The sequence below is a fragment of the Acinonyx jubatus genome, chromosome D1 (assembly GCF_027475565.1).
Source record: "Acinonyx jubatus isolate Ajub_Pintada_27869175 chromosome D1, VMU_Ajub_asm_v1.0, whole genome shotgun sequence".
NCBI classification, from domain to species: Eukaryota; Metazoa; Chordata; class Mammalia; order Carnivora; family Felidae; genus Acinonyx; species Acinonyx jubatus.
In genome coordinates, this window is record NC_069390.1 from 10890276 (window position 1) to 11026661 (window position 136386).

The window sequence follows — 136386 nt, forward strand, 5'->3', positions numbered from 1 at the left end:
GCAACTTTTATGCATCTTGTTTGACAAATTTTTCTGTGCCTCAACATAATAATATATCCTTCTACACTGCCTTATAGACTTTGTAGTGGTTTTCTTTTCTAAATTAATCCATTATTCATGCGGAATTGCCTTTTTTTAATGATGTGAGTTATGAGTCCAATTTTACCTTTTTTCCCCCTTAAGATCACTTAAGATTATTGGTCCAGCATCATGGATTTTCCCCACAATGTACTTCTGGATCACCCATTGTTTATTAACTGGAAGACAAACCAGTGTCTCCTCAAACAGGACAAGTAAGGATTGCTTAGTAAAGGGTTGTTTACATCTCGCTTTAAAATATGTAGATTCCTGGGTGCCTGGGTGGTCATTAAACATCTGACTTTGGCTCCGGTCATGATCTAATGGCTTGTGAGTTCAAGTACCACATGGGATGAGCTCGAGCCCTGCTTCAGGTGAGCCCTGCTTTTCTCTCTCTCTCTTTCTCTCTCTCTGTTCACCATGGAATTCTCTCTCTCTCTCTCTCTGCCCCTCACTCACTTGTGCCCTCTCTCTCTCTCTCTCTCTAAAAAAAAAAAAAAAAAAAGGGACATTCTCCTGAATTAGCTCTTGGGCCCAATATAATCACAGTCCTTGGCTCGAGCCCCTTCGAAGCCAGCAGTGGGGGGCCAGGCCCTTCTCACACTGCATGACTCTTTGATTGTCACATCACTCTCCATGACCACAACCAGAAAATTTATCTACTTTTAAGAACCTGTGTGATTCTATTGGGCCAGAAAGACAATCCAGGATTAGTAATCTTCTTAATTCTTTTTGCAATGTTTGACTCCCGTTTGCCATGTAACATATTTAATGGTTCTGGGAATCAGGATCTAAAGAGCTTTGAGGACTGATTTTTCTGAATACCACACTGCCCTTGTCTGAGAGTGTCATCAAGGAACATAGGAAGAAAAATATAGGTTATATTCTGTTTGACGCTAGCTAAGAATTCATTGGCAGTAGAAATGTCCTGGATCTTCATCCAGAGGGGCAGAATCTAAAAAAAACTAGGGACACATGGAGCTGTTGGAATAAGAAGTAACCAGCATGGACTTCTTTCCTCTGCTGAAAGATTCGGCACGACATGGACTGATACAAGAAAATCTGAATCAAGCAACTTATTTCCATTTACACAGATTTGGAGACCTTAAAATGACACTGTTTCCTGATTCCTTGAAAAGCTGGTAGATCGTACGGTGGGGAATCAAAAGAATAATCCTCATCAGCAAATAAAAGCAGTCTTTATTATCCTGTGTTTTGTCACAGAAAGATTCCATGTGTGTAAACTTAAGAACAGTCAGACAGATGTACTCTCAGTCTTAGTCCCATGTGGTAAACAGCCAACTGAGGGAAATTCAATAGGTCAAACTGACTGGAAATGCCACACCACAGGGATCTATTGAAATGCGACCTCGTCATACAAATGGTCAGGAGAGGGGCTGTTGTCATTATTTGGCAAGAAAACCACCACCTGTGGAAAAATCAGAACATTAGATTCTTGTAGTCGACAATAGGGAGAAAGAAGTCATCTCCTTTGCTTTAGAAACCATATGGTCACTGAGCACCTTCCTTCTGAATCCTGATACTTTGCAGGTCTAGGTCCCCATTCTTGCCTTAACCTTCCTTTCCCTACACCTCTTCAATAATGCCAGAAGTGACCTTCATTCGAGAAAAAGAGGACTCTTCAGTCTAGGGATAGTTCTTTGGCTGAGTGTGGTTGGCTATTTCCCTGTGTCTCCCCCTGTGTCACTTCCTTCAAAGATGATAAAGACTTTACACATGGAACAGCACTTTCCCTCTTCCTAATCTTCCCCACAAAAAGAATAGAGGACACACACAGAGAACGAAGCAGAGTAGAGAGAGAAGGAGAGAGAGAGACCCCATAAAGACCCAGAACACTCACCTTGTTGACGGAACAGGCCGCCCTGCACACAAATATGGAGAGAGCCAGAGCAATGCAGCCTTCCGCCAGAGACAAGAGCAGCAGTCCGGTTAGCATGCCCTGGAAAACACATGGAAAACCCCCACAGGCTATAGAAGACAGAAAAGCAGGTATTGTAAGAGAGAAAATTGTTGGCAAAATTTCACATCTGGCACTAGGAACCCCTTTCCTTAGGAGGGATTCCTGAATTTTCTCCCAATTCAAACAACTTGAAAATGGATCGTTGGAATTCTACTCTTACTCACAGGGTCTAGAATGGCAGGTAAGTCTGGGCGTGTCCATACTGATTTCTGGTGGTTTGTTTGCCTGATTGCTACCCACCTTTCATGACCAGTGTTGACTTTTGGGCCTTACACGTCTCCTTTGGTCCGTCTGCCGTTGTTCCTTATGACACACGACACCCTACAGTTAACCCTCTGAACTTCTCCCTCACTCTGGTTGCACCATGCAATTCAAATACCAACACACCCTCCCCAGTCATATCAGGTGGTTGTTCATGGAGCACCGGGAACACCAGTTTTTCTTTTTTCTCTTCGGATGGCTTTTCAAATCAAGAGAAAAGTGCCCCAGGGAAAACTGAGTTCTTCCAGAATTTTCCACTCACCGACCACACATCGGGGCCTTCAGACACGAATGGTACTAAAAAGCTAACTTTTTTTTGCTCAGTACTCCCAGCAAGACGCAAAAGGCTAGGTCCCTTAGCCTTCAGGAGAGTGTCCAGAATCTAAGTAAGCAACGGCTGCCAATTCCATGGTGAGAATTAAGAGAAAAATTCAAACAAAACCAGTTAACAGGTTTCCGTGACTGGGACCGGATATACTTACTATAAATGCAACTGCATAGGAAAACTTCCACATCACTGTGTCATACATGATTATTTCTTCAAAAATGATCACAATTATGCCAATGCCTGCTACGGTGGCACTGACTGTATTCATTCCCAGGCTGCCTTGGATCTGAAGGAGAATAAGAGAGAAGAGTTGTTGCAAACCTTTCTCGTGTTCTTCCCAGGTTAGATGTGCCAGTCGGGGACATTCAGCTCACCTGAGCTGAGTCGGGGAGTTGACTTGGAGATCTTCCCCAGTTTAAAAAGGAACTTCTGGTAAAGTCGTGGTTTTGACTCCCTCAGGCGCTCTCGTATAGCAAGCACGTGGGCACGTGGAACCTCACAGAGCACAGAGCTAAGCCCATCATTCTTGCCTAAGTGCCACGAAGGAAGCACTTCTAGGGACCCCCCTGGAACCACTTCTAGGGTCCTTCTCTAGAGAACCAGCAAGTTGTAGGTGCCTTAGCCTTGTAGCTGAACAGCTCCTTACTTCACTAGACCCATCCGAGCCTCCGCAAGGAAACACTTACCAAACCCTTGGTTACTTTCCTTCCAGCAGCAATGGACAGCGCTCCAGATATGAAGAACTGACCAGAGAGAGAAAACCCACTCAGAGCTTGTCCCATCCACCTGATTTCCCCCACTCCCCTGCCAGTGTTATCTACCCAGTCAGCCCAAGATTAGGACCTAAACAGCAGTGCATGGGTTTTTGAGAGACAAGGATGAAGGTCTTGAAGACCCTTGAAAAATTTGAAACACTGGAACAATCACTAATACTCACAGAGAAGGGTCCCCATAGGTGATAGCGTATTTCAGTGGTAATGCAAAATTGAGAATCATAGTCATATAGGGGGAAAGGACTGATTGTCACACCCAGGCACAGTATTATCAGCCCAATCAGGATCTGAGCTACCTGGAAGGTAAGAGACATCCTATGAGGGGCAGCTTCTCAGGAGGAAGATTCTCTCTCAGATCAGTGCCTGTTAACTTCTTCCCACCGCTGAGACCCCAAGCCTGAGAAGGTCCCAGGAAGGTGACAGTCTACAGAGCGAATCTTTTTCCTTGTCCAATGCAGGACACTGACGTTAGTCTGAAAGTATTTATTCCTATAATACTACCTAAGTAGAAAATTTTTTTTTTTTTTTAAATTCCAGTGGTGGACAGCTTTCCACCATTTCTTTCCACTTCCTGAATCTGTAAGGTCTCTGACGTTCAGGATGGTTCCGTTCAGCTCACGACCACCGTCGATGATCTAGAGAAGGGGGTATTGCGAGGAAACCCCAGTCTTGTGTCAGGAAGCCTGCCCCTCCCCACAGCCTGCACTCTGATCTCGGGCCCACTCACCCCTAAGACCTGGGGCTGCCCCTTCAGGAAGAGCAGCAGACTCTGCTGCTGCGAGGGCAAAACCCAGGTACCTGGCCAGTGTGGTTGGGTTATACTCTCACTCTCAGGAAGGTTTATCGTGTAGTCCCGGGCTGTCTCTGCCTCAAATGTCCCTGTGTTTCTGTTGGCACCAGGAAAGAAAACACTTCTCAGCATGGATTCACTTTTTTTAAAGGTTTATTTATTTTTGAGAGAGAGAGAGAGAGAGAGAAAGCAAGTGGGGGAGGAATGGGCGGGGGGGGGGGGGAGGACAGAGGATCCAAAGCAGGCCCCGCCCTGACAGCGGCCATCTCCACGCGGGGCTCAAACCCACCAACTGCAAGATTGATGACCTGAGCCAAAGTCAGCCGCTCAATCGACTGAGCCACCCAGGCGCCCCCTCAGCATTTCACTTTTAAATATCTCTTTGTTCCTCAGCAAAATCCAGGGACAGGGGATTTGGTGTCTCTGGCATAACCCAGAGTTTTCCTTCTATCCCGGTTCCCATACCTACCCAAGCAGTCAGCTCAGAATAATCTAGACTGCGTTCCAGCTGCCTCTCCTTGGCAATGTGCACACAGTTATTGATCCTAAAGCAAAGACTCTAAGCCTTGTAAGACTGAAAGCCAGATATTTACCTTCCGCTCATATTCCAGAAGCAAAAGCAACTGCCCGCTCACAGCAAGATTTCAAGCAAGATCTTTCCATTCACAAATTTTCTCTAGCTCAACTTACGGAATGCCCCATAGTCCGGACGCTTGTATGCCCCCACCTAGACGCCTTCTCGGAGACAAAGCATGGGGTAAAGATGAGAAAAGATTTCTTCCTACCTATGCATCTCCTCAGCACACACAAATGGGTGGTTGTGCCTTCTGCGGCGTGGTCTCGAATTCACAGCGTTCAAAGACAGTGACCTGCTCTGATGTATGATGCGTGAAGAAGACTCTGCTCAGGATCCCGGGTTGGCCATTTGTTTCCTGTGACTTATCTCAACCTTCCCAGATGAGTATCTGTGATGTGCTTCAGCTGAGATAATAATCGAGCTCCACTTCTCACACATAAAGACTGTATCAAAGGGCACACGTGTTCTCAACACCAGCTCCTCCCCACTGCTGTGCTCCTCTTCGGAACCAGGCAGAAGTCTGTGTTTGCCCAGATCCTCAACGACTGGGACCCACACCGATGGGGTGTTGGAGTGGTGGGGTTTCAGAGCTGTTGGCCGAGAAAGAATTGTTGAGATATCTTTGGTGCAAAAAAGGTGATTTTATCAAAGCACGGGGACAGGACCCGCGGGCAGAAAGAGCTGCCCCAGGATCGAACCATGAGAAGAGACTGGAGTTGGGGGAGGTAAAGTCAAGAGGAAGTTTCCAAAGTGATTTTCATATGCTAAAGACACAGGATCCTGGAGGCCCAGCTACTGTCCAGCTCAGGTTGTTTTTCCCCCTAGCAAAGCATCAACATTAAGACGGTGGGGAGTTCCTGGAGGAATGTTATGCTCTGCCTGCTTCAAGTATTTGTCAACGGGCTGCAGGTTATAAGGAAATTGAATTTTATCTGCCATTTCTTTCTGCCTCTGTTTCCCACATCACACACTATCCTGGCTTGATGTAGTAGAAGCTGGATGCAAATGATGAGTTTTCATAAATAAAGGCTTTGCTGAAGCCTCTGATGAGGGAGCTTGGGGCCAGCCGAGGGCCAAATACAGGCTGGCCTACCCTCCCCACCCCCCCGCCCCCAGCCCCGACCAGGTGGAATATGTCTGATATTCCTCGGACACTCCTGGCTACCCAAGAACAAAGGAAAGGGGTTTAAATGCTTGCCGTGGTGATGTGGGAAACTAAGGTAAATGATAAAATAAATTCCCTACTGCCTAAAGCCCATTGCCAAGTCCTGGAGACGACAGAGTGACCTCCCTCCAGGAGCTCAGCTGCCTCAAGGATGACGCTTTGCTGGGGGCAAAAGAGAACCTTGGCTTACCATTGTCCCAACCTCGAGGATCCTGTAAATCTACTTCCTTTATCTCAACTGCCCCAGGATATACGCTGGCAATCATGCTCCAAACTTATGCCTGACACCCCCCCCCCCCCGGCCCCCCCCCCCCCCCCCCCCCCGCCCTGAGATGCATCTGAGGGGTCTCATGACTGAGATTTTATTAAACAGTGATAAGTGGTGTTTTCTTAGCAACAGCTAACCCCTCAGTGTCCTGGAAGCCTCACTTCCAAAATTCTTTGGAGACTTACTCTATCCCTGCCCCCCTCCCAACCTGAGGATATATAATGAGTTACCCATCAGGACCCCAGTGCAGGTCTTCCTGCCCATGGGTCCTGTCCCCTTGCTTTAACAAAATCACCTTGTGGCACCAAAGACTTCTTCAAGAATTCTTTCTTGGCCGTTGGCTCCAGACCACTCACCATCACCCTAAAGCTTCATCAGCCTCTGTTTTAATTAATTCTATTTTATGTTATTTTATATGAGCAATAAAGTTGATTTTATTACATAACATTTTCAACTCCACAAGACACTTTCCATATTAAACTTTGGGTTGCATGGGAAATTTTTATCACAAGTTGATTTTTTCTGGACTTGTAGTCCATGGTAACCTCTTGTAACCCACTTCACAAAATGAAAACGGTGTTGTTCTTCTGCCCGATTCTAGCCGGATGCACCACGAGGAAGAAGTATCTCCGAGTTATCCGTGACATGTGTGCCTGTGAGAAACAGTGAGCATTTATGCGGATGGTATCTCTCTCCCAAATTCCTTCTTTCTCCTGTTAGCCTGTCCTCCTACAGGCTGACACACTGATTCTCGAAGGCATCACCTTCCATAACCAATATCCAACAGTATTTCCTGAATAATAGCAAAAGCCCCGTGATGGTGATGCTTATGCATTAGAATAACTCTCGAATTCCCCTACAGCTCCGAGGTCCTTGTAGGCTGACTTCCAGCCATAACCACTCCCCTGAGAAAGTGCTCCCTCTACTGTCCGTATTTAGGCTAGCAAGTCCTTTTCAAAATGATAAGGTGCCTTTAGGCCACAGTTTTGGTTTTAGGCTATAACCTACGCAGCAGTCCCACAAGAATCCTACTCTCTTGGAAAAGGTGTTTTGTTCTGGGCCTCATACTGACAAATCCCTCCTACATGGTGTGAATCTTGTTATCGCCACGAAGTTCCAGGGGTTTGTATGGTCTCAGCCCATCTAATAGTATTGCAATTGGCTAGAAATGTCTGGAGACACTCAGCTGGGCCCCTGTGAGCTTCCCACAGATGTCTCCCCTTTCCAAACCGATGTTAGGGATGGACCAACTTTTGCGGTTATTATGATTGCAAGACACCCTTCGGAAGCCATCTTCAGGAAATCTGAAAAAATAAAGATTTGTTACAAGACCAGGAAATTACACAGCACACCGTGGTCACATTGTGAAGTCAAGGGTGGGGGGAAAAGAGAAAGCAGGGGCCTGGGGTTCTGCTCTTATTGGGGACAGGGTGGGGGCCTAGGGTCTGGGGGACTCACTCTTTGCCGGTGAATTTAAAACACAAGAGTAGGAATTTCAAGCATGGGAAGGGAAAAAACAAGCGGCCCAAGGTATCAGGGAAATCGCCAAAGATCTCTAACATAAAGGGGTCAGTGCCAGAGGTGTTATGGCTCTTTACCAGATGGCTGGCAGTGTGTTTATTCTAGATGGTTATCTGGGAAGTGGATCCCTGTTTGAAAGAACGCCTCTCTCCAAATCAAAGCTTAAGTTGGCAGGCGCGTGCATTACCCAAAACAAAAACAAAAACGAAAACGTCAGGGCTTACACTATACCTGATGAGGTTTTTGGGTGATGAGGGGTTCATGGGGTTTGGAGCTGAAAGCCAAGAAAGCACTCTTAAAGACGTCTTTGGTGCAAAAAGGTGATTTTATTCAAGCACAGGGACAGGACCCGTGGGCAGAAAGAGCTGCACTGGGCTTGTGAAGAGTGGCTCATTATATACTCTGGGGCCAGAAGTGGTAAAGTCAAAAGGGAAGTTTCCAAAGAGAGTTTCATATGCTAAAGACTTACTGGAGGCCTATCTATTGTCAAGCTAAGGTTGTTTTTCCCTCTAGCAAAGCATTAACATTAAGACAGCAGGGGGTTCCTGGGCTTTCAGCTATGGATGGGATTGCCTTTTTCTTGTAAACTGTTGGAGACTTTTATCAGTTAACCACTTGGTTTTTTGTCCTTTCCTGTTTTGGGGTAGTCGGGACTGTCCAAGAGATATCACACATATCCCACCTGGGGCGGTGGGGTGCGCTAGCTTGTACTTTGCCCTCTGCCTGCCTTATGCTCCCTCATCAACACTGATGCATAAGAACTCTCCTCTGAGGGCAACTCTGTTGGATCCAGGCCTTTACCCACTGTGACAGGTTAAGTCACAATATCTGGAGCTCAAAATGTGCTTCCACTTAGGGATCAATCATGCACCCCCAAACGTTCCTTTCTACTCAGTCTATCTAGAATTAGTAATCTGTCTCCTTATTGTGATGTTAATAATCCGTGTCAGTAATGATCTGCCCTTCTGCTGATCTTTCTAGAAAGTGTCCTAATTCTTACACACTACTCTCTGGGGATTTCCTATCCCTTTGGCCCTAGTTTCTGGTACACGTACAGTTTTTGAGTGGAAGTGATTTTAACTGAGCAATTTCTGAGTAAATAAAACTCTTCTCAGGAGGTCATGGAGGCAGAAGGCTACAGATAGTAAACCTATCACCTCCTATTCTTTCAGACATCAGGCTTTAAGCAGGGGCACTAACAATAAGCAGGTAATGGGATCTTCAACTAATTTCGTACACCTAGTGCTCCCTATCAATGTGCCTTGGTCTGTTTTTCCCGAAGCCCACAAAGATGGGTGGGGAGCTGTCCTGATGAGGAGAACCGAGTCCAGAGAAATGGAGATAAAATGAAATTTCCTTACAACGGCAACCTACTAATACCCGAGACATGCACAATGTAACATTCCTCAAGGAACTCACAGCTTCCTTAATGTTAATACTTTGCTAGAGACTAAAAGCAACCTTATCTTGACAACAGCCAGAACCCCAGGATCCTGGAAGTCTTCTTTAACATAAGGAAATCCCTTTAGAGACTTCCATCATCTCTACCCACCCCTACTTAAAAATATATCATCAGTCGCACCTCACAATCATAATGCAGCTCTTTCTGCCCAAGGGTCCTGTCCCAGGGCATACTAAAACACCTTTTGCACCGGAGACATATCCAGAGTTCTTTCGTGACCACTGTTCTCAGTGAGCTCACATCAATCCCAACAGCCAATTCTTACCCTGTCCATTCACCCCTTCCTCCTTCTTGCCTTTTAATCCTAAAATTGCACCACCTCTTCTGAAAACTGACTAGCGGTTTCCAATAAAGCTGAATGTGTGTGTCCTGAGACAAATGTCTGGATAAAGAGAGCAGGTTTGATAGCGAAAGGAAATTTTAAATCCTGCCAACTCAGAATCCTCTCCACAAAATGTGGGAAATGATGTGGTTTGATGTGGGGTGCATGAGGGAACGGTCAAGAAAGAATTCCTAAGATGTTTTTTTGGTGCGAAAAAGGCGGTTTTATTAAAGCACAGGGATAGCTCCCCTGGGCAGAAAGAGCTTCACTGGGGTTGGGAGGAGTGATTGATTACACACTTTTAATTTGGGAGGAGTAGAGACAAAAGAAGTTTCCAAAAGGATTTTCGTATGTTAAAGAAGACTTCCAGGATTGTTGTCAAGTTAAGGTTGTTTTTGCCTCTAGCAAGGTATTACCATTAAGACAGCAGGGAGTTCCTGGAGGAATGTCAAACTCCCCTGTCTCAAGTATTTGTCAATGAGCTGCAAGTTATAAGGAAATTTAGCTTTATCTATATTTCCTTTTGCCTTTGTTCTCCACAGCAGAAAATACAGGAAACAACTTTACTTTTTTTTAAGTTTATTTATTTATTCTTAGAGAGAGAGAGGGAGAGAGAGCCGGAAAGAGAGAGAATCCCAAGCAGGCTCTGCAGTGTCAGCACAGAGCCCGACGTGGGACTCGAACTCAAGAATCATGAGATCATGCACTGAACCGAAGGCAAGAGTCAGATGTTTAACTGACTGAGCCACCCAGGCGCCCAGGTTTTACTTTTCTTTTTAATGCCACTGAATTTATTTATAGTTGTATTGCCAAGTCTACAATATCCACAAATTTTGCCCATAAAAAAAAAAAATGATGTCAAATTGACACACAATGTTACCATACCTTAGGTGTATAATATACTGATAAGACATGTCTGCACATTGCAGTGGGGGAGAGGAATCTTCCTCTGCCTTTCAAGTTCTTCCAGCTGGACTAAGAATTCAATTTACATGAGACAGATTAACAAGAGGAGGAAAAAAAACAGTTTTATTATGTGTGCACAGGGGTCCGATGATGAAATTGAGGCCCGAAGAAATGACCAAGGCAGGCAGTTTTTAGATATTTAAACAAAGGGGCGATCCATTTGGGAGGAATTTACAAGAGAAGGAAAATAGATACATAGGAGCTTTCATGAGTAAGGAATTCTAAGTGGAATTTGGGCTGAGGTAGAAGGTTAGGAAAAAAAGTAACGTGGTTTATTTCTACACCTTTCTCAATGTGAAAGTCCCTTTCTCGGATGAGAGAGTGTCTTTTTTCTTTTCTTTTTTTTCCAACCCTCTTTTACTTTAAAAGAAAATTTTAAATGTATTGTTGAGAGAGGGAGGGTGCAAGTGAGTGAAGGGCAGAGAGAGAGAGACAGAGGGAGAGAGAGAGAGAATCCCACGTACTGTCAGCATAGAGCCCAAAGTGGGGCTCAAGCTCAGAAACCGTGAGATCATGACCTGAGCCGAAGTTGGACACTTAACCAACTGAGCCACCCAGGAGGCCTAGGGTGTCTTTTTTTCTTCTTAGTACGGGAAGGCTACCTTTCCATACAGGAGCTTTGTTTCCTGCTTTCAGAGGGACAGAGGAGGGTCTGAGTGTCCTGGCAGTGACTGTTTCCCAAGTAGCTTTCATTCAATACAATCAATATGCCATTGCGGTACATTTGGGGGTGGTCTGCCCTTGGCCCCTACCATGTTAGGCTGTGCTCACCACAAGTGTAGCTAACACCTGTCACCACAGGTGATTACAGCACCACGGACTGTGTTCTCTGTGCTGGGCCTTTCACTCCCGTGACTTATTCAGGCCAGAACTGGAAGCCTGGACCTCCCACCCCCTTCACCATTTTCCAGTTTGACTTTGAACAAGCGTATATGCCAGTGTACCTAGTGCATCTGTAAGAGCAAATACAAGTTAGAAATAAAAGGATTAATTTGCCTTGGCGACAATAAGGGAAAAGTCTCCCCCCCTCCCCCTTGGGATATTTACCTTAGAAAACTAGTAAGTTCCTCCTCTGTCTTATGGAAATGTCTGTACATCTTTTTGAGACAGGAGAACAGAAAGACTCTATAAAAATCTCTTCGCTCCTTTTCCTGCTTCTATTCTCGCTAGGACCTGCACCCTTACCTCACTCTACACATGCCTCAGAACGCGAAGAAGTACGTCCTCCTCGAAAGGGACAAGGAGTTAGTGATTTCTCTAGAATAAATTACATCTAAGGAAGGACAGGTGAGAGAATGACGGGACACAAAGCCATCATATGTGTATTCCAGACCACTGACGTCAGACATCTCGATGCCAAGGCCCCCTAGCTCCAAGAAATGACACCTGGGCCCTCATCTGTGTTCTAACAGGTTCCTGGATACCTGAGAGGACACATACACCAGACCTCCATCCTCCATAAATCCCCCAGACCTTGATCAAAGACGAGGCTCATGCTCCTTTCCTTTGAGTCTCCTGGATGGTCCATCTGTATCTCTTCTGTCTAAATCTTCACTAAACTCTGTCACCTCCTCCTGGCTCACACTTGATTTCCATCCTTCTTGAAGCCAAGAACCCTCTTGGCTGGTCCTGCGGGACCCCCTCTAGGTCTCCAGATCCGGCCTGCCAGCATCGTCTTGAAAAGGCAAATACGTCTCTTGACAGTTTTAAGACCCAGGAATGTCTTTCTTAAGCACCTGGGAACCATCTCTTTGAAAAATCGTCATCAAGACAGTGCCCTTCACTCCTGGTTTCTGTGGAGGGTAGGACTCCATCTCCAAGAGGCAGCTCTCACTAGGTTGCAAAGCTGCTTCCCGATAGACTGCACAATGGTCATACGTGGATGTCTTTGTGTCATACATCTGAGAAACATTACTGGGGAAAATGTAAAAATTGTTGAAGGGTCTACATTGTCAGGTAAATGTGACGTGACTGATATAATCGACAAGAACTCAGTAGAACCTTGTTCGTCACATCACATTCTGGCTTGATGTTTATTCACTAGTGAAATGGGTTTTTTTCTCTTTCTCCTCTGTGGAAAGATTTTCTGGGTTGGGAGCAGACTTTATTTTTCATCATACTTCCCCAGCAAGTCATAGTTAATCCACCGAAGGGATTTTTATATAGCTAAGCAGATACAATCCTTTAGAGACATGTTCCCAGGAATAAAGACCATTGAACTCCTGGAAGAGGACTTGGTAGCACATACATTCTTTTCTATTTCATACTAAATTTATCTAGCCATCGGAATAGCCATCTGTACTAGCTAACTGTCTTTGTGTGAAGGAATAACAAGAATCCGGTATCTCTATGACAGGCAGATGGTTACAGTTTGGAGCAAGGCACTAAGCCAAACACTCATAGTGGCAAGGAAATGGTGATACTATCTTTCTTATTGTTTACATTTCAAAGAGATGGCTCTAAAGCCCGTAAGAAAAATATTCCTGCGTTGTAATTTGGGCAAGAGGTCTATTTAGCCTTTAAAAAAACATTTACATACATACCAAAGGGACAGAAGAAGGATTCACAAATACTAGGTTTCTCAAAGAAACGGTTTAAAAAGGAGATGGGAGCGGGGAAGAGAGAGGTCTATTTCCATTTGGCAACAGGGAAAGTTCTAAATGTTTTTATTCACCATTACAGTATTGCCGAAGCCCCAAAGTGGTGGCTTAGGAAGGAAAGTCTATTCCTTTAGGCAGAGAGGTAGCATCAGGAGTGGAATCCTAAAGGACTGAACGCCTCAATTCTGGTCAGGGAATAGTGGAGGCTACTTCAGAGAAGAAATGCGGGACCTAAGGATGACCATATCTTACCACCATCCGAACAATCCCATGTTGTTTCTTGGAAGTTGGTTGAGAAAAAGTAGATGCCCCATTAATGGTCTGTTGATATCTGATTGTCTTAGAGATGCTACACCCAAAATAAGTCTAATATTAGAAAAGTTGTATAGTGGAATCAGGGTAAGATTTTAAGGCAATTTTTTGAGGGCGATAGAGTCTTTTAGTGACAGTTTTCTAGAGGATAAGCAAAGGATTCAATCATCCATATATTGGGAAAGAGTAGGATTTACTTCAAATGATGGTTCAAGTCTTTTTTTTTTTCCCAAGATTGTATTTAAATTCAAGTTAGTTAATATATATAGTGTAGTGCTGGTTTCAAGAGTAGAATTTAGTGATTCATATCTTACATATAACACCCAGTGCTTATCCCAACAAGTGCCCTCCTTAATGCTCATCACCCATTTAGCCCATCCCCTCACCCACCTCCCCTCCACCAGCCCTCAGTTTGTTCTATTTAAGAGTCTCTTATGGTTTGCCTCGCTCTCTGTTTTTATCTTATTTTATTTTTCCTTCCCTTCCCCTATGTTCAACTGTTTTGTTTCTTTATTTTTTTAATTTTTTTTAATGTTTATTTATTTTGGACAGAGAGAGAGAGCATGAGCAGGGGAGGGGCAGAGAGAGAGCGAGGGAGACACAGAATCTGAAGCAGGCTCCAGGCTCTGAGCTGTCAGCACAGAGCCTGACACGGGGCTGGAACTCACAGAGTGCGAGATCATGACCTGAGCTGAAGTCGGACGCTCAACCGACTGAGCCACCCAGGCGCCCCCATCTGTTTTGTTTCTTAAGTTCCAAGTATAAGTGAAATCATGGTATTTGTCTTTCTCTGACTTATTTCACTTAGCATAATCCACTCTAGGTCTACCCACGTTGTTGCAAATGGCAAGATTTCATTCTTTTTGATCGCTGAGTAAGTATATATAAGATAAGTAAGTATATATAAAAATATAGAAGTATTATATATAAATATTATAAGTATATAAGTATTATATATAATATAATAAGTATTATATGCTTTATATTATAATATTATATTATATATACTATATTATATTATATATAATATTAATATATTATTATATACTTTATATATAATATAATACTTATATAAGTATAATTATATATATTATATATTATATATTATATATTATCTAACATCTTCTTATCCATTCATCTTGATTTACAACCTGAGAGCCATGTGCGGGTAACACAACCTGAGGTATGGCTGTGTAAGTGGATTGTTGCTTTTCCTAAGTGACAGCAAACTTTTCACATCCAGGAATTATGATGGAAGTAGAATGGAGCTCTACTACCATGAAATGAACAGAATCTGAAGTAGTGGAAGAAAAGAACAATTTTCTGATTGGAAATCATTTGTTAAAATGCAAGAGATCATCTTATTCACAGCTCTGAGATCCTGAACAAGCATAGCTTATTCCACGAAGTGTCTTTGCTAGTGGACCCCTGTCCACTATTAAACAGGCTTCTCTAAGATATGTTCAACCTTCTTTGTTTTTGCTCCTGCACAATTCATTCTAAACCAGTTGTGGCTTCTTGTTTGGGGTTACTGAAGGAATCGCATTTTGTGGTTGGTTGGTCGGTTTTTAGGATCCGTGGTAACTTTTAAGGGTTCAATAGTCCGCATCAGTGTTTCTTCTAATTCATAATATAATAAGGACATTTCTAGTAGATCAGACAAAATTGCAATAAGCAATCTAGAATCTAGAGCTGGGAGATCCAATACAGAAATATACCCCTTGTTCTGATACACATCCTGGGATATCTGCAGATAATCCACCTGAGCCATAGAAAATGGTATAACCCATTTACAGAGAGCATCTTGGCCTAATAAGACCTAACAGGGTTAGAGTTATTCAGACTATTCAGGGGCTTAAAGGACAGAAGTAGTTTGGAAAGTGGAAAGATCTATAGGTTTTAGAGGAACTTAAACAAACAGACTTTGCTAAATTTCTCTCTACCACCCCTTGCTCATCTTACACTGTAGTTATCTATGGTGATAACTCTCTTCCTGGAGAAGGTCCTCTGTCTGAATTCTTTTAGGCAGTTAAGGGGAAGGTCAAAGTTTCTTCCTGAGTGGTTTGGACCTTGTTTGTTTTCAGCTTGAAATAGTCTGCATGCCAGAGTGGATATCTTGAGGTGATTAGTTAGTTCTGAACCCTACAGTTCCCATTAATCTGGCTGATAGATAAAGATCGTTAAGTTCTTAAGGCTGTCGCTTTCCAGCTAAGGCAAAAACAATTGTTCTACTAATGTCCTTTTTCCTTATCAACATGATAAGCGTCTTTATCTACTGTGTATCACCTCATCACTGACTTTATCTACTGTGTACCACCTCATAGCAGATATAGAGGCTAAATAGACTGCCACTTTCACATATCATTTTAATTTTTTTATGTTTTTATTTTATTTTTGAGAGAGACAGACAGAGTGCAAGCAGGGGAGCAGCATAGAGAGAGGGAGACACAGAATCTGAAGCGGGCTCCAGGCTCTGAGCTGTTGGCACAGAGCCTGACACAGGGCTCGAACCCCCGCACTGTGAGATTATGACCTGAGCTGAAGTCGGACGCTTCACCAACTGAGCACCCAGGTGCCCGGACATACTATTTTATTTTATTTTATTTTATTTTATTTTATTTTATTTTTTCCAACATACTATTTTAAATAAAAGTTACTTACGAGACAGCCTGCACAAGAAGGACACTCAGCCTCTCCTCTGTCTCCCCTGAAATCAGGAAAGAAATCTCCCGTGTGAAAGATACCCTTTCACAGCAGGAGGGACAGAGATATCCTTTTCACCAGAGATAGAAAATTTAGATCCAAGAAGGCTGTATAAACGACACTTGTTACTTTTTACTAATTTACTGCCCCAGCTCAAATTCTGTTTAGAGTTCCTTACTAATTGAAGCTCCCAAAGTTAAGTTGTCTTTGTCCTGTCAATTCTTCACTGATTTATTGTCTGTCTAAAAGTATAAAAATTTCCTGCCTTGAACATTTCTTTAGGTCTCAATTTTATTCTCGGGCCTCCATAGGCATGTAGTAAAACTTTGGAGCTTTTTTCCTCCTACGAATATGTCTCATGTAGATTGCATTCTAAGTCCACCGGAAGAACTTGAAGGGTAGAGAAAGAATTTTTTCCTTTCCTACACTGATAAAACTGCAAGCCTATACATTTGGTTTGAAAGTAATCCTCTTGGTTACCTACAGTTTTCTCTGAACGTTCAGCAGGTTGTAATGGCAGTCAGGAGCAGTTATATACCGATAGTCTGTCTTTGCTCCTGTCCTTGGTACTGAGCTGCTACACATCCAATTGTATACTCAGCTTTTGAGTTCTTGCTTCGTTTTTGTATTCTTGAACAAAACATCTTGAAGACATTGTACTTACCTGTGTTAGATCATCACCATTCTCTCGTGAAACACCCCAATTCACAGCCTTCCAGTTGCCTTGATCTTAGTATTTAGAGCTCCTCACTTACAGTTCAATGATGAGACAACAGACATGATGTCACTGTTCCCTTTTATAGAACCTGAGCAGAGATTTCTGAGTGTAAAGTTTGTATTCTTTTTGTTCTTTGCACTAATTCCACAATTGCTAAACACAATTATTAGGACAATCTTCTTCTATAACAAGGATAGTGAAAATACAGAGAAACTAATTCTTGAACTCAGCCTCCCTCTTAGATGAAATGTCTTAAATCAGTACAAGAATTCTAAACTAATTATCTTTCTACAAATATTGAAGGAGACTGTAAAAGGGAAAATCACACATTAGCTAACCAATGTGAGCACTCCTAGGATTCATACTTGTCTCAAGATGATTCCCTGGGATGCTTATATTGGTTCCCTAAATAGCTACGAGGCAAATATCTTGGCCAGTTTTCTGTTATATTGATGGATAAGGTCTAATGCTAATTGGAAATAATTAAGTAACTGAGATCTTTTAAAAACATGGTCTAGAAGAATTCTTTGTAGTTTGGAACTTGCAACGTTAAATCTGTGGCAAGGTAATAATATTAGTGTTCTCTCCAAAATGAGAAATGTTTCAGAAAGGGGTCTGGCCTTCTCAGTGAATTACTCTCAGCACAGTAAACTTTCTTTAAAGGAATAATCTGTTCCTAAGATGTATCCCCTATTGGACAAAATTTCAAAACTGAAGCTCAAAAAAGAGAATTTGGATAAGCCCCAGAAATTGGCCTGGGGCCAAACTTATTTTCTATCAAATGGAGAGGATTTGCCATATGTGTAGTGACTTGGCCCATGAACATCATTCTGTTCCACCAGGGCCATAGGATGATACCTCTGTAAGGCATCGGTGTAGCACAGAGCTTTCCCTAGGAAGCAGTATACTGGGCTCTTTGGGGGGGTACAATGTGGTGAAGTAGCTGGGCATTTCTCTCATTTATGCTAGGTTTTCTCTTCAACAAAACTGAATTCCCCTGTTGTGTAAGAAAATAATTATGTAACACAGGCACCCTCTAGCCTCTACGTCCTCCAGAGAAGGTACTAAGATGGGTTAAGATGTGGAGTTTCGGGGCGCCTGGGTGGCTCAGTCGGTTGAGCGTCCGACTTCAGCTCAGGTCACGATCTCACGGACCATGAGTTCGAGCCCCGCGTCGGGCTCTGGGCTGATGGCTCAGAGGCTGGAGACTGCTTCCGATTCTGTGTTTCCCTCTCTCTCTGCCCCTCTCCCGTTCATGCTCTGTCTCTCTCTGTCTCAAAAATAAATAAACGTTAAAAAAAAAAAAATTAAAAAAAAAAAAAAAGATGTGGAGTCTCTCCGAGATAGCCTTTTAGCTTTTATTTTGAAACATTCAGACCTTTATCACAACCTACAAATGTTGATTCCCAGAGCCTGACACACATTTTCCTCTTCGGTCTACCAGTTGTCCAAGAAGTCAGTAGTGGGTTATGTGAGGGAATTATCAGTATTGGAACACTTGACATTTTGAGAATCAGAAACCACTTTGTCCACAGAACAATCATGACATGAGAAGAAGATAGGGAATATTCCCTGTGGAAGTTACATTGTCTTAGGAATCCTGTTTTTTAGAACTCAATTTTGACCTCATAAATAATGACATAAGGGTGCCTGGGTGGCTCAGTTGTTTAAGGGCCCAACTCTTGATTTTGGCTCAGGTTATGATCTCACATTTCATGGGATCAATCCCTGCCTTTAGCTCTGTGCTGACAGTGCAGAACCTGCTTCGGATTCTCTCTCACCCTCTCTCTCTGCCCCTCCCCCACTCATGCATGCATGCACCCTCTCTGTCTCAAAATAAAAAAATAAATTAAAAATAACAACAACAACTAGGGGCGCCTGGGTGACTCAGTCAGCTAAGCAACCGACTTCAGCTCAGGTTATGATCTCATGGTTCATGGGTTCAAGCCTCACATCGGGCTCTGTGTTGACAACCCAGAGCCTAGAACCTGCTTCAGATTCTGTGTGTCTCTCTCTGTCCCTCCCCCACTCACACTCTCTCCTTCAAAAATAAATGGATTAACATTAAAAAATATATTTAAAAAAAAACCCAAAAACATACTTCCTTGCAATCTTCTCAAAACCCCCAATTATTCTTCTGGAGAAGAATCTACAGATAAGGAACACCAATGCACCTGAGAGAGAAAACATGGCTGGCAATGACTTGTCATTTGTCTCTGTCTCTGTTCTTATCTTTCTTGCTGTTACCAGGAGGGCATGATATCAGGAGGGTTACTCCTGTTGGGGAAATATAATTGAAAACAAGATCTTCTCCCAACCATGAAAACCTGTCCACAAAAGTAGAAGAGAAAGAAAACATTTTGCATAACAGATGTTTCAACTGTTCATTCAAATTTCACAGGACAACACTGCTCTGAGGGTAATGAGCACAGTTGGTCAGCGTAACATTGAACCATGTTGCCAATCATTTTTCGTAGGTAGCATTAAAATATGTACCTGGCCAGCATCAATATACCCACAGGATCCAAAGTGACCAAGAATTCGTTGTTCCCACTCATGGTTCTACTTTTTCAGGTTGTTTCTTTTACAGGACAGGGAAGTCAAGACTAGAATAAGTGTCAGTCCTAGTTAATACCCATTCTTCGCTCTCAGAGACTACTAGGAGGGGTCTTCTAACTCCGTGCACTTGCCTTTCCATGACACTAAAGGGAATGTATTACCTCTCTGACTGTTGGCCCATGGCTGAGCACCCATATGCCTTTTCATTTCCTGAATCGAAGCATCAGCTAAGACGTCAACCCCCATATTCTCATTTCCTGAGCCAGCAGGTGCTTTTATTGTTGTTCTGTTCTCTTTTCTTTGGGAGGCACCAAGAGGAGCCACATTAATTCTTCCTCTAAATTTCTATGTAGATTTTGATAACAGAGTACCTCACATGGCGATGATCCTTCTTGTTTGGTTATCTAGGGCCAATACTCCTGATCATCTAGAAAGCCTGTTGCCTAACATCACCTCCACAACACGCATGTATGTGTTAATCTTACCCTCCTGTGAGGCCTGAGTCAGACTCTTCTTCCACAGCTAAATACGTTGCTATCAACTCTGAGTTACTCTGTCTCACTCCATCTAGATTTTTATTGCCTTCCAGGTAGCAATGTAGTCATTAACCCAGGAATTCCCATCAGTAAACTCTGGGACCTTTTTCACCTTCAGCAGGAGAGAATATTAGGATTCAGATCCCAGCAGTGGGACAGGGAGGTTCTCAGAGGGCTCCTCCCTTCCCTATTTTATGAAGCAACCAGATCGCACTGTGCCCTTGAAGATACCACCACACACGATGAATGAGTCTTTCTGTGCCACTTCCTCCGGGAAGGTCTGTCCGAAATCACCAAATATTTCTACCCTTTCCTTGCAGAAGCTGCTGTAATCAACTCAGTGGCAAACCAGCTGCCTCTCAAATGGATTCCAAAAAGAAATTGCCTCGGGCAGATTTTTTAAATTAAAAAAAATTTACTGTTTACTTCTTTTTGAGAGAGAAGGAGAGAGTGCACGAGTGTGGTAGGGGCAGAGAGAGGGGGGAGAGAGAATCCCAAGCAGATTCTGCACTGTCAGCACAAAGCCCGATGTGGGGCTTGAACCCACGAACCGTGAGATCATGACCCGAGCCAAAACCAAGAGTCAGACCCTTCACCGACTAAGTCACCCAGGTGACCTTGCCTCAGGCAGTTTTTGAGACCCAAACTCAGAACGCCTTCTCTGGGTAGACCTGTTTGATTCTTTCTCAAGGTCCCACTCTGTGTTCGGGTTGCAGATATATCTCCTTATATATATATCTATATATATCTCCCACTCCTTATCCTCCCAGCGGTTGGATCATAAGGAAACGGGAGGAATGTCTACACAATTGCTCTCTATAAATATTTTAATGGCTCTTCTGACCAAGAACCCACTCAAATTCAGATTTCTTGCTGGTGACTATGTGCATAGAGCCCCAAAAGATTTTTAGATGTGGGAAATTGCTATTGCTCCAGAAGGTATATTCCATTTGGCATGAACATTTGCTGTTTTTAGGTAGGCCTGCCAAACCGACCTGTTTTCCCCATCTGAATCTCTGCAGAAGATTAGCTGTCATAACATTTGAAAGCACCCACTTGTAAAAGGTTGCATACTACCTTTTGAAGTAGGGGCGCCTGGGTGGCTCAGTTGGTTAAGTGTCCAACTCTTCATCTTGACTCAGGTCATGATCTCACAGTTGTGGGATCGAGTCCTATGTAGGGCACTGTGCTTGGGGTAGAGTTTGCTTGAGATTCTTTCTCCCTCTACCCCGTTCCCCCGCTCACATGTTCTAAATGAATAAATAAATAAATGAGTAAAATTTACTGTCCCATGGTAATATCATCAAGGTATGTATTGAAGTAATCATTAAGGGAAATATCAGAGCATCATCAGTAAAGTGACGAATCAAAATCACGCACCACCCAAAAGATGGAATAGGAAAACCCCACCACCCTTCTGTAATATCCCCGCCCCAAATGCATACACTCATTCTATCATGGTGAAGCACCGGACAAGCACACTAAGAAACATTCTATAAAACAGCTAGCTTGGAATCTCCAAAACCATTCAAAATCATAGCAAAGAAAATACAAAACTCTTCTAGACTAAGGGGACCAAAGAGATAGGGAACTAAATGGGTATATGATTCCTTACCAGTTCATTTCGCTATAAAGGAAAGTATTTTTGGAGTAGTTCTGGAAATTAGATGGTAGTGAATTGCCTGGATTAGATACAAAGTTCTTCATCAAAGATATCATGAAGTTATGTAAAAAGCTATCTACTGTATGACAGAAGGTATCTGCCACAAGTATAATCAATAAAAGGCTTATTTCCACATGCATCAGCACCTCCTACAAATCAGTAAGTCAAGGAGACAAAACAATGGGAAAAACAGATGACACTTCAATAGACACTACCAAAAGTTTAAGTGTCCAATAAACACATGAAAAATAGATACTCTACCTCACTGGAAAATAAGAAGTAAAGCCAACATGAAACCAGCCTTGGTAAAGACCTGAACTGCTCTCCTCATAGAAAAAAATAGAAAAATGGGTGCAATCTATGAAAGGATTATTTCCAGAAACTGTAACGGAGGGAGCACAGGGATTTCATTTCTGAGGGGATGAAAAAAACCCGATGAGCCCTACATTCAGGATCTCTGCCCGGAGGAATAGTCCAACTCCCAGAGAAGAAAGCAAGATCAAATGAGGGCATAGTTGTTTTATTGATTTGAAAAGACAGAGACCTTAGTTCAGGGAGGCTTGTGTGATTTAGAAATTGCAGGGGGAGTTCGGAAGAGGAGGCTAGGTGGAAAACGCACTCTGCAAATCTGCTTAGGAGTCCCTGAGTCTGCTTTACAGTAAATCACGAGGTACAGGGCAAAACTCCACACACCTGGACAAAGGAGAAGTTGAGCCCAGTAAGCCCAGTGATTCCCAGAGTTTGCCTAATGGGGAAGGATGCTTGGGCTGGCGTGGAGAGTCCTTGGTAATCACTCAGCACATTCAGCAGAGACCACAAAAAGATCATGCCTGAGTAAAAGGGATAAAGTTTGCCAGGATAAGGCTACTTAGAAGCCATACTGACAAAGTATAAAAAGAAACCGTGAAAACATCAAACCGATCTGTACTTAAGAGAAGTGCCCAAGGCAATGAAGACCAGCATTACGTAAAAGAAGAAACAAAATACAGCCACTCCAAGTAGCATGCACAATATGCACTATCCACACAAAAATTCAAATTTTCCAGACCTAACACTAAGATGGAACTTGTGACCTACAGCCAGGAAAGCAATGAACTGGAATAGACCCATAAATGAAAGAGTTAATGCAATTACGTGACAAAGTTTTCAAATAGCTATTATAAATAGTATAAATATCCTCAAAGATTAACATAAGCATGACTATAAGGTATATTGAAATGAAATATATATTTTTTAAGAAATGAAACCTTGAGAGATAAAACATACACTCTCTGAAATGCGAATTTCACTGGATGGGGTTAAGAGCAGATTACATATAGCAGAGGAAAAGGTCAGTGAACGTGATGGCATAAAACCAGACAATATACAAACTGAAGCATAGAGAGACAATGCTTAAAATAAATAATCAGCACTACAGTAATTTGTAGGAGAACACCAAGAAATTTAACACATGTATAAATGGAGTCACATAAGAAGAAGAATGAGGCCCGTTGGCTATCTGGATGTCTTCTTTAGAGAAGTGTCTATTCATGTTTTCTGCCCATTTCTTCACTGGATTGTTTCCCAGGTGTGGAGTTTGGTGAGTCCTTTATAGATTTTGGATACTAGCCCTTTGTCCGATATGTCATTTGCAAATATCTTTTCCCATTCCATCGGTTGCCTTTTAGTTTTATTGATTGTTTCCTTTGCAGTGCAGAAGCTTTTTATCTTCATGAGGTCCCAATAGTTCATTTTTGCTTTTAATTCCCTTGCCTTTGGAGATGTGTCAAGTAAGAAATTGCTGTGGCTGAGTCAGAGAGGTTTTTTCCTGTTTTCTCCTCTAAGGTTTTGATGGTTTCCTGTCTCACATTCAGGTCCTTTATCCATTTTGAGTTTATTTTTGTGAATGGTGTAAGAAAGTGGTCTAGTTTCATCCTTCTGCATGTTGCTGTCCAGTTCTCCCAGCACCATTTGTTAAAGAGACTGCCTTTTTTCCATTGGATATTCTTTCCTGCTTTGTCAAAGATAGGTTGGCCATACTTTTGTGGATCTAATTCTGGAGTCTCTATTCTATTCCATTGGTCTATGTGTCTGTCCTCATCAGGGAAATACAAATCAAAACCACACTGAGATACCACCTCATGCCGGTCAGAGTGGCTAAAATGAACAAATCAGGAGACTATAGATGCTGGTGAGGATGTGGAGAAACGGGAACCCCCGTGCACTGTTGGTGGGAATGCAAACTGGTGCAGCCACTCTGGAAAACAGTGTGGAGTTTCCTCAAAAAATTAAAAATAGATCTACCCTATGACCCAGAAATAGCACTGCTAGGAATTTTCCCAAGGGATACAGGAGTGCTGATGCATAGGGGCACTTGTACCCCAATGTTTATAGCAGCACTTTCAACAATAACCAAATTATGGAAAGAGCCTAAATGTCCATCAACTGATGAATGGATAAAGAAATTGTGGTTTATATGCACAGTGAAATACTACATGGCAATGAGAAAGAATGAAATATGGCCTTTTGTAGCAATGTGGATGGAACTGGAGGGTATTATGCTAAGTGAAATAAGTCATACAGAGAAAGACAGATACCATATGTTTTCACTCTGTGGATCCTGAGAAACTTAACAGAAGACCAAGGGGGAGGGGAAGGAAAAAAAAAAAAAAAGGTTAGAGAGGGAGGGAGCCAAACCATAAGAGACTCTTAAAAACTGAGAACAAACTGAGGGTTGATGGAGGGTGGGAGGGAGGGGAGGGTGGGTGATGGGCATTGAAGAGGGTACCTGTTGGGATGAGCACTGGGTGTTGTATGGAAACCAATCTGACAATAAATTTCATATTAAATAAATAAACAAATAAACATTAAAAAATATTTTTTAAAAAAGAAGAAGACAGAATGAGGGCAAAGAACAGAAAAACACTGAAAAAACTATGGCAGAAAACTTTGTAAATTTGGTGGAAATCGGGGGCCCAATGACTCAATGCAAGATATCCTAAGGAAGATAAATGAAAAGATGACCCTGTTAAGGCATATGCTAATTAATTTTTTGAAAACCAAAAATCAGAATATCTCTAGAGTTGCCAGAGGGGGGGAAATGTGTACAAACAAACAAAGAGATGGATGGTAACAAATTTCATGTTAGAAAATACACACTAGGCAAGGAAAAAAAAATGGGAATTTATGAAGTGCTGAGGGGACTATACCTGATGAGTATTCCTTCAAAAATAGACATGTTATCAGAAGATCTAAGGCAATATTGAAAGGGTGCCTATCATTGAAAGGCAGAACTGCTTCTGGTAAGGATTGTTATATTGAGGATTCTTCTATTGGGTGAATTTTTCAAGCTTCATGCACCTTTAGCTGAATTTATACTCCCTTTCCAAGTGGTTGGTTGACCACTGGAGTATGGAGAAAAGACCCTTATGGTAGCCAAGGGGAAATGGAGAGAATAAATATAAGCATCTGCATATTACAGAAAGGACGGTGTCCAACATTTGAATCCTTATCATTGTGTTGTTATCTACCACCAGAAGCCAGCAGTCTTGAGAACAGCACAGAATACAGAATACAGAAAACTATGATGTCCAGTTTTAAACTAAAAATTCCTATGCATGCAAAAAATGAGAGGGGGTGGAGAAAAGAAGGAGGAGGAGAGAATGATGGGTGGAAGGAAGGAGAGAAAGAAGGAAGGAAGGAGAGAAAGAAGGAAGGAAGGAAGAGAAGATGTAACTCATGGTTAGTTTTAAAAAATAAAAAAAGATCATAGAAACTGATTGAGTTGAGCCCAAAGACCAATCATTAGTAACTCTGTGCTCTGAAAAGGGAAACCACTTTTCTCTTGCCAGCACTCTCAAGAATAAGGAAAATAATACAGTTGACCCTTGGACCACACAGAAGTTAGGGGCATCGACCCCCCACACAGTAAAAAATCCAAGTATAACTTTTGATTCCCCCCAAATTTAACTACTAATAGCCTACAGTTGACCAGAAGCCCTACTGATAACATAAACAATTACCACATATTTTGTATCTTATTTGTATTATATCTGGTATTCTTACAGTAAAGTCAGCTCAAGAGAAGAAAATGTTCAGAAAGTCATAAAGAACAGAAAATGAATTTTTAGTACTGTACTATATTTGTAAAAGAACAAATCTGTGTGCTGGCGAGGATGTGGAGAAACGGGAACCCCTGTGCACTGTTGGTGGGAATGCAAACTGGTGCAGCCACTCTGGAAAACAGTGTGGAGTTTCCTCAAAAAATTAAAAATAGATCTACCCTATGACCCAGCAATAGCACTACTAGGAATTTAGCCAAGGGATACAGGAGGGCTGATCCATAGGGCCACATGTACCCCAATGTTTATAAGAGTACTTTCAACAATAGCCAAATTGTGGAAAGAACCTAAATGTCCATCAACTGACAAATGGATAAAGAAGATGTGGCTTATATATATGATGGAATACTACTTGGCAATGAGAAAGAATGAAATCCTGCCATTTGCAACAACGTGGATGGAACTGGAAGGTATTATGCCAAGTGAAATAAGTCAGAGAAGGACAGATATCATATGTTTTCACTCATATGTGGATCTTGAGGAACTTAACGGAAGACTGTGGGGGAAGAGAAGGAGAAAAAAATAGTTACAAACAGAGAGGGAGAGAGGCAAACCATCAGAGACTCTTAAATACAGACACCAAACTGAGGGTTGATGGTGGGAGGCGGGGTGGAGGAGAGAGGAAAATGGGAGATGGGCATTGAGGAGGGCACTTGTTGGGATGAGCACTGGGTGTTGTACGCAAGCCAATCTGACAATAAATTATATTTTTAAAAATAATTAAAAAAATAAAAATAAAATCTGTGTACAACTGGACCCCCACGGTTCAAACCTGTTGAAGAGTCAACTGCCCTTCAGTGTCTTCCTGGAGGGATTTGAGGAGATGATGTTCCTAAAGTTCTCAGCACAAAACTTATGTCACCAAGTTTCTAAAATCCCATCTGCCCACATTTATTTCTGTCAGTTCCTTCTGAACAAGAGAAAGGAGACGTGGTACCAGCCTGACAACTACTGGCAATGCTCCTTCAAAGGTGTGTCTGAGGAGATGTTCCAGATGAGGCATGGACTTGAGGCTGAGGCTGCCGATGAAGGACTCATTTTAACTTATTGATGATGGGGCAATGAATAGAGTTTTTAGTCAGCAGACTGGAAGAACGTGGAATCTGAGGGGTGGCAAGTAAAGGAACAGGCTAGAAGGCTCCTAATTCTGAGCAGTGAACTTTGAGAAGTATCAGCACATCACAGCCACTTATCTGGAGAGTACTGGATGTGGGAGCACAGCCAACGAGGAGCCTCACAGAGATCAGAGTGGAGATCTGAGCCCCCACGTGATGACTCAGTCTGTGCCAGACACGGAAGAGAAGCCAACACCTCAGGAGACGCCAGGCCCCCACCTCTGTGTTTTGGAACACACCAGGTATGCACCGCTCTTCACTCTTCTTCACGATTCTGAAGGGCACCTGAGGGGCTTCTTGGGTAAATTCCGGGATGTGGAGACAGGACCCTGACTCTGAAGACAAACAGAGCCCGGGCAGGGGTGGGGCTCTGGTGCAAGGCGCCTGCTTCCCTGGGAAAATGGCAGCTCTGAGAGGGGCTACGTGGTTATTTCGTCTCCCTACTGCCCTGCCTCCCTTCCCTGTATCCTCACTTATGCTTTCCTGAGGGAACTGCCTTTGTGGTAAATAAGCTTTCCTCTGGTGGTGTTTCCCAGGGGACCCGTGCAGGAGTGTTGTTTGTAATAAAGGTGATTAGGGGAAAGTTTTTCTTTCATCGAGTAGGAAATAGGCTTTGCACAATTGTGTACAGAAGACGGTGGGATGCCTCCAGTAACATATTTTTGGACCTCAAATCGAGGAGAATTCGTGTTTGGATCATGTGAGCATCCTTTCCCACGCAGGGGGAAAGAGGGGGCAAAACTAGCCTCTGAATCCTTTAATATTAGTTTAATTACTGTGGGGTACAGAATGGACAAGATAGGGACCCTGGGTGGTGCGTTGGTAGTGTTTCACAAACATTGCCACGGTATAAACACAAGACCAATAAAACACATAAACGAGGTAAAATCGTACTTAAAAAGTGGTTTAGGGGTTCTCCTTCCAGCAGGAAGTGTGAGGAGGTTTACAGAGCTCTCCTCAGGCAAACTGGTAAGAATTCTTAAGAAGCATTTAATGTGTCTACAAATGGTCAGAGAGCAAGTGAATACTATTTACTGAAGACAAATCAACGAAAACACAGGGACAGAAAGCAAGAATCTGTGGTATTTGAATCTAGACTCGCTCCCTCTGTGACCCCTCCCAGCTCCCACTCAGACGGCCATCTTCCTGACCGGGGGCAGGACCTCGACATTTGGCAGCCTGCCCCCCACTACCTGTTGTGAGGCTAAGCTCCAGGTGAGTGTGCCTGAGACGTGAGGCTCCTTCTTTTCTTCTCGACCCCCTGCTTGAGGATGAAGGCTCTTCCTTGGGCACAGCATGGCTGAGAATACTGGGTCCTGACTGCCCCACTCCAACGCATGAGTTGGGTTCCATACTGTGAGAGGCAAGCTGAGGGGACCTGGGTCTTTTACCCTACCCCACTGAGTACGTGGCTCCTAAAGTAGTGGTGTCATTCATAGAGAAGTATGTCATTATTCCTATACCCCAGCACTAGAGCTATGATTTACTTTTGTTTGTTTTTGCCTGGGGGTAGGGAGTAGTAGACCATGGAACAGAGGTCTCCAAATCACTCCCCAAAGGAAGCAAAGTCGTTTTTTTTTCTATTTTCATTTTTCTTTTTTTAATTAATTTATTGTTTAACTTACATCCAACTTAGCATGTGGTGCAATGATGATTTCAGAAGTAGATTCCTTAGTGCCCCTCCCCCACTTAGCCCTTCCCCCCTCCCACCACCCCTCCAGTAATCCTCTGTTCTCTATATTTAAGAGTCTCTTGTGTTTTGTCCCCCTCCCTGTTTTCATATTCTTTTTGCTTCCCTTCCCTCATGTTCATCTGTTTTGTCTCTTAAATTCCTCATATGAGTGAAGTCATATGATCTTTGTCTTTCTCTGACTAATTTCTGTTAGCATCATACCCTCTAGTTCCATCCACGTAGTTGCAAATGGCAAGATTTCATTCTTTTTGATTGCCGAGGAATACTCCATTGTATAGATATCCCACATCTTCTTTATCCATTCATCCGTCGATGGACATGTGGGCTCTTTCCATACTTTGGCTATTGTCGATAGTGCTGCTATAAACATGGGGTGCATGTGCCCCTTCGAAACAGCACCCCTGTATGCCTTGGGTAAATACCTAGTAGAGGAAGCAACTTCATTTGAAATAGAGTGTGAAGGTGAAGCCTGAAGGTTCTCTCAAAAACAGTGTAGATGGTAATGAAAGGCAATTGAAAACACATCAGTAGATTAACTGGAGATATATGCTAAATCATACACTGGCAAGCTTCACAGGGGAAAATGGAATAAGGCCTGCCTGGGGCCGGAACAAGTTTCAAATACTGACTTGGAACTCTTTTCTTTCTTTTTTTATTTTTAATTTAGTTAACCCATAGTGTAATAATGGTTTCAGGAGTAGAATTTAGTGATTCATCACTTACCTATAACACCCAATGTCCATCCGGACAAGTACCTTCCTTAATGCCCATCACCCATTTAGCCCATCCCCTCACCCACCTCCCCTCCAGCAACCCTCAGTTTGTTCTCTGTCTTTAAGAGCCTCTTAAGGTTTGCCTCCCTCTCTGTTTTTGTTTTTCCTTCCCTTTTCCTATGTTCATCTGTTTCATTTCTTAAATTCCACATATAAGTGAAATCATATGGTATTTATCTCTATCTGACTGATTTGGCTTAGCATAATACACTCGTTCCATCCACGTTGTTGCAAATGGCAAGATTTCATTGTCTTTGATCAATGAGTAATAGTCCCTTGTATATATATATATATATATATATATATATATATATACCACATCTTCTTTACCCATTTGTCAGTCAATAGACATTTGGGTTCTTTCCATGACATAACACTTCCATAATATTGTTGATAGTGCTGCTTATAAACATTGGGGTGCATATGCCCCCCTCAAATCAGCATTTTTGTATCCTTTGGGTCATAGGGTAGTTCTATTTTCATTTTTCTGAGAAACCTCCATACTGTTTTCCAGAGTGGCTGCACCAGTTTGCATTCCCACCAACAGTGCGAAAACATTCCCCTCTCTCCGCATCCTGGCCAATACCTGTAGTTTCCTGAGCTGTTAATTGAGGCATTCTGACAGGTGTGAGGTGGTATCTCATTGTGGTTTTGATTTGTATTTCCCTGATGATGAGTGATGTAGAGCATCTAGAACTACCTCTTTAAAGAGCTTGATGTGTGTGTGTGGTGGGGGTCGGGGGGTGGTCACCTGGGTGGCTCAGTCAGTTAAACATCCAACTTTGACTCAGGTCATGATCTCACAGTTTGTGAGTTCGAGTCCCGCATCGGGTTCTGTGCTGACAGCTCAGAGCCTGGAGCCTGCTTTGGATTCTGTGTCTGCCTCTCTCTCTGCCTCTCCCCCACTCATGCTCTCTCTCTCTCTCTCTCTCTCTCTCTGTCAAAAATAAATAAACATTAAAAAGATTTTAAGGGAGCTTGATTTTGATTGCATACCTTTGTGGAGTCATTCAAAATGCACTGAAAGGGCACTGTTGAAAAGAGTAGAGCAGTCAGCCTACAATTAGTGGAGATTAATCACTGCTTGAGGGCAGGGAAAGAAACATTCAAAGCAAGCTCTGAGAAAACCAAGGTCATCCCAGGGTGACTGCGGGCACACCCACGGCTCTGTTCCCTGGAGAGAAACATCAGAGGCTTCATACTGCTGTGGGGAGAAATAAGCTTACTAAAATAGTCCTGCCAGGGAATATAAACGTAAACAAAGAAATAAAAATAGCAAGCCGAGGAGGGGTACAATTCCCAGAAATGCTACAGTATATTACCTAAAATGTCCATTCTCTAGCAAAAAATTACAAGACATGCAAAGAAGCAGAAACACATTAGCATAGACAAAGAGAGGCTTTTTATAAGGCTAAAGGGGTCAGTTTCACCAGGAAGACACAATTACAAACATATATGCAGCTAACAACGGAACACCAAGTTATGGTGTTACCGGTAGCAAAACCAGACGTTGAGGGAGAAAGAGATAACTCAATAATCACTGTTAGAGACTCAATGCCTCAATCCAATAATGGATCAAACAGTTAGGCAAAAGGTCAACACTGATATAGGAGGCTTGAACAAGCTATACACCAACCAGACCTGATAGACTTATGGAGAACATTCCATCCAACAACAGAAAGGCTTTCTTCTCTAGTGAACATAGATTAGTCTCCATAATAGACTATCAACTAGGCCATAAAGCAAACCTCAATATATTTACAAGGATAGAAATAATACAGAGTATGTTTTCTGACCACACAGGAATGAAGTTAATGGTTAGTAATAGAAAGGAATTCGAGAAACTCACACACACACACACACACACACACACACACACACTAAGTAGCACACTCCTAAAAAGCAGGGGGTCAGGGAGAAAGCAAAAGGGAGATTAGGAAATGCACTCATGATAAATACATATACTTACAAAATGCAGCTAAAGCAGTGTTCAGAGGGAAATTGGTACCTGAAAATACTTATTTAAAAAAGAGGAACAATCTTGGGGTGCCTGGGTGGCTCCGTGGCTTCAGCGTGTGACTTGGGCTCAGGTCGTCATCTCGGGGTTTGTGAGTTCAAGCCTTATATCGGGCTCTGTGCTGACAGCTCAGAGCCTGGAGCCTGCTTTGGATTCTGTGTCTCTCTCTCTCTCTCTCTGCCCCTCCCCTGCTCATTCTCTCTCTCTCTCTCTCTCTCTCTCTCTCTCTCTCCCTCTCAAGAATACATAAACATTAAAAAAAAAATTTTTTTTAAAGAGGAACTATCTCAAAATCAATAACCTAATACCTCACCTTAAGACACTGGAGATTAAAAAATAATAATAATACTACACTTAAAGCAAGCAGGGGACACCCAGGTGGCTCAGTCAGTTAAGTGTCTGACTTCAGCTCAGGTCATCATCTCATGGTTTGTGGGTTCAAGCCCCGTGTCAGGCTCTGTGCTGACAGCTCAGAGCCTGGAGCCTGCTTTGGATTCTGTGTGTCCCTCTCTCTCTGCCCCTCCCCTGCTCATGCTCTTTCTCTCAAAAATAAAATAAACATTAAAAAAATTTGTTTTGAAGCAAGCAGAAATATCAGAGCAGAAATTAATGAAATACAGAACAAAAATAAATACAAAAAAAGCAATGAAACTAAAAGCTGGCTCTTTGAAAAGACCAGCAAAATTGACATATCTTTAGCCACATTGAACGAGAAAAACAGATAGAAGTCTTAAAAATTAGAAAGGAAAGAGGGAACATTGCTACCGATCCTACAGAAATAAGGATTATAACCGTATACTATAAGCAATTATATGTAAATGAATTAGATTTCTTAGCTTAAATGGACGGATTTCTAAAAGACACAAACTACTGAAAAGACTCCAGAAAAAGCAATCTGAGTGCCCCTAAAGAGTAAAGACACTGATTGGCTTCTTAATAAAAGTAATTGCCCACAGAGAAAAATCCCAGGCCCAGATGGCCTCATGGGTGAATTCTACCAAGCATTTAAAGAAAAGTTACTACCAAATTTTCATAAACTCTTCCAAAAAAGTAGAAGAGGAGGGAACACCTACAAATTCATTCTATATGCCCCGTCTTCCCCTGATAGCCAGACAAGAAACTATATTACCATAAAGGAAAGCTACAGACTAATATCTCTTAGGTATCTAGATGCAAAAATCCTCAACAAATCACTAGCAAACTGAATCCTGAAATATATAAAAGAATGATAAGGTCGCCTGGGTGGTTCAGTCAGTTGAGCATTTGACTTCGGCTCAGGTCATGATTTCATGACTTCAGCCCCATGTGGGGGGCTCTGTGCTGACGGCTGGGAGCCTGGAGCCTGCTTCAGATTCTGTGTCTCCCTCTCTCTCTGCCCCCTTCCCTGCTTGCACTCTCTCTGTCTCTCAGAAATAAATAAACGTTAAAAAAATTTTTTTTGTAAAAGAATGATATACCATGACTACATGGGATGTATCCCAGGAATGTGAGGCAGATTTAAAGTCTGAAAATCAATTAATGTACTGCACCGTCACCTAGAAAAGTGTGCCATCAAAAAGAAAAACTTCACATGATTATCTCAACAGATGCAGAAAAAGCATTTGACAAGATCTCATACCCTTTCGTTATAAAAACACTCAACAACTAGGAATAAAAGGGAGCTTTCTTAACCCTTTACTGGGTTAAGAATCCCGCAGCTAACACAATACTTAACAGCGAAAGATTGGAAGCTTTCTTGCCAAGAGTAGGGATAAGATGAGGTTTCCTGTTGCCACCACTCCTGTTGTCAACATTATGCTGGACGTACTAGCTAGGCAATTAGAAAATGAAGTAAAATAAGAAGCATTCAAATGAGAAAGGAAGAAGCAAAACTGTCTCTATTGGCACATAACATCGTTGTGTAGGTAGGAAGTCCGAAGGACTCCACTCAAAATCTATTAGAACTAATAAACTAGTTCAGGAAGGTACAGGATACAAAATCAATATACAAACATCCCTGTAATTCTATACACTTGCAATGAACAAGCTGAAAATGAAATTAGTAAGACAACACTATTTACAAACATCCAAAAGAATAAAATACTTAGGAATGCGTTTCGTACAAGAAGCATAAAATTCAACGCTACAGAAACATTATTCAAATTAATAAGGTGTAGCTAAATGAAAAGAAATCCAGTGTTCATGGATTAGAATATTTAATGCTCTTACAAAGGCAATAGGCACCAAGTGACCTCTAGAGATTCAGTATTCTCTCTCTTACAATCCCAGCCGGCTACTTTGTAAAAACTTGATACACTGATTCTAAAATTCATATGGAATTGCAAGGGACCCAGAATAGCAAGATGTTTTTGTAAAAGAACAAAGTGGATGACTCACACTTTCAGTTTCAGAGCAACAATACAAAGCAATAATAATCAGGACAGGGTGGTACCAGCATAAGGATAGATCTACAGATCAATAGAATAAAATTGAGAGTCAGGAAATAAGTTCATCTGTCTGTTTATACTCAACTGATCTGTGACAAGAGTTCCCAAACCATTCAATATGGGAAGAAGGTCTTTCCAACAAATAATGTTGTTGGATATCCATGTACGAAATGATGAAGTCGTACCCTTAGCTTATACCGTAAACACAAATTAACCCAAAATGGATTAAAATCTAAATTTAGAAGCTAAAATTAGACTCTTAGAAAAGACTCTTAGAAAAAAATCTAAGAGATTTTTTTCTCTAGAAGGTCTCGATCTTCATGACCTTGGGTTTAACAATGGATTCTTAGAGATGAGACTGAAAATATATGAGACACAGAAGAGAAACAGATCAAGTGGACTTCATCACAAGTAATGCTGGTCTTCAGAGGAGACCATCAAGAGAGTGAAAAGTCACCCACAGAATGAGAAAAAAGTATTTGCAAATCATATGTGAGATAAGGGACTTGTATGGAAAAAAAGTAAGGAACTCTTTTAACGCAATACTAAGACAAATGACACAATTTTTAAATGTACAAAGGATTGGAATAGACATTTCTCCAAAGAAGATATGCAAATGCCATTAACACACGAAAAGATGCTCAAAATCATTAGTTATAGGGAAATGCAAATCAAAGCCACAATGTGGTCCCAGTTCATATTCACTAGAATGGTTATAACCAAAAGGTCAGTCAATAACCAGTGTCGGCAAGGATGTGGAGAAACTGGGACTGTCACACACTACTGGTAGGAATGGGAAATGGTGGATCCACCCCGGAAAACAGTTTGACAGTTCCTCAAATGGTGAAACACAGAATTATCCGATGACACAGCCATTCTACGCCACGTCTACACCCGAGGGAATTAAAAACATAAGTACACACAAAACTTTCACATCGTTGTTTACAGCAGGATTTTTCATAATAGCCCAAAAGTGGAAGCAACCAAAATGCCCATCAACTGATGGACAGATAGACAAAATGTGATATATTCTTACAGTGGGATCCTCCATGGTCTTAAAAAAAAAAAAAAGAGGGAAGCAATGCCCATGCTACAACACGGAGCAGTTCTTCCTGGGCCATCTTGCCCCCTAATCCACATAGAACTCGTGTTGAAACCCAGACACAGAGTGACATATTTCTATAACCTAGAAAATTTCCCAGACACCTGTTAAGTGACTTTTGTAAGCCTCCATCATTTTGTTTTTCCTTTCTTTTTCCTACTTTTGCTACGAAGGGCCTGCTGTGGGCACGGTATTGGGATCTACAATCGTAGACAAACATGACTTGGCCTAAGAGTCCTTTAAGAGCTGTAAAGTCTACAGAAACAGAAACACGAGTGTCTACTTCCCTACTAATACTTCTCACAGAAGAGCACAGAGCACTGTGCCTAGTGAGCAGTGAATAGTGAATCTGATGCTGTTAACGGCTGGTTTCTTCACAGAATGAGAGAAATTGTGGCTTCCAGTGGGATAGCTGTGGATGTTTCCTCAAATCAAAACCACGGTGTCCGGTTAGGGAAGGCTGTAACACCTGACACCTCAGGACACACACCAAACAAGCTGCAGAGATTCCTGAAGGAACATCTCAAACTCCTGGGGGTAGGTGAACCTCAGCCAGGTGCAAGTTTTAGTGAAGAGAAACTAGAAGGTTTTTGTTTAATCTTGGGGTGGGGGGGTGGGTGGGAGGGGCTGGGTAGCTTGGGAGATAGTAGAGTGCTGGGAATCCCATGGAGGAGGCCTTGAAGGACACCAGGGTGTATGCCTGTAGGGGTGACTCCAGGCAAGAGACAGGCAAGCTGTCACAGTGATGTGATTTTAGCTGTTGCCAGTACAGGGAGCAGATACCACGGTACCCAGCTCTACTTAGGAGCTCTTCTTAGTGACGTCTGACGGTCCAATCCACGGGTGGCCTCTGTGTTTGAACACAGAAATCTTCTCTCTTGGAATGTTCACCGACATCTGTATTTTATTCTAGTCTGTCTTTTATCCAGGTGGCTCAGATTATGATTAGTGTGAAATTCATCGTCTACGGGATAATTGGAATTTCATTTCTCCATTACGCAACACCCAACACCAGTTTCTTCTCATTTCAGACAGGCTTCCCGATATGGGCAGCTTTACCTGTGAGTACATCTGACTTATACCTAAAATAACTGATAGTCAATTAACTCTTCATTCAGTCATCCATCAAATTGTGCGCTGGCCACCTGCAAAGGTTGCAGAGTTTTCAAACTTGCCGATCTAAGGTTCGATATTTAATCTCAGCCATTGTAGACTTTCTATTGTCATAGGAGCCTTAAGGTCTATGTGTTGGTGATTATTTATTAAATTCTAGGCAGCATACAGCCATACAGTAAAATCCTACTCGTTTCCTTTAGGAGACTGTATTGGGTTGGGTTATTAGATAATTCCTGGTTCACCCACAGAGTTCTCTTCAAATATGCATAGAATATTGAAGTGTTGAAGATGATGGTCATGTAGTGAACAACTATTCCTTTGAACTTGCCTTTTTTCCTGGCCAAAGCTACTGAGATGAGAATCATGGGATATGAGGGCACTTAGTCCCTTCTCTGAAACTCAAGATAAATTTAGCTCTCTTTTTAAATTTTTCTCTACCTTCCATGGAAACATTCACTGGATTCCTTTGATTTCATCCCCTCTGCTTTAGACAAGGATTTTCACCTTTAGATAAGGATTGCCGATTATTTTCATAAGGAGGCGAAGGCAGCCATGAAAATGTAGTCACGCACTGTATGCAGTTCAATAACCTGCCCTACTCAAAGTTTTGAAGGGATTTTCATAGGAAAAGAAAATACACACTAAGGGTAATTGACCCTTTAGACATGGCCAGTTAATGTGCAGGAAGAAGTGCTAATAAGCTCGTTTCTCTCTCATGAGCAGTTTATCGTTTCTGGATCTATGACAGTTGTGTCTGCAAAGAAGCAAACCAAAGCTCTGGTAATGTATCAGTTAATTCATATTTCATTTATAGATAGTGTGTGGCCTTGCAACACTCTGATATCCTATAGAAGGCCCAATAAGCCAGAAGTTCCTTGTTTTTCAGTACATTTGAGGACAAGTACAAATGTCTTTTCTTTCCACGAATTCATCTGATCACTCTGGGTCTGGATACAATCAGAAGCCTCCTCAGGTTTAGATAAGATCTATTCCCTTGGGTTTTCAGAACACAAATCTCCATGAGTAAAATTTGACATAGACTTTATGGCCATGAGTAATGTTGATATAGAGAAATGAATCCCTTGAGGCTTGAACAGGGTAGGCATTTATTTGGGCTCATCCATATCAGGGAAGGGAAAGAATAAAGGCTCACAACTGATGCTTTTTCCTGTGGCATATTTTATTCCGCTGTCAGCTGCCTCCAGCTTTCCTTTGCTCAATTGTGGGTTTCCATTTAATTTAACTGTGACACAGTTAATTAGTACCCAGAAGAGGCATTAAGGATTATTTGTGAATATCTCTCCTGGGAAAGGTTTATGGAGGCCTGTAAGAAATCAGAAGTTAAGGGTCCTGAATATTTTCGGTGAATGGACTTTTTCTGTATTGCAGCTGAGAGGAAATCTGAGAGCTAACACTCTCAGCACAGTTGTTTCGAGTATCGGAATTCTTATTCTTTCACACAACTTAGTAAAAATCACCTTCATGAACTGTGACATGGAAGATTTATGTCTTGGTGTCACATCAGTTGTAACTGTAAGTATTTTTCTTCTGAATGCTGAAAAGCCTGCCTACGTATGAGGCCCAGGATCAGGAGATAAGAGATTATAGGCACAAGTCTAAAAAAGGTTCCGTCATTTGAATTGATCCATAATTTCTAGGTAAGTCCGATGTCGTTTTAACAAGAGACAAAATATTTGCATTCAATACGAACAAGGGCAGGGAACCCAAAATTCCTTTCTACCAATTTGATACCTTCACGAAAAATTGCAAACAAATGTACCAACGTTATTTACTTCTTGGTCCGTGATTGGGGTGATTTCTATTGTCTGCTTTATATTTTAATGTTCCTACAAATTTTCTACAGTAAATATGCATTCTGTATACAATTAGAACCCAGGTAAAACCAGGAAAACTCTCTGATTTGAGGAGAGCAGGGAGCTGAGAGTCAGGAGAAACCAAGGCATCTCGAGTTTGTGGGAGAGCACACTTGAGAAGAGAGATCTGCAAACAGATAATTCCAGATCTATACCTAGGTCCCTTTAAATATTAATCACAGTACTTATCAGTGCATGTGCATGAAAAAATACCTGAGGGCAGAGGAAGGATCACCCCAAATGATTAGAGGGAACAGTAGAGTCTGTTTCCATCTGCCAGCCTGTAAAAATATCTTGTAACTGACAAGATAACATTACAATGTCTCACACATAATAAAAAACGACCAGACATACAAAGAAGCAAAATAATATGTTCCATAACAAGGTGAATCAATTGAAACAGTCTCAGAAAAGACACAGATGTTAGAAGTAGCAGACAATGACCTTAAGAGTTACTTTATTCTGCGTTCCATCCTTTCAAGTTACGTGCAGACATGGAAGATATACGTTTTAAAGTCCCACATCAAACTTCTAGAGAAGAAAACTACCATGTTTGAGAAGAAAAACTGGCCGATAGGATTAATGACAGAATTAAACTTTCAGGAAAATAAAATACTAACGAACTTGAGGAAATAATACTAAAAACCATCCACAGTAAAAAACAGAGGCACAAAGTACACGTGAAAATATTAAAAGAGCATCAGTGACCAACAAAATAACTTCAAGTTATTGAAGAGACATGTAACTGGAGTCCCCACAGAAAGCAAATGTAGGACAGAAAAAAAATATTTGAATCAATTGGGTGAATCTTTCCCAAAATTTGGTAATACTTGTATACTCACAGAATCTAAGAAGATGAATAAAGCATAAGAAAACAAAAAACAGGGCGCCTGGGTGGCGCAGTCGGTTAAGCACCCGACTTCAGCCAGGTCACGATCTCGCGGTCCGTTAGTTCGAGCCCCGCGTCGGGCTGTGTGCTGACGGCTCAGAGCCCGGAGCCTGTTTCAGATTCTGTGTCTCCCTCTCTCTGCCCCTCCCCCGTTCATGCTCTGTCTCTCTCTGTCCCAAAAATAAATAAAAAACGTTGAAAAAAAAATTTAAAAAAAAGAAAACAAAAAACAACTGTTATCAGGGCACATCATAGTGAAATTTCTCAAAACCAATGATTGAAAGAAAGTCTTTTTCTTTTTAGTTTTTTAATGCTCATTTCTTTTTGAGAGAGAGAGAGACAGAGTGCAAGTCGGGTTTGGGGGGTGGGGGGGAGGTGGCAGAGAGAGAGGGAGACACAGGATCGAAGCAGGCTCCAGGCTCTAAGCTGTCAGCACAGAGCCCGATGTGGGGCTCAAACTCACGAACTGTGAGATCACGACCTGAGCCGAAGTCGGACGCTTAACCGACTGAGCCACCCAGGCCCCCCTTTAGGTAAATATAAATTAAGAGCATTACAAGGTATGACGACCTACCTAACACAATATGCATAATTTAAAAAATAGTGGCAATACAGAATGCTGTCAAGGATGCAGAGAAACGGGATGTGTTCTGCAATCCTGGTGAGAATGTAAAATGGTACTCTGGAAAATATCCCTCAGGAAAGTAGTTTGTCAATTTCCTAAAACACTAAAGATACACTTAACATGCAACCCAGCAATCTCACTCCTGAGCATTAGTCTCAGAGAAATAAAAACTGAATTCCACACAAAACCTGTGCTTGGTTGTTCACAGAAGCTTTTTATGTCACACACAAAAACTGGTAACAACCGAGGGTCCTACCGCAGATAAATGATGACTCAGCTATGATACATACACACAACAGAATACTACTCAGCAAATAGAAGGAGTGAATGATTCACAAAACAGCTTCTCTGGATCTAAAGAGCATCATGCTGAGTGAAAAACCGAATCTCAAAATATCACCAAGTGTATGATTCCACCTACACAGTATTCTCAGAATGACGATATTATAGAGGCAGAGAACAGATCAGTGGTTAACAGGGGTTAGCGATGCTGGAAGGAAAGGAAGTATGTGTGGCTATGGGAGAGCAGCATGAGGGATATCTCTGTGGAGATGGAATAATACTGTCTTAACTGTGGTGGTGGTTACACAAATCTACGCACATCATGAAATCTCACGGAATCACGCACACATTATTCCGACATTAATGTCCTGGTTCGATATTGCACCATAGACACATTTGATATAACCATAGGGAGACAGTGGATAAGGGTAAATGGGACCACCTTGTGCTCTCTTAGCAACTGCCTGTAACTTCCCATCATTATTTCCATATAAAAGTTGAAAAAAATGGGGAAAAGGTAGAGTAGGCACTTCAAAAAAAGATACACAGACGGCAAATAAGCACCTGGAAAGATGCCACTAGTCATTAAGAAAACACAGGTTAAGATCACAATTACTGGGCACCTGGGCACCTGGGCAACTTCAGCCCAGGTCATGATCTCATAGTTTGTGGGTTCAAGCCCCGCATCGGGCTGTGTGCTGACAGCTCAGAGCCTGGAGTCTGCTTCGGATTCTGTGTCTCCCTCTGTCTGCCCCTCCCCTGCTTGCTCTCTGTCTCTCTCTCTTTCTGAAATAAATAAACATTAAAAAAATTTTTTTAAACATCACAATTACCTATTACCACACATCTGCTAAAAGGGACTGACGTCATTTATGAGAACCAGTACCAACTTGGCCTTGTAGACAATTTCAACCATCTTTCAGATGAATTACTATAAAAGAAACTTTAACCTCTAGGAGACTTCTGGTTTGGGTTAGGAGACCAGGTTCAGGAGGGGGATTGGATCCGTTTCTCCTTGAATCCCCAAATCCATTGAAAAGACTTGCTCCTATAGACACTGCATCTTTTCTGCTAGCTGAGAATGAACAATATTATAATATTAACAACATAAAGTGATCACTGTGGAAAGGAAAGTAACCAAGGCTATTTTTTTAATGCCGTCACTGTTGTGTTAAAATTCATAGGAACAGTGACTTTTTTTCTTCTGAAATCCAGTTTGTCAAAAGCACCACATATATTTTTTAATTCTGATTCAACCAGGTATCACCATTTTATATAATGCTAAGGTGCTCCCCACCATAGGCCTGAGGTGAAGCTCTGGGATATGGGTTTTCATAGGGCCATGGGAAGAAAATCCAATGCAACGGAATTTTATTCTCTTTAACAGGGTCTTGTGGTTATACTGATGATCCTGAACTGTCTGCAATTTTTAATTACACTTGCTCTGTCCATGCTTACCTACAATGTGGATGGCAAGAGAATTGACTGGGTAAGTAACAGTTCTTGAGAGAACGAGGGTGCAACTGATTGTTTTATTTAGTGATGTGGGCTATGATTATTTGCATAATTTTTGAGAGAAACAAAGACAAAACGGGTGGTGTAGAATTTCTGAGAACCACTCGTTTTTTGTTTTTTGTTTTTTGTTTTTAATGTTTAATTATCTTTGAGAAAGAGAGAGAGAAAGACAGATTGTGAGCGGTTGGGGGTGGGGGGCAGAGAGAGGCAGAGGCTCAGAATCGGAAGTAGACCTCCAAGCTCTGAGCTGTCAGCACAGAGCCTGACGCAGGGCTCAAACTCACCAGCCATGAGATCATGACCTGAGCCAAAGTCGGTCGCTTAACCAACTGAGCCACTGAGGTACCCCTTTTAATTTTTTAAAAGAGTTTACTTATTTATTTCGAGAGAGAGAGAGCGGGGTAGGGAGAGAGAGAATCTCAAGCAGGCTCCACACTGTCAGTGCAGAGCTCAACTTGGGGCTCGGAACCCATGAACCGTGAGAACCCATGAACCCATGAACCTAAGCCACGATCAAAAGCTGGACACTTAACCGACCGAGACACCCAGGAGCCCCATGAGAACCACTCTTTATATGCTAACCATACTTTCCAGCACACTGATTAATGCCTAGGACAATCAGAAACTTTCAACCATGTTGACTCTGAGTAATTCCATTTTTTTGTTAGCTTATTGGTTCATTGATTCATGTATGTATCATACACAGAACATCTACTGGTGGGCTGCACCATGTGGCATGGAAAAGATACAAAAATAAGTCCTCCGCTTGAATAATTCAAAGCATAATTAGGAACATCACCCCACGAAGGGGTAACTTATACTGTCGTGGTATTGTGCTGTAGAAACTCAGACTACCTCCAAAGTACCTGAAAGTTGTAATTTTATTCTCCTTTCCTGTAACAGCTCAGAAGTCAGCGGACCACATCTGGAGGTATAGCTTTAGCTTCTTCGTTGTGTGGCTTCTCTTTCCCTGTAGAAGTTGCTGCTCTGATGCCTTCCTTCGTCAGCTGGATCTTTGCCATATGGCCACACCGAATTGCAAAAGCTGTTGCATAATTTAGCCACAGGCTGGGCAGTTGTTTGTGTAGTTTAAACCTGCGAGTTGTGCTATTTGAGGATGCAGATAATACTGAAAACTGGTAGACAAACAATTTCGTATCAAGCTCTGTTCGCTGACCACCCGAACACCCTATTCAGCTTCCCTCCCCCAAAGTGAATGCACCACCCATCCACTTTGGAAAATCATCAAGGTGGAAAATCCAAAGTCTCACGCATTTGTTATAATTGGCTCAAAGTACAGGATTTCTGAGTGATTTGCCATTTTCTCCTATAATTCTGGAACTGCTTACTGGTTACTTAAGAAGCTACTGAATTCAAGTCTTGTTGTCTGCCCTCGCTTCCACTCAGAGCCAAAAATAATAGCTGATTAGGAGGATTAAAAATCACACAATCCCCACTTTGAAAAACAAGTCATTGATAACCTTAATGTTACCCATCTATAAGAATTATGATTCGCTTAGGCAGGAGTTGAGAAGCCCAAACAAGGATATGGCTTTCTCTTCTTCTCTTTATTAAATAGCCCTTTATTATTATTAGTTTGCCCTCTTTGGGGGTTGCTTGATTTTTGCACCCCACATTCTGATGGTGCAGGGAATCTGGGGATTGTTTCAGATGCCAAATAGTTCCAAGTTTTTACAAGGTAGGCCTTTGAGCTTGTGAAAAGAAAATATCTTTAAACCATCAGGAATGGTAGAACAGCCTTGTTCTCTCTCTTTTTTTTTTTTTAATGTTTACTTATTTTTGAGAGAAAGACAGAGTGTGAGTGGGGAGGGGCAGAGAGAGAGGGAGACACAGAATCCGAAGCAGGCTCCAGGCTCTGAGCTGTCAACACAGAGCCGGACGTGGGGCTGGAACACTCGGACGGTGAGATCATGACCTAAGCTGAAGTCGGACGCCCAACCGACTGAGCCACCCAGGCGCCCCCAGCCTTGTTCTCTTTAGTGGTGAATTTCAGCTCTGTGTCCATGAGCGCTCTCTCAGTTCCATCCCTTGTACGTGCATTCTAGCCAGCAGGAAAAGAAAAAAAGAAGCACACACACATGTATTTTAAGTGTGCCAGTCAAGAGTGGTTCACAGTAATTTTTCTTACATCCACTTGGCCAGGTCTTAGAATCTGGCCATACTGAGATGAAAACAGCCTTAAAGTTAAAGTCACAAATCAGTAGCCGTTTGCTCAGATAAATGCAAATGATTTTTTTTAAGGACATAAGAGAAAATGTAGCTTTAACCTCATACAAGTGTCTTTAAAAAAGTCCCCAATATATTTTTGGAAAACACAATGATCATCCCTCATACATGTAGAAAATCTTATATATATTCTCTCATGAAATCTTTACACATGTATATATAGACAGACATAAAAATCATACACACACACACACACACATATATATAAAACAGGCGCAGATTAATTTTCTAGGCCTTCGTCAATATTTAGGGTTCCCAGAAATATCCAGGCTGCTTTTTCCACATTAGAGACAGAAAAGGAAGGCAACAATCTCCTATCTCTCCCTAGTTTGTGTCATCCCTGGATATCAGTCGATTTTCTTTTTCCGTTACCTCCTACAAATCTTACGGATGTAGGGAAATAAGCTGAAAAACGTTCACACACATGCTGACACTGGGTAACTTGGCAGTGTCGGTGGTGACTGACCTTGACCTCTACTGTGCCCTCCCTTGGGAATGTGTATTAAATCACAGCAGCTCAGAGTGACATGGGGTAGCCTTTGGAGTCCAGGTTATACCTTAAGGAAGAGGACTGGAATAAAACTCGGAGGATTTAGGTGAAACTATTCTGAATGATGTTTTGGCTTATTCACAGGTTTCTGCATTATCTTTCCTGAAATCGGCTTCCGAAAGTCCTTATCAAGGCTTGTTGCATCAGCCTTCCTTCTACCAAAATCTTGAGAGGAAGGACACATTGTTATACTATAACACCTGAGACAAGTGCCGATGTGAGAGTATGCTTCTGCTACCTGCAGTCATGGAGATGGAAACTGGAAGAATAAAACGAGATAAGGCCAAAACCTTCTTTGGATCCTCCTTTGTTGACTACTATTGTATTAGTCAGCATAGACCATGATGCTGTAATAAGATTTCATCCCTGAAACACCTGTGCTTATCATAACTTAACCGTATTAGCTGCATGTTCCATGTGACCAGTAGGTCACAGCCACCCCTGCCAATTACAGTCATATTAAACCAACACAGACTGAAGGGTTTAGCTACAATTCAGTAGAGGCTTGAGTACAGGTGAGAGACAGGTTTACATCACGGGCCATTGTTGGTATCATCTCTAACCAATCGAGCTTCTAATCAATAAAGGATTTCTCATTCTCTTTTCATGGAGATAAGTCTGGCTAAACATTACAGCCATTACCAATATCATAGGCAGCTTCTTAAATGTAAAAGACTAGTAACGTATTGTTTTGATCAAACATTTATGGTGATTATTTTTCTTGGGATAAAGAGACCAGAGCACAAGCCTCTCTTACAAAAGCCTCCTCAATACGATTTTTAAAATTCCTTTTTCTCTTTTTAAAATTTTTTTAATGTTTATTTATTTTTGAAGGAGAGAGAGAGACAAAGCGTGAGTGGGGGAGAGGCAGAGAGAGAGGGAGACACAGAATTCGAAGCAGGATCCAGGCTCTGAGTTGTCAGCACAGAGCCCGAAGTGGGGCTCGAACTCATAAACCATGAGATCATGACCTGAGCTGAAGTTGGACACTTAACCCACTGAGCCACCCAGGCACCCCAAAGTTCCTTTTCTTCTCAGTCTTCCCCCCCAACCTGGCTTTGTTGAGGTATAATTGACAAAATTGTAGTATTTTTAAAGTGTACATATGATGATTTGATATACGTATATATGGTGAAATGATTTTCACAATCAAGTTAACTATACATCTATCACTCCACATAGTTGCTGTGTGTGTGTGTGTGAATGCTTAAGATCTACTCTGTTACCAAATTTCAAGTATATAATTCACTATTATTAATTATAGTCGCCATGGTTTATATCAGACCCTCAGAACCTTTTCACCTTTTCACTCTTTCTTTTTAAGATTTTATTTAAATTCCAGTTAGTTAACACACAGTGTAATGTTAGTTTCAGGTGTAGAATTTAGTGACTCAATGCTTCCATACGACACATCCTACAACTCTTTTTTGCAATAGTCTTCACTGAACTCTCAGCACTACAGTGAGGGTTCGATTCCCTATGGCACACTTCAAGGGAAGGACAATATATGTATCTGCCCAATTATATATCTAAATTGGAGGGAAAATCTAGCATTTTCCTTTTTGAAGTCATACACTTTTTACCTTTATAGAAATAAAAAACAAGAGCTCAGATGCTTACCACCACTCTACTAATGTGTAATTGACCTATAAAAAAACTGTATGTTTAAACTACAGATCTGGGGCACCTGGGTGGCTCAGTCAGTTAAGAGTCCAACTTCAGCTCAGGTCATGATCTCACAGCTTGTGAGTTTGAGCCCCACATCAGGCTCTGTGCTGACAGCTCAGAGCCTAGAGCCTGCTTCAGATTGTGTCTCCCTCTCTCTGCCCCTCCCCTGCTCACATTCTGTCTCTCTCTCTCTCTCTCTCTCAAATAAACATTAAAAATTAAAAAATAAATAAATAAATAAATAAACTACAAACCAATTGTGTGGAGTGCCAGGGTGGATCAGTCGGTTAAGTATCCAACTCTTGGTTTCGGCTCAGGTCGTGATCCCAGGGTTATGGGTTCAAGCCCCAAGTCGAGCTCCATGCCTGCTTGGGAGTCTCTCTCCTTCTCTTTCTACCCCTCCCCCTTCAAAATAAATAAATAAACATTAAAAAAAATAAAGTACCTGGGAGGGATCAGCTCATACATTTGCTTGCTGTGTTCAGGGAACCTCCTGGGAAAGGTTTAGAAATAGATTCTCATAACATGATGTTCCCTAGTCTTGCACTAACATCTAGTTAAGATTGAATGATGTTTGGGGACACAGGTATGTGTTTCTCCTATTTTCTTACATATGGTGGCTTTTCTCTTAGATTCTTAGATGGCTTGCTCAGGCTGTGCTGGTGCCTAAGGCTCATGTAAGTTTTCCTTGAGTTGTCCCATGCAAGGAAAATGTAGGCGAATATTAATCTTATAAAAGCTACTTGTTAGGTAATGGCACTAATTATTGGAGAAGGTCATCATTGTCTAAGGGCATTTCTTTTTCCATAAAAAAAATTACCCAACTCTCTGGCTGCAAATTTAATGTTGCAATTTCATAAGCCCTTAGAGCACTTCCAAGCTGTGCTGTGAAATGATCTCAATAGTGGGGATCATTTGCGAAGGTCAGGAAATAATTCTCCTAAAACCCATATTCTGTCCAGAATGTGCAACACGGAGTATTTTGATCCCCAAGACTGGCTAGCTAGTTTCCTTGGTGCTGTTTTATCCAATTTTACATAACAAATAATAAGGATTTTTTTGTTTATCAGGGTAAGTACTGTGATCCATGAAGAAGGTGTACTTGGTATAGAATTATATTCTCTAGGTGTTCATTATTCTTTTTTTTTTTAATGTTTATTTATTTTTGAGAGAGAGAGAGAGACAGAGAGACAGAGAATGCATGGGGGAGGGGCAGAGAGAGGGAGACACAATCTGAAGCAGGCTCCAGACTCTGAGCTGTCAGCACAGAGCCCGAGGCGGGGCTTGAGCCCACGAGCAGTGAGATCATGACCTGAGCCAAAGTCAGATGCTCAACTGACTGAGCCATCCAGGTGCCCCATAAGTGTTCCTTATTCTTGTTGAGAAATAGGATATTGCGCAAAAAGGCTCTCGCTTCCAAAGGGTGTGTTTTGTCAATCAGGAGTCAACAAAAGAAAAATGGTAAAATACCATTTTGTCATCGTGAAGAATGAGTCACAATTTGTCCAGAGAGACATGAGAGAGGAGTGACAAAACTTTTGAGCTAATTATAGTATTATGAAGATATAAGAAAAATACACTTTTTCCTAACAACACACAGAATAAACACAAATGCATTTTTTGTCTTTTTTTCACTTTTTAAAAAATTTTAGCGAGGGATGGTGGGAAAAGGGCAGAGAGAGAGAGAGAGAGAGAGAGAGAAAGAAAATCCCAAGCAGGCTCCACAGTCAATGCAGAGCCCCACGAGTGGTTCAGTCTCATGGATCATGACCTGAGCTGAAATCAAGAGTTGGACGCTCAACTGACACCCAGGTGCCCCACAAAATACATTTTGAGTATGGGAAGACAGAGTGCAGGAACTGTCATTGCTAAGAATTGGAATAAAGCCAGAAAATCATGGGATAATTCTTATCAGATTATTAGCCTGCATTAAACACAATGCCACCTGGGTCCTTTTACAAATTCAGTATCTAGGGACACCTGGGTGGCTCAGTTGGTTAAGCAGCTGACTTCAGCTCAGGTCATGGTCTCCCAGTCCGTGGGTTCAAGCCCTGCATCAGGCTCTGTGCTGACAGCTCAGAGCCTGGAGCCTGCTTCGAATTCTGTGTCTCCCTGTCTCTCAGCACCTCCTTTGCTCACGCTCTGTCTCTCCCTCTCAAAAATTAATAAACATAAAAAAGTAAAAAAAAAAAAAAACCCACAACAAATTCAGCATCTAAATACTAACTTCTATGTGTTTATGCCTTGTCTTTCCTACTTATTCTTCTCATTGAAAATAACAACAGTGATTTTTTTTCCCCTTGGATATTCTCCTGGGGAAAAAAAAAGGCATTAAATTTCTATAAAAGGATGAATAGGTTTTACAGGATGTAATTGAGTCAGAAAAAATATTTCTGTTTTCCTTTATTGTTTCTACGTATTTTCTTCATATAGCATGCTTCACAAAATTCTTATAGTGCACTCTAGAACTGGAGTTGGAGCTCCAGTAAAAACATCTTTGTGGGGCAGGAACACCAAAACTAATGGTTAACGTTTCATTTCAGCCTCATTGATGGGGTTCAACATATTTTAAGACAAAGTATCCAAATGGAGCAAGCTTGCAGGCTAGGACCTTCTGTTTCCTCTCAGAGTGATTTGACCTTACTTATTATGTTACTTACTAGCCTTTCTAACTCTCCTTAATAAGACAGAGGTCACAACATTCTTCAGTAGCCAAGACACAATGTTAAACGCGTACTAATATCATGTCTTTCCTGCTCAAGATTTAAAACAGTTCCATTGTCTAATGTCTTTCATTTGGCATAGTGCCCATGTTTTACTTTGAAGCTTTATGGGTGGGAATTGTGTATGGAATCATAAAGATTCGTCCTTCTCTCTGATCTTCCTGGCCAACACACCCTCTGTCAGCAAGGGAAGTGCCAGGTTGTAAAGAACAATAGTATCAGGGGACACAACTATGGATGTTCAAGGAGGAAATCCAGACACCTACCAGGACCAGTCGGGGCCAATGCCTTTGCCTCAGGAGGCACAGACCAATCTGCAGAATTTCCTACGGGGGAGCCAGTCGTTCTGGGGTGGTTCGTGTTCCCCTAAATTAGCTGTAGGTCAAAGTTACAGGAAGACCTAAGACAAGAGTGTGGAGTGATCACAATCATTCCCGTATCCAGAGGACAATGGGGGCGTCATCAATAAGAGGCTGCATCTACCCTTTAGTCCAGTCTCCAAAATGTCCTGGATTTGAGAGCTCTGAATTTAAAATTTAGACGCTTACACAAAAATTTCTCCAAATTATAGGAGCTCCTTCAAACAGGAGGCAATTAATTTGCAAAGAGTAAAGTTTATTTCTCCTAACTCAGAGGCACTTTCTCATTTGCTGGTTGAGCCAAATCATGATTGGCTTGATGATCATTTGCATGTGCATTATGGCCAAAGCCTCCTTTTCTGTGTTCTGTCTCTATGCCTGCAATTGAAAATTCCTCCATTTTCCTTGGGGAACCAATCTTTGTAATCACTTCGATTTTTCTAGCAGTTAGACTATGTACATATTCTTAATATCTGTTTCATGTGTTGTTGTTTTTGAGCACAGAATTTGGGGAAGCCTATTGAGAATTAAGAACCATTCAATGCTAGGAGAGAAGACTACAGATGATATATTCATAGACTGACTCACTTCACTCTATTCTTATATGAAGTTAATTATATCTAGAATTCTGTCTATTATGTCGGGAAAGAAAATTACAAAAAGGAAAAAGAAAAAAAAGATGACTAGTTCCTCTATGGTTTTGGAAAATTAAGAGTCACAGAATAGGTCAATCTATGTTTCCAAAAAGACCAAGCTGTCTCAGCTTCTCAGGTGTCTCTTTGCACTGAGTTGAGGTTCCAGAATGATTTTTTCCCCCCAAACTCCCTAGAATTCTTTTCTTCCTTATACAGGAAAAATTCCATAGTGGAGGATAGCAAATTCTTCCATAACTTTTCATAATTTCAACTCACGGTGCTTAGTTCTATTTTAAATGTAGGGCACACATGTGTAATCATTTGTCAGTTTAAAGAATGTGAAATAAGAACGTGCTTTCAGAATCTCTTTCAGATATATGTCAGCCTAGGATGAACACTGTGAATGCCATATTAACAGGAGTATGGCTCATAGTCTTTGCTGCCAGTTTGGGCAGATTCATTTATGACATGCAAAACATATTAGATGATTTGCTCATTGTTATAAGGATTTCCTGGTCCAGTGAAATAATTTCCTGGTATTTTTCCACATACACAAAATGACTTCCAGAATGTATTCTCAATGCAGGTGGCAGAAATGCACAGATTATCACTGAAAGGCCACTTGAAGTAAGAAAATCAGGGCCTTGACCCTGAATGAATAAATTTCTCTGTGCTCTAAGTTATTGGTCATGCGAAGGCATGCGTACCAGGTAAGGCTAACTAAAACCTTTTTTTAGGCGAGAGCAGAATGAATGTCAATGAATTCATTCAGTGAATTTGATGCCTGTCCCTGGAAGGTAAACAATGAAAAGTCTAGATGTTTTGTTCCTTTCAGAACGATGATAGACAAAGCCCACGATTCTCTCTACAGACATCACATGGAGCCTATGCTGCCCTGATACACTGAGGACATAGTCAAGATTACTATGAAGTTCAAAAGGGTTGTTAAGATACTCCAAATTACATAAGCTTCAATAAAGCAATCTTTGCAAATCAACAGGCTTTCTTTCATGTTAGTGATGTCAGGAAAAACACAGATAACAGAAGCTTATGTCACTGTGTGAATGTAACTACAAATTTGAGTGTCTGTATGATATAGTGGTTAATTATGCTGCATAGTCACTTATGTTTGCTCTGTAGAGGAGTCAGGGTGGGACATTTTATCACTGATGAGAGTAGGTCAATCATTTATGAATGAGAGCAAGCACGGTCAATGGCAAAACTCATTTTGCTCAATCCTGTAAACTTTTTCTTCTTTTTAATGTTTTTTTTTTTTAATTTGTTTATTTTGAAAGACAGAGCACGAGCAGGGGAGGGGTGGGGAGAGAGGGAGAGAGAGAGAATCCCAAGCAGGCTCCATGCCGTCAGCACAGAGCCCAATGTGGGGCTCACACTCGTGAACCATGAGATCATGACCTGAGCCGAAATCAAGAATTGGACACTCAGCCGACTGAGCAACCCAGGTGCCCCCCATAACCTTTTTCTATACAGGATTTTAATTGGCAGGGGATTATTATTCTAAGGCTCATCCCCTTTGTGCTTGAACTTGCCATCTGGGGGCCTCTGCATCTAGTTACCAGGGCTGTCGCTATGATGTGATCTCAGTGAAGGTCTGTGGTCCAGAGACTTGGAATCTTTTCTGGGACATTCTCTGCCATTTTTATATTTACCTCGTTGTTAGCCATATAAAGCATATTAAAGTCCTGAGCCCCCGTGTCGTGTTACACATCTGTGTGAGAAGCCCCTCGTGTTCAGTTTTGCCCCTAGGATCCACGTGCATAAGATTAGACTGGGTACACATTGAGGAGGTGTCTAGGTAGGTGTAGGTGTTTGTATCAGAACAAGACAAAAGTAACCCGAAGAAGGATCCACAGGACATTGGGAGACCTAAGGCCACGGGCAAAAGACATACCATATGCTCCTCTGTTGTATGTCTTGATTTCTCCACAGATGGCAGTTGACTTGTCCTCCAGCGAGCATGGACCCTCTATAACATCTCCATATCATGATTATGATGATGTGGCTTCCCAACCCACTTAAGTTGTTTCATTTATCTCTTCAATGAGCAAGTCTTGGATTTGTTCTAGTTTGTGTTCTTGAAAATATATCCACGTCTCCATAGCAAAGAGGGCCTAAAGTGTCCTCAGAAATATGGGGGTCACAGGTTTGTTAAAGCTGACTTTGTTACAGTCGCCTGCTCTTTCCATCAGTGGATGACCATTGAACATAAAAAATTAAGTATACAATGCTTATGCCATCAGGACTGTCATCATGTCAGAGCCTTCTTAACAAGAAGAAAGAGACTGTTGGAAATCTGTTGGAGATTTAAGACACTGGTCTGCTCCTGCAGAGCATGTCTCAGGACCACTGATCCGTACAATTTCTGGAAAGTCATTCACTTCAGACCACACTGTGAATGCTATTTGGAATTATGCAATAGGCCATCTGTGCCAGAGTGTGATTTTTCTGATGCTTTCTCCACAGAATATAAATAGCAATGAACTATAAATAATTAAAAATAAACCCCGTCCTTAACATCTTACCTTGTAGTAGGCTCCCCAGTTTCCTGGGTCTTTGGACTTGGACCCAAATTATACATTGGCTCTCTGGGCTCCAATTGGCCGATTGTGGAACTTCTCAGCTTCCATAATCACCCATGCCAAGTCTTTATAATAAATGTCATTGCCATATCAGTGCATCCTATTGGTTCTGCTTCTCTAGAGAACCTCGATTAATACAAATAGATCTGTATCATGAAAAGAAACTGAATTCGTAATTGAAAGGCTTGTCACACAGAGAAGACTGGGGGGAGATGGCTTTGCTCCTGAATTCTATCAAACGTTCAATGAAGAAATAATACCAATATTACACAAATCCTTTCTGAAAACAGAAGAGGAAGAAAACCTATAGAGCTTTTTAAAAAATGTTTATTTTTCAGAGGGAGAGAGAGCACACAAGTGGGGGAGTGGCAGGGAGGGGTGAGGGGATAGAGTATCTGAAACAGATTCTGTGCTGACAGCCCGATGTAGGGCTTGAACCCACAGACCATGAGATCGTGACCTTAGCCGAAGGCAGGCACTTTAGAGGTTATTTTTGAGGCAAGCAGTAACCAGCTCTCCCACCCCCCCCCCCAAAAGGATTTAAAATATCATAGGAAAATAAAATATGGATATATTTACATGAGCTTAGACCCATATATCCCTACCAATATTAATAAATTAATCCCAGAAATATGTATAAAAAAAGATACTTCATAACCAAACTGGTTTATGCCAGGTGCATAAGATAGTTTTACACCTTTGAATACAGCATAAAGGAGAGAAACCATTTGGTCATTACAATAGGTGGAAAAAAAGCTGTTGAAAGAGGTCAAACTCCTTTCATAATAGAGCTTTTCAGCAAATTAAGAATATATTGAAAAATCTTCAGGTTAAGAAAAGGCAGAGCAGGGCTCACTTCAGCAGCACAGGTACTAAAATTGAAACCATTTACAGAAGATTAGCATGACCACTGCACAAGAATGGCATGCAAATTCACGAAGAAAAGGCAGAGCATTCCTTTTGATGGATTCAAAACAAAAGCTAACAAGAACAGTGACACTTAACTCTTTTATCAGCTGTTGCCAGACCCAAGGATAGGAAAAGAGCATCTTTTCTTCCCCTTAGAAGCTTTACCTCAAATGCTTATGCCTTGCAGGAATCCGGGTGGTGGTGAGGAACAGTGAGATTCTCCATCATTCATGATGGGAACCCATGGGCAAGTCCCTTGTAAGAACCCAGAGAAACCATAGAGTCAAAAGGATGCCATATTTCTTCTTTCTTTCTAAGTTAAATTTAGCCAAGGATAAATTAAGGATAATTTAGCCAAGGCTATAGAATATGCAAAGTCTCCCTTATATTTTTGGATAATATAATTCCAGAGATATGGGCAAATAGCACATTACTCCCATCTTTGGGTTTCCTGGCTTAGGCTCTATAAATATTGTGTGCTATTTTCCTATAATGATTGTCAGGCAGTAGAAATGGGAGTAAGAAAGCTAAAGTCACTATAGAAGAACTATCATTGTTAACCAAACATACAAAGTATAATCTGGAAGCAAAGAGGGTAAAAATCCCATATTTATGGAAAAATCTCACATTTTTTATCCAAGGTGAGGACTTCTATGGACAAATTAAGATTTAATTGTAAATCAAAATATCGTCCCAGAGAGCACATGCTTCTTTCGAAAGGTCTTTGGGAGGGGGTGGGTAAATACGGATTAAGATTTGCCCTCACAATGAGAAAAGAGTGTGCAAAGCTTTGGCACTCAAAACTGTGGCTATCTGAACAGCAGAGATAAAGGATTATCTCTGTCAACATGATGCAATTTACCCCATCAGAGAAACCCATCTGCAAGAAATACAGCACAGAAAGACGCCTTTTAGGGTGAGGCTTCATTATCTCTTCATACAACAGGGAGTTATGTCTTGTTGAGGAAAACCTATGTATACCAAATTCCCACAGCCTATAGTGCCTGATAGGAACACAGATCATATACTGCTTGATGCTCTGGGGAACTTCCTTGGAAAGACTCTGAGACTGACTCTTTGGACTGATGTTTCCAGGTCCTGTAAGGATATCTAGTTAAGACGCAATGCAGTTTGGGGACAGAGGTATGTATTTTTCTTTTATTCTTATTTTAGTGGCTATTCCATCGGCCTGTGAGGGGGCACTAGTTATCTGAGAAGGACATAAATGTCTAAGGGGATTTTTTTCCCATAAAAAAAAAAATGCTTGACTTTCTAGTAGCAAACTTAATGGTACAATTTTATTTTTAATTTTTTTAATGTTTATTTTTGAGAGAGAGAGCACAAGGGCATGTGAGGGGGACGGGCAGAGAGAGAGGGGACAGAGGATCCAAAGCAGGTTCTGTGCTGAGAGCACAGAGCCTGATGTGGGAATCGAACTCACAAACCATGAGATCGTGACCTTGAGCTGAAGTCAGACACTTAACCGACTGAGGCACCTGGGGGTTCCTTAATGTTACAATTTTAAAGACCCATAGAACCTTTTCAGATTGTGCTTTGAAGTTATCTCAGCCATGTAATCATTTTCAAAAGAGAGAAAACAAGTGGTCTAAAAATCATATTCTATCTAGAATTTGCAACACAGACTACTTTTCCAGTGTTCCCCAAGTCTAGCTAGCTAGTTCTTTTCATGCTGCATTATCCAATTTTTTTGAAACAAATGATTACTTTTGATATTTTTTGTGAATAAAAGAACTTTGATCCAAAAAGGAGATATTCTTGATCTGGAATGATCTTATAATCTTTACTCTTGCTGAGAAGAAGTATATGGCATTGAGTGGGCACTCAGTTCTAAAGACTGCTTTGTAAATCAGGAATCATTGAAAAAATATTTTAAAAAATGTTGACTTCACCATCATGAACAGTGAGTCACAGTCTGTTCAGAGAAACATGATATTTTTGCTTCAGATATGATTAATAATAAGGAACAAGATTAAAGCTTTTGTAAAAAGCAAATTAGTGAAGACAGTATCATACTATTTATAATGTTACAAGATGTAAGAAAAAATACACATTTATTTCCATACCTAACATAGATACTCTGTTGGTAATAACAACAGAGATGATCAGTGTGAGAAGACGGTGTTCATTGAACACCCATTGAAACAAGGGTAGGAATAAAGTCAGAATATCATGGAACAATTCTATATAAAAGATTATTGGTCTGCATTAAACACAAATACTTCTATTTCCACTTGGATCCTTAGGCAGATCTAATGCCTAAATACTAGTTTTCTTTGTGCATGGCTTTTCCCCATCCATTTTCCATTTGAAAGGAATTATTCAGGATGCCCCCCCCAATAGTAGAAAATCTCCCCAAACTCGACTGTTTAAAGCCTAGTGTTGAATGGAAGCCTTACCAATAACATAAAGTCAATTAACAAATATATTTTATGTTACATGTACTATGTACTACATTCTTACAGTAAAGTAAACTAAGGGAAATGTTACTAAGAAAATCATAAGGAATAGAAAATACACTTACAGTACTGTACTGTAAAAATCCATATTTAAGTGGACCTGTGTGGCTCAAAACTGTGCCATTCAAGAGTCAACTTTATAGTGTTTTTTTTTTCCCTTGGTCAATCTCCTAAGAATAAAAGGCATTAATTTCTGTAAAAGAGCCATCAGATTTTATAGAACTTAATAAAGATAGGTAGAAGAAATATCGGTTTTATCACTACTGCTTTAATATATTTTCCTGGTAAGTTTGAACATACCTGTACACCATGCAGCTAAAACTTTTTATAGTGAATTCTAGAGGTGACGTGAAATTGAGGCTGCATGGACCATATACCAAGATTCCCATGATCTCATTTCAAAAAGATCTGTACACAAGACAGAGTATCCATTGCCATCATGATGAAGATAGCAAAGATGATACTATTTTTTGTTTATACTCAGGATGGTCCCTGTGTTCAAATAAAGAAAGATTTCTTGGTGTCAGAGAAGGAAAGCCTTCCGAACGTGAGCATTTTTGCTTAGCATTTCTGTAAGCAGATCACGAGTGGAAAAGCGAGGATTTGGGCTTAGGCAGACACGGCTCCAAGCCACCTAGCTGGCTATGCCAGTGCGGAGCCATATGGTCCCTTCCGGACTTTCTGTGAGTTGTGCCTAGTTTGTATGGTGACTTAGAGGTAGGAAGAGGAAGCAAACTCGGAGTCTAAGAACACGCATGCTGCATTGTGGCTTCTTGAGTCAAATGCCGTTTGTTCTCAAACTTCAGAAAGAACTTCCTGAACCCAGAGACCAAGCAATAATAGCTCTGTCAGATACTACCTAGGAACAGAGGTGTAAATGAAAGAATTCTGCACAGCAAAATAAGGAATCAAAGTAACAAATATTGTCTCTCCATGGGGCGGGAATACCAGGACTAGTGGGTGATATGTATTTTCAGCTTCAGGGCTGAGATGGCCAACATTGTTTCAAGACAGAGGACCTATAAGACACATGCACCCAAGCTAAGATTCTCAGCTTCCTATAATGTAAGCGTACGTTACTTACACAGCCTTCCTGAAACTCAATATAATAGAGAGTATGTCAATCTGAACCGCCTGAGGTACATCGTTAAATACTTAATAAGTGTCAGATTTCCCACCCTTCAGAACTGAAAAAATTACAAGTGTCCTAATTTCTTACATTTAGCACCGTACCTGTCTTTTACTTTAAAATATTTATGTGCATTAACTATCGAATGGAATCAAAGAGACTAATCCTTTTACCTGATCTTTCTGGCCAACACATGCTTCACTTGTGTTGTGACTCAACACCCCCAGCGGGGTGAGCAACAGGGTTGTGAAGAACAACGGTACCAAGGGACACAACTATGGATCTTCAACGAAGAGATCCAGCCATCTACCTGGGCCAGTCGGGGCCAATGCCTCTCCCTCAGGAGGCACAGAGCAATCTGCAGAATTTCCTAAAGGGGGAGCCAGTTATTCTTGGGGTAAGTACAATGAAGGTCATCTAAGGATTCTGAGGTGGCTCACATTCTCCTAAATTCGCTCTGGGCCAAAGCCACATGATTACCTAAAAGTGTGGAGTGGTCACAGTGATTCCTATATCGAGAGGACTATGGGACTTTTAAATAAGGGACCACATATACCATTTAGCCAAATCACCAAAGTGTTTTATATTTGGGAACACTGAATGTAAATTTAGGTACTGATCATGGAATCCCCAAATGAAAGTAGTCCTGAGTCATTTACAACCTCCAAATGCGGGGCAGGTAATTCAAAGAGTAAAGCAAATTCCTCCTAACTCGAAGGTACTTTCTCACTTTCTAGGTGAGCCAGATCATGATTGGCCTAATGAATATTTGCCTGTGGATCATGGTAAAGGTCTTTCTTTCATTCCACAAACTACATCTATTCCTAGAGAACACGGTATATACCTTCATTTTCCTTTTGGGACCAATCTTTGTAAGTAAATTGGAATCACTTTGATTTCTGTATTACTTAGAACTTACGTAAAATCCTTAATAGTTATCTATCAGCACAAAATTTAGGAGAAAGTATTGAGAAATATTTGGTGTTAGGAAAAAATACTATAGAATGAGAATACATTCACAGACTAACTCATTGAACTTTATCTTTGTACAGTTAATTATATCTGGAACTATGTCTATTGCGTCTGGAAAGAAAACAACAAAAAAAATGGTGCGTTTACCTACAATTTTAGAAAATTAAAAGAGGCATAGCATAAATCAGCCTTCATTTCCTGGGGTGCCTAGGTAGGCCAGTTGGTTAAGCATCCAACTTCAGCTCAGGTCATGATCTCAGGTTTGTGATTTTGAGCCCTGCATTGGGCTCTGTGCTGACAGCTCAGACAGAGCTTGGAGCCTGCTGCAGGGAGATTCTGTGTCTCCCTCTCTCTCTGCTCCTCCCACTCTCTCTGCCCCTCCCTTTCTCTGCTTATGCTCTCTTTCTCTCATTAATAAATAAACATTAAAAAAATGTTAAATCAACCTTTGTTTCCAGAATGATCAAGCTGTCTCAGATTCCCAGGTTTTTCTTTGCCTTGAGTTAAGATTCCAGAATGATTCCTTCCCTATTCCCCCATAGGTCATGCTGTCTCTGTCTGGCTCAGATGAGAAATTATCCAATAGTGGGTAACAACCCTGGGCATAATTTTGATGAATTCCAATTTTACTTACATTTTAAATATAATGCATACATATGTACAATCATTTGCCAGAGTCAAGAGGGTAAGAACAGGGACTCCGTTTCTGATTCTCTTTCAGATCTGTAGCAGCCTTGGAATGAACACGCTGGCTGCCATATTGGCTGGAGTGTCGCTAATAATCCTTGCAATCAGAACGGAAGTCTCCAGTCACTTCTTATCAGAAACAGTTTTAGCTCGTTATTTCTTAATTGTAAGTATTGAAAGACCTAGTGGAAAAAATATCTCCTGATATCTATCCACATATATAAAATTCCTTGCAGATGTCATTTTCATCCCAAGGGAGCAAGGGGGGTAGGGGCGTGTGGCACCTGGATGGCTCAGTCAGTTAAGTGTCTGACTTTGGCTCAGGTCATGATCCTATGGGTCGTGGGTTCCTGTCCCACGTTGGGCTCCTCACTGACAGTGTGTAGCCTGCTTGGAATTCTCTCTCTCTCTCCCTCTGTCTCTGGCCCTCCCCAACTCATGCTCTTTCTCTCAAAATAAATAATAAAATAAGCTTAAGAAAATTTTGAAAACAAAAACAAAAAACACAAGTGGGTAATAGGGCATAGATTAAAACTGACAAATCACCTGAAGAAGATGGTCAGGGCCTTGACCCTGAGTGAATAAATATCTCTGTACTACACATTATTGGTGATGTTAGGATCTAAGTACATCAGGTGAAGCTAAGTAAAACCCTTACTTTAGATAAAACCAGAATGGGTGCCAATGAATTCAGTCAATGATTGTGATTGCTGTCTTCATCAAGGTAAAGAGGAATCTAGTTGTTGAGTCCATTCAGCACAATGACAGACAAAGTCCAGGATCCTTTCAAGAAAGTACGTTCAACAAAACTGACACTGATCTACTGATCATATGATGAAAATCACTATGAGCTACAAAGGGATCTTAAAACATTCCAATTTGTACACACCTCAAGAAAGTATGGTTTGCAAATGAGCAGGCTTTTTATCAGTGGGTTATATCAAGGAAGAAAGTGGATAACGGGATCTCACTTCATCTTTGTGAAAATTATAAAGGAATGAAATTGCAAATTTGGGAGTCTGTAAATTAGAGTCATTATGGGTATCTCTGCCCAGATTTTATCTGAAGGTGGGGCCAGACTGGGATATTTTCCTACCCTGGGTTATGAAGGAGAGTGTGCAGGGTCCACGGCAGGCCCTCTCTTTCTCAGGGCTTTAATCTTGTCTCTCTGCATGATTTTAATTTGCAGGGGATTATGATTATGAAACTGATCCTCATAATCCTGGGACTCATCGTCTCAGTGTTGCTGTCTGCATTTGGATGCAGTGCTGTCTGCTGTGATGTGACCTCAGTGAGTTTCTGTTATCCCGAGGACTCAGAATGTGTTTTAGGGTATTCTCCGCCATTTGTACATTTACCTCTTTAAGTTTTACTGAACAGTTCAAACCGTAAAAAACTCTTAAGCCCCTCTTTCATGTTCGGAGCCCTTCGCACTCTGTTTTGCCACTAAGAGCCACCAGCATTAAGATTGACCTGACACCGATACTGACAGGGCAGACCTTGCCTGGGATTTTCATTCTCTCTCTCTCTCTCCCTCTCTCTCTCTCTCAAGATAAATGAATAAACTTAAAAAAAAAAAAAAAGAAGAAAAAGATTGGACCGGGCATTAGTGGAAGGTTGCTTGGCTGGACGTAGATGTTCATGTCAGAAAGAGTGGCCCCAAAGAAGGTCTGCACGTTAGGAGAACTAGGACCAGGGGCAAGTGAAATGTCATATCATATCATGAAATGCCATCTACTGTGTTGTTTTTTTTTCCTCCACAGGTGGTTGTCGACTTATCCTCCAATGACTGTGGAGTTGCCGTAGCCTCTCTTTATCATTATTATGATGACGTGGCTTTCCAACATGCTTAGTTGTTGGAGATACCAACTTTTGAACCATTCCTGGACTTCCTCTAATTGTATCGTTAAAAGTAAATCAGTAATCAGGTAGTAAATAGAGTCTTAAGTGTCTGGGGCGGGAGGGATCCAAGGTCATAGATTTGCTGATGTTGACTCTGCTGGGGCCCCCTACTCTATCCTCAATTATGACTCCATTTGGACATGATCAATGAAGTATGTGATCCCTCTGCATCAGCACTGGCATCGTCTCATACCGTTGGCGGTAGGAAGAAAAGGAACACACCAGAAAGGTTGTAGGTATTTGGGGATTCTGGTCTGGCCTTGGAGGATGTGTGCCAGAACAGCTGATCCCCACAATTTCTGAGAAGCCCTTCACTTTGGACTATAATGCTAATGCTATACTGGGAGCTGTGCAATAGGCCAGCTAGGTAGATCATGTGGTTCCTGACACTTTCCCTAAAATGCACAATTTTCTATGACATAAATGAATTAAAATAAACCCTGCTTTTATCCTTTAACCTTGAAGTAGCCATAATTTTCCTTTATTTTCCATTTTGGTGTTCTCTGTCCCATTCCGATTATACATCATGAAGTCAGTGATGGCCTTTTCAATTCAGGGTCCTGTAAAAGCAACCCAATGAGTAAAGTGTGACTGATGTCTGAAAATAGGGAAATACACACACTTTCTGCACACAGGTTCTGCTTTTTCAGTGATTGAGCCCCTGCAGGTCCTTATTCTCCTTTGCGTCGTGGATCCTGACTCAGCCTGAAGTAACCCACACACTGTGTGGCAAGGGAATAGCGATCATCACACTTCGACTTTTTGGAAAGGCCTGGAACACTATCAGTTTGTAATCTATAGTCAAAAGACACATGTGGCCTCTCTTAATATATGGCTAATCACAATTTAAGGAAGTGCTAGCAGATGGCTTAATGCAATTCTGCCTGTACCGCCTATAATAAGATCGGAAACTGGCAACTCACTGTGTGATTCTGGCTTAGCTGTTGCCACAGTCTGATAGCATTTCGTCAACTACAATATATTACTGGCACTTAACACTGTCTTAAACACTAGACTAAGTCTATGGAAACAAACAAAAAAATGTAGAAAAAACATCCAAAGCAAACCTTATCTCTTCTTTTAATGCTTTTTCACAGAAAGGAAAGTCTGCTGTACTCATTTACTAGTTCTAGATTTTTTAAAAGATTCTGTAGGATTTTCTACATAAACAACGATACCTTCAATAGGGACATTTATATTTCTTACTTTCCGAACTTTAGGTCCTTCTTTTCTTGCCATATGACCCTGGCTATGACTTCCAGTAGATGTTGAACAGGAGTGGTGAGCACATATATGCTAGTATTGGGGAATAAGTAGTCAGTATCTCACTGCTGGGTATGTTGTAACTGTAGGTTTTTGTATATGACTTTTTCCAGATAATGGGAATCCACATCTTTTCCTAGTTTTTTGAGAGTTTTTTCTTTATCATGAATAAATAAATTTCATCAGACACGTTTCCCGTATATTGAGAAGATCATGTGGGTTTTTGTATTTATTCTGTCAATATGATGAGTTGTACGCATTGATTTTTTTGTTAAACCACTGTTGCCTTCCTGAAATAAACTCTGTTGGCTGTGGTGTGGTATCTTTTGATATACTTTTGGATTTGATGTGATAACATTTTGCTGTGGATTTCTGGACCTGTGTTGAGAGTTATTGCCACATAGTTCTTATATCTTTGTCTTGTTATGGTATTGGAGCAATGTTGACCTCATAACATAGAAGGGATTACGTCCAACTTTTTTTCCCTTAAATATTTGGTAGAATTAGCGATATATGATGGAGTTGGTTTTGTTATTGTTGTTGTTGCAATGGTTTTTGTCTATACACTCAATTGTTTAATAGATATTAAACTAAGGAGATCATCTATTACTGAGTCAATGTTCATAATTTGTGTCTTTCAAGTAATTATTCCATTTCCTTCAAGATGTCAAATTTACTTCCTAAATTTATTCACAGTATTTCTTTATTATCCTTTGAATATCTCTGGATTCTGCAGTGATGTCCCTTCTTTTATTCCTTACATTGATAATTTTTGTCTTCTCTCTTTTTCCCTTGGTCAAGCTGAAGAAAGTTTAATAATTTTTATTGATTTTTACTGTAATGTTACTGTAATACAGTTGTATATTAATACTTTGCTTGGTATACTTGAGCCTGGCCATTGAAATAGACGATAGATAGGTAGATAGATAGATAGATAGATAGATATAGCTAGCTAGATATAAATTTAAGTGTCATTGGAAATATAATTATTTTTTGTTTTTGCTCATGTTTATGTTTATTTTATTTTAGTGAAGTTAGAGTTAATAAGGTGCTAACACAAAGACCAAGAAAAGTTTGTTGAAAATATGAATTTCCTAGAAATTGCTCCAAAGGAAAGAATTTTATTTAGTAAGTTAAAAGAACAAATATAGTCTTTGTCAGATTAATGGAAAGAAATGCGAAGAAAGTGAGCGCAAAAAAAACCTATAAATTGGTATTGAGGATGACGGTGCTAATGCTTGTAAAAAAATTTATTTATTTTTGAGAGAGAGACAGAACACGAGGAGGGGAGGGAAGGAGAGAGAGGGAGACACAAAATCTGAAGCAGGCTCCAGGCTCTGAGCTGTCAGCACAGAGCCCAACATGGGGCTCAAACACATGAACTGTGAGATCATGACCAGAGCCAAAGTCAGACACTTAATTGACTGGGCCACCAGGCACCCCACGGTGATAATGCTTCTAATTTTGAGCAACAAAACATGATTTATATCGATTTTATTGATGTACATCAAAACTGCTTATCTAGAGTTCTAGGTGTGGAAATATAGCAAATGAGGAAACACAGAGATCTGAGCATAGATTTCTCTCCCCTACATGTTGGCACAGTCTTTGATAGACATACAGGACACATAAGCTTAAGAAGACGACAGGCTCCCACATTTGTGTGGTGGAACAACACTAGGTAGGTAGAACTTTTTTTCCCCCATTATCCAGAGCACCAGAAAGTACTTTTGTCTATGTTCTGAGAGGGAAAGCCGTGGAACCTGACAGAGACTGAACAGAATGTGGGCTCAAGGCAGAGACAGTTTTTCCTTTCTTTCCACTGGTAGATATTCAACGTCATATATTTTAGGAAATTTTTAAAGATAATGCAGAAAGTTTCAGTGACGTAGACACATCTGATCTTGTCTACATTCCTGCTTTCTGACTTTCTGATTATGCAAACAACTTTACCCATCAGCGGGTAGATAGTAAGGCTTAGTTTACCAAGGAAGTTTGTCTCCAGCCCTATTTTCTAGAAGACCCAGTGTAAGATACAGGGGAATAGTTTGGTTAGAATTGTGATGCAGAAACTTTTCTGTCTACGATCTGCAAATGAAATTCAGAACATCAAGAATGGACATGGGTGAGTCAGCTAAGTTCATAATAATATTCTTAGAATCATGAGAGTTTTATAACTAATCTGGTAGAGACACGACGAGGAGGATTAGGTAGGTCTGAAGCTATATTAACTCATAAAGGGTCATTGGGCTTTGAAGTCAATTAAGGTGAGGACATTGTGGTAAACAAGGCTAATTTTTGTATTGTCGAGTAACCAAGAAATACTGCAACGTCATTCTCTAAGTAGGCAACAGAGGTGGAGAGCAGCATTCGTTAGAAAGAGGATGGCTGTAAATGTGAAAGTCCTACTCAAAATACTGACCGTTTGGATGGTAGCTTCTAGGAGCACTAACAGGTTCAACTACAGGCTTACAATTTGATAGAATATTACAGCTGATAATCACATAGCTGCAATAAAATATCATTAAAGGCATTAGTGAATAAAAATGTGCCCGGTATTATGGTCAGCATTTTTAATCTAAAAATACATACTTGTTGAGTGAATGGATGAATACATAGTGACATTTGCAGTGAGGAGTGATAGGGGATACTTTGGGGGGTCAATAGTGTGTTTCCCCCCCAAAAAAAGTTACGTTGGGAGCAATGGCTCCCTCAAACACTCAAACCTGTTACATGTGGGCTTTGGGAGGCTAAAAAAAGGATGTGTTAGTTTGAGGCAGGCTTCGCCTAAAGAGCAGATTTTTACTTATCAGACCCATAGCTCTTTGTCCCACATCTATAAATATGTCTGTGAATTTGGGCAAGTTATTCACCATCTTTAGGTATAAGGGTCACATTTTAAAAACATAGAATAACTGATTGATGAGATCCTCTCTATTTATGAAATATTAATGAACGAGATTCATCCACCAAAGAAATAGAAAAAAAAAATCTCTCTCATTTGCACTTCCAGTGTGATCATACAAAATAAATTCCCTGTTTCAGCTCTTTAATGAAAAGCAACTACTGGGAATAGAAACATCGAATACTTATGATTAATCTTAAGTGTCCCATAGGAGTTCCATGTCATGATATCTTAATCGTTTCATGGAGACTGCAAAGAAATTTACACACTCAAAGAGTGTTGGAACTGATATACAATAACTCTTTTTTTTTTTTAAAGACATTGAGCATGGATCTCAAGAGCCAGAAACTATGTTTCCACTTTGATTCAGGAAATCTAAACATAAATAGCTATATAAAGGGTCTAATTCCATATCATTAGCATAATAGGAGGAGAAAACATAAGAAGGAATTGTACAAATTGTAAGCAAAGCTAAACTGAAACCTAATAGGGAGAGTGATAGCATCACAAATACCAACGTAATAAGGAACAAAGTCTGCCCCTATTTCCCCAACTTAATTTAATGGTACAAATAGTCCTAAAATTGATAGAGTAAATGATGATATAGAAATAAAAAGCGAATATTTGGTAAAAAAAAAAAAAGTTCAAAATGAGTTAGTTTATGAAGGAAACCCCTCTTGGGTTTGTTCTACAATGGGAATCCATCATTGTTTTTGACGAGTACCAAAGCACACCCTAACTTCTTGAGAAGATAATACTAGAATTTATGCAACGTTACATCTCTGATGATACTAAGAAAATTGGATACATCATTTCCAGTGTCACACCTATGAAGCATAAGCATGATTATATTTTATGTTGACAAACCTAGGGTTTCAACTAAATACACCTCTCATTGCCACACAGTGATCAAAGTTAAGGTGGCTTTTACAAAGTGTATCCCCAGGTCTCTCCTATAATTATGGATACCACTCCTATTCTCTTTCATTCCTAAGATTATCTTGGATTGGATGATAAGTTACATGATATATTTAATTCAATTAAAGGGAAATGTCTTTCATTCAAAACTCTTTGCGTTTAAATCTCAGGTGATTTTTACTCCACCAGGGATAAGGCTAAATAGATATATCGCCATTCCCATTGGGGGTTCTTTTATACAAGTCTGTGGCCACATGCAATGTTAAAAAGAAAAAAAAAATCTTGGAGGCTATCTTACAGTTACATAGGATTTGGTATTTCTCAACCTCTGTCATGTCTCTCCATGCTGACCACATCAGTGATATCAGAGTCAGCAGCATGGACACATAAGCATCACTTGGCCAATGCCTTCCCTTCATACGATAAAGACTTCAGATAAAAGAAGCCCAGTATCTACTTCCATTATAATAAGATTAACAGTATGGGGCATATGACAGTGCATATCTGATGCCATCTATTACAGAATGAGCAAAACTTCGGATTCTGATGGGAAGACTGTGGACATTCCTCCAAACCCAAATCGAAGTACCCCATTAGGAAAGACTGAAAAGCCTGGTACCCTGAAACATTTACTCGACAAGCTGCAGAAATTCCTGAAGGGGAATCTAAAAGCTCTGGGGGTAAGTAAACACTATAAAGAATTTTGAACCAGAAGCTGGGGCATATCCTGAGGGTAGAGGGTTATTCTGGCTAATTATCCTGACATAGAGGCATCAGGTTATTATCCCTGTCAACCATTCTGTGGTGTGGAAGAAAGACACTTCAATTAAAAGCAAAGGACCATATTTGTAGGAGGATGGGAGGGATGCATTAAGAGGAGACCGTAGAAGTCCTAATCTCTTAGATGAGCCTAATAGTGACTATATCTTATTGGAGCAAGGTTGACCCCCATGGGCAGACCTCTGGGAAAAAAGAAAAAGCAGACTCTCCAGGAACTGACTCTTAGTAGATCTTTTCATAATATTCAAGGGATTCAAACCTTGAAAATGGGTGACCATGATGTTTGGACCGAGTGCTTCTCTCTCTCCTGAGAAATGCTCACCATTGTCTTTAAGACATTGTTTTTGTTTTGTTAATTTGAATGGTTGGTAATTTGGTTTGTTTTGTCTCTTACCCAGGTGGCTCAGATTATGATTGGTGTGAAATGCATCTTTTATGGGATAATTGGATTTTTTGCTTTTGATTCTGAAATGTACCCAACTGTTTTCTTCTCAATTTACACAGGCTTCCCTTTATGGGGGGCATTGTCTGTGAGTATCTCACTTATATCTCAAATTATTATTATTTAATCCGTTATTCATTCATTCATCAACTCAACACACAATTTTTGTGACAGCTTTCCAATTCTAGAGTACTTGCAATGACACTTAGTTAAGATTTAACTTTCAACCTGAACTTTATTTTACATTTTTTTATTTTTGAGAGAGAGAGAGAGAGAGAGAGAGAGAGAGAGAAAGTGTGTGAGCAGGGGAGGGGCAGAGAGAGAAGGAGACACAGAATCTGAAGCAGGCTGCAGGCTCTGAGCTGTCAGCACAGAGCCTGATGGGGAGGGGGGGGGGGCTCCAACTTGAACACCTGACTGTGAGATCATGACCAGAGCTGAAGCCTGATGCTTAACTGACTGAGCCACCCAGGCGCCCCTCCGAACCTGAACTTTAATATATATTCTAATATAATAATACCCTTAAGTTCTATTCATTGCTGTATAGCCTGAAGCTATTCAGTAACGATCTTGCCATTTGGCTGAGAAGAAAATCCTGGGTTTGACACATGGGAGAAGTATCTCTGAAATGTAATAATATTTGGATTAGAGAATTTGCTGGGTGGGAAGGGTAAGCAGGTGTTACTCTTAAGTCATCACCCTTCTTGGCCAAATACATTGAGAAAAGTGCCATGTAATTTGAGTTCACATGTTCCCTTTTCTGCACCCCAAAGTGTGTCTTTGACTTATATTTATTTATTTTGCTCTCTCCACATTGAATAAGTCGTTTCGCCCTGTGGTTTTTATGTCCACTTCTCTGATTTAGCTAAGGGAATTTTACTGGTCAGAAGAATAAATTATAACTATGGTACTTTAATTGTGTGGTGCACACACTTTAATCATCTGCTTTCCTCTGAGTTCTGAAGGGATGGCCCTGGCAGGTGGGAGGTGGGGGGGGGGGTACTAGATATGAAGAAAGATATGCATCTGGCAACAGGGTGGAAAGGTGACTTGGAAGAAGCCACTGCTCTGTGGATACCTTTCTTATCTTCTAAACAGTTTATCATGTCTGGATCTCTGACTGTTGTGTCTGCCAAGAAGCAAACAAAATCACTGGTAAGCTAACAACCTTCCCCTTCGTCATTCAGGGAGAAAATGAGCACTTATAACACTCTGAGTTTCCCACGTGAAGCCCAGTCACCCCGGGGATTCATTGTTTTGTAGTACGTTTCATCGTGTAACTGTCCCTTTGGCCCAATGAATCACGTGGCCATCCTATGTCTAGACACAGACAGGCTGGATCTCCCTGGATTTTAGAATTCTGATCCCCATATCTCGTCACCATAAGAAGAGTGAGTAAAGATTTATGTGGCTATTCAAGCCTCGTTATGGTAATGGGGTGGGGTGACGTTAAATAAAGAGAAAAACATGGCTTAGGCTTGAGCATAAGCCTAAGGAGGAGGGAGGAGCTAATAGGAGGAGAAAACAAGAGACGCTGACAAAAATGTACATAATATTTTTATCCTATCCATGGTATGTGTTCATGAAAGATCAATCTTCTCTAACTCTTCTTCTCGCAATTGTGATTTATCATTGAACCAAATTGGCACTATAAGGATGATGAATGCCTGTAGATCTCATGGATAAGTCAATGAAATCAGAATTCTCTCCCCAGCATGTAGGGTCTAGAAACCCCTGGTCCTTAACTTATAAGCTAGTTACGTTTTTTTTTTTTTTTCCAGCTGAGGAAGAATATAGGTGCTAACACTCTTAGCACATTGGTCTCGATTGTTGGGATCTGTATTCTGTCATATAATTTAACAAAAAATTTCCGCTATGATTGCAAGAAGGAAACTCTCTGCTTGGCCATCAAATCAATTGCAATTGTAAGTATTATCCCCCTGATTTCGGAGAAGACTGAATGCTTATCTGAGCATGATGAAGATGAGACCTGATCATTGGTATATTTCAAGAACATGACAAAAATTCTTGCTTCCAGAGTCCTTCCAAATGCCTCTCTACAGGTGCAACAATTAGAAAGAGAAAAGAACTATTTCTTTTCAATTGCAGAGAGCCCCAATTTTGTGGTCTAAATTTTATTTTTTCTGGAAAAACTAGAATGATATTAAAATCTGAGTCAAAGATTGGGGAAATTTTTACTTTATCCTTTATTTTTTAAAATTATTTCCGGGGCGCCTGGGTGGCGCAGTCGGTTAAGCGTCCGACTTCAGGCAGGTCACGATCTCGCGGTCCGTGAGTTCGAGCCCCGCGTCAGGCTCTGGGCTGATGGCTCAGAGCCTGGAGCCTGTTTCCAATTCTGTGTCTCCCTCTCTCTCTGCCCCTCCCCCGTTCATGCTCTGTCTCTCTCTGTCCCAAAAATAAATTAAAAAAAAAAATAATAAATAAAATAAAATTATTTCCTATTATAATATTCTTCACTGCTAATGATTGTAAAAATAAGTTATTACCCAAAGCTACCTGAAGAATGAATGTTTATTCTGACTTGCCACTATTAGAGCGTAATCCTTTTTTTTTTTTTTTTTTTTTTTTGCAATAAAGCCATGTGAAAGAAATGCAGACAAATTGTCTGAAATAGAGGAGAGAAAGAAAGGAAGAAACCAGTAAAAGAAACCAGGAACATTGGAGTGTGGGAAGACACATTTTACTTATGAGGACAATGACAAAAATTTTCACAACTGTTATTTAATTTTTACTCTAAAGCGTGTTCCAAATTTAGGAGACATTCTGGGTTTTTTTTAAAATTTTTTTTAATGTTTATTTCTTATTGAGAGACAGAGAGACACAAAGCATGAGCAGGGGAGGGGTAGAGAGAGGGGGAGACACAGAATCCGAAGTAGGCTCCAGGCTCTGAGCTGTCAGGACGGAGCCCAACGCAGGGCTCGAACTCACACACTGTGAGATCATGACCTGAGCCAAAGTCAGTCACCTAACCAACTGAACCACCCAGGCACCCCGGAGACATTCTGGTTTTAATTAGAATTGAGTCCAGTGGAAAACTGGGAAATTTTAGTATTTCACTGGGGAGATCTGAACCCTTACCATTTCTGCCCTGTTTATTGAGAAAAGTCAGCTTTGCAAGCCTTGGCAACATTTCTGATCTCCATGACTGAGTAACAATAACTTCAATAGTAGTATTACTAATAACCCACCCTACCACCAATAATAATAATAATAATAATTTTAATAAAAATCAAAAGTGGAGTAGTTATTGTGAATTCTGTAATGTCATCAAGTTTTACTTCCCATCTTGTATTAGTATGTTCAAGAATGTTTAATATCATCTCTAACTCTTGCTTTTCTGTAACAGCACATAGATTTCTGGGTTCAGACCCAACTTCATTGCACCATTTTGTATAATGTGATGTGTCCCCTTTTGACGGCCTGATGTGGGGCTCTGACATAAAACTTTCTAAACTATCATCAAAGTGGAAGGTAATGCATGACATTTTATTTTCTTTTAACAGGGACTTGTGATTGTCCTGATGATCCTAACTTGTCTGCAAATTTTAATTTCACTCCCTCTCTCCATGCTCGTCTATAATGTGGATGACAGGAATATTCACTGGGTATGTACAATTCTTAGAAGAAAGAGGATGATTTCAACTATTTCGTTAAACAATGTGGTCGATGACTCTTTTCACCGTTGGTAAAATGAACAAAAGCATAAACTAGAAGTGATTCTGTGGACAACCTGGAAGCTACTAGCTGTGTGTTGAGCACACTTGGAATACACAGTGTGCAACTCTCTATTCCATACGGAAACTCTCACCCATGGGTATCTATTCATGACTTCAAACATCTGTCCATCCATCCATCCATCCATCCATCTATTAATTTACTATATGAAGTACACTCTTTAGTGTGATGAATGTGCAACGTATATATCATCCAAAAATAATAAAATCAAGGTATAACTAATTTAAAAGCCCGAAAGAGATGAAATATATTATTGCAGGTATATAAAGTTGACAATACAGCTGACTGGAAACACAGATATAGTTAGAATTTTATGTTTTATTATTACAGGTAACAGACGTAGGTAACAGAGCTAGTAGCATACTTTTCTCAACCTCATTACCTGTTTCTTTTTTGTGTGTTGAAATTATTGCCACAACTGTGTGTCAATTAGGGTTAATTCAGACAGAAAATGGAAAGGTTTCTGGTATTGAAATCCCCCTCATTTCAAGCGTATAACATTATCACAAGCAATTGGATTACATGAGTCTAAGGGCTGGTAAGCAAGTCTGAATTCCTCAGGGCAGGCAGTCAGGAAAGGAAGGCCATGGATGGGATGGACCCACGGGCACGGCAAAGGTAGATCAGAAGTCCCAGTGGACCTGAGTGGATTCTTTACTCAGAAGCCAGTCATCTCATAAGGCTGAAGTCCATGTACTGGATGCCTGGACTCCTGGAAAGTCTGGGGATGGTCTGATAGTTCTCTGCTGTTGTTGGCAGAATCCAGTGGCCTGTGTTATGGAACTGGGATTGTTGGCCAGGAGTCATTCATGCTCAGCTCCTAGAAGCTGCTCTTGGATCTGTTCAAGAGGTTCCCTCCATTTCAGTAACAGAGAGCTTCCTCTTTGTCAAACAGTTCTCATGCTTTGAATCACTCTGACTTCCTTTTCTACCATCCAGAGAACACTCTGCCTTGGAAAGACTTCTATACTTAGATTAGGCTCATCTTGATAACGTTTTGTTTTGTTTTGTTTTTCTGCCATAGGATATAACATAATCACGGAAATGACACCATAATATTCTTCCCACCATAGAATACTTGTGCAGCACCCAATGAGAAAAGACACAGAGAAGGGGAAGACATATTTATTCTTGTAAAGCCATGGATCTGAAGGAAAATGTGGCTCTTCTCTCACATTACACTGGACAACATGTGTTGCATGACCACACTGAGCTGTAATGGAGGCCACAGAGTTCCCTTAGGCTCAAATCTAGCTCAAATATACAGAATTTCTATTCTTAAAGGAAGATGAGGAACATTCGCAATCACATTCTTCTCTATAGGCACCAAATAGACACATCTACCTTCTTCCCCACACCTAAAATACAACTCACCAGCTCACGCAGGACAATAATCCAAACCATTTGTTGCTCTGGAGTTACTGTATCTTTGTAGTTCTCTACGACAAAAACAGAAGTAGTTCGTTGCAGTGAGGGCTGAAAGACAAATTATTTGCCCTATTTCTACTTACATTATATAAATGTGGACTTGACCAAAAATAATGATAAAACTTCAACCTGGAGATAAAAAGAGAAATGTGAAATCACTGATCCATGGCAATTACAATATGTCCTAAGGCAGGAATTATGGAGACGCCCTGCCCCCCAAAAGCCATAAAATACTTAAGTTATGTCATAGTTCCCTTCTCGGGGAGGTATTAACTTACCCATTTTCCTCTCTGGCTCTTTGTATGCTAATTTTCATGGCCCTCGCTAGAGTAGACATTGGAGAGTATGCTCTTTTTAGGTACTTTTAGATATTTCTCAGTATTTGCATCTACTCTCTACTAGTATACATGGCTTTTATATGTCAAATATTCTCTGGCTACTGTAAGTCAGGTTTTTGCCTTCTATGACAACATAGTTGCACCAAAAACAGGGATGGAAAGGTGGATTCTTTATTGTCAAAATGTGGCTTTCACCTCTGCATCCACGAAGGCCCTCCTGCTATGACATCCACATCCCAATCAGCAGAAAGGAAATGGGAAATGAGAATACATACCCTTCTTCTTAAGCGTGTAACTCCAAAGTGAGACTTAACTACTTATTCTCACATTTTGTCGGCTAGTACGTAAATATTTTCCCATACTTAGCCGCAAGAGAGCCTAGGAAATATAGTCCCAATTTTATCTCCATTTTCCAGTTTAGAAACAGGTTATATTGTTAAGAGAAGAAGGGAAATGTCAGCAACAGCTCTATGGGTTAAGCATTATTTAAAAATTATGAAAACACAATAACCATCCTTTATTTATAAAACCTTATATTATTTTCTCTCATCAAATAATCATTCATGATAAGAGACAGACATCAAATCACAAATACAAAATACAAAAATACTTAAAATTTTCTGTGCGTAATCACACAAAACATGTTCAGACACTCAAAAACTTATGTTCTATTAACAACTCATTATTTTCCAGCCCATCAGCAATGCATCACATGTAATGTCCCAATATTAGCTGGGCTGGCATTCTTCATACCAAAATGATTAAAGAAGGCCCTACTATCTCTCCCTATTTCTGTTGTTCAAGAATGATTTTAATGGATATGTTTATAGTTTCCTTTATCTTCCTCAAAGCTAAATACTAGTAACCCAAGTAGATTGATACTCACCTGGCTTAATATCTGGAAAAAATTAACCATTGGGTAGGTTTTTTTTCAAGTTTCATTTAAATTATAGTTCATTAACATACAGTGTAATATCAGCTTCAGGTTAAAATATACAGTGATTCATTGCTAACATACAACACTCAGTGATCATCATGACAAGTACATTCCTTAATCCCCATCAACTATTCCACCCATCCTCCTTCGACCTTCCCTCTAGTAACCCTCAGTTTGTTCTCTATAGTTAAGAGTCTGTTCCTTGGTTTGCCTCTCTCTCTTTTTCCCTTGCTCATTTGTTTTGTTTCTTAAATTCCACATGTGAGTGAAATCATATGGTATTTGTCTTTCTCAGACTAACTTATTTCACTTAGCAAAATACTCTCCAGTTCCATCCACGTTTTTGCAAATGGCAAGATTCCATTCTTTTTTATGGCTAATATTCCATTGCGTATATATACCATACCTCCTTTATCCATTCATCAGTGGGTGGACACTTGAGCTGTTTCCACAATTTAGCTATTGCAGATAGTGCTGTTATAAACATTGGAATGCATGTGTCCCTTTGAATTCGTATTTTTGTATCCTGTGAGTAAATACCTACTAGTGCAACTGCTGGATTGTAAGGTAGTTCTATTTTTAACTTTTTGAGGAAACTCCATACTGTTTTGCACAGTTACTGCACCAGTTTGCATTTCCACCAACAGTGCAGGAGAGTTCCTCTTTCTCCCCATCCTCATCAACACCTGTTGTTTCTTGCGTTGTTGATTTTAGTCATTCTGACTGGGGTAAGGTGATATCTCATTGTAGTTTTGATTTGCATTTCCCTGATGATCAGTGATGTTGAGCATCTTTTCATGTGCCTGTTGGCCATCTGGATATCTTCTTTGGAAAAATGCCTATTCAAGACTTCTTCCCATTTTTTAATTGGATTATTTATTTTTCTAGTGTTGAGTTTGAGAAATTCTTTATAGATTTTGGATACTAACCCTTTATCAGATATGTCGTTTGCAAATATCTTCTCCCATTCCATAGATTGCTTTTTAGTTTTGTTGATTGTTTCCTTCACTCAGAAGCTTTTTATTTTAGTAAAGTCCCAATAGTTTCTTTTTGCTTTTGTTTCTCTCCCCTCAGGAGAAATATTTAGAAACAAATTGCTACAGACGATGTCAAAGAGGTTACTGCCTGTGTTCTCCTCCAGGATTTTTATGGTTTCATGCCTCATATTTAGGTCTTTTATCCATTTTGAATTTATTTTTGTGTGTGGTGTACGAAAGTGGTCCAGGTTCATTCTTCTGCATGTTGATGTCCAGTTTTCCCAACACCATTTGTTGAATCATTGGGTAGTTTTAGTCATGATTGAAACTGAACTCACCCTCTACCTTTTTTGGAGAGCAGCCATTAAGTTCCTCTGGCCCCAAATCCACACAATTAATCTTTAGAGTAAGAGAGCATATATTTGGAGACAAGTCATTGAGGACTTAGATTATATTATTCTTTATGGCTTATTTTACAGACTTCACAGAGTATTTTATGGATTATTCTTTGACTTCTTTACAGATTTCTGTATTTTTTTGCTGGAAATCACCTTCTGAAAGTCCTTATCAAGACTTGTTGCCTCAAACTTCAATCTATCAAGAACTTGAATGTAAAGAAGAAACACCTTCATGTTATCCCACAGATACTAGTAAACAAATATGAAGCTATACTTCTGTATTTTGGATCCACAGTGATAGCAAGAAGATCATACTGTGACCACTGAGGCATAAATATACACGTGTGAGAATACAACTGTGTGGTTCAAAGTCATAAAGACAGCAACTAGCATCTATAGCATCAAGAATTTGGTTGTCACTATTCTTTTGGTTGGATGTTATCACAGGCTAGGTGTATGCTCTGTAACAAAACTTTACTTTGAAATATTGGTGGCTTAACACATCAGAAGTTCATTTACTGCATACTTTACATGTTCATTGTTAGTTGGCTGTTTAGACCCACACTGATATGGGTTCTGCAAAATAGAATAATATCTCAAAAAGTTTTTTTTATTTTGCCGAGGTAGGGAAAAAAAAGTTAGAAGTTGGACCTCTGGCAATGAGATACTTTGGTTGAGAAGCATGTGTCATTCTGGCCACAGCTCATTAAATGGTGACCTTCCCAGTGCTGTGTGGGAGACAGGAAATGTAGAGGGACAGAAAATATCAGTGAATAATATTATCTCCACCCCAGTGTTCTTCATCAGCCAGGATCTATTTTCTGAGATCACAATTCATTTTCCTTATTCATTCATTACTACATGTTAGAAAAAAAATCTCAATTCCTCCAACTCTCAAATGTATGAACATAAAGCTCCATTCCTTTCTTAAAGCTCTGAAGTTTAACCTTTCTTTGATGAAGCACAGTGAAGTCAATGGAGACTTTTCTGGACCAGTCGTGAACACTTTGCATGAAGTCTTTGGTCCGTCATTTTTACACTCTGACTTTGGAAGTGTTTCTTTCCTGACTAAACATCAGTTTCCTTATCTTTCAAATGGCCTCACTTGTGCTTACTCAGTTCCGATTGGGATATACATCAAGGAAAAGAGTAAATATACACAAAAAATACTTTTAATCATACAAAATACTGTAGATTATAGTATTTCATTGGTCTAGTGTTAGGTTAATTAATTATATTGCATCATTCAGAGTACGTTAGGCTTTTGTGATGATATTTTACATATGTAAGCTTATATGTAAAAGCTTGTGTTGCTTCGTTGGCTCACTGACAATCAAAGTGTTACCCATTCCCCTAGAATATACAACCAGAATGTTTCAAAGTCTAGTAAAATTAATAGTGTGTCCATGAGATCCAACAATTCCATTCCTGTTCTATACAGTATCATAGCTACTACACACATATGGCAATTAAAATTTAAGTTCTTTAAAATGAAAAAAAGATTCAAAGCCCATTTTCTTAGTGTCACTATCCATGTTACAAGCGTTCAATGGCCACTTGTAGCTAGTCCAAAATATATGAGGGAAAGGGCTGATAAAACTAAAAGGAGAAATCGACAAATATCCTATTATATTTGGAGACCTCAACCCCTCTTTGACAGCTGATATATCACCCAGGTAGAGAAGCAGAAAGGATATAGATGACCTGAGCAGCAGTATCAATCAAGTTGACCTAATTGACACTTATAGACCTCTCCATCCAACAACAACAGAACATACATTTTTCTCCAATGTGCGTGGAATATTTGCCAATATTGGTCACTTCACGTGTTAGGCAACACAGCTCAACAAATTTAAAACAATATAAATCATACAGTTGTCACACAATAGCAGAATTGTGATAGGTGGAAAATTCAAAATTTTTGGAAATCAAACAACATATTTCAAAACAGTCCGTGAGCCACAGGAAAGTTTTTAAAACAGGTAGAAATATGGGGTTTCTTTTGCTTTTGGGGGGCACTTCTTGTGATTTTTTTTTTCAAAGCCAGATGTGATACATCATATAATAGATGGCTAAAGATAGAAATACTTACAGATACGTGTATAAACATGGTGCAGTGGACTGTCTGTGTCTCCCCTTCCCAAATTCGTATGTTGAAACTCTAGCCCTCAATATGATGGTATTTGGAGATGGGGCCTTTGGGAGGGAATGAAGTAGCGAGGGTGGATCTGTCGTGATGGAATTAGTACCTTATAAGAAACGACATGAGGGAACTTACTTCCTCTCTTTGCTCTCTACTATGTGAGGATACAATGAGAAAATGGCTATCTGGAAGCCAGGGGGGAAAACCGAGCATGCTCGCATCTGGATCTCAGATATCCAGCCTCCAGAATTGGGAGAAATAAATATTTTCTGTTTAAGTTACCCACTATATAGTGTCTTGTTAGAATAGCTCAACTAGGGCACATGAATTAGTAGACAGATGTATGTTTTCCTCTGTTAGCTAAGAGAACCTAAAAGAAATGACATCCCAATAGTAACAAGCACGCCTAGAGCCCAGATCTTTATTTCTAGTATGGTTCTCCAATAAGAAGAAATGGGCTGCGTGATGAAATGGCTGATTCTAAGACGTGGGCAAGAAGTATGTAAGATGAGGGGCACCTGGGTGGCTCAGTCGGTCGAGCATCTGACTTCGGCTCACGTCATGGTCTCACAGTTTGTGAGTTCGAGCCCCGCGTTGGGCTCTGTGCTGACAGCTCAGAGCCTGGAGCCTGCTTCAGATTCTGTGTCTCCCTCTCTCTGCCCCTTTCCAGCTCATGCTCTGTCTCTCTCTCTGTCTCTCAAAAATGAATAAACGTTAAAAAAAAATTTTTAAAAAAAGATGTAAGATGAACCTGAGAACATGGTCATGTCATAAAAAGAAGCAAGTGCCCCAAATGAGACACAATGATAGGGTCCATCAAAGGGACACAGGAGCCACTGAACGATCTCCCAATGATCAAAACAGAAACAATTTGAGCAATAAGATAAATTGGTATTAGATTAAAACCCCAAGAATGTATAAATATTCATAAATTCATACAAATACTTGAATGCATAAATAAGTGAGAGAAAATTGACAAAACCCCAGGGCAGAATATCAAATAACTTATGAGGTTACTCTACCCTCAAAGCAGTAGATCTTAACTCCCTGACTCCTTGAGTCCAGGCTGCACACGGTGGCTAGACAGTGACATCCTTCTGAAGAGTACAGTATAAAAAGTCGGGGAAAAGCTAACTTTAGTGTGGAAAAAACTGAAAAACTGTACTCAGTGAGGAGATTAAAGCCAACGTCAACAGCATAAGTCATGTTGATAATATGTACCCTTGATTGGATGTGATAAGGATCATATTGTACTCCTGACATCTTCCTCCCCAAACCTCAAAACACTAGTCTGATCATGAGAAAAATATCAGATAAGCTCCAGGTGAGGGACATTCTGCAAAATACTTGATCAGTATTCCACAAAACTGATGATCAAGTTTTGATGATCAAGGTCATCAAAAACAAAGGAAGTCTCAGAAATAGTCACAGCCAACAGGAGGCTAAGAAAACATGGAAGCTAAGTCTAATGTCGTGTCTTGGGTGGGGATCTTGAAAGAGGAAAAGGGCACTAACTAAAAACTAAAGACATCTGAATAATAATAACGCTGTAATGATAACGTATCAATATTGGTTCATTCTATACTAAGGTAAGATGCCAACTGATTTGGGGTATATGGGAACTCTTTTAATATTTTCTCAATTTTTAAAAATAAATCTAAAGCTGTCGTAAAAAGAAATCGTATTCAAATTATTGCAATGTGATACAAAGACATCAAAATGGTTAGAATGAAAATCACATGATATCAGGGTACAGATGTACAATACCTGGAATTCAGGCATTGCTAGAAGGCAGGTGCATATGCCATATGCACTTTGGACATGGCCTAGCAGTTCCACTGCTATACGTAGACCCGATGGAATTTTACACACGCACGTACCAAAATATACGGATACATTTTGCATGCACGGCATGATTCGTCCCAAATCGAAGCATCTCAGATATTCATCAATATTTACATTTATAATAGATTGTCCTGCAAGTCTTACAATAGAATATCTTGCAGCGCTATGAACAGAGTATTACCACTGGCAATGGCGGGAATGAAGTTCCCAAACATCTAGAAGAAAGGAGCCATAGTCAGTGCATATGTTTCGCAAGACTCCATTTTATGAAATTCAAAGATGCAACTCATATTGGTGGTAAAAGTCAAGACAGCAGTTAAGCTGGGGATCTTAGTGAGTGAAAAGGGGAATTCAGCATTGTCTGAAACTGGTAGTGTTTACTCATGGATTTGGATGCTGCTTACACGAGGATATTCACCTTCTATATAACTAAAAATTGGGGACACCCGGCTGGCCCAGTCAGTAGAACATGTGACTCTTGATTCCTGGGTTGTAAATGTGAGCCCCATGTTGGGGGTAGAGATCACTCAAAAATTAATATCTTAAAAAATATTAGGTAGCTGTTACAACCATGGTCTATTCAGTTTTTTGTATGTGTGGTATAGGCCTTTACAAGTTATGAGAAATGACACTGTGCATCCTAGTCATTTGAGTGGCAATAGGATGAAGTGGGAGATTGGGACTCAAAACCACAATCAGCAGCAATAGAGGAGAAAATGCACTTTATTTGGTTGTGTAATAACTATGCTCCTGTGCACAGATGAGAACACTTCCTGGCAGGCAAAGAGATACACGATGAATAATATTTTCAAAAGCAAGAATTATTCTATTCGAACTCCAGCTCCTCATAAATATGTTCATGGGGGGCTATTGCTGAAGACACCTTGTCATTGGTTGACTGGATAATCACCACCTGTGGATATGAGAATAATATATACCATTATTCACATCGTCTTTCAGCTAGAGGGATTCGCATTTATCCTGGTGATGCCTACCTTTTTTGTATATTCTAGGACCTGAAAATTAAATGTCCCTTCCTTCAAGGCCTTACATCCCTCACTCGATAAAAATTGATATCCCGCAAGACCTATGAGGTTCCTGGAAACATACACCATAGCTCTATCCGTGTATTCCTCTGTCTCCTTCAGTTTCAAGAATGACTCATGTACATAACTATCTTTCCATCACTCTGCTTCCTTATCCTTCTCATTGGTCCAGAGAGGAGGAGAGAGACAGTGAGAGAAACAAAAACGTGACAAATTTGAACCCTCCATCAGGTCCTCAACACTCACCTGAGTGACAAAGCAGGTCACCTTGCACCCAAATACAGAGAGAGAGATAGCGATGCTGACTTCCAGCAGGGAGAGGACTAATATCACAATCTCAAACGTCCTCTAGAAAGGAGGACCAGATTCCATGAGGAGAGAGAAGAGGGAAAGGAAAGGAATATTAATAACAGATGGATACTTCCCCTGGCCCTGGATCCTCTGATTCCAATCTGACTCCTTCTCCCCTACGGAAGCAGGTAAATTCCCTCTCATAACAAACCAAAAAAGAAAAATTGAAAAGCAAATCCTAAAATAGCAGAGGGGAGTTCTATTCTGGAACTTCATTAAGTGCAAGGAAATTCAGATGAAATCACATGTGTCTGCATAGTTTTCTGGGCTTAGAGATTCTCTGTGTTGTCCACTTCAGGTTATTTTCATCCCTGTATGAATTTATACCTTTTTCTCATCTAAAGAGCAGAGAACCTCCGGGTCTGTGAAAGCGATATCATTGCCCTTTCCTTGTACATACACACACCCCCAGAGGCTCTGAGCATCTTGGCCTGGTGTCCTGACTCTCCTCAACCCACCCACAAATGACACAAAGCCTGCTGAGCCAGCCCAGCGGTCCACCCCCATCGTAACTTGACCCTGGAGACTAAAGAAAGAGCCTAATGATCAATTCTCTAACATAACTGCATTCAGAGAAGAATGAGAGAAAAAAAAGGTAACTGTCCTGGTAGGTCCTAGCAGCAAGGGGCTGAAAATTCTCCCCGTGAGCTCAAAGTCCCAGATCTTACTTATGGTGATAAGCCAGGATTAACTGGGAGACAGTCATCTCACACTAGTATGCATTTAGATAATATAAATATAATTGCAGAAAATAAAAGCAGCTCAGAAACACTTACAAGAATAAGACACTTTTTCTCCGGTGCAAATAGAACAGTCAGTTCTATTATTAACACGATTATCCCTATCACTCCTGCAACAGCACTGAGCAAGTTCACTCCCAGGCTGCCTTTGATCTGGAAGAGAATGATCAGTGTCCCCTACAACCCTCTGTTTCTTCTCCTTCCTCCCTTCGGAGAACACAAAAACTTTCATTCATTTGGAAGGGGTTGAAGACACATTCTCAAATAATTTTCCTAAGTCTGAGAAAGAAAAGAGAATACCGCTGAAGCATTGGATTCTATATTCACAGATTAATCCCAAGGATGGAGTTTCAGACAATAGGGGCAAAAAACAAAAACAAAAACAAAAGGTAAGTCAAACCTCAGTTTCCTTATGGAAGAATTTGCCATGACCCCCATAGAGCCCAGATGATTCAGAGAATCAGAGATCATTTCTTTTGCCTTGAGATACAGCACTTCTGATTTTACTTGTTGCTTCTGGGCCCAGGAACATACTTACCAGGTTCAATGTCATTTTTCTTCCAGCTGCAATAGACAGAGCTCCAGATAAGAAGAACTGAAAATGGAAGAAACCACTCAGCCTGGTGAGCCTACACCTGTCCTTCCACGTACCCTAGAGGTCATCAGAACCCCAGTCTTTAGGCCACATACTTTGCTCTAAGAAGTAAAATCCCAGGTCACATCATTGGTTTGTAAGAGGGAAGGCTGGAAGGAATGTTTGTGAACTCTACCGCTGAGGAAGTTGAGATATTCCAACATACTCACAAATAAGGATCCCCATACAGGATATCCTGAGACCATGGTAAGAGGATAACACCAGTAGGGAAAGTCAGAAGAATAAAAACACAGACCTATAACAAACAGGCACACTTTCATCAGACCAATCAGGATCTGAGTCACCTGGGGAGTGAAAAAGAAGATACGCTCAGAGTATGAAGCATGCAGGCTTCTAGGAAGATGATTTTGTGGTCTCTACACAGAACTCCCATCCCCTGGTTTTGAAAGGGTTCCCAGAATGAAATCCTTAGGAATCCATGGCGTTTTCTCAAGTTCAAGACTGTTTAGACAGGTTTTATGGTGCGGTGCCTGGGTGGCTCAGTCAGTTAAGCATACAACTTCAGCTCAGGTCATGATCTCACTGTGAGTGAGTTCTGACAGCTCAGAGCCTGGAGCCTGCTTCGGGTTCTGTGTCTCCCTCTCTCTCTGCCACTCACAGTCTGTCTGTCTGTCTGTCTCGCTCTCAAAAATAAATAAACATAATAATAATTTAAAAAAAACTAAAGGTCTTATGGTAATCTTCTTCCCCAGCCCCGTCACTAGGGAAACACATTTTCCTTTCAGATTCCGGATCTCTGGTTTTGAAAAAATCTATTTCCTGCCACTAGGAAGGTCAGTTTATGACACAGCTAATCACACCTCAGGAGCCAAAAGGGAGAACGGTTCTCCACTCTGGAAATGGCTATTTCCCCAAATACGACGCTTGGAGGTCAAGCTCACTCACCCCCAGTATTTGGGGCTCCCCCTTCAAGAAGATCTTCAGGTTGTCTGTCTGGTCTACTTGGATGATGTTGTCTTTCTGGAGAGGATTTGGGCCAAACCATCCAGTTGTTCCTTTGGGTGTATCAACATAGTCTTTAATGCTGTAAAATGTAAATATTTTACAGAGAACAGATCCACTCTCCAACCCCTTTATTCTAGATACGAAGAACAGCCTTTGGAAAAAGGTATCATAAGGCAAGTTTGGTGTGACGGTAAGTTAAATTAAGTTATAATTTCACTCACACACTGTGTAAACTTGGGCAAGTCTTTTTTTACCATCTCCGTGCCCTAGGCTTTGAAACTATAAAAACGGTGTGCTTGGGGTACCCACCTCCTGTTGCTTGCCATACATCCATATGATTTCAAAAGATTTGTACATATAAAATTAGAATTGGTATATTCTAATATTTATTTATTTTTGAGAAACAGAGAGAGACAGAGTGCGAGCAGGGGAGGGGCACAGAGAGGAAGACACAGAATCCAAAGCAGGCTCCAGGCCCTGAGCTGTCAGCACAGAGCCCGTTGCAAGACTTGAACTCATGAACCTCGAGATCATGACATGAGCTGAAGTCGACGCTTAACCAGCTGAGCCACCCAGGTGCCCCAGAACTGGTATATTCTAAATAATTAGCAGCGTCATTATTTTTCATGTATTATTATTAAATTTTAATGTAAACATTAATGCAGGATGCTTAAATTTATATCTTCGAGAAAAAAAAAATGACTGATGGAAAGTGAATCAATTGTTATAGAGAGTCCTGAAAGGGATATATGTTATGCTTTTTGTTCACAAGCATACTATCCACTCATTCAGTCAGCAAATTTTGACGAAATGTCTATCAATGAAATGTGCCAGACCCTGTTACAGGTTTTGTTGCTTAGGACTATAGTGATGAATAAAACACACACAATTCCTGTCCGTTGGAAGCCTACGATACAGTAAAAGAAAATAAGTGTTTATATCTTGAATTTATAAGTGCGTGTGAATAGAAACTACGTAAAATGAGAACCTTCACTTTCCATGTAAGAAAACTTAGTTTTAAAGGGATTATATCACTTCTTCAATGTCAGTCAGCATTTCTGTGTTTGAAGCAAATGAGAATTACATTTCCCTAGCACACTGGCCTTTGCTAATGTTCCCCTATACCACAAGCATAGTGCTGATCAACAAAAAGCTCTGATGAGCCAGAGCTGAGTCAACATGGTTTTCGGAGGTCCTTTTTTTTTTTTAATGTTTTTGTAATGTTTTTATTGATTTTTGAGACAGAGACAGAACATGAGCAGGGGAGGGGCAGAGAGAGAGGGAGACACAGAATCCAAAGCAGGCTCCAGGCTCTGAGCTGTCCGTACAGAGCCCGACGCGGGGCTCAAACTCACAGACTGTGAGATCATGACCTGAGCCGAAGTCGGACGTTCAACCGACTGAGCCACCCAGGCGCCCTTCAGAGGTCCTTTTGTCTCATACTCCCCTTGCAAATAGATTTGTTGCAGCGATAGCCCTTATTCTTTACCCTTCCCTGCATTCCTACAAGTGCCACATGACTTTACTGTCATATAAATATAGCTACTATCAAATAAATGTATTTCCTTCTCCCCTTAATTCTGATTTCAGCCATGTGACTCACTTTGGCCAGTGAGATATCAGCAAATGTTTTAAAAACACAGGCTCTTGAGCTCATGCCATGGCTAAGAAAACAGCTGAGTCACCTTGCTTGAGGATACAAGACACTGAAAATGCGAGATGTCATAACATTCATGTTGGCTGAAGTCATCCTCAATCAGATGGCAATTATTGATCTTCATTCTTATGAGTGATCCCAGGGGATTTCAGAAGAACCATGCACACCCATGTGCAGACTTTTCAGCAATATACATGTTTATTGCTTTAAGCCATTAAGTTTCAGGGGGGTGTTTGTTATGCACCATTACTGTGGCAATAAATCACTGGTGCACCCTTGTTTGTGCTGTCTGATATGCTCTGCCCTAGTTCTAATGTGACCTATAATTAGTGTGGTTTCTTTATATTTCCCAGTTTCTTTCTCATTCTTTAGCCTTAAAGAAAAAAAGATTGGTCATTCCTGAATAGTCTCCCACAGGAACAGAGATAATTATAAATAGACTTGAGCAGTAACTTCACTACCTCTGTTGAGAAAAAAGATCATTGACAGAGCTTTGACAGCTCTCTGTTCAGGGATCAGGATCCAGGTCTAAGCAAAACATCCTGAAGACAAAACTTAAACTTGTGACCTTAGATGACATCAGCTCCCAGACCGTTTTTGTGTGTGTTTAAGGCTCATAAATACGGGGCAATGTCACAACATGCTAGTATATGATCTTATGTGTCTCAAAAAAGAATAATAGCTTTTTAATTTTTTTTAAGTTATGTATTTATTTTGAGAGAGAGGGAGAGCACAAGCGGAGGAGGGACAGAGAGAAAGAGAGACAGAATCCCAAGCAGGCTAAACACCATCAATGCAGAGCCCAATGTGGGGCTTGAACTCACGAACTGTGAGATCATGACCTCAGAAAGAGTAATCTTTCTATCACAAGACAGAGAATAAAGAATGGGCCACAAAAGTTTCCTTAGATGATCAACTTTCATAGTTTCCCTCTCAAATCAGGTCGGGGAGAAGCCAGGGTGTGTTGAACTACCTCCTGCACATGAATATACACAACAGAGCCATTTACTAGGAAAGGAGGGCTCTGTCTGATACCTTCAGTCAGCCACTTCTTCCCTTTCCCTTCCTTCAATTTCTCTGGCTCAGATTCCATTTATTCTGGAAGTTAGTTGATGTTTTCCCTTTGAAGAAGATGTTGAAGGAGGCAAAATTCTGCAGCCTGAACATTCACTCCCACATAGATGAGAGCCTAGCCTTCTAAAGCCAGGTCAAGAGCAGGCTAACTTGTCCCAAAGTTCATTCACACCTCAGCCTGTACTAGACACTTTTGACCCACATTCCTACATATCACCTGCCAACAGCTCAACCCAGAACTCTTCCTAGAAGCTGAGAACAGAAGATGGGCTCTTCCTACCTTTGCATCCCTCTAGAGCTGCACGAAGTGGGAGGTGCGAGCTCCTCCGGGCCATCGTTCTTTAACACCATTTCCACTGAGGAGTCTGATCTGATCTGAAGAGTAACTGGGCAATCATCTTCGACTCTGTGTAGTCACCATTATTTCCTGTGGGTCATCCTACCCAGCCCACCACAGTGAATAAACTGTGCTTGCATGAGATAGTGAAGCAACGGACAAACTAACAACAGAACTTGCTTTTAGATCTTGATGGCACTCCCAGGCTGTTTTCTTAAGTACCGTATTTAAGGCTTTTCATAGCAAAACCTCAGTCACAGGAGAACACGTGATTCTGACTTTTATCCAAGGGCCAAATAGCAGCTAAGAATAAACTTGAATTTGTGCAAATTAACATTTTGCTAACAAACATCAGGACAAAAATCACTAACCACTACAATTGAGTATACTAATCATAGGTACCAACCAACCCTTTTGATAGCCCTTTTCTCTTGGCTACACTGGAAAACTCTTCCCCCTCTACCTTTATTGATTATGATTATGATTATGATTATGATTATGATTATGATTTTGCTTGAGATATAACATATGATGTTCTACCTTGGTCTTCCAAGATAGGTTTTCAAAAATTTACCCACAGCCCCTAGGTCCCATCAGTTTGTCTACAAAATCAGGAAAGATATTCCATTTATTTTATGGCTTGCTAATTACTTGATTTTTTTTTTAAATCAGAGAACCAATTGCTGCAGAAGATCAAGAGGTAGAAATCAGACCCCCAAAATATGGTTTTTTACTGATACTATTTTTTTCTACAATATATAACATAAATAAAAGTTATATTCTTCCCACATTGATTTTCCATGCTCTGTTCTTTGCATGTTTCACTGGATCTGAAAGTCTGCGAAAGGGAGGGCATTCTGTTAGGATATGGGCAGACAAAAGTAGAGTTGTGCTGACAGTTCAGAACCTGGAGCCTGGTTCGAATTCTATATCGCCCTCTCTCTCTACCCCTCCTCTGCTTGTGCTCTGTCTCTCAAAAATAAAAGGGGGAAAAAAAAGAGGTTAGAGTGGAAGAGAGCCAAAGCATAAGAGATTCTTAAAAATTGAGAACAAACTGAGGGTTGATGAGGGGTGGGAGGGAGGGGAGGGTGGGTGATGGGTATTGAGGAGGGCATCTTTTGGGATGAACACTGGGTGTTGTATGGAAACCAATTTGACAATGAACTTCATATGTTGAAAAAAAAGTAAAAGAAATAATAATTTAAATAAATAAATAAATACATACATACATGTAAAAAAATTAAAAAACAAACAAACAAGAAACATAGTGATAGATTCTCTCTCTGCCTCTCTCCCTCTGCATCTCCCCCATGCATGTGCACATGTTCTCTCTCTCTCTCTCTCTCTCTCAAAATAAATAAAAATTAAAAAAAAATTTAAACCAGTATTCAGTACCTAGAAAAGAATCATGCAGATGAAAAATAAAGGCCACCTACTTGGAGGTAATATTTGCAAGATATATAAATTGCACAAGATTAACACACACTAAAGGCTAAATGTTTGTGTACCCTCCCAAAAAGATGGCTAAACGTTTCAGCCTCCTGTGCTTTCAGCTGATGGTTCAGGGAGGTGTTTTACACACTTTTTCAAAGGTATTTGGGTAATCGAATCCCACTTGTGCAAAATGGTGGACCTAACCATCGTGTTTTGGCTTTCCTTCTCCCTTCCTGTCTACTTTCCCCACCCCTTCTCACAACTTTCTGAACTGACCATCCAATAAACCCTCTGCACTCAAATCCTGCTTTTAGGGCAAGTGAGTAGAATAGAACCGGAAGTGGCTCTAGGAAGAAAATCTATTAGATTTTGGAAGTAAGTGTCTACACAATCAGATAATCATAAAGATTCCATATTAGGGGGAATTATAACGATGATCTCTAGCATGCTGTAACATCACTACTGAGACTCCAGACTGCAGTAGGTAGGAGTGAGGTCAGTGTAGAAGAGAAAGCTTTGAGTTAAGCAGTTTTAGTGCTTTGAACAATATGGGATAAGGATTGTGGCCGTGGCTGGTGATATTAACTGCATTAGAAATCTAGAGGAAAAGGAATAAAATTCTTAGGTCAGTTAAATATCAATGCAATACACACTATGGAAGTCATGAGGCTTCCCTTAAAACATTTATATATATATATATATGTATATATATATATTCTGCAGCCATAGAGAAGACTGTGTAAAAAACCAAGCACAAATTTAAAATTTTAAAGATAATACAACTGCAAAGGGCACCAGACACCTGTCTTTAATAAGGCTTTTATTGTATTGTCAGGGACCTTAGTTTTAGGGGAGCTGTGTGGCCACTGGTGGGGTTTTCTGCGACTTCCTACCATGGACTGCAGCAACCACATCTTAGTTTCCTGGAAACAGCTGTTATTTTCCAACTACGTCCCTTTCGTGCCCTTTGATACTCTTATCTGTCTCTTTTCTGATCTCCTCCATACCCCCACTCATGAAGCCTCAAAATTCAGGGTGCTACAGGAGAGAAGCAGTATCTTCCAAAATGATTGAATCGTTTTATGTTCCAGTTTCCCCACAATGATGCCAGCACTTGGTATGGCCAGTCTTTTTCATTCTACCACGCTAATAGATGTGAAGTAATCTCATTGTGATTTTAACTTGTGTTTTGAGCTCTTTTCACAGCATCCTTTGTTTATTTGGTCAAGTGGCTATTCAAATCTTTTGCCTCCTCTTAAACTGAATTGCTTTTTTGCTGGTTATTGAGTGAAATCTTTGTATATTCTGCATGCAAGACCTTTATCTGAAATATGATTTAAAACTCTTTACTCCCCGCCTTTTCTCATCTTTTCAGTCTACAGCAACATCTTTCAAAGAACAGATGTTTTTAATTTGAATTCCAATTTGCATTTTTTTAAAGTGGATCATGCTTGCACTTCTCCAAGTTCATCAGCAAGAGCAAGAGAGATTTTTCTCTCTAGCAAGAAAGCCTCTGCCAGTTTACAGGGTAAAGGAAAACCTGGAAATTCAAATTTTTGAGTTTTCATGACCGTATCCCCATTCCAAAATCTCATCACCCCATTGTTTTTCACTGGGGTCCCTGACAATACAACTTGGCAGTTTCTTAAGTGTAAAACATCTTTCGTAGGACTGAGCCTTTCCACTTCTAGGTGTTCACCTAAGGGAAATTAAAGCTTGCGTCCATGTGAAGTCTTGAACATGAATGTTCGCAGTAGCTTAATTTGTCATAGACCAACCTGGACACAGCCCAAATGCTCATCGATAGGCAAATTGATAAACAAACTGTGGTAAATCCATACGATGGAATGCTACTGTGTACACGCAAAAGCATGGATGACCACCAGTAGAAGGTTGCTGAGTAAAAGAAGCCCAACATAAAAGAGCACATGGTTGTCAAAAGAGATTACATATCTTATCACATCACGACTGGGAAAGGAAGAGAGGCAAGAAAGATAACGTTGTTTTTCAAAGAGGTTCCTCTTTCTGGAATAATCTACAAGGTCACCTTTTCCCACACAGGAAATGGAATTATCTTCAACACCATCACTGGGCACATTCATGTCACAATAACCACAAGGAAAGATTTTATATTTAGTGAGTGAATCTACCCTCCAAGATGCAAAGGTTGGGCCACACATTATGCACCGCAATCCAGACCCATAACCATGGTTGAACATTTTCACAGAGACATGGGAGAAAGACTATCTTGAACCTATAGCTTACAGTCCTCACTTCCACACACACCAAAAACCCTCAGAGTTAGTGATGGCGAGGCATCTCTGGCAACAGACACCTGTGTCCATCCTGGCATCCCGTTCCATCCTAAATTTCTCTCTTCCTGGTAGAAAATATAAATTAACCCATACAGGAAAGGGAATATGCAAATAGGTCAACATCCAGCATTTGGTAAGATTATCTTGAATACGTATGTTGGATTTTTATAATGGAAACCGGTGGTGGCGGTGGGGGGCGCTTCTCATCCCATATCCTACTTTGTGTAAAAGGGGCTGGAAGACTGGGGTCAATACTTCCCAGATACCTTAGCTAGTGTTCTAGAGGCAATTTATACTCTGCCCATGATACATGCTAGAAGAAGATCTGGTAGGAGAAAGAGAGAAGTTATGTACTTTTTTCTAAAATGGCAGGAAAAGGGGTGGATGCATGTTTCAGCAAGCACGAGGTTTACCAGCAACGTTGGTTTTCCTATCCGTCACTTGCCTCAGTGTTTTAGGGTAGCTGTCTGGCCACTGGTGGGGCTTCCTGCAACTTCCTTCCTATCATGGAACTTCCTATCATCCTATCATCTTAATATACTGGAAACAGCTGTAATTTTTTAAAAGGATAGGCCATGGCAGTGTCTTCCTGAATCTGGCTCCCCAATCATTTCCAACGTTTTTTAAAATTTTTAATTATGGTAAATAAAAATACAACAAAAAATTGGCTATTTTAACCCTTTTTAAGTACAGTTTCAGCACTGTTAAATATATTCAGATACATGTGCAACAGCACTTAGAACTATCTCTTGTTGGGGCGCCTGGGTGGCTCAGTCAGTTGAGCGTCTGACTTCGGCTCAAGTCATGATCTCACAGTTCGTGGGTTCGAGCCCCGCATCGGGCTCTGTGCTGACAGCTCGGAGCCTGGAGTCTGCTTCGGATTCTGCATCTCCCTCTCCCTCTGTTCCTCCTCTGCTCTCACTCTGTCTCTCTCTCAAAAATAAATAAAGATAAAAAAATTAAAAAAGAACTATGTCTTGTTGCAAAACTGAAACTATACCCACTGAACAACTCATTTCCTACCCCAAATCCTGGCAGCCACAAGTCTACTTTCTGTGTCTAAGAATCTGACTTTCTTAGATCCTCATAACAGCGGAATCAGAATCATACACCATTTGTTTTTTGTGATTGGCTTACATTACTTAGCATAATGTCCTCAAGGCTCAGCCATGGTGTACATTTGACAGGATTTCCTTCTCTTTTGAGGCTTAAAAACATTCCATTGTGTGTGTAGACCACGTTTTCTTTATTCATTGGTCTGTTGATGAACATGTGGGTTGTTTCCACCTCTTCTGTTACTGTGAATAATGCTGCAGTGGGTGTGGGTGTGCAAATATTTCTTCCAGATCCTGCTCTCCATGTATCCCCCGAAGTGGAATTCCCAGATCAAATGGTAGTTCTATTTTTTCACTTTTTGACGAACCCCGTACTGGTTTCCGTAATGGCCGTACCCATTTACATTCCCCCCAACAGAGTGAAGGGGGGCTCTTTTCCTCACATCGTTCCCAATCCTTATTATTTATTGTTTTTGTTTGTTTTGAAAATGGCCATCCTAATCTACTACAGGTTTTTTGCTCTTTAGTTACAATGAGGCTTAGATGAAACATAGACAAAACAGGTCATTTTAAGCTGATGGCAACTTAACTTTAATGGCATACCAAAGCTCCCCCCATTAACTGCCTTTACACTTTTGATGTCACAATTTACCTTCTTGACATGCTGTATTCATTAATAAGTTATTGTGGCTATTGTGATTTTTAACACTATTTTTCTTAACATTTATACTATAGTTATTAGGTGGCTAACATGCCAACCCGTTACAGAATCAGTCTTCTAACCCCGAAGGCACATTGACCTTTACCAGTGTGTTGTGTACTTCCATGTCCTTAACTAACATCTTTTTATTCCAGCCCGAAGGTCTGCTTTCAGAGATTCTTGCCGGGCAGGTCTAATGGTGATCAACTCCTTCAGCTTTTGTTTGTCTGGAAAGATCTGTATTTCAGCTTCATGTCTGAAATAACTTTGCTGTATACAGTGTTCTTGGTGGGCAATTTTTTTCTTTCAGCACTTTGAATATGTCATTCCACTATCTCTTGGACTGTAGGGTTTCTGCGGAGAAATCTATTAGCCTGATGGTTGTGTAGGGTTTCTTTGTAGGGTGGGCTTCCTGCTGGGGTCCTAAAAGCAGTCAGCAGGAACTACATCCCTTTCATGTTCTCTGGTACTCTTATCTGGCTCTTTCTGGATCTCCTCCATACTCCCAGTCATGGAGCCACAAAACTCAGGGTGCTACCAGAGAGAGCCAGGTTTCTCCAGCAGTGAGCTGCACAGCTGTGGCAGCTGGGAATTCACGCGTTGCTCTCACTTGTCCCTGAGAGAGGTCACCGCCAACCACTTCAGCCCCCATGCTGTGGCTCCTCAAGGAAAGGGCACCACCGAAAGTTCCTCTAACACTCTCCAATGTGTCCAAACTTGGCATTTGTTTTGGTTTTGCTTTGTTCAGAGTGCTAGAGTCTTTCCTTGGCAAGATTGGACTTCTACAAAGTCTCTCTTGCCTATGAGTGTCTGCCCAGGTGAGCCCTCTCCTGGTTTTCCCCTACTGGAGGCCAACGGGTCTGGGACCAGGTAGCAAGCTCCCACGGGTTCTGCAGCCCTCCTGACATCTGTCTGCCTGACTCCAGATGCACAAGTCAGCAAAACTCTTCCTAGGTCCCTTGGTGTTTGGCACTGAACCCCACAGCTCTTGTAGAGGTGCTTTTGTTCACAGATGGAAGAGTCAATGTTTAGTAAGGGGAACAAAGAAGAGAGATATCTTATGCTTCGTGATGTTGGTGTCATTTCAATGCTCCAAGTTTTCCACATCAGGAACAAATGAACAATCACTTAGAAGATGGCAGAACTCATCTATTCTACACGTCTCATTACCAAGAGAGGTGGCAGAACCAAGTGGAAACAACATGGCTATTAAATCAAGCTGGCTTGGGTTTAAATCCCAACTCTGGAAATCTACTGGCTAAATGGCCTTCGGTGAATTATTTTTATACTTGTTGTGTAAAGAACCTTACAGATTTTAAAGAGAGATATTATTTACCTCTCAGTGTGTTTTAGGGATTAAAGTGAACTAAAACAAGGCTTCCAGCAGAAGGCTAGAGACCTAGTGGAAATTCAATTAACTTTCGCTTTATTCTCGTGGGAGTTAGAATTCCAGTTCAGCTTTTTGAAATTTAGTTGATTTCCTATGGTAACTTCCCTGCTAAGGATATTGTTCCTCTTTGTTCTAATAGTGTCTCTATTCACCCAAATGAATCTTTCTTTTTCTCTCTCCCTATTTGAATATAAACTTCTGAAGGACAGGATTTGTAGCATATTTCTTACCTTCTGTGACAGAGTGAAGTATCTGGAATTCAACATGAGATCAGCCATCATTCTGTTCTATTGTCATATCCATAGAATCCCATTAGATAAAATATCTATGTTATTTACAAGTGGCAAAAATGTGGCCAGAGGCTGGAAGTGATAGTTGTCTATCCTACGATACTTGTTTCTTGAAACAAAAAAATATTGAAAACTACTACACCATGTAAAAGATGTTCCTAACTTTCTTACATAGACTAATTGCCAACACTCCTTCTGACTGGCCTAAATCTTTCCTTGTGACCAAGTCCTTACAGAAGCATGGGCCAGAATCCAACCCAAAATGTTACCTGAGGCCACCAAAGAACAAGAACAGGAAATGAGCTGTTCTATCCGGGCACCTTTTTGCCACAGCTGAATGTTAGAGCCTAGAATCTCCCTTGATTATCCATCCCTCTCTTCCCTGTGTTTGTTTCAGATTGAGGCTTTTGCACTGTTTTCCTAGGAGTTCGTTCCCAATAGGTTAATAGTATGTGTTAAGATATTTCTCATCACCCAAGAGAAATGTTTTTATAAGTTGCCCTCCCAAGGCTCATCTGAAAGCATTTTTTTCTCTATAGCGTCTCCCCACCTACTTCTCTGATGGTTTAGGGCTAAGACAATATCATCCTGTAATGTACATTTCATGCATTTCAATTTAGTTAGAAATATTCTGTGTGAAGACTGCTAATAATTACCTTCCCTGGTCTCTTCCAGGATCCCATACCTATTTTCTCCCACTAGAAATGACAAGGTACAGGTGAATTTTGTGAAAGGCTTCTGAGAAGTTGGGATGGTGTGTCTCTTTTCGGGTTCAAGATTAGGCATCAATATTTATGAATGCAGTATATCCTATTCACCATTCCAGGCACTTGGCTACATGATCTTTGGGCACGCATAATGAATTTGAAATAGTTATATTTCATATACCCATTTAAGAAATAAGAAAAATAACCTAAGATAAAATTGCCCAAGGTCAGAGAGTTGGTATCTAATGCAGCTACTGCAATTTGCTTCTGATTGTATTATATTCCCAAGTTCACATTCTAAACAATTCCTGTTCCTCGATATCATTCACCAAAACCCTAGGCAGGGCATCCCAGAGAGAAGCTGTTTGAGAGACATAAATTGAGCCCACTTGACTGTTTGTGGAGTGAGTAGAGGTCTTCCGGGGGGGGGGGGGGAGGGAATACTCATGAAACATAGCAACTATCAATGGACTTTCACACTCTTGCATATATAAATTCACCTCAACACTCTACATAAATCTGAAATTATGGATACAGTACCTTATTTTATCAGTGTTTTTTGTAGGTAAACCCAACCCTCATAGAATTGAATAATTTGGGAAATTTTATTTCTAAGACAATTTTCAGAAAGAAACCTTAGGTGAGCTTTTTGTCAGAAGAGTTGAGAACAAATATTATTGTTGCAGACACCTTGCTAGGACACACGTTAAATAGCATCAGATAGCACTGATTGCTTCTTCCATCCCAACTACAAACTTAATAATTGTGATTTACCAAAAGCACATAAATATCAGTTAGAAATCTTTTGTCACCTTTTCAACAATTTTCTGTTCATTTTAGATGGAGAGCCCGAAGTCCACAAAGGGAAAAGACTGTTCCCAGTTCACATTGCATAGCAAATAAATAAGAGTCAGGACCAACTTGTAACATGAGATTCATTTTTTTTTTAATGCTCATCTTTCAGAGAGAGAGAGACAGAGTGTGAGCGGGCAGGGGCAGAGAGAGAAGGAGACACAGAATTTGAAGCAGGCTCCAAGCTCTGAGCTGTCAGCACAGAGCCCGATGCAGGGATCGATCTTATGAACTGCCAGATCATGACCTGAACCAAAGTTGGATGCCTAACCGACTGAGCCACCGAGGCGCCCCAAAATGAGGTTCATGATAACAATTTCTTTAGCCCTTTATCCCACCATTTATTGACAAGACATGGCTGACAATTGTTCTTACAACTGTTTTCTGTCCATAGGGTTATTTATAGATTGTTCCATTTGATAAAACATTGATTAAAAAAAGAGGACTCCACATCCTATTCTTGGTCCCAGGCAACTGAATTGGTGCTTTGATTCTCTGTCATCCTTGGTCAGACCCTCACCCTCAAACACAAACACAAACACAGATAAGAAATCAACTGAAATTATTTCAATTTATTGCACAAATACTAGTAATTGAGGATACATCAGGAAGATCACAAGTACACTAACAATTATTGATCACATACCACATCACAGGGTGAAGTGGTTATGAAGCAAAAAATGAAGGCTGGATGAACAGGTGTGCATTAGGCAGTCTTCATGGAGTAGATGACCTTCAAGTTGAAATTCTTAGAAAGATAATTTGAAGCAATGAATGTGTGAAGAAGGCCAGTTGTGTGCTCAGGGTATGCCTGAAGTGGGCATATGATAAAAGGCAGGCAGGGGGCAGGACAACTATCAGAATGGTCTTGAGACAAAAATTGTGTCATATACACAGGAAAGATAGAGTCAATAACAGGGTTAAAATATGAATTGAGTTAGAGAAAGAATGATAATGTACAATTGTAAAGGATCCATTTCTCTTTTTTTGCGTTTTTTTTTTTTTGCATTTTTAAAGTTTATTTTCATTTATTTTGAGAAATAGAGAGCAAACAGGGGCAGGGCAGAGAGAGAGAGAGAGAGAGAGAGAGAGAATCACAAGCAGGCTCCACACTGTCAGCACAGAGCCTGACACAGAGCTTGAACTCATGAACCATGAGATCATGACCTGAGTCAAAATCAAGAGTCAGATGCTTAACCGAGTGAGCCACTCAGGCGCCCCGGACTGAATCCATTTCTAGGGTCCTGGTAGACCAGGCTTTGGAGTTTGGATGGGAATATATATGCCATGGAAGTGATGTGATCAAGAATGGTGATACAATGTAACAAGCAACACAGTGAAAGGGTATATTTTCATGTTGCTATCAAATTTTGAGGAACACAATTTTATTTCAGAAAAATGAAAGTAGAAAACCTGAGGTTCTAAGGCTAGATTAAGCATACCAAGTGTGTGGTTATGTGATCACTTTTATGGCCTGGGGAAATTAATCTCTCCCTGTCACTTTTTAATTTTGGCAAAGTATATAAAACATAATTATTTTATTAATGACTTGTGAATAATACCCCAAGATGACTCTTCAGACCCTCCACAGGACTCGTCTGCTTAAGCTAAAGATGTGAATTATTTTTTCCTCCTCTTACTAACAAAAACATCCACAGCAATGTAATCATTTTGCTTATTTTTCTTTGTGATTTTTGATTCGCAATCTATTCTCTTACTTCTCATATCACATATACCTGCATTGTCTCTTTCTAAATGCTTCTGCAGATGTTCTATTCACTTACCACCAGCCCCTGGTTCAAATTTCTCTGCACCTCTGGCATTCATTCGCCATTGCTACTTGCTCTCCCCATCTCTGTGCCTCACCTGGAGGCAGACTTCTCTCTTGCCTACCACACCCAGGACAAGACCTCTCTTGTAGACTTCTCTCTCACCCTGCCAGCAGATGCTGTCTGAGCTGGTGAGTTATTCTCTCTTTATCTGACCTCTCTCTACTTTGAACTATCTGCTGTCTACTGTTCCACAATGCACTTTTCTAATTCTTGTATCTTCTACCCTAGAATTTTGTCCTTCCCATCACCCCTGTGATTATAGGCATGTGAAAGTTAACTTGGCTTCCCTTTTATCTCACAATAATTCCCCCAGAGTATTAATCTGCTTCATTAATGATCTCTCCAATAATGACACCAAATTTCATTTTGACCAAAACTCTGTATTAGATGCCATCAGGCTCTCTCTACTGCATTTCTTTTTTGTCTCCTAAAAATAAAATCTTAAGACTGAGCTTAATTTAGGTCTATAGGTGCTCCTCCCTCATCAATGCATACTTTTTTTTTTTGTGAGAGGGAGAGAGAGAGAGAAAGCATAAGTGGGGGAGGGGCAGAGGGCAAGGGAGAGAGAATTCTAAGCAGGCTTCACCAGTGAGGAGCCCAACTCGTGGCTCAATCTCACAACCATGAGATCATGACTTGAGCCAAAATCAAAAGTCAAACACTTAACTGACTAAGCCACCCAGGCACCCCTCATCAGTTCATATTTCTGACTTCCTACATCAGATTCATCAATTCATATTTCTGACAATCCATGTTTCACACACACTTACCAGGTATTCTCCTTTGACCTTAGACCCAGTGACGGAATGTGTTTATCAACCAATCGCTTATCAAATCTTGTCTTTTAATTCAACTTGTTAACAACGTCTACCAATTTCTCTTTCACTCCATGTTTTAGGTATGACCATTTCTCTCCATCCCCACTGATTCCACTTAATCTCAAGTCCTATTCATTTATTCTTCTTCCATTTCAAATTCCTCATTAAATGATCTTCCCATTTATGGTTTTCCTGTTTTTTTACCCATCCATATCACCAGATACTGAGTAACCTAGTAAAACTCCCCACTGCTCACTCATCATTCTGCAAACATTATTGAACAAAATTGTGTCAGTGAATGTGAAATATGAATGATTCAGAAAATATACAGATTTTTGTGAGACTTTGTGTCTTTGAAAAAAATGTATGATCATTAAGGGGATGTAAAGTATTTGCATATGGAGGGGCACCTGGGTGGTGGCTCAGTCGGTTAAGCATCTGACTCTTGATTTCTGCTCAGGTTCATGAGTTTGAGCCCCATGTTGGGCTCTGTGCTGACAATGCAGAGCCTGCCTGGGATTCTCTCTCTCCCTCTCTCTATACTCCTTCCACTCTCTCTCTCTCTCACTCCCTCTCTCCCCAAAATAAATAACCATTAAAAATATTTGCATGTGGAAGTTATATATAGTGTAAGGTGTGTGTGTGTGTGAGTATTTGGTTTGAAAAAAAATTATCATTTAGAGAAAAGAACAATTTTGACTGGAAAAACTTAAAGAATGAGGAGGGACTTAAAGTAGGGATTGAAGAAAGAAGAAATTCAAGCAAGCACAGAAGAGATGACAGAACATTTCAAGTTGGGGTGCTGATGCGAGATGGTCAAACACAGTGTATTTAAGAGAGAAAATTGAAGTGGAATTAGAGAGTGGGGCCATTTGAGTTAGTTTTAAGTGTGTGTGTGTGTGTGTGTGTGTGTGTGCCCACAATAGACCTTTGATCCTGGCAGGTAAGTTATTCCTAATGTCTTAATTTTACATATGAGAAAAACCAGATTAAGTAAAAAAAAAAATTAAATAACTTCCCACAGCCCACTCAACTAATAAGCAATAGGCCTGGGATTCCAATGCGTTTTCTAAGATCTGTGATCCTTCTAACATTCCATGTTGGACTCTCCACATAAGATCAAACATAAGCAGGAAGCATCCATTGCTAAGCTGATGTGATAAACATCCACCGAAATGATTAATAGAATAGAATTCTTTTCAAATTTCCATCTGACTATACTCCTATTGCTAATTATCTGCCAATTGGCCTCCTTCTCACCTCCAAATTCACCTTAAAGTAATTTCTTTCTTCTTCGCAACTCAACCTGGCACCTGACCCAGTGGTATATCTTCTCAGAATGTTCCCCCATCCACTCCATAAATACACTTTGAGCTCCCATGATATAGGAAACTGGGAAACATGAAGTGAAAGAGACAAGTGTGGAAAACTTAGAACACTTATTTGGTCCTCAGTATACATTTGCTGAATGGGCTTTGTCCTTTAGGTGCTTACAGTCCAGTAGGGGGACATATATCACGCACATCTGTAGCCCTTACGAACTCTGAAAAGGGCTAAGAACCAAACATGACCGAACTGTCAAAGTTTAACTCATCTCTCAACCAGACTTCCTCTTGTTTCCTCTATTTGCACCATTATAGGCACAGAGTAAATGCTAACTGATTATTTGTTGACTTCCCACAAAAGTAGGTACGAGACAGCAATAGAAAACAAGAAAAATAGGAGTCAATCATATCTAAAAATGGGTGAGGCAGGGGGAGTCTAGGTGAGCAGAAACAACAGATAGAGTATTACCATCTGGAGAATAAATCTTAATGTAAAACTGGCAGACCATAGAGAGAATTGAAATTTTGTCGGTAGCCCCTTAAACAAAGATCTTGGTTTTTTCTAGACCTTTTGCTGTGAGTCAGAATGTTCTGAACACATAATTCTTATGAATCAGCAGGAGAAGATGTCTCCCCTTTGTCTTCCAACTCACTGTAAATTGGCGAATATATGTTTAATTCTTCATAAAGACGATCTTCTGGAATCTGATGAGGGAAAAATGATTTAATATTAATCACCAGGAATTTTCCACCACTAGACGACTTGTTTGAGAGATCTATCTCATCTCTTTTGACTTTCTGAGTGTCACTCTCTTTCTCATTACACTGTAATTATTACTTCCATCTCCAATAAACCAAGCCAGACTGGCTGGCCAAGTGGGCCCAGGAGAAATTACATCAGTCAATAACAAGCTGGTGAGACTACTGTGTCTGAACTTTGGTATATCTGCTGTCTTATTTATCTTTGGAGGCAAGTGATCAAAACAAAAAAAGGCCACCAGACTTGAATGCTTTGGCAAATGGACAGATGAAGGGAGTGTGTATCATCTGGAAGATTTGAGTCAGTGCTTGTGCAAGTACTGGTGAGTCCTTTTCGTACATCAAAGGTATAATGGCTGGGTAAGGCAAGCAGAAATGTAGTTGGTAATCATGAATTAGGAAGGAAAGAAAATTGAGCCTTCAGAGCAAGTAAGAAGGTGAAAGCCAAGAAAAAAGAGAGAGTAGGAACACATATGAGGGACCTATTCTGGAAGAGAAAATAAGCCCAGATACCTGGGAGGTTCCATCACATGCTACTTTCACATTTGTCTCTCATGCTCAACCCACAGCCTTTTCTAGAATTATGAAAACTCTACTTTCCTCATGCTCAGTCATGAGGATATACCCAGAGATTGGGGCTTTTACAAGTGGAAAAATGTGATTTAAAATACGAGATTTGGGAACCAAAATACTGAAACATGAAGAAATAATTTTCTAGAAGAAATGTTCCCAGAGATCCAGGCCGTACTTTTAAGATGAAGCTCAAATTCTTCAGTTTGTCATTCAGGATTATCAGGCCTCTACCTACCTTCTTTTCCTGGAATACTTCTCCAAGGCCATAGATCATGAGTGACACAGCACTACAAAACCCCAGGACGGTGAGAAACAGGATCATTGCCACGATCTCCTGTTGAACAATAACCAACAAGACAAGTGGAGTCACAAGGTAGATGCCCTGAAAATGTGCTCCATTATAGCAGCCCCTGATTTCATCACCCCCTCAACATGATCAGTCCCAATGAAGTGACATACGCATGGGGACACCACACGATGGTCATCCAGGCAGGTGACTCCAACCTCACAGAATTCAGCTGGGAAGGGGTCGGCAGCCAGCATCTCCATACATGCACCCCCAGAACACTACCCCAGAGGTTACAGCAGAGGATGGGGTTCACGGAAAAGGGAAAGAGAGCTCTTACTTGGACTGGGAGTCAGAATCTTAGCACTTCCACAAGAAATACATACGGTGGAAAACCAAGCCACAAAGCAGACATCTCCACCAGCTTCCTGGCAGTTGTAGATATGAGGCCAGCAACTCGTCAAGTTGATGGTCAGGATGAAGATTCCTATTCCTGCAACGATGCTGCTGACGGTGTTTGCTCCCAGGCTTCCCCACACCTGATGGTGAAGGACAACACTCAGACCTGGGCCTCCATCTGCCAGCGCATTCAGTAGACCTCCATGCATTCTGACGGCTGGTTGCATCCAGTAAATTCTGCCTTGGTTCCAAATGTAAATTGAAAAAGGAAATCTTGGCAGTGTACTCATTGTTTACTAAGCATCTATAACCTTCTTGCTAGGACTGTAGTCAGGAAGGCCCTTGTGGACACACATCATCTCTCCTCAAGCAGTCTCCTTAATCAGAAACAAATCAGGGGCGCCTGGGTGGCTCAGTCAGTTAAGCCCCCGACTTCGGCTCAGGTCACGATCTTGCAGTTCGTGAGTTCGAGCCCTGCGTCGAGCCCTGCGTCGGGCTCTGTGCTGACGGCTCAGAGTCAGGAGCCTGCTTCCGATTCTGTGTCTCCCTCCCTCTCGGCCCCTCCCCTGTTCACTCTCTGTCTCTTAATAACAAATAAACATTAAAAAAAAAAAAGGAAATAAAAAAAGAAACAAATCATCCATTTGATCATATGACTGTACTCACAAGGACAAGGCCCAGTGTGCAGATATTTCTTAAAACAAGTGTCAAGGTACTGATGCTTTACTGTCTTTTTAAGAAGACGATTGATATTGTAATGGTTATATTTTTAACCAAGAAATGGTTAAATGGTCTTTTTAACCCAGAAATGGACCTGAATATATTTTGCCAACCAACACAAAGTAGATTGGATAAAAAAAAAAAACCACATCCACATTCACTCATTATAGGGGAGATGATGGCACATCTCCCTCAAGACTCCTAAAATTCCATTTTTCTTATTTTCTCATGGATGGATAAAGACAGAATTGCAACTCACCAGATATATGGCATATTTCTTTTCAGACAGAATTGGAAAAAATCCGGAAATAGCAAACTGTTCAAAAGGAAGGAAGGGAGAAATAAAGTGAGTCTCTGTCTGTCTTTACTTCCCCTTTCTCCCCTATCCTCCAAATGTAAGGTTAAGTTGTGGGTACTCTATAAAGCTATGTATTAATATTTCCCATAAGCTCATCATTTTTGTCCTATAGGGTGCTTCTCAAAATTAAGTGTGCATATGAATCATGTGACAGTCTTGTTAAAATACAGATTATTATTTTTTAATGTTTATTTATTTCTGAGAGAGAGAAAGAGCAGGGAAAGGGCAAAGAGAGGGGGACAGAGGATCTGAAGTGGGTTCTGTGCTAACAATGGGACTCTAACCCATGGACCACGAGATTATGACCTGAGGCGAAGTTGGACACTTAACTGACTGAGCCACCCAGGCATTCCCAGATTACTTTTTTTAATTGAAGTATATGTGACACACACACAATGATACATTAGTTTCAGGCATACAACATAGTGATTCGACAAGTCAATCCATTACGCTCTGGTCACCACAGGGATAGCTACCATCTGTCCCCGTACAACGCTATTACAATACCACTGACTATACTCCCTATGCTGTGCCTTTTATTCCACGACTGATTCCTTCCATAACTGGAAGTCTTTATTGCCCACTCCCTTTCACTCATTTTGACCATCCTCCAACACCCCTCCCCTCTGGCAACCTCCAGTTTGTTGTCCGTATTTATGGGTCTGTTGCAAAATGCAGACTTTTATCCAGTAGGTCCTGGAGGGGGCGTGAGATTCTTCATTTCTACCAGGCTCCCGAGTGATGCTGATCCCGACAATCCATGAGTTACTGTTGGAGTAGCAAGGTCCAGCAGACCTGGTACATGACTGTTGTAAAATGGCTCTCATTTTGTTGTAATTATTTGTTTGTATGAGCATCTTGTGTGTTAGAGTGTCAGCCCCTTTGGGCAAGAAGCGTGTGTTTGTGGCATGCATATCTTGGGTCTCACATAGGTCATGTAGACATAAAGTAATTATGAAGATGTACATGGGTAAAGATTTCTTGAAAATATAAGTCAATAGCACAAATTCAAAACAATTTCAAAGGTTCAGAGTGTATGATGGGTAGAGAGACACCTAATAAGCAAAGTGTATGGAATGAAGGACAGTAGAGAGACGTGTCAAATAAACTATGGCAAAGTTTCAAAAAGAGTCATGAACGGGTACCTGGGTGGCTCAGTCAGTTGAGCTGACTCTTGATGTTGGCTCAGGTCATGCATGATCCCAGGGTCATGAGCATGGAGCCTGCTTCAGATTCTCTCTCTTACTCTCTCTGTCCCTCTCCCCCACTTGTGCTCTCTATCTCTAAATAAATAAATAAATAAATAAATATTTTTTTAAAAGGAGATACAATGAGAAAGCACCTAAAAGAGTTTCCAGGACATAGTATGAGTTTATCAGATGCCCTTGGCCTTGTTTGACCTTGTCCTCCTCACCTCCTCAGTCTCTTCCTCCTGCCATCATGAAGATAACTTGACTGACAAATAGTGTGAGGGATATTTTTCTGGAATTAGATTCTGAACGTTTATTTATTTATTTATTTATTTATTTTGATGTTGATCTCTATTTTTGGGAGAGAGAGGAGACAAGAGGGAAAGGTGCAGAGAGAGATTGGGAGACACAATCTGAATCAGGCTCCAGGCTCAGAGGTGTCTATGCAGAGCCCGATGCAGGGCTCAAACCCAGGAACCATGAGATCACGAGCTGAGCTGAAATCGTACGCTTAACCAACTGAGCCACCCAGGCGCCCCTGGATTCTGAAAGTTTCGATTTATTTTTTATTAGCTAAATGTCCCTTGGGCAATTCATTTCACTTTTATTAATCTCAGGTTTCTCATCTGATAAAAGAGTACTAATGTGCTTACCCCAAGTGCTTTGTAAACTGCAATATATATATATATATATATATATATATATACTCTAAATACTAGAATAAATAGTTGGTTAGATCCGATGTGGGCAAGAGAAAAGCTACATGCAGTGTTATCTCAGAGGCAATTGTAGATGTTTACTCACAAACATTGCTCCCCAGAATGGGTAGCCTGCTTTAAATGATGAAAAAAAATCTTCCTTAAATTCGGAAGCATTGATCGCAGAGCAGACGATTATTCCAAAACAAAGACATATCAAAGCAATCAGAATTTGTGTTACCTGTAGAAAAAGATGCATATGTTTTGTAAAATAAGAAGGTATTTTTTCAAGACTGCATCAAAGTCCTTATGATGAAGGCCAAACATGAGAAATTGCTTGGGTGTCTTAAGCCATCCTGAGACAGAATTCAAATGCAATATTTTCTAGAATCATCAGGCCCCTCTAAGAATGGATACAGGCATGATCTGATGCAGGGATGGCCAATGCATTTCTCATGTGCCTTTATTTACATAGTCATGGTAGACATCAATAATTGTTCTTTCCATCGAGGTGCAGACAACAATTTTTAATTTGATATTCGTGATATTAACCCACCAGCAACTGACCAGTGTTGGCAGATCCTCTTTGCCATTCTTCTCCTAGTCTTCATGAGGAAATGCTTCTCTCTACTCAACCGGGCCCCATGTTGCCTCCTCATCTACTAGATTTTTCATGCCTCATGAATCCAAGTGGGGAAACTGTTCATACACCCAAATACTCTGGCTCAGAGTAGAGCCAGTTCTACTCTGGTTGATGTGGGAAGATGCTCACTCACCCCCAGGAATTCCAGCTCCCTCCTCAAAAACCTCAGCCAGGTACGGCTTGGTGGGGCTGAGGCAGCCTCCTCCCGTAAGGCGTTATCATGGAGAGATACTTCCGAAAGTTCGATCTGGGGCACGCTGTATAGTTTAAGCAGAAATTCAGCCGTGAGAAAATTCTCTCTCTGTGAAGTTCTCAACTGACAGGAATGGGGGGGAGGCGGGGATTGACTATTTTCTCAAAAACAATCTTTCAGTGAAAGTCTTCATTATAATGTATAAGAAACTGAGTCAAAGTTAGTGGCCAAGATCACTGTCTGGCTAGTGATTAGATGAACAAAATGGAACAAAAAATGAGCCAAGTCTTCTTATTCTTGGTGTGGGGTCACTACCAAGTTCTTTCTCAGTGATCTACGCTGATAAATAAACATAAAAGCAAACAGACACGTTTACCTGTGTCTCTCAGTCTTTTTAACCCAGAAATGGACCTGAATATATTTTGCCAATGACACACTCACGTTCATGTGCACAAAGGAATGGCTTTTAAGGGTTGATTAAATCTCTATTCTTGTTTTCAGCCTCAGAGGAGGCTAACCAGAGCTACTGTCCTTTCTAAAACTTTGGAATATACTTAACATTTTGCAATAATATTCAGTCCAATATTGATTCCCAAAGCTCTGTCATCAGCCTCTCCTAAAATCTTTAAAAGGAAAGTCTTAATAACATGCCCATCTTCAGTATTCAAAGGAAAACTGAATTATGCACCTTCCCCGCCACCCCCTGTTTTCTCTCTAAACAGTGGGACAGGATTCCGTGGAAGGAGATTCACAAAGATTAAACCACGGATGAGCCCAGGGTTGTTTTGAAAACCTTCTCTCCCTGAACACACCTCAGATGCAGAGGCAAGAAATCTCAATCTTCGTTAGTACGAAACTCCCCTACCTCAACCCCACAATATAAGGTCCTTCTGTGAGGAAGTTCACGTTATTCCCAGTTCCCAAGCTGAGCGAAAACCTTCCTCCCCATCACCCAGAGAGAACGAACTACTGGCAAAGTATAGCAGATAGCTTCTTTATACTCGATGTATTCATTAAACCAGATGGGTCTGTGCCTAAATCCATGAATTGGTGTCTCCCCGGCACTGTCACTATCACTGGCCCACTGGGAACAGAAAGAAAACAGTAGCCTGTACCTACCTGGAGGGGCTTTGTGACATTGGGAAAGCAAGACCTGCCCTGCTACTACTTTCTGTGTCCATTTTTTCACGAGCTGAGCGAGCGACCCGTGAAGAATGCTGTTACGATGAGCCTTGGTGGGCTTCCTCTCGCCGTGTGCTCCAGATGGTCAGTGAGGATGGGTTGTCTCATGACCTTGATGACTATCTTCATACTCAAGGCATGTGTCCCACAGATAAGCTTCCCAGCTGATAAAGAGCAGTAGGTTTGTTTGTGGTTTTGTTATATCGAAGAACAAAACTGAGGGACTGAACAGGGACAAGTATGGAATGAGGAAATTTGAGACTCCTGGAGAATAGACCCGCCTGCGACCCGGACCATTTACAGAACCAGAAAGAACAAAAAAACAAAAACAGTTGAGTGGAGACTGAGGAGGTGAGAGAGAACCGCAGGACAGAAAGAGATGTTCTTCTCTTCTGGAGCTTTCTCTACTTGGCCGTTTCTGTGCCAGAAGTTTTCCAAAGGTACCCTTGAGAAGCCTGTGTTCCCTGTTTATTTTTTTTAATTTTTTAAATGTTTATTTTTGAGAGAGACAGAGAGGGGAGGGGCAGAGAGAGGAGACACAGAATCCGAAGCAGGCCCCAGGCTCTGAGCTGTCAGCACAGAGCCCGACGCGGGGCTTGAACCCACAAGCTGGGAGATCGCGACCTGAGCCAAAGTCAGGCGCTTAACCCACTGAGCCACCCAGGCATCCCGTCTTCCCTGTTTAAAGTGTACTTGCCTTCACGCACAATCAAAGGCTGAAACACTGTCTGCAAGTGTGTCTTAGCCTCTGGATCTCTGAATTGGACTCTGACGTCAATATTTATTGTCTTTCTCTCTCTTTCTGACTTTTGGACACTATATGTATGAGTCTGCAGCAGACAGGCTCCAAGACTGGACAGGAAGAATGCCGTGGGCCTTTCCTGATAGAGTGTGGCAGCTAAGTGTTCACACGAAAGACTCCACGAGCTGCTAAATGTTACACTGACTCTGCTGCTTTGATTTCTGTGATGGTGAGGATGCGGCCATGGAGAAATAAGGGGCGTGAACTTGGTAATAAATCTTATAGGCCGATCGAAGCAGCATCGGACCGAGCAAGGTATCTAAATTAGGGTCCCAGCTTAATGAAGGTGCTCATTTTAATAGCATAACTAGCTAGAAAAATGAATACACAGGTTAAGATTCACAGATCTGGGATTGTTTTATTTGAGTTTAACTACAGACATAACCCAGAGTGGCTCTTCCTTAAACTATGAGATACTACAAATTGCACCTTTAGTCACCTGCAATGTGTCTCTGAGATGTGATAAAATTCCCCCTCATTCTCCAGGAAACTGAGATATGTGTGTGAACAGAGGACATTACATGATATATAAGCATACCTTTCATGACAGAAATTTACTAACCCATGTGCCATCTTCCCACTGTGCCTCTGGCAACTTGTGGACCTAACCAATGTCTTATTGGAATTAAGAAATAACACTCCTTACATGTACCCCAATGTTTATAGCAGCACTCTCAACAATAGCCAAATTATGGAAAGAGCCTAAATGTCCATCAACTGAAGAATGGATAAAGAAGATGTGGTTTATATATACAATGGAATACTACTTGGCAATGAGAAAGAATGAAATCCTGCCATTTGCAGCAACATGGATGGAACTGGAGGGTATTATGCTGAGTGAAATAAGTCAATCGGAGAAGGACAGATACCATGTTTTCACTCATATGTGGATCTTGAGAAACTCAACAGAAGACCATGGGGGAAGGGAAGGGGAAAAAAACAGTTACAAGCAGAGAGGGAGGGAGGCAAACCACAAGAGACTCTTAAATACAGAGAACAAACTGAGGGGGGATGGGGGAAGAGAAGGGAAAGTGAGTGATGGGCATTGAGGAGGGCACCTGTTGGGATGAGCACTGGGTGTTGTATGTAAGCCAATTTGACAATAAATTATATTCATAATAAAATAAAATAAAATAAAAATTAAATTAAAATAAAATAATAAATGTTTTGCAAATGGAAAGAAAGAGAAAGAAAGAGAAAGAAAGAAGAAAGAAAGAAAGAAAGAAAGAAAGAAAGAAAGAAAGAAAAGAAAGAACACTCGTTTACTTACATATTTATCCAGAAAGGACATCAGGCTCTGGGTCAGGCACTGCTCTGTCACCGAGCATGCAGGGGTTGATACCATGGTCCCAGCACTGGCCCCACTCACCCTCACAAGCTAGCAGAGTAGGACGTAGATAAATGAGATCAGGTCTCCAATATGTCAGATGCCGCTGGAAACACAGGAGATTGTAACAACTCTACCTGATAAGGGCTACGCAACGTTCAAGGAAGAGATTCCCTGAGCCAAGTATCATTTGAGCCAGGATTTAAAATTGCTTGCCTCTCCCTCAGTGAAATGAGACCACATCTGCTGGCAAATTGCCTGAAGAAATGCCTGTTGATGGTGTTTCCTGGGAGCCCGGAATAGTGCATGATGCATGCAGCAAAAAATTAGAGACTAGGCTTGAGATTTAGACGGGAAATAAATGGAGGATGGTCTTTGGTGTTCGGACAGGATACTCGTTTGCAAGAATTTTCAATAGCATAATGCAGATCAGAAACGGAAGACATATCTTCGGGCTTCCAGACTGTTTCACACGTGGGTTTCACCAGCCCCCTCTTCCCACCGCTCCTGAGAGGGCTACCCTCTCCTGGACCCACATGTGGGTCCTTTCAGCACGCACTGTTGTCTTTCACAATCGTGAACACTGAAACCTAGGCCAACATGACTTTCCTGTTTTGGTGGAGGCAAAATCGTCCAGATGAGTTTTAATCATGCCTCTGCCTGAAAGGAAGAGATAATAGTTAAAGGTTTCCCGCAGGCCGTGCATTTCCTCCTCTGGGCAGTGTATTTGCAGGCACTTTCCATCCATGCAACATCTTTTCCACGAGCGAAGCTTCTTCTCCAGGTACACTACATAATGGATTTGTCTTTCCAAACTCAGAAGAAATTTGCTTTCAGATCCCATCTGAACAACTGTTTTCTCAAACTGAATGCTCAGTTTCCTTGAGATAAGTAGGCACCAGTTTGCATGTTACAAATGGAAAGTTGCTATCTCTTAGCGGGTATTTTCTGATACTCCCAAAGGAATTATTACAGCCTTATTCTCTCTGTCTCCCCCTACCCACCCTCTGGTTTCTACAACCCAGAGTATGGGTTCAATAAATACAACAGAGGGATGCCTGGGTGGCTCAGTCGGTTAAGCGTCCAGCTTTGGGTCAGGTCATGATCTTGTGGTTCGTGGGTTCGAGCCCAGCGTCGGACTCTGTGCTGCTGGCTCAGAGCCTGGAGCCTGCTTCGGATTCTATGTCTCCCTCTCTCTCTGCCCCTCCCCCACTCACGCTCGGTCTCTCTCTCTCTCTCTCTCAAAAATAAACATTAAAAAAAAATTTTTTTTTAATAAATAAATAAATAAATAAATAAGGGTGAGAGGCCCAGAGAGGCCACAACTGACACCAAACTCCAGGATTCCCTGGGAAACTGGGAAGGAAAGGAAGGAAGGAAATAAGAAAATATTGTTCTTTTTAAATAAGAAAAACAGGCCTGGTGGCTCTAAAAAAAAAAAAGAAAACCTTTGTCTCTTCATTTACATGACTCCAGAAATGGGAAGAGAAAGATTGACACAGACTGCCTCAGGTGCTTAAAATCTCCTTGAACCCTTCTTTGAAATTGGAGCCTATCTGCCAGTCTGGGCCACTGAACTGCACATGTTCATTCTTTATCTGCTCACACTCCTTCCAGCTCCCCAAATGGCACTTTCACAGGGAAAATCATACGCATGTAATATATTTGTTCTCTTGTGACCAAAAACATCTGCTTAGTGGGGAGAATATGAGACACCTAGAAACATGGGCAAGGGGCAGACATCAACTCGTATTCCTCGAATGGATGATGAGCTTGTGAGATTTCCTGAATCCTCTGCCTTTCCCGCTGCCCTCCTAAAATAACTATATTGGGATATTTGCTCATATTCATTTTTTACTGTTTTCAGTATTATTCCATACTTTCCACAATTTCCTATTCTTTATCGGCTTATTGGTGAAAATGTAATTTTTTTAATGTTTGTTTATTTTGAGGACAGGAGGGGCAGAGAGAGAGGGAGAGAGAGAGAATCCCAAAGCAGTTTCCATGCTGTCAGTGCAGACCCCCACCTGGGGTTCAAGCTCATGAACCGGGAGATCATGACCTGAGTGAGCCAAAATCAAGAGTCGGATGCTTACCTGATGGAGCCACCCAGGTGCCCAGCAAATGTAATTTTATCTCCCAGTACCTTCCAAGTGTGGTATAAATTGCCTGTCAATCCTCTTTTTCCCATTGCTAACCCTGGAGAATAAGGTAGCACAGATTATTTCCCGGATCACCTGTCTGCCCTTGTTCCAGTCTGGACTGGTTGCCTCTAAGCATGTCACACTGCAGTCATCGGAGTACTTTCCACTGCCCTGTCTGACACTGGGTTCCCTATTTCCTTGATCCCGTGTGTTTCTCTTGCTTAGTGTACCATTGCAGGTTGGTAGTGTTAACCTTAAAGAACAAAAACACCGAAAACAAAGACAAAACAACAGCCAGTTGTTTTAACAGCAAAATGAGTTTGCTCAGGAATAGCAAAGGAATTTGCAATTTGAGATAAGCAAAGTATGGCAACCTGCAGGCGAGTCCAAAAAGACAAGGGAAGCTCAGCTTTTATTAGATTTCAGAAGGAAAATAAGGAGGATTACTCTGTACAAGAGTTCATTGGTGAAAAACAAGAATTTGAGGTTGTGGTGGCTTTTCACTGGCTGCAGGTGGAGGTGAGTGCGTCGTTGCACGGACAAGGAGAAATCTTTCTTCTTTTTCTTAAAAGTAGAAAATAGTTTTTTTTATGTTTATTTTTGAGAGAGAGAGAGAGACACAGAGTGCGAGTGGGGGAGGGGCAGAGAGAGAGGGAGACACAGAATCCGAAGCAGGCTCCAGGCTCTGAGCTGTCAGCACAGAGCCTGACGTGGGGCTCAAACCCACGAACTGTGAGATTGTGACCTGAGCCGAAGTAGGATACTTGACCGACTGAGCCATCCAGGCGCCCCAGAAGATAAAATTCTATGTGAAAATATCCTCTCTTGCTAAAATAATTTTTATCTTCCTTCCTCCTGCTGGTAAGGCAGGCTGGGGTGGGGGGGGGGGGGGAGTGGTATGTGTGCGAGAGCGCCCCCTGCAGGGCTCCCTAGCTCCGTTTTCAATTTACTCATGGTCAGGGTAGAACACACTCTCCAGTTACAAGCTGGGAAAGGGTACCTGGGAGATAGGGTTTTTGGGATTTTGCTAGCCTGAACATTTCCTGTTTTACACCCTTGTACTTGATTGAATTCTAAAGAGGCATAGAGTTTGAACGGGAAAATATTCTTTTGCTCAGAATCATTCACTCTATTTTCTTCATCTATAGTTCATTTTAGCAATTCCAATGTAACTTTTAATTACAAATATTTGTATGTGCCATGTATTTTCTCTCTAGAGATTTGTATAATATCTCTTCACCCATAGAGGTGAAAATACATGATGTTTGGATTTAATGTAAATCTTACACATTAATTTTACTGGATAGTCAGGGGCCATTTTTGAACTGGAGACCCACCCGTGTACTTTGTTATAAAAAAAAAAATTATCCATGTATTCTTTTTTGATAACTTCCTCATTTAAAAAGTCTGTTTCTTTCATCTTTGTGGGCCACTTATTAGGGAGATGGCAGACATCCAGAATTTGTCTCTATTTTCATGTCCTTCTCACATGTAGAATACACTCATTCCAGCCCAATGGCTTAACTCATTCCAGCATCAACTCAAAAATCTTAATGATGTGGAAAACCAAGGCAGAAGGAAAAAATTAATTTTCCTCACAACTTACAGCCATTGACAAGTCCTTAAGAGAGGCAGAGTGACCTTTGTCTGGGAGCTCAGCTGTCTTAATGATGACACTTTGCTAAGGGCAAAAGGGAATCTCAGCTTAACATTATCCTGACCCCCCAGGATCCCAAGTCTACTTTAACATATAAAAATGCCTTTGAAAACTTCTTTATCTCTACCCCCTCCCAAGACATATTTTGGCAATCATACTCCAAGCTTATGGTCCCCTGATAAACATCTGAAGTGTCTCATGACTGAGTTTTTACTAAACAGTAATAAATTATCTTTTCCTAACAATAGCTAGCCCCCTCAAGGTCCTGGAAACCTTGTTTCCAAAATTCCTTAGAGACTTAGGCTGTCCCTAACCCCTTCCCAACCTGAATGTATATAATCAGTCACCCGTCACAAACCCAGTACAGCTCTTCCTGCTCAAGGTCTTGTCCCCATGCTTTAATACAAACACCTTTTTGCACCAAAGACGTCTCAAGAATTCTTTCTTGGCCATCGACGCCGAATCCCAACACTTCAAGCCACATCATTAAGTCCCGAGTCTCAGCTAAGCAACATCTACATCAGATATGGTGAGACAATTCATCTAGAGGCAAACACTTTTATGGACTACTCCGGTTCATTTTTAATCAGTATCAAATTGTGACAATTTATCTAACCCTTTCTTGGGTTGTGGCTTTATTTTAAATGTTTGACTTCATGAATTATTGTTCAATGGAAATAGGGACAAAATGACCCTACAACTTATAATTTTATCTCTTAAGGTTTTTAAAAATTTATTTATTTACTTTGAGAGTGAGCAAGTCAGGGAGGGGCAGAGAGAGAGGGAGAGAGAGAGAGAGACTGAGGATCTATACTGATCTTTAAAAAGGAAAGGAAATTTCCCCCACTTGTAGATGCACATATAGTGAAAAATGAGCAAGATCTTGAAAGGAAAAACCATACAATTAAGGAGAATAACTGAAAACTATAAAACATTAATGAAAGAAATTGAAGAAGACAAAATTAATAGAAATATATTCCATGCTCATGGACTTAAAGAATTATACCGTCAAATGTCTGTACTACCCCAAAATAATTATACCGTGCAGCTAAAACAATGTGGTATTTTCACAACAACAACAAAGTTCCTCAAAGAGGAAGTTCTGGATAGATGCTTGAATGTTTGTGTGCTACAATATAGTACATAAATTTCTAGAATTATTAGCTTTCTAAAAAGATGATGATGATGATGATGATGTCATTCTCTATAAAGTAAATTACAGATGTATTAAATAATCATGTCTCCATGGACTTGAGGTAAGGAAGGGTTTCTTGCACAAAACACGAAAGGCATAAATCATGATGAAACGTTGAGTAAATACAGCTACAACAAAAACGTGGGGTGGAAACGTAACAAGAGCTAACAAAAACATCAAAATAAAACAAGACAAAATCAGAATGGGAGAAGATATTTGCAACAAATGCTGTTGAACAATACAAACAATGTATGTGTTCCTGAGACTTTCAGTTCCAGAAATAGGCTAAATTTCAGAGGTGGTTAGGTGAGAGTTCAATTTCTATTTTCTGAAATTCTCTTACATTGCCTTCAGTTTAATACTGAGGTTAGTTTTTGCCACGACCACTAGTAGCTACTAGTTCCAGCTGCATCTTAATTCACAAATACATTGCTCATATTTTACATTTGTCAACAAAGACTCCAACTTGATGATGGTTCCACAACTGAATCAAGCCTTGGTCCAGGAACATTTTATGGGCTGATAGAGTCACAAATGGAAGTGTTCTGATGGATCTGGATCTATCATGGTGGAGCCCAGGGTGAGGTCACCTCCCCCAAAATCTCAAGGTTGCCATCAATCTGAGGATAGCTAGAATGAATGCTGGCTAGTTAATCACAATATCCACTACAGGATGTCAAAATCCTGTAGCGATCCTGTTTTGATCAAAATTTGTTAGCCGTTATCTTTGGCAAAATGCAGAGAAATGATTGATTTATTTATAACATATTAGAGGAGAAAAATAGAATTAAGTAATGAAAATGTTGATACAAATGTTACTACAAATACCTCTCCTTCAACTGAAGTTTTTTGCCTTGTGTACTGTATCAGATTCCTAATCAACCTTTCCTCCACTAACTCCTTCCAAAGGAGATCTCTAAATTTCAAGTAAGTGCATGGCTTGTCCATATTTATCCAGTGGTGTGCTGGTGGATATTCAACAACTGGCTTTCCAAAGCTAGAGGGTGGGGTGGGAATGTGACTTGTGGCTTCTACCAATCTCTGAGGTGTAAATACTACCACCATAGCCAATTGTCAGCTACCAAAAATATGTTAACTTGCGGTCCCTGCAAATTTAAAAGCAGCTCTCACAAGTCGATATAAGCCAGCTCAACACCACTGCAGAAATTTTCAACTGCTTCTGAAGACTCCTAGAGTTGCTCTGTCTTGTGGTCTCCTGTGAAGCGTGTGCTTTTTCTCTCTCCAAAGTTTTACCTTGCCATCTTTCCCACACACATCCAAGTTAGATACACTAAACTCTCCTGTTAGTTCCCTGGATATCCCCAATTCTCTTCAGCTGAAAGACTTTTGCATGAATCCCCCTTCATCGTGCAAATTCTAGTAATTGTTAAGACCTCATTTTAGAAGAAAAGTCTTCTAAAAAAATGATATCCCCTCTAACCCAGGTTAGAAATTCTCCCTATGTCTTCCCAAGATTCCTATATTTTTCCTACCACAGCCCTTATTACTGCATGTTGTAATTACACATTTCCATTGGGTCTAAATCCCCCACTATGAGCAACCTGAGAGCAGAGACTATATGTCATTCTCTAATGCACATCGAACTTTTCACACAGCGCATGCACATAGTAGACATTCCCTAAATATTGCTGAATGGATTAAAAAAACATAAAAATATATAATATATATATATTATATATATGTATATATAATATATATATATAATATATATAATATTGGTCCAGGGACCAATATTATATATACAATGAGTGTGTGTGTGTGTGTGTGTGTGTGTGTGTGTGTGTGTTCTGAAGAAGAGAGGCAACAATTAGTAGAGAAGAGTATGAAAGAATTTTTGCCCATGTGGTAAACATGATGCTAAGAATAGCCCATGGGTATGAACTTACAGACATTATGAATGACGCAGCTCAGTATCAAGAGAGGGGAATTAACTTCTAAATCTGAAACATAAGCACTTCAGCAGAAGATAAATCGGGAACCAGATATATCAGGAGGAGACTTAACATCAAACTGTCACCTTAAAAAGACAGCCATTGATGTCACCAGGGGGATGGGAGGAGCCACCATGGAAGTGAGGGTTTCTGCCATCCTCCCTGCACATCTGACCACCGTCCCACCCCAGCCTTAACAGCAGTGGCGGCACCAACAACGGCCACTTAGTACTTGCGGTTCTACGTACCACTTACAAGGGCTGAAGCCTTATAACAACCGATGAGGTAGTCCATTGACATTACACCAATTTTATGGATGAGGAAAAACAGGTCAGGGAGCTTAAGTAACTTGCTCAACTTCACACAGGTAACAAGTGACGGTATCACAATTTAAACCCAGATCTGTAAGGATCTAAAGCCCTTATTCCTTACTTCTCCGTTTTACAGTTTCTCGCCATCCTTTGAAGAACAAATGTTGATTGATATTGCTCTCAATGTCCCCGATCGACACCATCGTTTACGTATCAGGGCTTGTGGGAATCTCAGAAGCTGACCGAAATAAAACCTCTGAGACATGACCCTACCCCCCTCAAATGTGAGAAAAAATGATCTTAACGATGATAACGATGATTTTTTATTTGAGGTTTTACAATGCTGACGTCAGCTAAAGTCAAGAACCATTTTTCTGCAATGCAAAAAACATATGACTCGTTTTCCTTCTCAATGGGTGGTTGGGAGTTGGATTTAGAGAGAATTCATAAAACGGGAATTATTCTGCCTGCTTCCTTTAAACCTTGTAAGGCAATGGAGTAGGTGGGTAAGAAGAAAGAGCACCGATTATGGGAACAACTTTGGAGTGGTGAGCACAGAATTTACAAAAACAAAAAAGTTGAGTCAGATATTCAAGTTTCTCATGCTTCGTGCCGTAAAGAGAGGAGGCTCCTGTCTTCCTGAGGTCTTTGATGAGGCTCTGACTCATTGGAGAGTTGGGGTTGAACTTCCTTGCTCTCAGATTTAGTTTCATCAGGAGGCATTTCTGCTTGCACAGAATTACCAGGTGAGGAAATCACCTGGAAAATAAAACATCAGTTTCCAAGAAAAGGATCATCATCTCCCTCTCCTCCCATCCCTTCCTTAATCATCATGATTATCGTCAATAATATGTGTTCACTGATTACTACTATGCTAAAGTTTTATATACATAGTCCTCCCAACCAATGTCAGAAGACAATGAAAATGTTTTCATCTTATAGGTGAGTTACCTAAAATCTAGAAAGAATTCATGGTTTTTCCTGGGTATACAGTTAGAAACTGACAAGTTACATGGAAATTATTGAACTTAATTATATCTGTATAAAAATATGTTAAATATTATTATTATATTATTATATTGTAGTAACTGTATTATTATTGATATTGTCATTTATTATCACACTAATTATATTACTATAAGATCATACTGTGATGTTATAAATGTATTGAATATTATTTTAAATATATTGGTTCCGGTTAGATTTTCACATCAGAATCCTCTTCCAGCCTTCATTCCATCCCTCACTTTCATACAATCTCTAACTCCAGGGACCCCACAAATCCTTACTACATAAAAGTATATCTTTTCAACTCTGGAAGTCGGAGAGAACCTTAAACCTTAGCAGACCATGTGAATTATTAGTCATGGAAACAAACTCACCTCTCTGGAATTACATGCGTTTTCTGCACACCACATGGCTGAAACAGAGATGCTGACGCATAATTCCAGCAAGGTAAGGATGAGCATTAGAGACATGATGCCCTAGGAGATATGATGCCTCATATGACACATAGTACAAACATTCAGAGGGAAAACATGTTATCAAGAAACCAAATATAACATCTCCCTCCTTTAAAACAGAACAAAGTGAACCATAGATTAGGTTTAAGACACAGGCACACACCAACATTCTTTAAGAGACACCTCATCAACCTAAAAACATAGAAACTGGGGCCTGGGGGGCTCAGTTGGTTAAGTGTCTGACTCTTGATTTTGGCTCAGGTCATGATCTCACGGTTCGTGGGATCAAGCCCCATGTTGGACTCTCTGCTGACAGCATTGCCCTGGTTGGGATTCTCTCTCTCCCTCTCTCTCTCTGCCTCTCCCCTGCGTACCCTCTCTCTTTCTCTCAAAATAAATAAATAAACTTTAAAAATAAGTAAATAATGGGGCACCTGGGTGGCTCAGTCGGTTGAGCGTCTGACTTCGGCCCAGGTCATGATCTCGTGGTCTGTGGGTTCGAGCCCCACATCGGGCTCTGTGCTGACAGCTCGGGGCCCAGAGCCTGTTTCAGATTCTGTGTCTCCCTCTCTCTCTGACCCTCCCCTGTTCATGCTCTGTCTCTCTCTGTCTCAAAAATCAATAAACATTAAAAAAAAATTTTAAAAATAAGTAAATAATAAATAGATAAATGGAAAAAATTTACCTGGAGAGAGAGATACATTGCATTTTTTATCAACCACGTGAAGTGGTCACAGCTGAAGAGGCTGTAAAGGCAAAATTCTGATATTCTTGCTAACGTCTAGGAATCTGAGTCATAGCCAACTAAAGAAATGAGTAGGTAGTTCAGAACAATGGACAAAAAAGACCCCCCACCATTTCATTAATGGGATTTTATTAGAAGGTTTATGTGTCTATGCCATCCCTAGAAACTAAACACTAAACTGAAATATTAAACACAAAATTACTAGACTAGCGATCCTGCTATTATCACTGAGGCACCTCGAAGGAGAAGCAAACACAAGATTGCTCCAGAAGGAAAATACTACAAAACCCACCTGAAAACGACAACAACAACAACAACAACAAAAAACCCAGACCCATAGAAATATAAACTTAGATAATTAACAATACATTTCAGAAAGAAAAAAAACGAGGCACAAACTTCTTTGCCAGCAAACAGGAGGACTGGGAGTCAGGCAGTAAAAATAGGTCATCAAATAGGTCATCACGGAGAAAAAAGGCAAATTGAAAGGAAAACCTTAATTCTAAATTGACCTCAGAAGAGGGAGAATATCTAACGAAACAACAACATCATTTGAAAAGTTTCTTAGGGAGCTTCCCTTTAAAAATAATATACCCCCAAAATTCCAACGTGAAGTACCACATTCCAAACTTCGGTGACTCATGATTCAAAAATCCCAGGTCACAGAGAACACTGTAAATCTCCCAAGTCAGTTTTATTAAGTAAGATATGAAATTTAAAAAATTTCATTTAATTTCTCTGGGGAGTGTAATAGTAGCAGCAGCAATAAATACTAATATTATAACACAATGTGCACTGGGTTTTTTTTTTAATTTTTTTTAATGTTTACTTATTTTTGAGAGAGAGAGAGACAGAGTGTGAGCAGGGGAGGGGCAGAGAGAGAAGGAGACACAGAATCCGAAGCAGGCTCCAGGCTCCGAGCTGTCAGCACAGAGCCCGATGTGGGGCTCGAACTCATGGACCGCGAGATCATGACCTGAGCCAAAGTCGGACACTCAACCAACTGAGCCACCCAGGCGCCCCAATGTGCACTGTTTTAATTGCTCATCAAATATGAACTTGTTTAACCCTTACATCAACCCTGTGAGATTGATACTATTACCATCCTCATATCAAAGATGAGCAAATTGGGGCGCCTGGGTGGCTCGGTCTGTTAGGCATCCGACTTCAGCTCGGGTCATGATCTCCCAGTTTGTGGGTTCAAGCTCCGCATCCGGCTCTGTGCTGACAGCTCAGAGCCTGGACCCTGCTTCAGATTCTGTGTCTCCCTCTCTCTCTGCTCCTCCCCTACTCATACTCTGTCTCTCTCTCTCTCTCTCAAAAACTAATAATAAAAAAAAAAGATGAGCACATTGAAACACTATCTAATTTGCCCTTCATTGTAGAACTAATAAGTGGCAAAGCCCGGATTCAAATCAAGGTAGCATGATACCCGATATGATATTCTTCTGTACATTTGAGATCATTTGGAATATTTTATAATTAAACATAATTTTTGAAAACATACGTTTGATAAGACGTCCATGCAAATGCATAAGTCCAGTGACTGTGAAGACGGACATCCCTTGAGAGAATACTTATTAACTGCTAAATTGATCGAGACCAAAACAAACCCAACTAGAGCAACGGTAGTGCTGGCAATATTCATTCCAAAATTGTGTTCCACCTAAAAAAGAACAGGAATTTTCAATTAATATAGGAAGCACATGCTTCCTTCCTTTGGTAGCAATTCATTTAAACCCCCATCTAAGACCTGCGGGTCTTAAGAAGAACTTTGGTTCTTACTCTGAGGAAAATATAGAGTCCCTGGAGGATTTTGAGCAAAGGGGCAATGCAGTTAGATTAATGGGAGCACTGAGGTCTCAAGCAGGACTAGTGTAGATAGGGCCAGCGGTAGAAGCAAGGAACCCGGTTATGAAAGATGGTGTCTGACTGGATGAGAAACAGTCAAAGTCAGATTTAGCTTGAACATAGGGCCAACAGGATGTGTGAATCAATTGGATTCAAGATTGTCAAAGAAAGAGAAGTCAGGGATAATCCTCAGGGTTTGGGCCTGGGAATCTGGAAGGAGGGAGTGCCCATCAGCTGATATGGGGAGGAAATGGAGGGAGAAGGTTGGAGGAGGAAGATTAGGATAGAGTTTGGGAGATTTTAGAACTCATAAGTGGAAGCAATGAGATCCACCGGCATGTTGCCCAGAGGGAGATCTAGGCTGGAAGTGTTTATTTCAGGGTTGTGGGCATGCAATGTCACTTGAAGCCAGGAGCATGGATGAGGTCACCAAAGGAGTGAGTAGGGCAGGTAACAAGGAATTGAGTTCTGGGGCACCCCAACTTTTGAAGGTCAGAGAGAAGCAAAGGAAAGGAGATTGAGAAGGGGACACTGAAAAGACAAGAGGAAACCAGCTACTGGAAGTGATCTAGAAGCTAAATGAAGAAATTATTGGAAGGAGGAATGAGTGATCCACTGCGTACTAAATGCTGCCCATGAATCAAGTTAGATGAGGACTGGGAATTGATCTCTGCGTTGCCAACAGAGAAATCAGTAGTGATCTTAAGGAGAGTGTTTACAAAGATGTAACAGGGAAGAAAATAAAGCCTTATTATAAAACAATGCCCTTCCTGGGTAGATTGGAAGTTCTTACTCGATAGGTAGGGAAGAAAATAAAGCTTTATTGGAAAATAAAGCCCTTACTGGGTAGATTGGAACTGGAGACAGAGTGTAGATAACTCCTTTGAGGAGTTTAACTACAGAAGGAAAAGCAAATTGTGCCCATAGCTATCAGGAGAAAATAAGGTCAAGGTATTTTTTTTTCTGCTTAGATTAGTAACTGGATGCTGATAGGCTGATTGAAAAAATCTAGCAGAAAGACATTTGGAGTGATGCACTCAGGTGGGAAAAAAAGGAACAGAATCTAGTATTCAAATAGGGATGACAGCTTTGAAGAAAATCAGAGTCACCTACGGTAAGAAGTTAGAATAAAAAACGAATCGGTTCAGACCTGTTCTGTGGAGTGGATGTTAGAGAGGGCATCTGAATGTTCTTTTCTAAGGGCTTGGGTTTCTCAGAATAGGGAGCAAGGTCATCAACAGAGAATAAAGGTAAAAGAAAAGGGATTGGTGTTCAAGGTGGCCATCCATGGAGAAGGCAGAGTGAATGAGCTAGGAAAGGCGTGTAGCTGGCAGAGAGATGATTTAGTGAGAACACATAACAGGGACTTATGAAGTGTATAAGGAATCACTAAAGGAATAGAACTTTTGGCTTTTGGGTGTGGACTTAGTGGTGGGAAAGGGTACACTCAAAGTAGTTAGAATTAGTCAAGTTTCACAACACACAAAAATCAAGAAGCCTTTTTCTGAGCTTCAGATTCATCAAATATTCAAAGTAACCATCCCAGGAATCATTCACAATCTCCATGATTTTCTGATAATTTACCATCTGAATGCCTTAAGAGAATTTTCTTGTGCATTACACAAGACTCGGTGTCTCAGTTGAATTCACCAACCTCTACTCTCTTGTTATTAATGGGTAACTTATTTCTAGTTCCACAATCATAGGAATACAGGAAGGACTGCCACTTACCAACTTTTTTGTGGGCTTTCTCCCAGCTGCAACAGACAAGGATCCTGAAACAATAAACTGTTTAAACACAGGAAATGAAACAGATAAGAGAACATTAAGTCTCAACCATTTTCATTTTGTCCTCCGTCAATTAGTAGATATCTAGCAATGGTTGCATAAAATTTCTTTCTAAAATTCACACTCTATCACAGAGAATTATACTCGATGTTGCTCATCATTTCGTATGAATAAAATTTTTAATTAGTTAAAATTTTGAGCAAACATGTGATATTTTATTACATCTGTTTTTACACATTATATGAGCGTGCATACTTTAAAAACATAAGATAAAGACATATATGTAATGTGATATAATTATCTTTATGCTTATACTTATATTAAATGTAAATAATATTTATTTACATACACATGCATATATAACATCATGCTCATATTCTGACTCAAGCTTCAGATGAGGGTTTGATTTATTGGATTAGATGTTCTGAAAGAACTTCAGCAAGTCTGTCTACATTGCTATACCCACTCATTTTAAATGATTATTTTGATAAGCTATTATTTTCATGACTCTAATTTTATAAAGTGAATTCTCTACAAGTTGATGGCTTTCTCAAAATTTCATGCTGTTTTATACCCCACAAATTCTTACAACAATTTGCCGAGCCACGCCTATGGTTTGAGGGCAAAGTTGCCAAAATCATGGAGAGCAAGAGCTGGCTCCATAGATTCAATTCTCGAATAATCTGCCTGAACACAAAGGAACAGGCTTCGGATTCCACGTCAAATAACAAGATGGTTATCACGAGAAAGTTCAGGGTCACTAGAGCTTTATGGTCGAGAGCATATGCACCCTGACCCTATCTTCAGCTTGTATTCATTCAGTCACCTAGGCTCAGTTTTTGCCTACTTTCTTTTTCTGTAAAATAGAGATGTGCATATTAATATTACTGACCTTATAGCTATATGGGGATGGAATGAAATGATACATGATGAGGTCTTGGAAATTGGCCCGGCACACCTAAAGCACTTGTATTATTAACAATAGCTAAGGTTTTTATGTATTTTTTCCCCATTTAAAAATGGCCCAAAAAGAGGGCCCCCATGTTATTTCTACTATCTTACTGAAGAAACTAAAGGGTAAGAGCTTAGATATTTTTCTCAAAGGTCAATAAGGGTGGGTAAGAGGAAGATTGGTTCATAGAAGGAATCACACGGTCAATAAACAGCAGGGCCCGTATACAGAGGGAAGGGGAGGGAGACAGGGGTGTAGTTGCAGGTAAGGCCAGATAATGTCGTGGATCTTAGACTTTACTCCATCAGCGATAGACAGAGCCGGGGCAAAGCTTCCAGCAATGGGAATCCAATGGTCAGATTTGAACCTTCATGCTGAGGATGCTTTCAAAGAATGAGCTCTGGCTTCCTGACCACATTTTTCCAACATACTGACCCCAGCTTTCTGAGAAAAGAAAACTCTTTCCTGATGGAATAACTGAAACACTTCACCATCCTCTGTTCTACAATATGGAAGTTTTCCATTTAGATAGTCAGGATTCATTATGCAGAGAAAATGTGTACTTCAGGTTTTCTAGAAAAATTCAGACTCCGGGGCGCCTGGGTGGCGCAGTCGGTTAAGCGTCCGACTTCAGCCAGGTCACGATCTCGCGGTCCGTGAGTTCGAGCCCCGCGTCAGGCTCTGGGCTGATGGCTCGGAGCCTGGAGCCTGTTTCCGATTCTGTGTCTCCCTCTCTCTCTGCCCCTCCCCCGTTCATGCTCTGTCTCTCTCTGTCCCAAAAATAAATAAACGTTGAAAAAAAAAATTAAAAAGAAAAAAAAAGAAAAATTCAGACTCCAAGTATTTCATCAAAATGATAGTAGGAACTATCTAAAAATTTCAGAAATGTTAAATCCAAATTACGTGTCTTATACTGCACCCAGAAACTGAATGTCATCTTTTGTCAGCATATGAGATTGTTGACAAATTATGAGCAATTTTGTTTTAAAGAAGATCTGAAGGTCGATGATTCTGAAAAACTAAACTCATGAATAAGTTAGAGCCCCAGATTTGCTATAAATTTATATCTTCTTCATTTGCCAATTACACGTTCCATTTACTATTTTCAACTAAACTTGCCCATCTTGGATTTCATGGTAGTCTGAGACCGAACACTTATAAATTCTCAAAGGTCTAACACCAGAATAGACAAGAAAAGAAAACAAAAAAATTAGTGTCTGATTAGCAAATAGTTCCAACTAATTATCTTTTTAAAAAGAAAACATCAGGTAGTTGATAATCAAATAACAAATTTATTTATTCAAATAAATTTTAAAACCACCTAGAACCAAAGCCTATTTTATTGGTTCTGTTTTGACTCAAATAGGGGAAATCAGTCTTCTGATTTCCAGACTGTAATCAGCAGACAAATCTCTTATCTCCCAAACCAGGACTCTCTTGACTGCACAAGACAATTCACCAATACTCATTTTTCATTTGATTTTCTTAGCATCCATAAATGTAATAGCTGGATTTAATGCATGAATACATCAAGTTAATGTTTGAGACTTAATTTGTACTCAGCAAATGTGATTTCTCTTACTCAGGAAGGCACTTTGTTTTTAAAAGTTGTGTAAGGAATTACAAATCAAACCCACAGCATGCAATCTCCAAATAACCTAAAAACAACACTTTAATAATCTAACACATTTCTAGCAGTGGTATCTAAGAAATGATCTATGGTCAGGGGAACATGAATACGCACAAAAACAGCACCCCATAGTGGGTAGCCTGTGTAGAAGACCAAGAAAAACGGGCGGAAGGGACGAAATATGCTTTGTAAGGCACCTAGAAAAACACCCAGAGCCAGAATTGTTGCTCCATTCATGATCTGGACGGCCTATAAGAAGGAAAAAAGAAAAAAAAAAAGCATAATGGTCATGTACTAGTGTCCATGGAGAAGAGACCATTTGAAGTTTCTTCAGAAAGGAGATATCAGCGCTGGAAATGATGACAATGTCAAGCTTAACTGGGCAAGGCCTTATTCTGGGAGGTTTTTGTTCTATGCCATTCCCACCGATCCCAATGGCAGCCCTTCATCACCACGTCTCTCCCTCCTCCTGTCCATTCTCACAAACTCCTTCCAGACAGTGGTAGAAAAGTAGAGGCAATATGGCTGGCAACACAGACGGGGTCAAATATCTTCCTAGCACACCTTGGGGCCATAGTATGATGAAGGCACTCAGACATTAAACGGCAGTTCATCCAAGCTTTCGTCAATCCAATTTTTAGATCTAAAATACGGACGGCATTCATAAGAACTCAGCCTCCCGAGGTGGTGGTCAGACTGGAGTCCATTCTCCAATGCTGACAGGACAGTTCCTACTCCCCAGGTCTAAAATGGGTCCCAGTCTTTTCTTAAAGAAGCAACATTATTGACTTAGTGATGAATAATTCAGAAATCTCTCCTGATGAGGATAGACAAGGTTTTCCACATGCTATTTATTTTCTTCTGTCTTAAACCAATTTGTAAACTAAAGATGACCTACCCCAAGGGCCTGTAACTTCTCCTTCTGGTGATTTTGTGATCCATTAATGGGCTGGTAGACAGAGTTATTCACCACCTCTGGTTCCACCTGGCTCGCTGGGGTACCACCTGCTGAGGCTGCCTCCAGTTCTGCATTCTCATCTCCTCGGGAGGCCATCTGGGGTTATTGATGGCTATCACAGAAAAGAAATCCAAAGGTTTGATGTTTTCCCTTTCCCCACCAGCTACAATTTTTTGAGTGCAACAGAAGGGTTCATTTCCGACCATACATCAAAATGACTCTCCACAAATGGAGCATCAATTTACATTGTTCAATTTCATTTTGTCTTGGAGTAGTAGACACCATCAAACTACTGTAGTAAGTCTGAGTGCCTCACATAACTTTGAAACAGTGAAGTGTGATTCCTTTCTCATTTTTATATGTATGTATACATTACATAGCCCCTCTTCAAATCAATCCTGGACAACCAGACAGATGGTTTCACTGAAAGTTGATCTCTTGGTTGAGGAAAATGACTTTGGTCACCTCCCTATAATAACAAGAGGTATAATTTATTGAGTTGCTACTACATGCCAGGTACTGTCTGGTTGCTGTGACCGTGTTAACATATTTAATCCTCCCAACAATCTATGTTGCGATATTATTATTCCGATTTAAAGATGAAAAAATTGAGGCATAGAGAGGTCAGATAACTTACCCACACTTAACACAGCTCATAACTGAGTTCAGCTCTATTAGGGACATTCTACTTTAAGGTCGAACATTTTTTAATCGTTATGCTATATAGTACTATATGGAAGATACCGTTCTGGGTCACCATTTGGTACAGCAGAAAGAGTTTAAGCACCATGGAAGAGACGAATCTAAATCCAAATTTGGCCACTTATTAGTTGTGTGATCTAGTGATGGGAGCCTCAGTGTTCACATATGTAAAATGAAAATAATTTTAATTTCATATTAACATGGCAAGAGGCAACTTTGATAAGGTCTGAAGTCCCTAACCTAATAGACAGTTGGTAAATGTTAACTTTAACTCATACTCTGCCTTGTGGCAAAAAAAAAAAAAAAAAAAAAAAAAAAGACTCAAAGTATTGTATATAAGGTTCACCAAACAACCACCTCAATCATTACACCTAAAAAAGATGTGTCGCTAAAATATACACTGGGGGCGCCTGAGTGGCTCAGTTGGTTAAATGTCTGACTCGGTTTCAGCTCAGATCACCATCTCATGGTTCATGAGTTCAAGCCCCACATCAAGCTCTGCACTTTCAGTGACTTGGGATTCTCTCTCTCTCTCTCTCTCAGAATAAATAAATAAACTAAACAAAATTAAATATATATATATATACACACACACATATATACACACACACACACACACACACATATATATATATACACACACACATACACACACACACACATACATATATATATATATATATATATATATATATATATACACTATGTTCAATCTTGAGCAATATAACTTCCTAGTGGGAAAACTGATAAAGGGAAACTTGTTTCAGATGGAGTCAGGATGCCACAACAGGGGCTTCTCGTGTCCTGTCCCTCCTCCTCAGTTGTAGACCCAACAGGAAGAGAAGCACTTGGCATCTTCCAAGTCAATACCACTTTACTATCCCAGAGAAGAGCAGCCCAGCCAACAAGAGGCTGTCACAACTAAAAGCTACTCTATTTCCAAGTCCCAGTCTGCTGCAAGGGACTTTTTGTGTATAACAGTAACTCCTAATTCCCCTCTTTCCCTCTATAAAAGAGCAGTTCCTTCTCTTTGTTGTCTGGACTCACATGTGATTTTGTGTTAGCTTGCTTGTCCCAAATTACAATTCTCTACTCTTCCTGAATAAACCCATTTTTGCTAGTAAAATAACTGATAGCAGGCTTCTCCAACACAAAGTGATTGCAAAATGCTTCTCTGCTTTTACAACTGATGAGGTGGACGGTAGGAGATTAACCACAGGGGCACCTGGGTGGCTCAGTCGGTTAAGCGTCTGACTCTTGATTTTGGCTCAGGTCACAATCTCACAGTTTATGAGTTCAAGCCCCACATCAGGCTCTGTGCTGACAGTGCAGAGCCTGCTTGGGATTCTCTCTACCCCTACTCCACTTGCTCTCTGTCTCTCTCAAAATAAATAAATAAGCTTAAAAAAGCTTTTTTTTTTAAGAAAAAAGAGATTAACTACAAACCCATTATATACTGCTGAATTCTGCCAAAACTATTGGCTTTGAGTTTAGAATGGTTTCTTACTTTCTACTTTTTGTTGCAAATTGTACGGCAGATCTATTTTTCTAATAATTTCACTCACTTTTATCAGATTAGATCCATGCTGCTTCCTTTCAGGATAAGGTTTACCTTTCCAGTTCTCTATCATAAAGGGTATGTGTCATGCTTATTTATTCACAAAGGCACTAAGAAGGTGAAAGTCAGAACACATTCTATCTTTAACTTTATCACATTGAAAATTGCTATTTTACCTCTCATCAAAATGTCCTGCCAATACTGATTTCCATGCTAGCATTTAGGTACACGCTCTGTTTAAACACTGATAAATACAGAATGACAAGGAATCCTTACCTTCCATGTTCAATACTATGCATGGAATCCAAGAAGGAGGAAATATCAAAAGTTGACAGCAAAGTCTGTTTTAATAAATACCTAATGTAATCCTGGTCAGGATGCATAATAATAAGAATGGCCAAACAGGGCCACCTGGGTGGCTCAGTCGGTTAAGCGTCTGACTTCAGTTCAGGTTATGATCTCGAGATCCATGAGTTCGAGCCCCACATCAGGCCCTTGCTGACAACTCAGAGCCTGGAGCCTGCTTTGGATTCTGTGTCTTCCTCTCCCTCCGCCCCTCCCCTGCTCGTGCTCTGTCTCTCTCACTCTCAAAAATAAACAAACGTAAAACAAAATTTTTTTAATTCCCTCAAATCCCTCTCTCATCTATGTTGAACATCACCTTGCAAAGCTCAGGCTTAACATTTATCCATTGGGAAATATGTATATATATACATTTTTTTAAAGATTTTATTCTTTTTTAAGTGATCTCCACACCCAACATGGGGCCCAGATTCACCACCTCAAGATCAAGAGGTGCATGCTTCACTGACAGCCAACCACATGCCCTGGGAAATACAACTATATTTTACACAAGATATCTACCTCGCTAAAATGTATTAATGTGGAGCGCGGTGCTCCTTCATGATCAGATACCTGCTTGCCTGTTAGTCCAGCTTCACGCCTCCCCCTCCCTATCTCACAGCACTGTCCAGCCATGTTTTATTTCTTTTAATGCCCCCCAAGCATCAAGTTCTCAAAAGTCTTCAACTCTCCTTCTCAGTATTATTCCTCTCTTCCTGAAACACGTTTTCCCTCAAGCTCCACCTAGAAAATTTCTGCTCTTCTTCCAGACTGACTCTCAGTCCACATGCCACACTTTCCTGAGGGAAGCCATCTTGAGTCCTGGCCGGGTCTGGAGGAAGCCTCCCCTTTATTACCTCAGAACGCCCTGCCCTCTACTTCCCTTTTCCTACTACTTACGTGTCTGAACCTCAACTGACTGGATGTTCACCTGTATCTGATGTCTTCCCATCCTGGTAACCCCAGGGCCTAGATCTGTGTCTGTCACATGCTGCGCACTCAGTGAATACATGCTTAATAAATAAATGAACTTTTGGTCCCGCTTGATGTAGCCATGCCTTATGAATGATAATGTGAGATATGTTTGTGAGGATTGGAGCCTCTCATACAGAGAAACTCCCGAGTAGTTCTGGAAGGAGGAAATCTATCATTTATTTTTTAAGTTTATTTATTTGTTTTTCTTGAGAGAGAGAGAAAGCTGGAGTGGGGGAGAATCAGAGAGAGAGGAGAGAGCAAGAATCCCACACAGGCTCCACACCAAGAACGCAGAGCCCAATGCAGGGCTCAAACCCACAAACCACAGGGTCATGACCTGAGCCAAATTCAAGAGTCAGATGCTTAATTGACTGAGCCACCCAGGCACCCCTCTAGCCACATCATTTAATTTGACTTTTTTATTTTGTTATTTTGTTTATTTATTTATTTTGAGAGAGAGAGCACAAGCAGAGGAGGGGCAGAGATGGGAGGGGCGGGGGGAGAGAATCCCAAGCAGGCTCGTGCTGTTTGCGCTAAGGCCAATGTGGGGCTTGAACTCATGAGCCATGAAATCATGACCTAGGCTGAAACCAAGAGTCAGATGCTGAACCAACTCAGCCACCCAGGTACCTCTTGATTTTTTTAAAATAACTATAAATGGGGCGCCTGTGTGGCTCAGTTGGTTAAGCCTCTGACTTCAGCTCAGGTCATGCTCTCATCGTTCATGGGTTCAAGCCCCATGTTGTGCTCTGGGCTGACGGCCCAGAGCCTGGAGCCTGCTTCAGATCCTGTGTCTCAGTCTCTCTCTGCCCCTCCCCTGCTCACACTCTGTCTCTCTCTCTCTCTCTCTCTCTCTCAAAGGTAAATAAACATTAAAGAATAAATAAATAAAAATAAAATAACTATACATATCAGGGAGAATTTTCAGGCTTCAGGCAAAATAAACTATGTTCAATAACGTGGTCAATTGAGCTTGTTTTTTTAATCGGAGAAGTGTAGATTTCCCGAGAACCCATTAAGTTCACCTATCTGGCTTTTAGTGTGTGTCAGGCATTGCACTAAATGCTTTACCCATTTAACCACCATATGTCTCACACATCCATATAAATAGGTACTGCTGCTATGATCCTTTCCATTTTGCAGGCGAGAAAGTGGAACACCAGAAGACTTAAGTAATTTGCCAAAACCCACAAGGCCAGCAATTTCAGGAGCTGGAGACCCGAACCTGGCAATCTGGCTTTCAGAGTATCGTTACCGTCCCTCTGAGCTCATGCAGAAACTCATTTACTAAATCCTTACTTCAGATGTGTCCAGACCATCCCTCATTCCCACAGCCAGCAGCCAAATTTGGAGGCAGCCACTTGGATTATATATATCTAAGAGGTGTGTGTGTGTGTGTGTGTGTGTGTGTGTGTGTGTGTGTAGGTGGTGTCCGCACCCATGTCTTTCCAAAGAAATAACTAGACAATTATGTCTAACATTTTGAACACCAGAGGAACAATCAGACTCTAAGGGGAAGCCATGCTCGCAGCTGAAAGTTCCAAATCTGTATGTGACAACCAACCAGAACACTCTGCAGACATCCTCACGGCCCACTGACTCTCCTGGGTGGCACCCAGGAGACAAGAAAAAAGGGGGCTTTCTCTGAAGAGCGAATCTGTAGGGTTTACCTTGGCGGCTTCAAGCGTTGGAAGACGTCTTCCCTCTGAAGCCGAGTAGGAGACTCTCAGTAATGACAGCGACGGTGTCCTTTCTGGAAAACCGCAGCCTCTTCGGACTCAGGCTTAACGTACCTTTGCCTGAGGCAACACTCTAGAGGGGTCGGTGAAAATGTGGTGCTGGCTGACTGAAGAGTGTGCCAACCACACGGGCACCTGGGATGACTCTGCTTTCACTGCGCGCCCCCAAGGCTTGCCGTTGATTAGGAAACTGGCAGCAGGAGTAACTGTCTGCTGGCCCTGTGACATTGCTTAACATATGGTTGGACCAAGAAATGCAAGCAGGAAGTACAGGGAGATGGGTGGGAAAGCACTGTGGGATGGGGGGTGTCGAACAGTCACTTGCCCAGTAAGAAAAGAACGAAGTCAGATAGTAAGAGCAGCGTCTGGAGGAGGGAGGGTGGTCACACGCATCCTTACGTTCAATTCTCACAGGCTTAGACAGGCTGGTTCGTCTGCCAACGTCAAAGATACAAAAATTAGGCAAACTGTAGTTTAATGGCATTGAATGATTGCTGCGTACCAGTCATCACTCTAAATGCCCTGCGCGCATTAACTCACTTCAGCCTCATGATGACTCCAGGCCAAGGTATAACAGGTAACCCAATCTCACAGAAGAGAAAACTATGGCGTAGAAACGTTAACCAGCTTTCCTAACCGGAGCCAGTGCTCGGCCAAGCTGTGTGCAAACCTCAAGCTCTGGGTAGGGTGAGGTCAGGGTCATGCCTGCTACTCCCAGTATGATTTGTAAATAATGATGCCTCCTGGGGTGCCTGGGTGGCTCAGTCGGATAAGCATCTGAGGTCAGCTCAGGTCATGATCTCATGGTTTGTGTGTTTGAGCCTCACGTCCGGCTCTGTGCTGACAATGCGGAGCCTGCTTGGGATTCTTTCTCTCTCTCTCTCTCTCTTTCTCTCTCTCTCTCTCTCTCTCTCTCTCTCTCTCTCCCTTTCTCTCTCTGCCCCTCCCTCACTTGCTCTCTCTCTCTCTCTCTCAAAATAAATAAAGTTGAAAATAAATAAAGAGGGGCACCTGGGTGGCTCTGTCAGTTAAGTGTCCGACTTCAGCTCGGGTCATGACCTTGAGGTTTGTGAGTTCGAGCCCCGTGTCGGGCTCCATGCTGACAGCTCGGGGCCTGGAGCCAGCTTCAGATTGTGTCTCCCTCTCCCTCTCCCCCGCTCATTCTCTGTCTCTGTGTCTCAAAAATAAATATACATTTCCTTAAATTTAATAAACAAATTAATTAATTAATAAAGCCTCTCCTCACTTTCAAAAGTACCCCAGCTCAGAAGATACATTATTGGGAAAATGAATAAAAAGAAACCTCGTTTGTGAAAATGGTGTTGGGAAGCCAAAAGCAGGCAGCTCTCATGCCCTACTGCTTCCCCGGAATGGCAGAGCCCACAGGAAGAGACCTCCCTTCTCAAGCCATACTATTTTGCCTTCTTTAATACCCAGCAGAAGGAAGAAAGGTGTTTCTCACCTCACCACCTTCTCCTGGCAACAGCCCAGCCAATGAGAGACAGTCACACTCAGCCAACAAGGAGCCCCTACACTTAGAATTCCCTTTTTCCCCCAATGGACTTTTTGTTTCTAACAGCCCTCCCCAGCTCCACCCCTTTCTCGATAAAAGAGTGGTCCTCCCCTTCCTTTTGAGGATTTTCCTACGGTTTGCTGTAGCTTGCTTTTGTCACGTTGCAATTCCCTACTATTCTTGCACCAACCCATTTTTGCTGGTGAAATGACTGGCAGTTTTATTTTTAGGCTTAACATTCCACAATCGTCCTAAATAAATAAAGTGCCCTTAAATAGATGATGGGAAGATCAGAGCCAAGAGGCAGTAGGGCAATAAATCACATGTGGAGATTCAAAATGCAATCTTTAGGAAGGTCACAGGACAGAGCCTGGAGGGGGCAGCCCATGCCTGGGTGAGGTCCTCATTCTAGAAACTGGAGCAGAAGGGGAAACTTGGTCACGAAAAGAGAAAAAGAGGCCAGGTACCATGACCGAAGGAGCGCTCTGGGAGGGGACATGGTGAACTTGGACTCTGAATATGAAGTGAGTGGAGGCCTGGCAGCCAGAGAAACGTAATCATGTGCAGCAGCTCTGCGACCAGGGCTGGTACCCAAGCCTGGAGTAGAGACTCTGGAGCTTTGGATGACAGAGAAACTCTAAACATAAGGAAATAGCTAACAGGATGGCAGCAAAAGGTATGTTCCTCATGTTTCACTTTAGCCAGAGTCATTGCAAATGGAATACTGATGAAACAGCAGGAGGAGAAGGCGGGGGGGGGGGGGGGGGGGGGGGGCGGGACAAGGGATGTAGGGAGGGGGAGGAAGTGAGGGAGGAAGAAAAGGAGAAGGAGGAGGGAGAGCAGGAGGAGAAGGAAGAGGAAGAATAAGAAGGGAAAAGACAAGAAAGTGCTCTCAGGGAAGGAGAGGAAGAAATATGAGTAAGTGAGGAAAGGAGTAGTTCCTTTTAACATACTCGTTTTAAATTAAGAACTGTAGAAAAAAAAAAGAGCTCTGAAAGGAAGTTAATTAAACTCTAAGACTTCAGTTGTCTCGTTTGTAAATATAAGACCATAGTACCCACCTTAGAGAACAGCACGTATAAAGATTAAATGACAGAATGCATGCAGAGGTCTTAGCAACTAAGATCTTCACATGCATTGGAAATAAATGAATAAAAATGGGAAGGCTCTTCAGTTCCTTAGAGAGAGAGAGAGATTATGAGAAACTGCTTTCACAATTTGCACAGATGACTTCTGCTGGTGTGCAATAGTCCGTAATTTCAAGAGAAAATGTTTTCAAGGATGCTGACTAGCTTTTGGTGCTGCAGTAACATAATGAATAATCAAGCTCAAAATTCAAGTTGTTAATTTCCAAAAGGAAAAAAAAATGAATCTTGATTTGAATGAAGTCAATATTCCAGCTGTTCATCCACATGGGACCCATTAAGACCTTGAAAAGTGATACATTTCTCAAGCCTTGTTTGTCTTAATCCAGTTACTAAGTACTGTTTGCATCCTTGCTTTTATCCCTACACCCAAGTGCACGCTAATGTGTGCACATACCTACTAAAATCATGCCCTTCTTGGGGCAGTACCTTTATATATCTTAGTAAGCATATGTATTCTTGTTAAGAAAAAAAAATTAGTTAACCATCTAAAATCTCTGACTTTGAAATATGTTCCATGTGTCTGGCTCATTGCTTACTAGTTTATAGCTTTGCAAGTTTCTAAGTCCCTGCTTGGAAACCATGCCCTGCCAGATGTGACGTTCCTTAGTATAATCATAAGACAATAAAAGGTTGTGGTAGACAAAGATTGCTGTTACTAGGGTCTGGAAATAGTGAGCCATCAAATAAAATGAAACCAATGATCAGAAACAAGCCTTATTCTTTCCTGTTTTAGCCTCATGCTATTTTTTTAGACAAGGCGGGGAAATACACTTGTACAGATCTAGTCTTAGACTTTGGAGGAAGGCATTGCATTTTTAGAGTTGCTCAGGAAACCAGGAATAGTTATCATGATATTTGTTGGCAAAAAGAGAAATAGCTTACATAGAAAACATTAGTAAAGTGTTCCTCCTCAACTTCCAACTACCTTGTGGAATCATTTGGGTGAGCCTCGCTCACCAAAGAAGGACTGTCTCTATTCTCAGTTGTTCTCACTGTAGTAAAAGAGCACTGGAGATGGGTTTAAGAACTTGTTCAAGGGCCAAAGGGTTTAGGAGATACTCAAAGCTGAGCAATCCTCAGATCCTAAGCCACAACTGGGGAGTATCCTCAGAGTCAATGAGCGGGGTGATTCCCAAAAGGTAGCTAGGGGTCTGACTTGTCTAGGGGGTCTGGTGACTGAGGAATGGCCCCCTCACCACCAAGAATGATGTTTGATCAACTCAACACCCCTAAGACAAATAATACAGTGAAGAAATGGGCAGAAGAGACAAATAGACACCTTTCTAAAGAAGACATCCAGATGGCTAACAGACACATGAAAAGATGCTCATCTTCAGGGAAATACAACTCAAAACCACAATGAAATACCACCTCACACCTGTCAGAATGGCTAAAATGAACATATCAGGAAACAACAGATGTTGGTGAGGAAGTGGAGAAAGGGGAACCCTTTTGCACTGTTGGTGGGAATGCAAACCGGTGCAGCCACTCTGGAAAACAGTATGGAGGTTCCTCAAAAAAATTAAAAATAGAACTACCCTATGACCCAGCAATTACATTACTAGGTATTTGTCCAAAGGATACAAAAATGCTGATTTGAAGGGGCACACGCTCCCCAATGTTTATAGCAGTGCTATCAACAATAGCCAAATTATGGGAAGAACCCAGATGTCCATCAACTAATGAATGGATAAAGAAAATGTGATATATATATCATATATATGTATATATGATATATATATCATATATATGTATACATATATATCACATTTATCATATGTCAAATGTGATATATATATCACATTTATATATATATCATATATATGTATACATATATATATATACATATTCAAATACTAGTCAGCAATCAAAGAGAATGAAATCTTGCCATTTGCAACAACGTGGATGGAACTAGAGTGTATTATGCTAAGCAAAATAAGTCATGCAGAGAAAGACAAATATCATATGATTTCACTCATGTGGAATTTAAGAAACAATGGATGAACATAGGGGAAGGGAAGGAAAAATAAGATAAAAACAGAGAGGGAGGCAAACCATAAGAAAATCTTAAATACAGAGAACAAACTGAGGGTTGCTGAAAGTTAGGTGGGTAGAGGGATGGGCTAGATGGGTGATGGACATTAAGGAGGGCACCTGTGATGAGCACTGGGTGTTAATTGTAAGTGACGAATCACCAGGTTCTACTCCTGAAACCAACACTACACTGTATATTAAATAACTTGAACTTAAATAAATACATTTTTTAAAAAGTTTCCAAATTAAGAAAAAAAAAAGAATTTTGTGTAATCAATGTCCAGGACAGTCTTAAAGATCCGCATGCTGCTGACTGAAGGCTCAAAGTGGTCTCACTGAATTAGCACTGGCAGGTGCCTGGTGGGAGCACAGCTGCTTCTCAAGTGTCAGATGCCCATGTGGAAGCTGGAGGGAGCAGCCTAGTCAGAAGGATCCCAGATCTCTATCTTTCAGGCCCCAAGGAAGAGTAAAGGTCTAATTTCCATGCCAGTTGATGAGAGAGGGGACCCTAGGAGACACCAGTGAGGGGGGCATTGAGGAGAAGATCCATGTTTAGGAGCCTCATATAAGCCACAGTGAATCCCTGCCCAGACCAGGGGCTTTGCATAAAACCTTATGAGCAAGAACCCCTAGTCCTGCAACAGAAGGGATAGTCTTGTCTGAAGAATGCTATGGGTGGAAGATGAAGCACTTCATGTGGGGACTTTATCCCAGGAACAAGAGAAAGGGCAGGAAGGTCTACTGCACAAAGCCAAGTCCATAGCAGTCTCTGCATAGAAACCATGCCCATTGGAAACCAGCCCTGTCTTCATGGGCAGTGGGGACACTGAGATGCAGGAAGGCATACCAGCTGCTGGCCTTGTATGGAACAAGATCCTGGGTCTTAGACATGAACCTCTAATGTGGGGAAAAAGTAGCAGAAGAAGGAGCTTCTGGCCTGGGTAGGGCCCATAAGTGAGTGACTACAGGCCTTTGGTCCAGCCCATTACATCAGCAGACACATGTTCAATCAATATTCAGGACTAATTGGAAGATGCATAGGCACCCACTTCTATTTCTAATCAGGATATGAATTTGGCAAGATGTAGTGCTAGCAAAGGGGTCACATGAAAACACAATCATTTTGATTATAGAGCCTGTATTTCTTCTACTCTTCCAACGTAGTAGCCCCAAATCAAAAGATCACATTGAATGAAATGGAATGAAAAATAGTGATATTTTAAAAGGTCTCCCCATAAATAAAGAGTGATCCTGAACTATGAAAAATATTGATATTCAAAAGGTCTCCCCATAAATAAAGAGTGATCCTGAACTATGAAAAGTATTGATATTTAAAAGTCCTCCCCATAAATAAAGAGTGATCCTGCACTCTCTACAGGTCGGAGGGTTCTGTGTTGTGTATCAACATTAGAATTCCTTAGTGTCTACTGCTTTTCTTCTTTGGAGAAGACTGAAAAGGTATTTTAGGGTCAAAAGCTGTTTCTGAAGGAAATAGACCCTATGCTGTTCTAGTCAGATTATTCTGTTGACAACTCATAGGAAATAAAGTCCAAAGCTAATAGAGAAATAAGAACCAACAGAGTAGTGATCATTCACTCACACTGCTAGAACACTGCTTTGCTCTGGCTGGATTCCTTGGGACCAGAGTTTCCAGATAAAATTCAAAAGTCCCAGTTAAATTTTAATTTCAGGAAAACAACAATTTAAAAATATATATAACTATGTTCCATATGATATTTGATTATTTAAATAAAGTCTCAAGTATTGCATGGAATACAATTATAACAATAATAATGTTACCAGAAATCCAAGTTTAACTGGGCATCCTGTATTCTGATCTGCTAAATATCCTACACCTTACTTAGGGCACAGATTCCACTCGATTCTCTCGGATTATTCCTATTGCCAGACATGTTGTAGGCTCTATGCTACCACTCTGCCTCTCAGCCCACCATGGTATTAGACTTCTGGTTTGTAAGTGGCTATGGGGCTCCTCAGGAAAGAGAAAAAGAGTTGGCAGCAAGCCCCAAGTGAAGCATATCTACAGGGATCCCACCCTGATGGATCTGCCCCAACTTATTGGCCAAGTAGACCTTCTGAGCATCTTCCAGTGGCTTCTTGGTAAGTCATTCTCTGAGTAAGCCATCAAGTTACTCTTGCCTCCTCAGAGTCAGCCTGCAGATTATTACTGGGTAGTTTGGGGGCCTTTTAATGGGCTATTTGGGGAACTCCCTGCAAGCTGTGATCAAGAGCTTACCTGGGTCCATCCCTAGATGGGCTGTGATTGAACTACTCAAGTGTAAGATGTTGGGTGCCTCAGTCCAAATGTCTTTAGATCTGTACTGCTCTCCCCCCACTTCGTGTTTCCATCTCCTTTCCATCTTTCCACTAAAATCCCTATTGGCCTTCTCAATACTTTTTCTTTTAAGAGTGTGTATTTCATACAACAATTTTAATTCTTTTTTTTTTTAGTTTATTTGTTTATTTTGAGAGAGAGAGAGAGAGAGAGAGGGAGAGAAGGGGAGGGTCAGAGAGAGAGAAAGAGAGAGAGAGAGAGAGAGAGAGAGAGAAAATCCCAAGCAGGCTCCACAGTGTCAGCACAGAGTCCGAGGTGGGGCTCGAACTCACTAGCTGTGAGATCATGACCAGAGCCAAAACCAAGAGTCAGACACTTAACCAACTCAGCCACCCAGGCACCCTGAACAATTTTCATTTTCTAATAAAACAATAAATTCCCGTCAAAAAGTCTAACTGATATACATTAAATGTATCTCCATGCAGTTGGGTTCATATGTGATGGAGATATTGTGCCTTGTAGTCAGGCTAGCATATTTTCTATGTCAGGTTCATTGAACTGTAATTTATATACAGTAAATTTCCTCCTTTTTCAGGTGTATAGTCTTCTACATTTAGCTAACGTCATAGAAGCGTAAACACTACTGTAATCAAGCTAAAACAGCTACACATCCACTAATTCT

The 136386-nt window shown here is 40.8% G+C and overlaps 6 protein-coding genes, 1 long non-coding RNA gene and 1 pseudogene across 10 annotated transcripts; 4 read left to right on the top strand and 4 right to left on the bottom strand.

Moving 5' to 3' along the window:
- Positions 1–1348: 1348 nt before the first annotated feature.
- On the bottom strand, positions 1349–5116 carry LOC106977915 (membrane-spanning 4-domains subfamily A member 4A-like). Of its 2 annotated transcripts, XR_003415935.2 has the most exons (7): positions 4997–5116; positions 4220–4308; positions 3586–3717; positions 3335–3391; positions 2803–2934; positions 1940–2038; positions 1349–1507 (listed from the first exon to the last, which is right to left on the bottom strand). XR_003415935.2 is itself a non-coding variant. In XM_053203131.1 (5 exons), the coding sequence occupies exons 1-5, from the start codon at positions 3733–3735 to the stop codon at positions 1433–1435; spliced, it is 513 nt and encodes a 170-aa protein (XP_053059106.1). In that variant the 5' UTR covers positions 3736–3988; the 3' UTR covers positions 1349–1432. The 2 variants fall into 2 exon arrangements, 1 of the variants encoding a protein (XP_053059106.1); XM_053203131.1 differs by lacking the exons at positions 4220–4308; positions 4997–5116 and having other exon boundaries at positions 3586–3988.
- A 21482-nt stretch (positions 5117–26598) lies between these two features.
- LOC106977916 (membrane-spanning 4-domains subfamily A member 3-like) lies at positions 26599–44949 on the top strand. The gene is made up of 7 exons (XM_027045128.2): positions 26599–27040; positions 35190–35346; positions 35739–35870; positions 36649–36705; positions 37315–37458; positions 40983–41084; positions 43992–44949. Exons 1-7 carry the CDS (start codon positions 26955–26957, stop codon positions 44109–44111), a joined length of 798 nt encoding a protein of 265 aa, XP_026900929.1. The 5' UTR covers positions 26599–26954; the 3' UTR covers positions 44112–44949.
- A 7791-nt stretch (positions 44950–52740) lies between these two features.
- On the top strand, positions 52741–52853 carry LOC113595536 (uncharacterized; annotated as a pseudogene).
- Positions 52854–53292: 439 nt separating this feature from the next.
- On the top strand, positions 53293–62043 carry LOC106977874 (membrane-spanning 4-domains subfamily A member 4D-like). Of its 2 annotated transcripts, none has more exons than XM_053203130.1 (7): positions 53293–53944; positions 56635–56804; positions 57145–57243; positions 57460–57516; positions 58101–58232; positions 59256–59357; positions 59830–62043. In XM_053203130.1, the coding sequence occupies exons 2-7, from the start codon at positions 56685–56687 to the stop codon at positions 59917–59919; spliced, it is 600 nt and encodes a 199-aa protein (XP_053059105.1). In that variant the 5' UTR covers positions 53293–53944; positions 56635–56684; the 3' UTR covers positions 59920–62043. The 2 variants fall into 2 exon arrangements, with proteins under 2 accessions (XP_053059105.1, XP_053059104.1); XM_053203129.1 differs by having other exon boundaries at positions 53297–53944; positions 57145–57279; positions 59830–62041.
- A 1158-nt stretch (positions 62044–63201) lies between these two features.
- Positions 63202–78056, top strand: LOC106977875 (membrane-spanning 4-domains subfamily A member 3-like). The gene is made up of 7 exons (XM_015075452.3): positions 63202–63356; positions 65578–65734; positions 66233–66364; positions 67375–67431; positions 68058–68201; positions 69801–69902; positions 74236–78056. Exons 1-7 carry the CDS (start codon positions 63295–63297, stop codon positions 74374–74376), a joined length of 795 nt encoding a protein of 264 aa, XP_014930938.1. The 5' UTR covers positions 63202–63294; the 3' UTR covers positions 74377–78056.
- Positions 78057–78813: 757 nt separating this feature from the next.
- LOC106977898 (uncharacterized) lies at positions 78814–85348 on the bottom strand. Of its 2 annotated transcripts, XR_008290328.1 has the most exons (6): positions 84847–85348; positions 81776–81914; positions 81040–81174; positions 80272–80830; positions 79391–79492; positions 78814–79011 (listed from the first exon to the last, which is right to left on the bottom strand). It is a non-coding gene; the product is annotated as an uncharacterized LOC106977898 (long non-coding RNA). The 2 variants fall into 2 exon arrangements; XR_008290327.1 differs by having other exon boundaries at positions 80272–81174.
- Positions 85349–94198: 8850 nt separating this feature from the next.
- Positions 94199–105008, bottom strand: LOC106977917 (high affinity immunoglobulin epsilon receptor subunit beta). Its single transcript, XM_015075493.3, has 7 exons — positions 104560–105008; positions 103381–103504; positions 102711–102845; positions 100618–100674; positions 99626–99778; positions 99189–99287; positions 94199–98326 (listed from the first exon to the last, which is right to left on the bottom strand). The coding sequence occupies exons 1-7, from the start codon at positions 104619–104621 to the stop codon at positions 98228–98230; spliced, it is 729 nt and encodes a 242-aa protein (XP_014930979.1). The 5' UTR covers positions 104622–105008; the 3' UTR covers positions 94199–98227.
- Positions 105009–113561: 8553 nt separating this feature from the next.
- On the bottom strand, positions 113562–124619 carry LOC106977899 (membrane-spanning 4-domains subfamily A member 3). The gene is made up of 6 exons (XM_027045613.2): positions 123338–124619; positions 122554–122688; positions 119801–119857; positions 117726–117884; positions 115393–115494; positions 113562–114769 (listed from the first exon to the last, which is right to left on the bottom strand). The coding sequence occupies exons 1-6, from the start codon at positions 123491–123493 to the stop codon at positions 114611–114613; spliced, it is 768 nt and encodes a 255-aa protein (XP_026901414.1). The 5' UTR covers positions 123494–124619; the 3' UTR covers positions 113562–114610.
- Positions 124620–136386: the final 11767 nt, after the last annotated feature.

What these genes read in the sequence shown, in the direction of transcription:
- LOC106977915 (XM_053203131.1), bottom strand. Translation starts at nt 3,735, where the DNA reads ATGTCTCTTACCTTCCAGGTAGCTCAGATCCTGATTGGGCTGATAATA. An exon ending in ACCTATGGGGACCCTTCTCT is followed by an intron (nt 3,392 to 3,585) that starts GTGAGTATTAGT and finishes CTCTCTGGTCAG; the next exon opens with TTCTTCATATCTGGAGCGCT. An exon ending in GGAAAGTAACCAAGGGTTTG is followed by an intron (nt 2,935 to 3,334) that starts GTAAGTGTTTCC and finishes ATTCTCCTTCAG; the next exon opens with ATCCAAGGCAGCCTGGGAAT.
- LOC106977916 (XM_027045128.2), top strand. Translation starts at nt 26,955, where the DNA reads ATGACTCAGTCTGTGCCAGACACGGAAGAGAAGCCAACACCTCAGGAG. An exon ending in AGAAGCAAACCAAAGCTCTG is followed by an intron (nt 36,706 to 37,314) that starts GTAATGTATCAG and finishes TCTGTATTGCAG; the next exon opens with CTGAGAGGAAATCTGAGAGC. An exon ending in ATGGCAAGAGAATTGACTGG is followed by an intron (nt 41,085 to 43,991) that starts GTAAGTAACAGT and finishes GCTTATTCACAG; the next exon opens with GTTTCTGCATTATCTTTCCT.
- LOC106977874 (XM_053203129.1), top strand. Translation starts at nt 56,685, where the DNA reads ATGGATCTTCAACGAAGAGATCCAGCCATCTACCTGGGCCAGTCGGGG. An exon ending in TCCTTTTGGGACCAATCTTT is followed by an intron (nt 57,280 to 57,459) that starts GTAAGTAAATTG and finishes ATCTTTGTACAG; the next exon opens with TTAATTATATCTGGAACTAT. An exon ending in TCTGCTGTGATGTGACCTCA is followed by an intron (nt 59,358 to 59,829) that starts GTGAGTTTCTGT and finishes TTTCCTCCACAG; the next exon opens with GTGGTTGTCGACTTATCCTC.
- LOC106977875 (XM_015075452.3), top strand. Translation starts at nt 63,295, where the DNA reads ATGCAGAAACTTTTCTGTCTACGATCTGCAAATGAAATTCAGAACATC. An exon ending in AACATCAAGAATGGACATGG is followed by an intron (nt 63,357 to 65,577) that starts GTGAGTCAGCTA and finishes CATCTATTACAG; the next exon opens with AATGAGCAAAACTTCGGATT. An exon ending in CTTTATGGGGGGCATTGTCT is followed by an intron (nt 66,365 to 67,374) that starts GTGAGTATCTCA and finishes TCTTCTAAACAG; the next exon opens with TTTATCATGTCTGGATCTCT.
- LOC106977917 (XM_015075493.3), bottom strand. Translation starts at nt 104,621, where the DNA reads ATGGACACAGAAAGTAGTAGCAGGGCAGGTCTTGCTTTCCCAATGTCA. An exon ending in GGGAGCTGGAATTCCTGGGG is followed by an intron (nt 102,846 to 103,380) that starts GTGAGTGAGCAT and finishes CTTTTTCTACAG; the next exon opens with GTAACACAAATTCTGATTGC. An exon ending in CATTCTGGGGAGCAATGTTT is followed by an intron (nt 100,675 to 102,710) that starts GTGAGTAAACAT and finishes CCTTTTGAACAG; the next exon opens with TTTGCTATTTCCGGATTTTT.
- LOC106977899 (XM_027045613.2), bottom strand. Translation starts at nt 123,493, where the DNA reads ATGGCCTCCCGAGGAGATGAGAATGCAGAACTGGAGGCAGCCTCAGCA. An exon ending in CACTATGGGGTGCTGTTTTT is followed by an intron (nt 119,858 to 122,553) that starts GTGCGTATTCAT and finishes GTGTTTAAACAG; the next exon opens with TTTATTGTTTCAGGATCCTT. An exon ending in GAAAGCCCACAAAAAAGTTG is followed by an intron (nt 117,885 to 119,800) that starts GTAAGTGGCAGT and finishes GTTCTTTTTTAG; the next exon opens with GTGGAACACAATTTTGGAAT.